We start from the raw sequence: 144179 nt of genomic DNA, 5'->3' as shown, positions 1-144179 counted from the left end.
CAGGTCATTACCAGAATATTACCATAGAACTACCACATAAGTTCACTTTCTCATTAAATTTGTTACCTACCTATTGCTGTAGGTTACAGGCAAGTTATTACCCTTTAAATTCAGTTTTATTGTTGTTCCCAGTGTTACTACTAGAATACTACCTGGTTATTTCTACTGGGAATTAAAGAGTATTACCAGGATATTTCATATATTACCATGAAATTACCACACTATTACCATACTATTACCATATAATTACTGAGCTGTAATGTAAAGTGTGACTAAAAAGTCATTAAGCTGGTGAAATACAGCTTTCTCGATAATCTTGGAAATAAAAGAGAGGTTAGAGACAGGTCTATATATATCTATATAAAATTCCTTTTCTTTAGGATTGGCTTAATAGCAGCTATCTTTAGTGACTTGAGAAACATGCCTGATTGAGCTGTTAACTTTAGGTAGGAGATCACTTTCTACTGAGGTAAAAACTGTTCTGTAAAAGTCAGATGGTAGAATATTCACAGTGCATGTTGTTGATCGTAAATGCCCAACTATTTCTTGTAGGATTTTTAAATCGACCATTTTAAAATGTGACATAACATCAGAATTATTTCCAGGTTTTAGACACAGAGTAGTTTTCTTGTTTGACTGTGTGGAATTAATATTTTGCCTAATTGTTTTAATTTTTTGGCTAAAAAAGTTGGCAAATTGGTTGCATTTCTCTGTGGAAAGGAGCTCTGGGCTGAACTGCCTCGGAGGATTAGTAAGTTTTTCAATCATAGCAAACAGAGTGGGAGAATGATTGGCATTCTTGTTAATCATTTCAGATAAATGCAGCTCTCTGGCCTTGCACAGCTCATTGTTAGAGTTACGCAGGCTTTGTTTGTACAGCTCAGAGTGAATTTGAAGTTTATTTTTCTGCCACTTCCGCTCAGTTTTCCTGCATTCTCTTTGTAGGCGGTGACCGCAGTGGTGTTTCTCCTTGTTTGCTCAAGGTGGTCTTGATTCTTATCGGTGCAATAGCATCCATTACATTCAAGATTTTCAGATTGAAATTATCCAGGAGTCCATCAACTGACTCTGGACATAGCTATGGCCTCCACAAACTTAGCACTTGTTCTTTCATTAATGTACCTCTTCCTAACCGAGGAGCAGGTTGTTTGGACATTTTGAGTGATCAGTAAATCAAACAAAACACAAAAATGGTCAGACGAGGCCACGTCAGTGACCACAACAGAAGAAATATCAGCACCTTTTGAAACAACCAGGTCCAGAATGTGACCTCGAATGTGGGTCGGTTCTTTTAAATGTTGCCACAAACCAAACATGTCCAATATGGAAGAAAATTCCTTGACATTACCAATGTTAAAATTCCCAGTTAAGATGAAATGGTTAAAATCAACCGACAGTAATTCAGAAAATTCTTCAGTACAATTTGCACAGTGTCCTGCACGTCTGTAGATAATTAGAAATAGGATTTTAGAAATGCCCCTTAAAATAAAACTAAGATATTCAAAAGAAGGAAAATCACCAAATGAAATATCTTTACACTGGAATGAATAGGCAGCTTCTCCTCCCCCTTTCCTCCCGTCTCGACATTTACTCATAAAACTAAAAAGAAAATCTAAACTGTGAGAAATGATGAAGTCATTAACTAACAGTGACTTGTTGGACAGAGATCCAACATTAAGTACAGCGAGCTTTATGAAGTTTACACTGGTCTCTGTTGTATTCTGAGTTATACAAGGTACAGTTAACAGATTAGATCAATTCACCCCACAAGCTAACCGTGTTTGATTCCTTAGTTTACTAACACAGGAATCCTATTGGGTCAAGGCTTGATCTTAGAACAGCTGTCAGTAGTAGCAAAACTACAGCAAGGACCCTGAACACATCATGGCATGTTATCTTTGTTGTGAACTCTGCTGTTGCTCCGTGAACCTCCTGCACATCCTCCTGTGCCCTACTCTGCCAGGACAGATGATCAAGGAGGGGGAGGAGGGGGAAGAGGGGGAGCCCTGTATTTCTTGGTAGATAGTGGTCACTGGGATCCAGACCGAGATAGAGATATCCTTTGAAGACCTTGGGTGATGTGGAGTATTATATAAGAAATGAACTTTAAAAAGGAGCTAATGGGTATTACTAACACAAAAAGACCGTTATCTTGCAGAGAAAAGAAACATTTTAAACATTACTCAAATTCCAGAGTAAACAAAGATCACCCAATCAATACAAAGGCAGCTGGTCCAGCTGCTGATCTACTGTCTGAAGTGTGGATCTGGTTTTAAGGATAACTGAAAACTACCAACCAAACCCTCAAACACCACCTCTAGCATAGCACAAAAGTTGTGGATGGATTTTAATTCAATTTTCAGAAAATGTCAGAAATGGAATAAGGACCAAGTGATCAGATTTTGGTGGTGATACAGAGCACTGTCTGGATCCAGGAATTTTAAAGGATTCCTTAATGTTGGGAGATAGGGATCATTTTGCCATTACAGCATCTCAACAGATAATTCCCAGAATCATTGGCAAAAAAAACGAAACAACAACAAAAAAAAAAAAAACAAGGTGACATCAATACACAAACACTAACAGAGACTGCAGCTAACTCAGGTTGCCGTCATTAGAGAAAATACGAATTTCTTTAATAACTTCAAGACTGTTATAGCCTGTTACATCAGCTGATTATTGCCCTCCACCTGACTCCAATCCTTGGTGCAACCCTCCACTCTTGGTGCCTGCATCAGATTGGTTGGGATGGACACACCGCTGCCTTCTCCCTTCCCATTTGATCCTGTTGGACCAACCACAGCTCCTTAAGGCGCCCTCCAGGAAATAAAGCCTGAAGTCCCAGTTCATTCAGGGAGCAACTGTTGACACAGGCAGTCTGCTCCTGGCCTTTGGAATTGAGGTGTCGGTGTCTTAGTGAATCTGTGTCTTTGAATTGGTGAACCATGGTGGCTAGTGTTTTGGATTATTTGATTTGGATTATAGACTAAGTGTTCTGATTGTTTTGATACCCTTGGATATATATATATAAACTTCAAGCCCTTTTTGGCTTCGCTTTCTGTTGTCGTTGTACCTCGTTTTGATTAAGGAAAGAGTTTAGTTTAGTTAGTGTTAAAACTAGTGTATGCTGGGCTAGATACTTCCGTTTTTTTTTTAGTTTATTGGAGCTGCTTCCTCACTGTTATTAGCTTAGTAAGCCAGTTTGTTTTCACATATAATAACTTTGATTTTGTTTTCAACTGGCTGGTTTTGATTTAAGAGTGGTTTTGTTTTGTTCATTTGTTTGAGCAGCTTCGCTAACCCCAGCATTCGTTTATTGCCACCAGCTGATTTTGTTCTTCCTGTTCCGGTTTCAACAATAAATGTACCTGCTTTCCTTTTAGAACCTGGCCAATACTTCTTTTGTTACGTCCTTCATCATACCCCTAAAGTTGGGTCGTAACATAGCCATTTACTTCGTTTAGGTGTCCAAAGGTGTGTTTCCAGAATAAAGGATTCTAAATAAGATATCTATCCTAATGATGGAAATAAATTGTCATATTAGCTTGAATTATTCATAGGAGTATTAGCATGGGGTTGGTAACTGGGTGGGCTGTTGGGTCTTTCTGGGTTTTTCTCAGGTGAATGACCCTATGCCTTGACGAAGGTTTGCGCTCTCTGAGTGCTTCTAGTTTCAACATGAGAAATCTGATTTATTTCACTGTGCAATCCTCATTAACCATGCTAGATTCTGAGATGGTCTCTGGAGACCAAATGGCTGCAATTAGTAAAGACCTGCTCTGCAGCATAAGTATCATGGCACACATGACACTCAGATACTCCTCCACACACATACACTCATGCACATGCATACATTGTGTTGCTGCAAACCTGTCACAGGGAATTGTAGCCCTGGTGTGTTAAATGAAAGAAAGCAAGATAGGGGAGAGACAGACCCAGCAGGCAAAGACAGTTTCTTGAGCATTTGTTAATAATGTAAGGCTGAGGGTGCCAGGCTTGATTTCATTGGCTGTCAGGGTGGGGACCACTGGGCCTGGATTAGCACTGGGGCTAGAGGGTAGGGGGGAAAAAACCCAGTGAATTAAAGGCTGTTTTAATAAGGGCTTTTTAAAATATCACTAAACATGGCTCAATTAGCTCAGTTTAAACCGCTTTATCCGTTTAAATGTAATCTTACCCCAAGTGGATAAACAATTGACTTTGTGATGGCTGCTAGCACAGATTTGACATAACTTTGGTTTTATGAGTTAATTCCCATTTCCAACTGACAATAAACTTAATTAATAGGGCTTGGTAAATCATGTAAATATTTTTATTGAATCCATGGCTGGTGCTTTTTAGAGAGCAGCACTCTTTATTCCAATGTTAATAAGGGATTGGTTGATCAGTGACTAAGTTTTAATATACAGAGTTGATGTGTACATTAGTTCATCAATAAATAGACAGGCAATCAATTTGCATAGGCTAATTCATTTAGAGCTAATATAAAGAAAAATAAATTAATTAAAAAAAATAAAAAATAAATCAAGTCATGTCCTGCATTTGTTTTGAATTTAATCCAAACCAAACTTGTACTATCTGTTTAACAGTTAAGTCAAAAGTCAAATCTTTAATTTCTGCATGAATATCAAACGTTTAGAAATGTTCTCCTTTGTACTGGTTTCACAAACATTCCAGTACATTCCAGCAGTCTTCCAAAGAGCTTCTTTTGACCTCAGATATGTATGACCCTCCTCCTTCATAGATGTTCAAGGGGTTGGGGTCATAAAAATGTGGTCCCTTACAGTCAGCATTCATTGACATTCTTTGCTCTTCTGGTAGTTCTTAACTAATTTAAAGGTGTGCTTGGACTCATTAATGTGCTGCAGTTTGAATCCATCTCCATAGAGATGTCCACCAACAATGCAGCATATTTCTGCAGAGAATGGGGAAAGCGGTTACTGGGCTGGGTCGATGTGGTGCAGGGGTCCAACCAAGACCAACAAAACATCAGCGTTTTGTTGGCTGTGGTGAAACCCAATATCAGTGACTGTACAATAATTACACTGTTGATGCAGCCCTTAAGAAACTGGTTCCTTCCAGGTAGCATGTATGGAAATTCCCTTCCAAGCTGGCAGCAGATAATTCTTTTGACAAGTGTTCACAGATTATTTTTGCCATGTTGTCTAACTGTCGTTATAAAGTCATGAATTTACCATCATGGACTTTTTAGAGCTGTGGAGAGTGTACAAAAGGATGATATTTTGCACAATTACACATATGTTTCAGACCCAATATTAATTTGATAATTATTTATAAATATAGCTAGGCTTAGATAAACATTTCACAGAATTTCAATATGGTCACAGGCCATTGACACCAATCTCTATGTCTGTTACAAATCATCCTATAATCTCTGTATTTTCCAATCTTTTGTAAACAGAATTCACATCATGATGAAACAAGGCCCTGTTCACACCACAATGTTGAGACAGTTCAGTATTCAGTGTTTAGTGTTGGGTTCAATATTTTGTCTGATGCACAAAAGAAATTAAGCAATTGAATTGGCAAGCTTTCAGTTAAAGGATGATCAATCTACCTTTTGAGCTGTAACCATCTTCATAATATTCAGCTAGTTGTTAATGGTCTGTAGGATGCATTATGGGATAGTAAATAAGCAGTAAGGAGCAGGGATGACAGACTGCAAAGCATACTGCCCAGCTTTGACAAGACCTCAGCATTAGTAGCACCTACGCAACACCTGTTATTTTCAAAAGAAATCAGTATTTGCAAACAGGAGATAGACAAATGAGTCATAATTCTTATAAATCTTTCACATGCAATTCCTCATGAAATGTATTTTCAATAATGATTGATTATTAGCCTAACTTGTCTTTGCTGTTGTTTGTTTCCACAGCAGCAGAGTGATCAGGTCTCCTACACAGTAAATCTGTAAGTGGACAGAATCTGTGTCTCAGTCTGAGGTGCAGGTCTCTTTATGACAACAATCAGCTTGGTCTTCGAAAAAGGACACAGTAGTAGGAAAAAATATAAGGAAGGAAGTGTGTAAAAAACATAGGACTAGCTCCATAAAACTATTGCCATCCTCTGTTAGCACCTGCAAATTTATCGTTAGAGTTGGGGAAAACCGAGTGTTAAACAGGATGAGTGAGAATAAAGAAGGTTACAGGGGTTGTGATGGGGACAGGCTTTAATTACTCTGACAACATTACCAATTGGGTTTAGGAGCTGGTGGCAATGGAACAAGCGCCAGCAATTTTCCAGAGGAGCTCCAATTATCTGCAATGCTGTTCTGGGGCCAGAAGCCCAATCCCAATATTTCAGCCTGCATTTCCCTTCAGATGCACAGGTAAACCCCAAAAGCCTCACCAGATGAGAACCACTAGTAGACAGGCAGATTATTTTGCAGAGAAACACAAACAGCCACACAGTCACCTGTTCAGAGAGGCAGGTAGGCGGTCAGTTAGAGGCAGGCAGAGAGACAGGCAGGAGGGCAAGCTGGCTAAGCTCAGGCTCCCAATGTCCCCAAGCAGTGAGAGATATTGCTGCTCCACTGAACAGCATAATGACAGTCTCTTCTACTTCACATGGGCCGGCCGATGTGAAAATCTACTCATAGTCGTTCTTTGCTTCAATTCCATCAAGAGAATACACTGTGGCAGGGGACTAAAAGGAGCGAGTGCAGCAGTAAGTGACTGCATGGCATACAGAGGGATGTATTTCTGGCAGGTTAGTTTGGATGGTATCTACATTTGAGTAAATGAGCAGGAGGTTTCAGTCCTGCTAAGTACATTAGTATATGAAGCAGAGCAGATATAGCTTCAGACACCACGCTTCACAGGGAGCTTAGAAAGAAGAAAAGTGACTTCTAGTGACGTCCCAAAGTGCACAAACTCAAAGGAAAATACAACTTTTCTTCAGTTATGATGGATGAACACTTCTTGCTTGCTGTTGCTATGGAAACTTCAAACCAGCATGGAGGTTTGAATTATAGCCGGAGATTCTTGCAGCATTCCAATACACAATCACACACACTCGCATTAATGTCAGTCATCCTCCTCCGTTTCGTTATCCAGATGATTCACAGGGAAATTATATCATCTAATGCAATGATGCAGACTCCAAAGTGCGATAGCGCGTTTTATTTGGTCTGATAGGATGGTAATTAGCCACATAATTGATGGGCAGCCTATCATACAAGGATAATTAAACAAGCATTCACACTACAGTAATTGGATTTTTAGTTCATAGAGCCACCCAATCAGTTTCTATCAATAATAAAAGGTACAAATATGTACAATTTCCCCTTTTTATTTTCTTACTTGAATGCAAACTAGTTGCTGCCGCTCTCTTTGATTTAATTCATTAGTTCAAGCCTCTGTTCAGTCATGGCAAACTTCTGTTTACCTGGCTGTATGTTGACTTATGTTTCTCAAAAGAAATGAGTGACGTTGACGAATAACGGAAGAACTGTGAAATTAATAAATTAGGCAGCTTCTACAGATTTTTTTTTCCTTTTTTTGCATCAAATAAAAAGAAATTATGTGCACTCTGTGACTCAAGGCCTCCATTTTTCATTTTCAAGACTGGATAGTGGCTATTATGGGTTTGTAATAACAGTAGTTTCAGGGAGGTGAGTATTTTGGTGTGCAGAACAGACTCAAACTTTTAATGCACTATTCATTATTGTGCTTCTTCAGCAGATAGCAGAGGGAAGATAACCTCAGTCACTCACAGCTATGCCTCCTGCATTTGGGAAGGAGTCGAAAAAGACAAGAAAGCAATTATATCTCTACCGCCATACTCATTTTCAGGTACTCTCTCTCTCTCCCTCTCTCTTTTTTCCCAGGCTGATGACAAATGGAGGTAGAGAAGCAGAGCTGCAGGTGCTGATGGCGTGTGTGTGTGTGTGTGTGTGTGTGTGTGTGTGTGTGTGTGTGTGTGTGTGTGTGTGTGTGTGTGTGTGTGTGTGTGTGTGTGTGTGTGTGTGTGTGTGTCGGTGATGGTGGGTGGCATAGATCATGCTTCATTTCAGCTCATGTTATGGTAGAGGTTCAGCACTGACCACAGGCACTGTCAGGTTTTAGGGCTTTTAGCTGCTTCTCTTCAGTCCTAAAATCAGTCTTTATGGCTACATTTTAAAGTGATGTGTCAGTCGGGCACTCACTTCCTTCTGAGTGTGGTCCTTTTCTGGTTGAGCTGTGAACCTTTTGTACTCTGCAACTGACCTTGTGACTGAGTGTCTGTGCAGTTTCTGGTAATACATGCGTGTGATTTAAACATATTAGGCATTAACAGAGAAGGAGTGGCATGTGTATCACTGCAAGTTCATAGCAGTATTTTGCTCTTTTTTGTTTGACTTGTGGGCTTTCTGCAGGTGTAAATATATGCGGCACTGTACCTGTAAAGCAAGACTTGCCACATTCTTTCTCAGAAAGAACAGAGTGACACTTGGTGAACCCTGAACTGATTATATTTTGTTTCCTTGTACATGCAAGTTTTCTCAATCAGAACTACCAAGACACATTTTTCAGTGAGGTAGAGAAATAGATACAGTTTCTCACATGTGAGGAGCAGTGTTGAGATGGTACGGTACAAAGTTTCACATCACAAAGAAAGTCTCATGATGTGTAAACTGTAAATCACTCCAGGACAAATGTGTGATTTCCAAAGCTTCAGTAAAATCTTCTCTTAACATATCCAAAAAGGCTTTTAAAATGATTTTTAAAAAAAGTTTTAAAAAATAATAATAATAATGATATTTTAAAATAAACTGCAGAAATGCTAATGTGAACAAACAGTTTTTTTTTTATCTAATAAAAGTAATATGCTGTAGCTAAGGTAACTTTTTTTTAAGGTTTTTAAAAATAAAAAAGATCGGCAAAGATAAAGAAGGTGAAATGTGTGTTTATCTGGTCTAAGACACACTGCAAACAGTAGCATCTTTGCTAACTAGCATAAAGCCTCAGAGTAGCAACAAAGCATTACTGTCAAAAGTTCTGGCAATGTCATTAATTAACTAAAATTATTTCAAATTATAAATTACAGATGTAGAACCATAAGTTAATGTGGTACACTGTTAATAATTACAATGTCTACACCAAGAACTGTTTGTGTTTCATTTACATGGCTCATCAGCTCATAAAGATGTTGTCTTTTCTAAAAGGAGGGCATACTTGAAGCCTCTTGAGCTCAGTTTTATGTTAAGATAAGATCCTTTATTGATCCCATGGTGGGGAAATTTCACTGTTACAGCAGCTCAGATAAAGTAAAAGAGACATTAAACAATAGACAAAATAAAGAAATAAAGACACAAAAAACAGTATGTACAATAAATAGTATCTCTTGTTGCAATAACAGAATTATAGTGCAGCATTAAACAGCCTGGTGGTGTTTGGTATGAAGAACCTGTGAAAATGCATTGTCCTACACCTTGGGTGTGAGAGTCTGTTACTGAAGGAGCTGCTTAAGGCCCCCACAGTCCAATGCAGAATGTGTTATCCATGATGGTGGATAGTTTGGCCAGATCCCTCCTCTCCCCCATCACCTCAATGGGGTCTTGATTTCTCAGAGTCTCATAAAAAGTCCTCAGCAGTGACCTGCACATACCAAAAGATCCCAGTCTCTCCAACGTGTAAAGACGACTCTGACCCTTCTTGTAGAGCGAGTCAGTGTTGTCAGTCCAGTCTAGTTGTTATTTAAGTGGACACCCAGGTACTTGTACATCCTTAGTCTCTCAGTGTCAAGTCCCTGGATGTTCACCGGTGAAATGTTTTGATGAGGGTTTCACCATCTCCTTTGTCTTGCTGGCATTGACTTGAAGGTGATTCAGCTCACACCAGTCAACAAAGTCCATGATGACCTTCATTTACTCACAGGTGTTCCCCTCTGACACACATCCCACAATGGCAGTATCGGTGGAGAACTTCTGGAGGTGGCAACTGTCTGTGGAATATGTGAAGTCCGATGTGTACAGGGTGAAGAGGAAAGGCGAGAGGACTGTTCCATGGGGGGCCTCAGCGCTGCAGACCACCACATTGGACACGCAGTTCTGCAGCCTCACAAACTGGGGCCTGTCAGTGAGGTAGTCGGTGACCCATGCAGCCAGCTGGTCACTGACCCCTGCTCTCTCCATCTTCACCCTAAGCAGTGAGGGGTGAATAGTACTGAAAGTGCTGAAGAAGTCAAAAAAGGTAATCCTTACAGTATTTCCAGCATCTTCCAGGTGAGACAGGGATCTCTGCAGCAAGTAGATGATGGTATCCTCCACCCCAATGCCGGGTTGGTATGCAAACTACAGGGGATCCATGTTTGGGCTCACCAGGTGCCTGAGGAAGATCCTCTGCAGTGCCTTCATCAGGTGAGATGTTAAGGCCACGGCTCTGAAGTGGTTGGGCTCCTTGGGGTACAAAGAAAATGTGTTACACACATTTTAGACAGTCTTTATATTGGAAAGATTCATCAACTAGACTATAGAAAGTTATCTTGAACAATGCACAACAGATATGTGAATTTTAATGTTAGCTTACACTTGTTAGTTCCTCTTAGTATGTTGTGTTGCTTTGTGGCCATCTTGAAAAATCCTACAAGCATAAGCTACTTGAATAATAATAATAATATTAATAATAATAATCCTTTATTAGACTCACAGTGGGGAAATTCTTTCACTGCATTTAACCCATACTGGTTGCTGGGAGCAGTGGGCTGCCAGATTCTGGTGCCTGGGGTGCAGTCGGGGGTTGAGGGCCTGGCTCAGGGACCCACAGTGGTTTTTACCTTAGTTGCCAGCCTGGGGACTTGAACTCACATTCTCCAGACCCAAGCCCACCTCTGTAACTATACTGGCTACCACTCCCCTATGAATACTGTCAATGAATAGGGAAAGAACCATGGCTTTAACTGTACTGATCACCAGGACACAAAAATACAATGTAAAATCTTACAAATAACTTAAAAAAAACTTAATAAAAATGTTCAAGTAGGAAGCAGTCACCAAGTGGTTACAGAGATGGGCTTGAGTCTATGGGGCCTGGCTTCGAGTCCCTGGTGTGCCAACAGAGATAAACCAAACATGGCAGCCCATTGCTCTGGAGTACATCTAGAGATGTGTAAAATGTAGAGCTGAATTTCCCAATCCAAATTAATAAAGTAAAATATTATTATAAAAAGCTTCTTCCTCACTGTTATATTTCTGGTATGCCAGGTTTAATGGTGCAAGCTGCATTTGGTGCTATGGTGTGACCAAAATAAACTATTTTCATGAGCTGTCAATTGTGTAGTGTCCTGATGCTGACTAAAAGACTAACCAGGTCTATGAAATCTGCCTGTACACTCGCTGTAACTACACAATTGAAACCACAATGAACCTCAACTGTGAGCTTGTTTCAGCCTCAGAACATGATGGACTGATGCTTTTCAGACAGTTGGTTTCTTGAATAGAGGAAGAGGACATGTCATTTTTTTTTTTAATTTTACAATAGATTTCTACGAAGGATTTTCTGAGTGTTATGACTCTTCTCTGTATTTTGCAGTTTGCTGCCTACCGAAGGCAATTCCTGACTATTCTAATTGTTCTTTGACAAGAGAAGGGACGTTTATCATTTTTTCATTTATATATACAAATTTGAAATAAATGAGATATTATAATATGACTGTAAAGAAATTGTAGTTGCGGCAAGACATCGTAGTAGAGGCACATAAGTCACACATGACTAGAACTTCATGCGCCTCAGTTCAGAAGCTGTAAAAATCTGTAATTAGCTCATGAATAAATCTTGTCTTGTAGCTTTGAAAAGGTAAATGTTGCTTGCTATGCCGTTTTTGTTAAAGACTAAATCTGATGCACAGTGACAGTAGAAAAGAATCTTCCTGTTTATCTGTATTCATGGACATGCTGTATGCCAATAATGCAAAACATTTATCTGACAGCAGCAGTGCATTATTAAAAAAATAAAGAGGATACAAGATATTATACACTTGTAAATGTAAGGAAAACAGATTACCTTCCAGGGGCTTCTCTGTACTCACAGAGAGATGCTGAAAGACTACTTTTCATTTTGTTTTAAGGGAACACAGACAATGACTAAATTAAAGCAATATTGTCTTTTTCTCACTCTGGCTCTTCCACTCACTCCTTCTGCCTCACTCCTCTTTATTATCTTTCAATCTATGTCTCTGTTTTTTCTGATTGATACACCCATTTCACAAAGATTTCACGCTTGAGGAATCTCAAATGGGTCTGCTTTCATGACAAACAGATCAATTTTTATAGACTTGAAAGTTGCTGGTCTTGAAAATTGTTTGACCATCCTCAAGACACTGCTGAATTCTATGGCAGCAATCTCGCTATTTCTCTCTCTCCAGGCTCCCTCTGAGCCCTGGTCGTCATGCACAATTGTTGAGTTGCTGTCATAAACCATTTATGAGCTTGCTAACAAGCTTCAACACCCAGATACATTTTCCACAACCTTACATGCCTGCAAAGGCAGGGCACAGATTGTGTTGGGGGGGGGGGGCACAATACTATATTTTGAAGAATTGAAAATATAGTTAGAAATACTGATCTAAAGACCAATGATACGCTTGATAATGTGACGCCTTGTAATGTAAACAACAGGTGGCTGAGCGTCTAAGCTTTCATGATTTGAAGGGATCCACCTGCCCCCTCTGAGAAACCATCGCCAGCCTGGAGTCACACTTTAGCCTGTCATCACACACCCACACAGATGCAAAGCCACTAGAGTGCAAAGCCATGAAATATGAATACTTGCATGGACAAAAAGCTCTATTCATAAGCATGCATGTATCTGAGAGTACACACAAAGGCATCATTTAAATGCCTCTGTCTCCACCTGCAGAGGTATTCTTCTAAGCAGATTTTCACAGCAAGCGGAGCAGTCATGTCTCTAAAAGGGCTTTGATCACAGCGGGATCTTGTGGTGGAAAGGTGAGGAGCACATTTACATCTCATTCACAGAGTACACGGCAAGGTGAGCCTGCCTACTTCACCGCTCCGCTCTGTGTGTCTGTGCATGCCCGCTTGCTTTTCATTCTCTTCATCATCTTTCCTCTCTTGTTCAGTTTGTATGTGTTTGAACGTCAGCAGCATGAGTCAAAACCAACAGGTTGTTAAAAGGCATTTTTCACAGATATCATAGTCAAAGAAAAGTATAAGCTCCCTCTGCCTACAGTGCTACAATGCTGATCTGCATTATTAATACACATGACTTTTAAGTACAGAACTCTGAATGACATCAGACACAAATGCAAATAAGCCATTTCTGTAAAGTCTGAATATTTAGATCACCCATTCATGTACTTTCAGTATTAGCTTTATCCTATTCAGGGTCTTTTCTTATGTTGTTCATGCAACATAAAAATATGTTCCACATAAAATGGACAACCTTCACGAATATTTGGTTGCTGGTAACAGTGTCAGACATGTTTTTAATTCTCATTTGAGGCTAGAATCTACCATACTGTCATTGCTGGCTGTTTGTTAGATTCATTTTTACAATGACAGATTTAAGCTCAGGGATTTTTGTGTGAATCATTGCTGGTTAAGTTTAAAAGTCAGCCTTGTTTTTCTTCAATAACACCCCTTTAATTAATTGTGTGCCTCCAGTTTAGAGGCAGCAAGCCAACACCACATCATGACAGAACCTCTACTGTGTTTTACAGTAGGAAGGGTGTTGATTGCCTTCTGGGTACCTGTCAGCTTAAAAAAATATTTTTATAATACATAGACCTGTGTTTCAATCTGTTCATTGAATGTTATTCCAGAAAGTGCGTGTGCTATTATGAAAGTTTTTTTTTTCTTTAATATTAATTCTGCCTTTTGAAACACTCTTTTTAATAGCTGTGTCCTCTTCGTCTTTCACCCATGGAGACTTAGCCTACTTGGCCAGCATGAGGTATATCGTGTTCCAGGTCAGCCTGTTAAAAGTCTGGTCTATGGTGCTTTTTCCAAAGTGACTTCTTTCACTTCTCTCACTCATGTTCCTTTTTTGTGCACAGTTGTTAGATAATCCCTTAAAATGAGCAGACTTGTCCCTCATCTTAGGCATTTTTTTAAAAACAAAACAAAAAACATGTTTATTGCAGGAAAAACTAACCAAGGTATGATGGCTGCTGAAAGTGACACACAGGCCTTCTTATATGTTTACCAAAATAAGCTAGCCTTAGTGTGACATGTATTAAAGAAAAAATTTTTACTGATACTAATAATTTTTTCTTTCTTTTTTTTTTATTTTTTGGTACTACTTCAGCCCAGGTTCCACGTGCGGTACGCCAATTCAATATGCTGTGGACGTACACGCCAACACTTCTCCAGCAGCACAGACATGATAAACTCTTATATATGAAGTTATATGAACTTAAATGAAGTTGTTTGAATGTCTGGCACAAAACTTTGCCATGATTTTCACAATGTGTGCATAATCAAATTTGGTGCTTCAATTCAGGGATAGCACTAATTCTGATCATTACTGTAAAGGAGGAAAAGTAGGATGCTATTGTTTTAAAATATTTATCTCCCACTATATTAGTTAGTTTTATTCCTTAGCTCATAGAGTTGTTTCTACAAAGTTTGCACTTTCTTCCACTGCAAAAATGCCAACATTTTCCACAACTTAAAACTGCATACTCAGTTGTTTTCAGACCAATAAAGTAGAGAGACTCTCTGGATTATATAGGCTCAAATACATCACTGACAGATCAATGCATATAGGGGCTGAGTTATGACGAGGGCAAAACTGCTGCGCTATTTAACATTTGCTGCGCAGTTTTGCTCTGGTTATGTTTCTACGATTAGCGCCTGATCTATTAAGACTGCTCCTGTTATCATTTGCGGAGCAAACAGCAGTATTTAAATGAGGATTTAGCGGCGCTGTTTGCTCTGTCATGTAAGGTTCTGGAGAGCAAGGAAACCGCAAACGCAAAATTAACTTTTATCCGATAGAAGTTGAGACAAATAAAGGAGACAAATAAAAATATTGCGGAAGTCGAGGAAAAAAATCTAAATGTCACCAGAAATGCTGCAATATAGTTTCATATTCAAGTTCAATTTATTTATAAGGCACACTAACAACAACCTTTAAGAACCAAGGTATTGTACATATAAAAACATGCAAGGAACAAATAAGAAATAATAAAGGTTTAAAAGCTATAAAGAAATAATAATAATAATAATAATAATAATAATAATAATAATAATAATAATAATAAAAGACAGGCATGATAAAGTCTTTAAACTTATCCAGCAATTCTAATATTGCAACGCTGGATCGTCTCCACAATCCTCTTCTCTGGCATTCTAAATATATTAATATAATAGAAAAAAATGCATTATCTTAGTCGCCTTTCATGGTGTCTGTGCCTCCTCCTTAAAATTATTACTGCAGCCATTGCGCGTATACTGTTGTGCCAATTAGCACCTGCTTTTCAGAAACGCTATTTTTAGAGCAAACATAAACACCGCAAACTATTTGCGGGCTACATGAATCCCACTGCTGCGCAAACCAGATTTATTTGCATAGTCTCCTCCCACTAATGTGCACTTTCTGGCCGGAACGCCCATAATGCATATGCAGTAGCTTCAGAAACGCAAAGTGGAGAGCGGCGCAGTTTTGCCAGGATAACTGACGCAGTTCCATGTTTGCGGCTTTGATAGATAAGCTTGGGCCGATTTTAGCGGAGCAAAGCCGTCTGCACCTGTTTTAGTACACGCAAAGCGTTAATAGATCAGGGCCATAGTGTATAAATTTTAAAGAGTACAAATATCATATATTTATTTTATTATTTTGTCCAGTTCAGGTGTACTTCACCAAGAACATCACCCCCCCACACACACCTTTTGAAGGTGTGTGAAAGTGATTTTGTGTGTTTGCAGGAAGAGAGCAAACCCCCATTTTCAGGGCTGTAATTCTCCATCAGTCTGACTAACAAGACTTTTTGACGCGACAAACAACAGAGGCCTTGAGTGTGTTTGTGTGTGTACCACAGACGACAACATTTACCGGTCTAGTAAATTCTGAGCAGGCAGCCACATAAGCAGCCACAATGGTGGATTGCGCACCAGAAAGCAATGACTCGTAACACTGATGGGAGGACAGTAGGTGGAAGGACAAGCTGTGCTTGATTTACTTCTCAGTGGAGCTGCTCTGCCTGCTGAGATGTTAACATCCATCCTCACTTTATGCTTTGGTCTTGGTTGCATTCAAGTGCTGGTAATTTTGCAGTCATGTGGAGTACAGTTTTAGAGATGAAACGGTGATGAAATGATTTAAAGCCGTAGATGTATGAAGAGAAGGGAAGACAGTCAAAGCCAAAGATGAATCGGTTAACAACTGACAGTAAATAAAGCAGGAAGCTATGACACAGTTTCAGTGAGTAGAAGAAGCAGGTGCAGAGCAGAGTGGTGGCATCCAGGTCTAATCAGACCAGGAAATGATGCGCTGCATAGTTTGTCCAGTCCCAGACGGGACCCAAAAACAGGTGAGCTTGATTAATGAGGAAGCAGCTACACATCTCTGGTAAACAGCAAGCAGACACAATTCATGTATCAGTACATGATTGTTCTCAGCTGGACAGAAAGGAGCTCATTCACATTTAATCATTTACAAAATATGTCTCTGCAAGCATGCAAAGACTGGGCCAAAAAGTCTTGCAAAAATTCTGTGGGTGTGTAAAGAAATTTCTCTTAAAGCACAATTAAGAAAAAATTTATTATTCTGTGTGTTGTTTCTGAAAAAACTTCCTCAACTGCTTTAGAAAGTCACAATTCACATGTTTTCAGGACATTTCCTCTATCAATAAATAGCAGTGAGGCATATACAGTATTACTGATCTCTCCAAACTAAAACTTCTCAGATGGTCAGCCCTATGCAGTTTAAAAAATTTGACTAGAGCTGAGGTAATGTGCAGGGTAAGGGCTACATTAAAATGTTCAGCAGACATGTTTTATGATTCATTTTCAGCTGTTTTGGAGGAGTGTGCTCACACGCACACAAGGCTATAGTCACGCATCTGGCAGACTCTATCAGTCTGATGGGAAAGGTGGGAAAACAGTGAACAGTTGGAAAATAACTGGAGTTCTTACTGTGACTTTTTCCTTCTTACTTTTTTAACAGCACACAGATGACAGATAAGAACAGATCAGCATCACGAATTCAATAATTTAAAAACAACTTAAATCTCCTATTTATGTGCTGTGTGTGTCAAATACATAACGTTCTTTTCTAGTAGAGAACTGATGCAACATCCCAGTAATAAAACACTTAAGTAAATTATTGTAAGAGTTGCATTGCTTTCTATAAATTACCTCCCTACCCATTGATAAATATCCTTCTGGGCACATATGGTTTCCCTCACAAATCCCATTTGGCACAAAAGCTGCAGTTTAATTTTTCATTGTGGGGATCTTGACCTTTTCTGGTGCTATTGATTAATGTCTTGACACGTTGGTTGCTGTTATGATTGAATTAAATGAGTTTGCAGGGATACACGTGCATGACACACACGTTCCTGCTGCTGTTTTTACACTACGCTGCTGATCAGCAGCTGCTGCTGTTAAAGAAGCTTAACAATGGGAGAGCAGTCAGGAAGTAGGCTGCAATGAACTTTATGGATCAAAAAGCTTCAGACAGAGACATTCTCGAATGTATTTATTTATTTTATCATTCCCCTTGTGGTGACCTACCTGTTGCCACGTATACCTCAGATTTGTGCACGATGAAATATGAAGGGAAACAGAGTGTCTTTGTAGCTGAAACCACTCCTTCAAGAAGATTGATAACGTCAATCAAGTAATGTGCTTCTAAGCAGGCCTTTGGAGAGGGAAAGGGCAGAAAAACTGGCAGTGAGCCAAGAAGAGGACAGTTTTAAATTTTCCATAAAATATCTAGAACAATTTACTGTGTTTAAAAGCATAGCTGCATCGCTTTATATTAATGTAATCTGTAAGAATATAGATGATTAATTAAGACAAAAGATAAAACATAACAGTCATTATTTGTTTGGTATAGATTAAATTATCAACAGACAAAATCATAAGATCTGCTATAAAAAATGGCTTTTTGCTGATATTCAATCAGAAAATAATTGCATTTAGTACTGAACAACACTTATTTGGTACTAAGGATTCAAAAGTGCATTTTGATAAAAAATGTTGAATACAAACACCTTTTGTTTATCAGATGAAAAAATACCATCCATATTCATGCAGACCCACATGAACAAAGTCAAACAGAGGCACTGAATAAGATGGAGAACTCATAATTAAATGCTGTTGAAAGCAGTAAATCTGTATGGATTCCATTGTTTATCATAAATATACATCTCTTTGTACCTTTATTTATGTGTTATCGCTGTTCTGTGATGGCTGGAGGTTGACTCGGTCAAACACTGACAGGAGGTAAAGAAAGAAACAGCCTGGTGGGAGAAAAAAACAGATCCTTAAATGCATTAAATCTGCATGGATGAAGGATATTTCTCTGGAATATGAGTACATGCAGAAATCTTTAAATGAAAGAAAACTTGACCCTACATCATAGACAAGACAGTAACACTATTACTGTTTTTTCCCCCTTCAAATTGATGTTTTCTTTTAAAAGAAAAAATATAACAATTAAAAAATTATAAATTGTTGCATTGCCTCTGATAGTTTGTCTTCAGCATGTAGTGTTTCATAAAGACAAATTAGGCCAATCGTTTCTCAAAACTGTATAAAAATAGACCACCTTCAGCAACTTGTTTGAATAGATGGTAAGCCTAGCCCTGAAATGTAGACAAAAAACAATCAACAGCATGTTAGCAAGAAGTTTCATACTAACAGAACTGTAAACATTGGTGCAGATTGTGGAGGAAAGGAGTGTGACTTTATCTCAAACCAAACACTGTACGACACCAAGTAGGTCACAGGGGAAGAGGAGGCCAAGGAGGACGGCACTATTAAAAGAAAGTACAAAAAGGCAGAAAAAGACTGTTTGAAAAGGAAAAGATAAACTGTTTTACACTGTCTAGGAATTAGTCCTGAAATGAATCACAAGAGCTGGCATCTGCTACTGAAAAATGAAGGACCACTGCAAACTTAAAGGCCCAAATTACAGCTCTAAGGTGTCATTGGTGCAGCATTACTCTCGTCAAAATAAAGAGCAGAAAAATGAAAGTAAAACTTGACCTAACTTCCTTGAGCAGTTCATTTATATGCAATAATTAAAGTACAAAACATTTAAACATTTTTATCTTTTCATTAGGTCACTTTTCAATTTTTTTGTGAATGTATTTTTTTCTGACTTGTTTGTCGAAAAAAAAGTTGTAGAACTTGGGTCATAAAAGTGCAATATTCAGCCCAAATGAATAATTAATAAACAAAACAACAAAAGACATGCAAGACTATGTCTTGCATTTGTCATGTTTATGAAAGCTGAGGGTTCCTCTTTTCTCAAAGGCTGCAGGTCTCCGACAACATACTGCAGAAGGTTTTCCAGCTGCGGCTGGAGATAAAGGCAACAAAGCTGCTGCTACTGTACACTGTTTTTTAGTTCTGGCTGGTAGAGAATCTGCTTTAGAACGCTGTTGCCAAGTCTTTAGTTGGTTTTTAGGGACATTTAGTTCACATACCTTAGAAGGCATGTTTTATTTCAATATGCTGTTTCAGATTTGCTGTTGGATGTTGATGTTAATGTTGATGTCTGGAATTGCTTCTTGACATGAATCATCACTGACCTTTAAAAAAATATTTTAAGTGATCATACGAAGATGCTGTAGTGATCATTGAGGCAGAGGTGCTGCTGCCTTTATTGGATTTTGCCGACAATTTAATGATGCATGCGCGGTGCGGCTCTGTGGTGGCTGGTGTTGCCAGATTTGGTGTTTTTCACATATATATTAAAGCCTGTTTACGATGTATTTTAGCAGGGATTTTGCCCGGAAGGCTCCATGGAAATCTGACACTCTCTTGAACAAAGTGTGAGAGAAAGCTGTTCACAAATGCCAGAATGAGTGCGGTCATTCTCATAGCGCTCATAACGTTTATCAGGCAGAAATACAGTACGTTCAGTTCACATTCACCCAAGAAATGAACAAGTTCATGAGCGATTGTTCACAGAACTCCTTCAGGCACAACACTGCATATATGTCAGAGAAATGTGGACGACCATCCCTCTCTTAGGGTGCATTTATACTGGCACTGTTTGGTCTGCTTTGAACAAACCTGGTCTGCTTTCATGCATAACTCCGTTATTTTGAAACAGTATAAATGTGCACTCGAACTCTGGTCGAGATCAAAGATGTGAACTTTGGTCTTCTTGAAAATCTGGGATGTCATTTCACTTACAAATGAACCCTGGTGTGGTTCACTTGTGGTATGAATGCAACAGACCATCCAGTGAACCAAATAGAAGAAGTGACGTAGTATAGGTTGTAGAGTCACATCTTGAATAAGGCACTGCCTCTCCTGCCGCTCATACTGGACAGATTCTGCAGTGAAAACTGTGTTAGGTTTGAACACCAATGCCAATTAATGAGTCGGAGTTTCTTCTTCTTTCTTGTTAGTCATTGGCTGTTTTGGGGAATATTGCCCCCTAGCGAGCAGTTGTTATAACTGCATAACATTGTCCAGGCAGTTCAGTCAACTTGACTGAAGTACAGTGTGAAAGCAAACCAAACCAAACAAAAAAAAACTTTTCTGGAATTCCCTGCCCAACTGAACTAAGTCATCAAATCAGAAGAAGTTCCATAGTGCTTCTTTGACTGAAACTTTAAACATGCTTAAATACAGCTGTCTGGTCACACATCTGGTTCAGCTCACATTTTGAGTGTATTTTTCTGCTACGTTGAAAATTTACTGTTTTATACATTGAAGGCCTATTTATGTTTTTGTTCGTCTTCTGCATCGGTTATGCACGTAATTTGGTCCGTTTTCAAAGGAGCTAAGCTATTTGTGGCTTGACACAGAAGACAGAGCAATACTACCGGAAATCGTGGGGGCAGTGCTGAGCAGAATGGCTGATATGCAACCAGTAAAGGACAGAAACCAGAGAAGAAGAAGAGGATCAGGAAGGGAACAAAAAAGCAGAAGAAAAATGAAGAGGAGCTGAACAACTGTGGAAATTGCGCAAGGTTTTGAATAAAGATTGTATGCGAATGTTTAGGTTGTGTTGGGCAGTTGGAAATAACTTTATAGCAGTGCATTACTGCTGCCAAATGGTGGCTGAAACTGACGTCGGCTCGTGGGACTGAACTCTGAACTTAGTACTGCCCACTAGTGGAAGAATTGACTCAGCAGCCATGGTGATGCAAAAGATGTATGAGGACAGCACTGTATGACGTCCCTATTTGCGCACATAAGGGAGCATAAATGGGCCTTAAGCATTAAAAAAAAAAAAATCTCAAAATATTTTGAAAAATTTCACTTACATGAACTTTAAATATGCACATACAGAACAGAAAAATCTGAATCTTCCTAACATTGTTAATACAAGAATATTATCATCATACAACTATGACTGCTCCCTTTTTTCTAATGATTTTCTGTCAAGGCTGGTGGATAACACAACTCCCATTATCTCCTGAAACTCAAGAGCTCCACCATAAACGACAATTTCTCCAATCAATACGGTAATTTCATACAGGAATATATGAGGAGCTACAAATGGGGCTACACAGGCGAGTGTGCAGGGAGCAGTGTCACTTTTTATTCCCAAGTCACACTGGATAAAAGCAGACATCAGTGGATCCGTCTGGCGGCAGCAAATATCAGTACAAAAATGGACTATTGGACACTTTTATCTGCTGGCTTTGATGTTGATGAGGAGGTAGATGGTGGTTCAAGGACAACTGCAACGCCATGAGACAAGCGGAGTAGCTGAGGAAGATGCAAGGGGAAGGGAAAAAAAGGGAGTGTATGAAAATCTAAATGTGAGAGAAAAGGGCAGGGAGTGGACAAGATAAAAGGGAAAGAGATCGAGAAAGGAAGAGACAGCTTCCTCAACACACACCTCTATTTAAACATTTACCTGTGCCTGGCTATGCTGAGGGGAGAAATGGCTGTTTGATTCCATTACACTTCTATTACACCTGTAGTTAATGGCTGTGTCACAGTCTATTAACTGCATTCATCTCTGCCTCTGATATATAACAGGACATCATTGTTGAACAAAGACAGATGGCTGTGGCTCCCGACTATGCTGCTGCAACTCGCACCTTATATACATGCAAAAGATGTAGTACATGACATACAAACACACACACACACACACACACACACAGATACACAAACAACAGCATGCATAGAACTTACACTGTTATAGTGAACACAGTCATAAACTCAAGAATGCAGACATTAATCTTTGCCTTCCACACTTGTGCATCAGTGACAACCATGCCGTTTATTGTGATAACAGGAAGAGAAGAGTAGTTTTAATCTAAGGAACTGACGCAGATCTGTCTTTGTAGAACCAGAGGAATTCATGTGCGAGCTTGTATTCAGTTTGACAGATATTACATATACATGAGAAAAAATATCCAGCAGTACACATGATTTAATGTGTAGGCAGTGGCAGAACCTGCAATGGACTGGCTACCTGTCCAAATTGTACCCTGCCTCACACCTAGTAGCTGCTGGGATAGGCTCCCTGATGTTCTAACTTGCTTTTAAGTGCAGGCAGAGCATAAAAGATAGCTTATAAACCCTTTAAAGCCCATTTATGCTCCCTTACATAAGTAAATTGTTACGTCCGTTTCAAATGTTCTCATATGTCACCGCCCTCATACTTCCCAGTGTCTTTTACATTGCCATGGCTGTTAAGTTAATTCATCCACTAGTGGGCAGTGCTAAGTTCAGAGTTCACCTCAGGGTTCTCACGCCTTTTTTAGACACTGATTGGTGACAGTAATACACCACTATAAAGTTGTTTTCAACCACCCAACACGCCTGATACACTTACACAGCCTTTCTTGAAAATTCTCACACCATCTCTACAGTTGTTGCCTTCATCTTCTCTGTGTCTGCTTCTGCTTCTTCCTCTTCCTCTTCTACCACCTTTTCATTTCAACTGCTCAACACTGCCCCCACAGTTTTGCTACATCAGCGACGCATCTGTGAAAACGTACCAAATCACATGTGTAAATGACGCAGGAGACAGACAGAAGTGTCCGTCTGTTTGTGTAAACCTGTAATGAATCAACAAATCTGTTGCTGGGAAGTGATACCCTTGAAGGCAGCAGGCAGTGTGAACTGGGTCATTTGGGGCTGTTGGCAGAGGGTCTTGCCCTTTCCTAATTGCTTTTTTTGATTGTTGAGGACTTGCAGATATCCTCTGAAACTGGACATATGCTTCAACTCTTTGTGTCACTTCAAATTAGAATTCGATGAAGCTGATGTTCTAACCTGCTTTTTAAGTGCAGGTTGACAAACATAATTTGAATAGAAATGTTAGATTTTGACCGTCGGACTGTCTTGTGTAGACATTACATTATATTCCTGTTAGTAATCATAAGCACACAAAGCATGTGATGTGCAGACCCCTGCCTTTCACCTCCATTTGCCATTTCAGAGCAGAGATTGCAGAGGAGCGTTGCCTGTTTGTTGCGCTAGAGTGCACAATGCATGGTGGGTAACGTAGTGTGAAGTAGGCAAAGCACCAGAAGATGTCGGTAGTAACTGTTACAGCTTTTGTTATAAACACATTACGTTCAGTTTAGAGTTCACAGAAAAATGAACGTGTTCAACACCGATTGGGTAATTTTAATACTACTACTACTACTACTAATAATAATAATAATAATAATAATAATAATAATAATAATAATAATAACATACTGCCTGGTCAAAAGGAAAGTTGCCACCTGGATTTAACAAAGCAAATAGGTACGAGCTTCCTATTGGAAAATTACTGCACAGGCGATTATCTTTTAGCTGCAACAAGCTGTTTAACCCCAACTAATACAATATGTAGCTTCTCATTTCTTAAACAACTATGTGGAAAGACACATACCTTGGTCAGGGAAAGGAAGTTTGTTAAGAAGGGTCAAATCATCGGTATGCATCAAGCAGAGAAAACATCTAAGAGGATTGCAGAAACTACTAAAATTAAGTTAAAGTTAATAACTGTCCCATGCATCATTAAACCAGAGTCCACTACAGTCTGATCATGACCAAGCAATATGCAAAGACCTAATCTAGCAATGTTCAGCATTTTGTGTGCTGACCCATGCAACTATGCAGCTACATTTACAATAAAAGGCTCAAAAGTGAGTGAGTGCATGCTAAGGCCAATAGCATCTACATTGTCAGTTCTAGGGTTAAGGTCCCTTGGGGATGTGGTCCAGGGCTTTTGGCTTGACATCTACACCTAAGACAAGGTTACTTCTGATAAGTTCTGATGTCAAAGACGGAGTTTATCTGTGGATTGAGACTAGGACACAAGGTGTTAAAAAAGCAAGGTTTAACAGATAACCAATTAATCCCAGCACAGCACAATTGTGTTGGATTGAGAATCAGTTACTGAGCTATCCTTATTACTAATATTACATTGTGCTAGTTAAACAGTAATTATTAACTGAAAGTGTGTCTGAAGATCAAACTCTAAGCTGCAGTTAGGCTGTGTTCACACAGCTGCTTCAGGTATCAATGATCTCTCTTCTCATTCACTTTGAATGTAGGGACGTTTTGAGCTATTGAATTGAATTTTGGATCTATTACTAGCATAACTTGCAAAGCTGAACCATGGGTCCAGTAATGAGACTGGTCATTGCTACTATTTCAAGTATCAGGCTTATCCATCATCAATAGCTAAAGCTTTGCATCCATGTGAATTCTACCTTCGTGGTATAACTTTGTACATTAACTGCATGACTTTGTGTGCAGCTATTCTTTATTTCATAAAATCATACCATTTTTAGTCATCTCATGTCTTTTATAACACACATTCTATTTTAGTAAACAGTGCATATTCTTTCTAAACAATAAAACAAGACTGATTTCATCATTACTGGTTTTCTTAGCAAAACTTGAATTTTTTGTTTTCTGTAAAGAGCAACTACATGTACATGAGTTTCTGTTTCTGCACTGACTGGCACCATATGTGCACATCTTTTGCAATCATGCAGTTGTGCTAATTTGCACACTTTGGGACTATTTTAGCAAAATACTTCACAGCATGACATCTTAAATGCACAAAGGTTTTGGGCTCAGAGTGGCAAGCTCCAGGCTCCAGGCACGTTTTAGTTCAAAGACAGCCCTAGCTCACTGCGACCTGATAGTGTCACATTAAGCATATGAGCTATAGTGGCTTGTGTCAGACCGCTATATAATATAAACTCCAGTGTTTATCATATAGATTAAGTGATTTAAGTAATAGCATTCCATACATGTTGGAGATTCCAGTGTTTCAATTCTAATTAAAAAACTTAAAAACCTAACTTTTTTTTTTAAATTTTGCACCAATGACCTCCCAGAAAAGTCCAGTCTCTGCAGAAGTCTGAAGGTACAATTCCTCATAGACTTTCAGCAGCAGAGTAGCGTCTATATTGCTATGAGACAAAAAGAGAGACGTGGATGAAGAGCCTCTTGCACATTTAGTTAATTTCATAAAAGGATTATACATGGTCTCAGCAGCTCCTTTAACTGAGCCTCTCTGAGATGAGTCTCACTGCTTCTCTCCTCCCCTGCTGCCTCTTGATCCCCAGCATTAACCTATTTAGGACAGCTTTTAGACCTCTCCATCTCCCCTATACACTTTCACAATTCATGAGAAATAATCAATACAGAGTAGAGCATCTACATGAAAAATGGTTTGGAGGAAGAGAGCCCCCACCCTCCAAATTCATATAACCTAATATGAAATACAAAGAGCCTGAACTCTACAATAAGAGGACAGCAGGGCCCAGAGGCTAAAGCAGTTTTATTTTACCTTTCCTCTTTTCTGCCCTCCTTCACAGTCCCTCATAAAGCTTCATCAAAAACTAATTATGCTCAAAAACAATGAAATAACTCACAGGATGGCAGCCAGTACAAAGCTTACTGCACAAGCCTCCTGGCAAAAGTACCCCACAAAAGTTATATTGTCACTTCTCTATTAATGAAGACAAGTTTGCTTGCACTTTTTGGCCCAGTTTGATTGAGATTAATTTTCTGACAACCCTCATTAAAAGAATTATTAAGCTGCACCCGGAAGCACAACAGGACTTTTGACCTGAGCAGCAGTTGAAATAAATCTCTCTCTATCAGTTAGCAGCTGTGAGCAGGCAAAATACCATAACAAACAACTGGGAAGAGGAGAACAATGTAGAGGACCTCTAAAGGTCCACGTGGATACATGCGAATAATGTACACTACTCTTCAGTTTTTTGCTTTTATTTATCAGGACATAATGAAAGATCTTAACTTTTGGTAAATCCATTTTCAGAGGTAAAAACAAAGACATATAATGCTGTGGCATTATTTTACAAAAACTAAGCCAAAATGAAGCAACTAAAACTCTAACCTTTCTGCTTTTTTAGGAATTATAAAGGAAAGTAGCAGTTGTTTGCTGCTCATTTAATACAACTGATTAACTGATCATCAACAAGTGTGAGTCCCTCTGTTAAGGCAGAAGTGACAGTTTGATGGTCTGCAGCATTCAGGTGTGTATCAACGTAATACCAAGATCTAACAACATCTTAGAGAAATAATTGTTGCTTCCCATCAATCTAAGAAGGGCTGTAAAGCCATTTTTCCCCAAAAAATGGAGACCATCATTCTACAGTGAGAAAGATTATTCACAAGTCACAGATGGCTGCCAGTCTTCCCAGGAGTGACCCAGCAAGTTAAACCCAAAGGTCAGGCTGTGCAGTGCTCAGAAAAACTACAAAAGCCTTAAAGCCACAGGTTACTCTAAAGACTTCAGTTTGCATGTTAGATGTTAAAGCTCAGGACACGTATGGTTTGTCTGGAAGGGTTGCCATGTGAAGGTTTCTTCTGTCTCAAGTCTTTAATTCTCAACTCAACTCAACTCAACTCAACTTTATTTATATAGCCCTTTAAAACAACCACAGCTGAAACAAAGTGCTGTTCTCAAGTCAAAATGACGATGCTTGGTCATAACGAGCAGCACCATATAAACTGAAAACTAAATGGTACATACCAGTATCTTGTGAAAATTGTCCTGCATGATGGTGGAGGGATAATGAGTTTGGGCTTGTTTTGCAGCCACAGGACTCAACCATGATGACTGGATTATCATAACAACATACATGACAACAGATAATTGGGGTTTTGACATAGTGGCAAAGCCTTCAGTAACACCTGCATTTATCACATAATGTACACTAGCTAATATGTTATTTTTCCTTTGACCAAAACTGCAACAGGATAGACATTAACAGACAGTAAAACTGTTAATTTGTTTTAAACTTGATGAATTACTCTTTCAACTTACAGAGAAAACTCTCAGAAGTCCAATTAAGCATGATTAGAGCAAGATTATTATTTGAATTCATGCATATGTCCTAGAGCCAGCAGGAATTAAGCAGAATCTTGATTGCACATGTTCTTTTCTGCATGGGTCCAACTGACAAGTAAACTATAAAAGATGCACTGTAGGACCAAAATTGCAGAATATTTAAGAACTAGGCCTTTCACTGAAGAAGCTTGGAATATTATTACATTTTGCCTGTTTGCCTCCACAGCTTTCTACACTGACTGCCCAACTGTTAAACTGATTACTTGTCTCAACACTTTGACTGCATAAATGCAGAATTTCATCAACATCTGCCTTGTGTCTAAATTATGTGATGATTATGTGAATTTTAACAGAACCATGTGACTCCTGCACCAGACAACATGACACCCGCATGAAGATGATTATAGCTCATTTATTCCCACTTGAAACAGATCCTGTCAGAGATCAGAGGTGTCACATATAACACAACACCGGCAGCTTCTTGCATTACATATAACATATATAACATGCATGATGGAAATATGAGTATATGAGTTTGTTTCTCTGCTGCAACACACCAGATTCAAATTACATAAATGGATCTTTGACAAGCTCTGCACAAGCCTGCTATTGACCATTAATTTGAGTCAGGTGTGTTAAGGCAGGGAAAATTTGAAAGTCTGCAGGACAGTCGGCCTTGAGGACTGGAGTTGGGAATCCCTGCAGCTTGTAAGGATTGTGCTTCTATGAAATGAGCAACACAGTTAAATGTGTGGATAGCGCTTCAAAATCCCCTGCAAGACTTTCCTGCTGGTATTCATTCTTGTTTTGAGTGCTGCCCTGTGTGTTCCAGCATGATTGGCACCTAATTAATAAACAGACATCTTTGAATGAGCTGATGGAGCTAGTGGTGATCCCATACCTCCAGAATCTGGGACTTAATTTTATCCTCCAGGAGGACAACACTCTCTTCCACAGAGCCAGGATCATCACAGAGCACCTCAAGAATTCGAAAGTGGAAAGGATGTAATGACCAGCTGTGAGTTCTGACCTCAACCCAACTAAACACACATGGGATCAGCTTGGGTGTGTTGAATGTGCTATATTGATCAGCACAACTGCCCCAGGTTGAGGAATGGGATGCCATCCCACAGCAAAATGTGACCAGGCTGGTGACCAGCAGGAGGAGGAGGTGCATGTTGTAGACGTGTGGAGCTTCCACACAAAACTGAGGTCTATGAAAGTGTTAAATGACTAAAGTGTAAAAATTACCAATTTATGTTGTTTTACTTTGTTATTGTGGGGAAGGCAATTATATGATCCACCAAGCAACTCAGAACTCCACAGCTGCATTCCACAGAAGCGTGACCTTCCACGTTATGCCTTATTGTAAAATTGACTAATAAGGCTTTCTAGCATTGTGCAATACAACACCAATTGATAATATTAAAGGGGAGAAATAATTGGCCTTATTTTCTTTATTAGCATCTTAATCCTATCTCTTAATCCTCCTTTTTGAATCTGAGGCAAGAGAGAAGTAAGAGAAAATATGAGCCAAAACAAAGAATAAGAGTTTTAAAATCTAACTTCACTATGCTTTTTTTGGGATTTTACAAGTTGTAATTCACATGACTTTTTACATGTTTTCAGTAGCTACTTTTTAACATGAATAAATGTGCCAAAATCCCCTGCGATGTACTCCTGTGTGGAAGCAAATCTCTGCAGCAGTACCTCCCACTGCATGTTGTGGTGGTACATTTATACAGAATGCTAATGTGAAATGTGCACAGCTGTCTCTCCACCTGCTTCAACACCTGTACTTCTGTCTGAACCAGGAAGAAAGTCACACAGATTCATATAAGAGAGAACTTACAATAACAGAATGCATATTATTATTGGCTTTAATTTTGCCATTCATGTCAAAAACAATACAAAGGCATAAGAATTAGTTTTTACAGAGACACAACACGTGCAGTGTGCTTCACTTCCATACTTTTTGTCCTCATTTAAAAGTCCTCAGACACATCAGGTTTGCTGTGGAGCTGACTGGACATTCAAGGATAAAAGCTCAGTGCCACTGTGATAATCAGAGCAAGAGGAGCTGGTCACAGCTAGAGCTGAAATGGATCTCTTGCTGAGTAAAAAAAAATGCATATGGCTCTTTATTATTTTCTTTTATCGGCTCACAAATGCTTTGTGAAGCAGTTGCAGTAAGAAGGAATAGCAAAATGAACTTCTCACTGGGATAACGTGCAGCAGAGCTTCTTTCTCTGCATGTCACCTCTAAATATTCAGACCCACAGTCCAGGGATCGTGCTGGGCAGAAGAGGAAAGCGATGGTTATTCGAACAGAGTTTTGCTGGAAAAGTCTGATAGAAGTAATGTTGACGCAACAAGCCTATGGTCTGTCTCATTTCCTCTGCAATCAATATGTAAACGTATCTGCTGTTTTACCAGCTCCCTTTTCCCTCCCCTTTAACTCGTCCATCCTACTGTCCTCATCTTTTTGATTACATCTCTCAAGACCTCTTCTTTCTTCTTATTGTTCCTTTTTATTCTACATTCTTCATCTGGTATCCACTTAATAATTTATATACCTTTCTGTCTTCTCTTGAGGGAGTTTGTGGTCTTGACAGGTTGTCATGGATTAATCTTAAATGAAAAGCTTTATTTCAGCTACAGATCATTCTATTGTATTTTTTAATATCTGCTGCTGACCTTCCAGTGAAAATCTACACTCTTTACTCCTCTATTCCTCTTTCACTCCTGCCTCTGTCTATTCTTTGGCCTGCCATCTCTCACCTTTATTTCTCTCCTCTATCTCCTTTCTGAAAGCCACGGTTCATTCAATTAGCCATCTGCTAGCCTGGCCGACAGCAGAAGTGTGCCCAGCCGGTTTGATGGTGCTCACCTCTGGGATCAGGACAGCCAAGTGGTCCGCAATCAGTTGCTTTGATTACTCCCTTAACCACTGCAGAGCAACAATTTTCCGCAGGGCTATCACTGAATGTATTAACCTGTTAACCTGCAGTGCTACAGCAAGAAAATTCAATGGTGAAAAAAAGGATATAAAGTGATGTTTTCTTATCAAAACTGTGTAATCTTCAGATTCAGTTAAATAAACACAATGTGATATGTGGAAATACTTTAAATAAAAGCGGTGTCATGTGTCATAATGAGGTTTACATGCAGGTGGTTTCACGTTTTTTTTTTTTGTTTTTTTTTTGTTTTTTTTTTTTGTACATGCTGAGGATTATATGAGTGTTTAAGCAAAAAAAAGATTTAGTTTATGCTGTTACAAGGTGGATATTTTACACCAACTGTTGTTTAATTACTGTACAATCTTAAAAAGAGCTTGCATCAGTAGTAGGAATTAACCACAGTTCTGAAATTAAGATAAGAAAATGCTTTTCTATTTCTTTTTCCTGCTGTAATACTGGAGTTTTTAGTTCCTGTGAAATATTTCAACTACTCAAAGTTTAAAAAAATTCTGCTTATGGTGAACATAAGCAGGAAAGTGACAAATAGATTTTGCTTGAAGCAACATGAGAATAACAATTAACTGGAGACAGTATTTTTACAGCAGTGAAAAATTATGGATAGTATAAAAAACTAAGGTATGAAAAGGCAAACCTGAATAAAAAATGTATTGATTAATCGTACGGACAGGGTTGCTTGTCATGGGGAGGACCATTCCTTTTCTAAGTAAGCAATTCTAGAGACTTTTTAGGGATTCTTTCTTTCTTTCTTTCTTTCTTTCTTTCTTTCTTTCTTTCTTTCTTTCTTTCTTTGGAAAAATTACACATTGTAAAACTACTTAAGTACTTAAAAAGCATGGACTGCCGCCAGAGAATGCGACGTTTTTGTACTCATGAGGTTAAAATTAGCTGGAGTTGAACCTTTCCAGTTCAAGTTAACCTTCAGCAAATCAGCATTTAATCAACATGTAGCATCAGCTCCACTAGCGTCATATATATATAGAAATGATTTTTTTTCTTTTCAGTTCCACAACAGCTTCTATAACTCTAGGTGGATCCTTTTCCCCTTGTACAGAGCCAGCCTCGCTGTTCTTTAATCTCTATAACGTTATTTTGCATTCACGTGAATGAATTGTCTCAGCCCAGCCTCCAACAATTCCTTTTTGAAATCTCTATAACAAGAGCAAAGTAACTTGAGGTTTTAAGCCCTTAATTAGGTGAACTTCAAAACTTCTTGAACACAATTAAGCCTTGTTATTCTCACCGTGCATCTGCAACCTCTGACCTTGCGCATGCAGTGAAGAAGTAGATCATTCTACTTATTTACCATACTCCCATACATACGCCATCTTCTCAAGTCTCACTTATTAACTCTGAGCATTCTGGGGTTTTTTTTTTTATTTAATTTTTACATCGGCATATAATTCAGAGTGACTTTATCTGCTCTATGCATGTCATGAATCTATAAGTGTCTCTAATTTGAGATGGAGAAAGGAGAGCTGCAGCAAGGTGACCCCAGCTGTGTTCTTAATCATCAGCTGGTCTGGATGAGGTTAAGAATGGAAATTGGTTTGGCTCTGTTGTGAATCTATTATCATATCTCCTCACCCCAATCCACCCTTCGTCTTTGTTTCTCATGTCTGTTAGATAGTATTTTACATCTGACTCCGTCTCTGTGCCCGTCTGTCTCCTCTTTGTCATTCACTCTTTTTTTCTCTCTCTCTCTCTCTGATGTTAAAAACTGCCTCAGCATATTGATAATGGGATTTATTTAAAAAGTCCTTCTTAAAGTAAAGGACATTCTGCATGAAATGTGCAGTTATGATATTAAATCGTGCATTCTCACAGAGTTTCTATACACCTTTAGACATTTGCTGACCAAGAATCATAAAGTATTATAATTATTTATTTTTCATCATTCTTGTTTTGTTGCTTTGATATCTGAGGCAACGAGCTTTTCCTTCCACTCATCACCAATGGTTCAAACACAGTATGAGAACCTTCTCAACTAGAAACACTTTTTTGGCTCATTAGAGGCTCATCAAACTGATTGAATGACTGACTGTGTCCATATTTGGCTGATTAAACCATCACATCTGATTAGGAAACGTATTATGACACCGTCCAAACCAGGTATAGCCTCAGCATGATAGAGGAACCCGGAAACTGTCTCCACCTGAGAACATAGCCTGGAAGTCGCCATTACAAGGAAACAACAAGTAGAAACAGAGCAACACTCAGTTCCTGAGAAACACTCATAATTGCTCAGGTTACAAACTGATAAAAGAGTAGTTTTTAACTTATTCCTGGAACTTTTTGAACACAATTTAAGTCTTATAATTTGCAGAGTGCATCTGTGACCTCTGTAACCCTGATAGCTTCTTCCACTTTCAGATGCTAACTGAAAAAGAAATAAGCCTTTGAAATAATGTAAACACAACTCATTAAGGCTCATTAGAAAAATAGTTGCCTTTCTACAGGAGCCTAAGATAATTTTCTAAAAATTTTTTCCCACAAAGTGAATAAATTAAGAGTAAAAGGGACCACCCCCAACCTGTTTTAGATCAAGCAAACTCGTATTAACTCACATTCTCTGCTCTAGCAAAAGCTCTCCCACTCCCGGGTATCATGTCCGGAGTTTGATATCTCTAAATGAACCCATACTTTGACAGGAAATAAGAGATTATATTATATTCTTTCTCAAAGTTTTTATGGTCAGTCAATCAAGCAACATAAACAAAGGTATACACCTGAGGCGCCAGGTGGCTCAACTGGTTGTGCAGGCACCCCACGTACAGAGACCAGAGCTCCTTTATGCAGCTGGCCTGGAACATTTTGCCATATGTCATCCCCTCCTCATTTTTTGATCCCTTTCCTGTCAAACAGCTTTTAAATTTCTTCAATCTTTTGAGCCCTGTGCCTATTTTATTGGGCTTTTTAGGGTGCTGTAGCCACAAGAGCTATCTGAATACCTTTAGAGTCATGTGTAAATATCTGTAGCTATGTGTTACTGGTAAAGAATAAATGAAGATGTTGGCACATTTTTTCAATGTCCCTCAACTGTGGGATTCCAGCTTGTTTAACATTAATTTGCTACGAGAATGTGGTTCACGTCCACTTTTTAATGCTTGAACAATTCATAAGTCCATGACAAGCAACTTTTAAAAACAAAATTGAACCACACAAAGAACAAAATACGGTCTGGAGTGAAAACTTGTGTTTAAAAAACAGGAAATATCTAAATAAAAATTTTAAAAGACCTTCAGAAAAACTAAAGAAGTGTATGACTTTAAAAGATTACAAAAAAGTCTGGCTGCTTGGAAGTTAGATATAAAAATGAAAGGTGACTCAAGACTTTGCACAGTGCTGTTGGTCTAAAAATGATAGAAAAACCAAGAATAACTTTAAATAAATGTGAATGAAAATCTTCTAATGATTGAGTCTTCAGGAGACAAAGCAGACAATCCAACCTCAGCACATCGTGTACCATAGCAAATAAAAGTTTGAAGGTCTGTGATAAATTTCAGCTCTCCGTGCAGACTGTAATGAATGTCAACACTGCAAAGATGCACACATGTGAAATGAAGCTGGGACTGTTGGATGTTGTGGTAATAAATCATCAGGAATTTGAGGTGCAAATACAGAGCCAAGTAATAACAGATGGACAGAGGATAAAGAGTCTGGGTGTTTGTTTGGCTAACATTGTAGAAGATGAAGAATTAAAAAAACGTAGGTTTCATCACATTCGAACAGCATTAAAAATGTTTGCTCAGAGCTAGTTCCATCTGTGGGAGGACTGAACAGCTCCATCCAAACTTGTGTCATCACATTAAAATGCATTCTTTCTTTGTTCTCACTTTCTTGAGAAGTTTGTTTTCCCCAGGACCCTTCTCAAGAAGTTATTTCCTCACTTGGGGATCTCGGATGTGAGAGGATATTTTGAAAGGTCAGACAGAGTCCACCCCTATGGGGTGCACAAGCAGCGGCGCTTTGCAAGGGGTTTTGGAGGTGTAGCAGCAAGTAGGAAGAGGATGTAACACAGCGAAATGTTCATAGTGTCAAGTGGAGGGCAGATACTATATTAACCTTTTACTGCCTCAGGAAAAAGCTCTTTGAGGTGGAAAGGTTGCAAACTCTCAACTAAATTAGCACACAGTAAAAAAAAAAAAAACAAAAACAAAAAAATACAAGAAGGTTTGCTGAAATAAAACATAGTATTTTGCATTATTTCTGTTTAATATAAGGTCCAGTGGCCTTGAACTCATCTTAACCCCTTCAAGAAACCCAAAAATGGCCTTAAATGTTCACTGCTGCAGTGCAATAGCCAGCTAATCAATACATGACCTGATGTTAACCGTCTAATTAGAAGCATTGATTTAAAGGAGAGTTACTCAACCTCACCCGGTGTCTGGTACAAGCAAAGAATTGATTGAAAAGTAACAGAAACACTGTTTGCATACAGCCAGAACAATTCTCCTGCAGAATGAGATAAAACTGGTTCTTTCTATTAACAGCTATAAAATGTCAATCTGATCAACATCATTCAGAAATCTGTGTAACTGCACAACAAGATGCCCTTTGTGAATCAGATTATGTTAATGTGACGTTTCACGTTTTGTTTTATGTTTTTTTTTTCTTTCTTTTTTTACCGTGTTACCATATGTCCCTGCTGTGAACAACAGGAACAAGAAGTCACGCAAAGTCCATTCATTTCCTGGAGCGCACACTGAAGCCAGAAACTCAGCCAACATGATCTCAGACAACAGACTTGTCAGCCAAAAATAACCCGTCTCAAAGAAGCTGAGGACTGGAGCAGTAAATACTAATGATGATAAACTGGCAAATTTGCTTTTCAAACTGAAACTGTTTTGATAAAGGAGTGAATTTTTTTATGAAAAGACAGGAAGATACAGAGCTTTCAGGAGTATTCATTTAGAAAATATGTCAACATAATATCATTATAATACTTTAACATGTCTTTTCTGGTGTGACTAATTGACCTTTTTTTCCATTACTTGCTAATATGAATCAAGACACACTGGTCAGTGCATGTAGAGACAAAAGGGTGTTAATATTAGGCGAATAGTGACATTAACGTGTATATGGTATACTAATTAATATTTTGTAATTTCTCTCAGCTGTTTTTTTTACATCTTTGAACTCAGTGTTTTTGTTTGGTGGCATCTCTTTTACATTCTGTTTTGATTCTGTCTCACCAGCTCATCAGTGTTGCTTCCTTTCGCAGCATGGCAGCTGTCTCTGTGAGCAAAGCTCTGACGACAGACAGTCAGCAAGCAGATGGTGAAAAAAAGCAGCGCATTAATGAGCAAAATGAACTACAAGGGGTGTGTGTGTCAGTGCAAACACAGTGATAGCTGCAGTAACATGTATGTTGTATAAATATGCTTTGCTTTATCAGTTTCACTGGGAGGCAACTCATTAATGATGTGATAACAACTTGTAAAGTGTTGCATGGTGTAAGTGTTTCTGTCCCTTCACTAAGGGCACTGCTTCTAAAAGGCTATGATTGTACTCGTGGGAGTTTTTCTTTGCTTTCGAGGTGTTTTATAGATTTATGTGCCATGAGTTACAAACCCAAAAGTCCATTAAATGGGAGTTATTTTAAGATCTAATATGGAATCATTTATATGCTGATTTCACAGACACCCTCTCTAACTGTAAGACAAGGCCGAAACTGTCCATTTTTAAAAAGCTTAAAGTTCGGGGTGGCTTTGTGACCCTTAGCCATGCCTTTAGTTAAGCTACCATAGGCTTAGGCGGCTGGGTGATGTCCCATGATGCTCTTACACCTCCTTACAACTTTCTCTCTTTGCTCTTTATTTCCCAGGTATGAATATATGGCATTTTTATTATTAATCTCATTTTCTTTCTCAGCAGGTGTCCATGGCTTGGTTATGATGCTTTTAACTCCTCTGTCCTGTCCTCGCCTCTCCCTACCACCCGAGGCAGATGGTCGCCTTCCTAAGTCTGGTTCTGCTGGAGGTTTTTCATCCTGGTTCCAGAAACTTCTCTTTCTCTGTTTGGATGCAACTCGTGGCAAGAAGTTGCATTGTCCAAACTTTAGGCTTTCTTTAGTTGATGTTTCTGTTTATTAGAAAAATCAAAGTTCACAAAAGCTGGGTTCTACTGATTAAAGTGATTAAAGTAATTAAAATCTGTAGATAAACATAAACCCATGTGACACACCCTGCTCAGTACTCTCCCAATTTAATACTCCTCCAACTGGCCTGATACATAAACCAAAAAGATTAAAATAAATAGCTCCTACACTGTTAAAAGGGGGTTTTTCCTCTACTGTGCCGTCTAGCCTGTGCATCCTCAGGAAGGATTGAACCAAAGAGGAGATTTGTTGGAATCCACTGCTGTCCTTAGGCAGACTACAATGAATTGCACTGAACGGTATCTGTAAAAAAAAAGTGCCATGACAAGACTTTATTGTGATTTGTTAAAGTACAAATACAGCTAAACTGAATTGAACTAAATGAATGATTATCATACCTATTTATTCATTTTACATTTTCACGTGTAAGACACACAGAAATAGAATTTCCCAGCTTTCTTTTCTCTTACACCATATTGTTGGATACTTTATTCCCATCTTATTTATTAACAGTATATTTTTCAGTATTTTTTTCTTTACTTCTAGAAGAATACAGGATATTATGTTCTACCACCAAAATAAATAGATAAATAAATTATTTTAAAAATAAAAGAAATCCAAAATTTTCTTTCTCTCTAAAATAAACTTTCTGTCCAGAAAATGGATGAGAAGGCATTTACATCCAGTTCACGTCCTACCACTTCACTTCAGTCCAAGTTAACAGATCACACTGTATGCTGGGAATACAGCATCAAGGAAGGATGTCAACACAAGAGATAAAGTTATGAAAGAAAAAAAAAAAAAAAAAGAAGTAATATTAAAAAAAAAAAAAGAAAGATGTTCAGTTATAGAAGCAGTCAACATTCCCATGCCTCCCATAATTATACGGCATGGCTCAATGGGTAGAGTGGTCGTCCTGTAGCCCAAGGGTTGCCGGTTCAATCCTGGCCCGGAGAACTTATGTCAAGCAAGACACCGAACCCCTAATTGCTCCTGATGGGTGACGTCCATGTAAAGCGCTTTGGATAAAAGAGCTATATAAGTACAGACCATTTATACCATGCAAAACAGGAACACATCAGAGAGAAAGTGTGAACGCAATGTCAGCAGTCTTCTCAGTTAACCCCATTTATGTTTCAGCTACATAGAATCTGCCTCATTAAAGTGTCGTTTCTAGTATTTATAAGGATTATTTTCCATTAAACGTCTTGATAGCAATGTCAGCTAAAACACTCAAAATAGCCATGTTGAAATAAATCAAATAAAATAAAGAACATGTATACTAATAATAAAAGCAGATGCTGCAAGAAAAGCTTCATTTCCCAAACATCAGTTGATTTCCTGCAAGTAAAAGACTCTGCCAATGCGTCAGGGAGAAGATATCAATGGGAGGAAATAACATGATTCACTGCTCCGTAATTAGAGATTCAGTGAGATGAAAAGAAGATGTTTGCTCTTTGGCACAGGTCACCCACAGAGAAGCACAAATACTATCTAAATGTCATCAGGCACACTGAAGCTACGGAGCTTCAAGTGAAAACGTGCACAGCGAATTTATTCTTTACAGCTATTTCCATCTGCTTGGCATTATATCTTTGTTAAAGGAATGTGACGCAGAGAAGAGGAGAAACTTGGAGTTAAAAGTCACAGCCAAAAAAAAAAAAAAGGAGTTCAGAAATGCTCCCCGGAACAAACAGACTCCATCATTAATTTGTTTGAGCTCATTTCTTTGTTGATCCAATGGGATGATCTCTTTGTTATATGATGAACTGGTAGATTGTAAACTCCTGTCTTATCTCCCCTTCTCGGTCTTGGTGGCTGAAGCTATCAGAGCACAGATCAGTAATTACTGCAGGTTGTCAACGATTTATCACAGAGGTCCCATGGGCAGATGTGACCTCACACAAACATGACCACGCTTACTCAGATGCACACATGTAATAAGCTGGTACACACAAGCACGAAAGCTCAAAGACACACTAGTTGCCAGCGTGACAGTACATTACCCCGCTGCCCTTCGTGATAACGCAGAGTGCCTTGAGGAAGGTTTTCTGTGGCTCTTTCAGACGCACGAACACAGACAGACGCAGCAGCAGTCATTCATTTACACAACTGTTTACAGGCTGGGCAGCAAATTGCTTTCTATAAATATCTTGTTTTTTTCATCATTCAATTTGTTTTCATTTTGCAGATATTTGAAAAAACTTCTCAGCGCTATGCAACATTAGCATAAAGACCAACAGAACAATTCATGTTTTGTCCACTGATTCGTTTTACTGAAGGGGTGCACCATGAGGGAACCCAGGCATGATTTTTTTTTACTTCTTTCACAGCCCTACCATCAATTAATAAATGGTCTTAAAATTTTCTGTAAAGGATGTTGAACAGGTCAAACAGCTAAGGTCACGCTGCACAGTTTACTCCTCTCAACACAAACACACACATGCATAAAAATGAATGCTGCACACAACCCCTCCATCACCGTACCGTTAAATTTGATTTATGAAAAGTGACAACAGCATCAGTTTTTTTAATTATTAATAGGGAAGAGTACAAAGGAGCCATCTCTCATTTCCCCAACAAAAGTAGCAGAGTTACTCGTTGCAGTGGAGCTCCTTATAGTTTGATTCATTTGACAAACGTCCCCTGTGTCAAGTAGGACAGCACGTAGATAAGAAGACTATTCTCAGTGATCTGGTGACATTGACCTGCCTTGCAGGAAGGTGCTCACACACATGCACTAGCACATGCTCAGCTACACTGATTTCATCTTGCAGCAAGTGTTGCACGTTTTCTTTTTGGGACCTTCTTTAAATTGCACCTTCAGTCGACTGAATAGAAAAACATGTTAAGAGGTAAAATGTAAAACTTCTGTAAAGCTAAATACCAAAGGAAATTCATTATTCTTGTTTACTCCAATCTCAAAACTGTACATGTAAGTTTGCATGGTTGCACTGTGTGTTTATCATTTAGAGTAAAGCACAGTCTCAATATGTGCTAACTGCAAGCCTCCTGTGTAGGAATACATTACAGTGAAACCTTCTCACGGCTTCGCTTGCTGGACTGCAGGAGCCCAGAACAAATTAGTCTAATAGCTGGAAGGTGCCTTCTAAGCAGCGGCAGAGGTCAACTAGCTGGAAACAAGCTCAGCTGTGCTGGACAAGGACAAAGCAGAATTTGGCTCATGTTACTGCCTTTGAAACTGTCCATGTGTTTTTGTGAACGGTGAACAAATGCAAATTAGAGGCTGATCAGCATAACAGCGAAAGTGACACCAATGATTTGAGGTTAATATAAGAATGAAACTGGGTATCACTGAGTACTGTGTTTATTTAGCCTTGGTTAACTCTACTACACCTTTCATTTGATGCATTAGCAGTTTTAATATGATATTGTTGCAGATTTATATTCATAATGCTTGGTCATAATTGGAACAAGGGGTTTTTAGCTATACATACAAACAGATGGGGCAGAGAGGATGCTGATGGATGCTGAGGATGAGCAGGGCAGCTGAGCTGAACCACAACACAGATGAGGCAAAAGCTGAAGCATAAATTAAATGAACGTTAACATTAAAATTAAAAACTTGTTTTAAAAATATTTTTCTTTTCTTTTTTCCTGTCTTAAATCTAACCCTGACCATTGATAGAATAAGTAGTCAGTATATGAGGAGTCATTAAAGAAATCCCGAACATGTCGTGACTGTTTCTCTGTTCACACTTACTGTTCATACTTGCAGACGTCTTACTGCATTCGAAGTAAAACTCTTTTCATCTTGTGTTAAAATGTAATAAACAGAGCTGCAGTAACTGCAACAAAGTTAATTAATATTTTCCTGACACTAACTTTCCCCACACATCTAAATATTTACAGCAACATGTTTGGATATATTTTCGCTTTAAAAATCTCATTAAGAATGTGTGACTACATGTTGCACAAACAAAGTAAGGCATGAAAAAGTAATCAGTAAACCCATCTCTGCCTGTCTAAGTTCATGTTGCTATCTATTTACTTATTCCTCAAAATGCATCAGCAGGGCAAATTAAAGCTCATATCTGTGTCCTCCAGGCTTCCCAATATTATTTCCAATCAGGGAGTGAATTACCTAGTAATGTGTTAGTAGTGATTTGTAATGTCTGTGATTGGGGAGACTGCATTAGCAGCACGGGAGGGTACACCGAAGACAAGATTAACTTTTAGTTGAGAAGTTACTGCATATTATTATTATTCATCTCATCTGCTAAAATGTGTGCAGTCTGTGCAAGATGCACTCAGTCCTTTGGAATAACTATGAAGCTCAAAATAAATAAATATCTATCATCACTAAGAATATGTTGCAGTCAGCTCAGAAGAAAAAGGTTTTGTAGAGTTTTACAATCATCTCATGGATTAGCATTAAAGCGAGCTAAAATGTGGGATTTGCTGCTGCTACTGGGGTTGTCACTAAGGAAGGATTTAGATGCTTCTTTAGCCCCTTAAAATCCTTCAATTTACACCTAAAACTAGACTTGTTGTGGACCAGCTATTTTACTGGACTGGTTTTACTGGACCTTCACTGATGTAACAGGTGTAGCAGCAGTATTATCTGCTACTAGCATACAGTACAACTTTAAAGATAAATTCTATTTATGACTGATCACAAATAAGTGTTTACCAAATCTACAATTAAGACTGTAGCCTGATTCAGATCATTTAAATATCAAAAATCTTAGCTTTCCAATGGTGTTTAACGTGTAGGTACTCGGAAGCTAGTCTGAGTAAAACTGATATTCATTTGTCATGTCATGTTAAATCTAATTTGACTTGTTTGAACATTTAGACACAAACACAAAGAAAAGCATTTCTAGTGCATTCAATGACCAGCATTTCTACATACAAAATACAAATGAAAATTGAGTTTAATCCTATCATGTAGCGACATTAATCCTCCTTTTCATTATACTTTTTAATCATTTGGGAACTAAAAAAAAACACAAATTATTGGAATTTTGCAAGAGGAATCTGTTTCCATTACTGAATACATTTCAGCTGATCTACAGTCGGTGGTCATTGCTGTCCTATTTACATGATGTTCCATAAATTCCAACATCAGACTGATCTGAACCCAGTCAACCACACACTATAGTGTAAGCTGAGCAAAATGAAGTCTGACACGGTCGGGTTGAAGTAACATTTTTTTTAATGAGGCTAAAAGAGAAACCTAAGAAAACCTAAACCTAGAAACAGTTACTTCACCATGAGTGTCAGGGGATCTTTCAAAGACAAACAAATTATATATTTCCTCCTTCAAATTAATTCTGGGACTTTTCTGTTCTGCTCATCTTGTTCATCTGCAAATGCCAACCAGAAGAATATTGTCACCAGGTGTTCTTTTCCACTGTGCCTTTCCTCCTAAATATAAGAAACCATTTATCCTATTTATCCAGATGAATCTTCTGTTCTCCTCCTTTCCTAACCCTCTCACATGTTCAGATTGTTCTCTCAATTTTCAGAGAAATTCATGGCTGAGGAAACACTAGACTTTCAATGCTACAGGATGTTTGTGTATCAACGGTGGGCATCCAGAGGAGTCAGCTGACCCAGCAGGACTTGTGGCTCTTTTGTTCCTTCTTTCATCTGTATTACTGGGCTATTAAATCTTCTTAGCTACAAAAAGACTAAGACACTTTGAATAAATAGTATCCAGAGAAAACTGTAGTTAATGTAAAGCTATTTAGCCGTTTCTCCCTCACTTTGTAAAAATCTACCTTTTTGTATCAACTGAAGCACTTAATTACTTTTTACCAGTAATTTTGTGGACATCATTGATGTTCAGTTAATAAATATGTGCTGTGATTGGCCTAAATATGGAAATCTTGTAAAATGTTTTCTAACTGGGGACAGAGAAATGGTTTTTGGGCTAAATGTGAACATTGGTTCTAGCGGTTATAAGGTAATGGACGATAAATCCTTCCGTATCTTGAGGCAGACAGAGGGATTTGCTTTCACTGAAAATCTTTCCAACCTTGTTCCAAACCCATTTGGAGGTGTAAATTCACCACACTGCACTCTCAGAAGTCAAATTTACCCTTACTCCCTCGATAATTTCTTCCGATCCATTACCCAGCATGCTGATGTTTGGGGCTACTGCGCATCTGTGCCTGCTGCAAAACATACAATCAACCGGAGGCAGACCTAACAGACACAGAAGAATTTATTTGGTAAAGAGGTTTTTATTTGATTTCCTGTTGTGTTGTAGCATACAGTGGTGGGAAAAAATATTGTGTTCATTAGTTTATGTGCATTAGCAGAGCAATCTAATGGTTTATGCATACCAGGCCAACAGCGAAGGCCTCAGATGATTTAGGATGATGCTCATTTTATGGAAATTAAAGCAAAAAATAAGAATAGTTCTTGAAATGCACAGATGCCTCCCCTGCTGCAAATCCCTCAGCCGTTTCTGTCATGACAACTCTGTACTTTCCTTACCCTCTTTCTCCATATCTATCCTCCTTCACCTTCTCTCCATCCCCCTGTCTTGTTGCTGTCAGAATGCATTAGGATGCTGCTAACGAGTGACTTAAATTAGGATCCCCCACAGTCCTATCCAGGTGTGGGTAATGAGGTGGGAAGACAAGAGACCGGGGCCCCTCCTCCACTTGTTCGCTCACCGAACAAGAGAAAAATCCAATGCTGTTTTGCAACAAAACAAAAAAAATCTCAAATGTTCCTAAAGATAGATTAGAAAAATGAGCTTTCGATGTGATGATGGATAAAATGAGCTTAAGTGAGTCGAAAATATGCAAGTTTTGACATGAATAGATAAAAAACTCGAGTCCTGCCAGTGCTGAGTTTTTGACGGTCATTTGTTATGCAACGATGTGGATTTATGAGAGGAAACCAGTAAAATGTTTGAGCACAGACATGCTTAATAATATGGAAATTGAAGTCTCAGCTTTGTGAAATGCAGTCATGAGTTTTCTTCTGAAGGCCATCAGTTGGATCTGAGCTCCGATGGATTATGGTGGGCTGTGATCTGTTATCATCCGAGTGGCCTGGCCTCTTGCAGACAGGCTAAATAGGTGGTCTCCCTCCACTGGAGGTGGAAATGAATCTGGCCTCAGCTCCCCATTTTTTTCTGCTTCCTCTAACTCCCTGCTTGTCTCCCTGTCTTCTTATCTAGGCCATCTCACTTTGTTTGACATGACCAGTGCAAACACCGAATGTGTGTGCTTACATGTGAGGCAAAGCCTCAAACTTTCCTAAAGTTCACAATGATCAACTGCAGCATGATTTTGCCAAACCCTATTAAATTCAAGTCTTTTTCAGACGGATCTGGTGTGCTGAAGCAGCAGAGTCAGCTAAACATTCAGGGACTCACATTTTTCATGTTGTTCATCACTGTCCATCAAGCTGTCTTTATGTCTCAGGATCAACAAAAGCCTTGACAGAGTGACATAGTCACAAATGGTGGCCATGATCTGCCTTGCATGAAAGTTTGGTGAAAACTAATCCTATTACCATCTTTTCTCGCTGCCTCAGCATTTTTCTGGTCCAGGAGCTTTTACTATTTGAGTTAAGAGTCAGAGATGCAGACATGGATGTGGACTTTCTATACAGCCTTTACATGTAATAAGGTTCAGTAGTTGTCCTGTCTGTCTACTGTTTAGCGACCACTGTTGACACACCTCTGCACCCTGCTGTCTGCATTTCGTTTATAAAACAATTTGCAGGAAGACTTTTTTGTGAGGATGATTATGTTTAGTCACCTGGGTGGAAATGGTTCACATTCATGCAGATGTCAAAGTAAAGAACAATCTGCATTTCAAAGAACTGCCTAAATTAGAACTACCCAAAGAATAGACACAAACTTAATTCCAGCCAAATGTGTGTTCACATAAAACTGTTTTTCTTGCCTTTGGGGAGTTTCCATGTATAACTAGAACTAAACCTGCCAGCTTCTGTAGCTACAGCTTGTAGATGTTAAGTGTAGCAGAAAAGATCAAAAGCAGCTAATCTGACTTTCTCCAAAATACTTTTAATCTTTTCCCAGTTTAAAGATGTCATGACTTGTTTGTTTAATCTGAATGTTATAGGACATTTTGCAGGATATGACTCCACTATGATTCATGAATACAATAGTTAGGAGTTAGCTCCACACCTTCCTCTTTTGAATGCTAAGTGCTGCTAACAGCTTCATGGTGTAATTTTGCCAGTATTGCTGTGCAAGTTATGTGGAGCTTGTGCCAACCTCAGCAGGTACAGATTAAAATGAACTAATTCATGCTTATTCCCAGCATAGATACATGAACAGTTGATTAAAGTTAAGTTCATAGCTCGAGCTGGCCATTTAATTGGGCCACGGTCCTTGTCCCAGTACACATGCACAGGAAGAGAGTCAAGCTGTTCACAGAAGTTTGTCAAACACTGCGCTAGTCTAAATGCAGCATTTTGATTCTCAACTGCATTATCTGGGTGTGTTTATCCAACTCTGAGAGCCTTCAGATTACTTCGGTCAGACTGACATGTTTACATGTATTTCAAAAGCCTGGTTTTGGTGAGACTGCAAGAACCCTACACAATTACCTCCAGCAGGCCACTAAAGTGCATGTTTCTGCTCAAACTGTCAGAAACAGACTTCATGAGGGTGGGATGAGGGTATCCACAAGAGGATTGCACAGAGTGCACAGTGCTCAAAGCCCAACACTGTGCAGTCTGATTGGCATTTGCCAGAGAACACCAGGACTGGCAGATTCACCACTGACGCCCTGTGTTCTTCATGGATGCGAACAGGTTCACATTGAGCACATGTGAAAAACGTGAGAGACTGGGGACGGTGGATCAGTGATGGTCTGGGGAGGTATATCCTTAAAGGGCCACACAAACCTCCATGTGCTAGCCAGAGGTACCCTGGCTGCCATTAGGTATCAGGATGAGATCCTCAGACCCATTGTCAGACCATATGCTGCTGCAGTGGGTCCTGGTTCCTTCTGATGTAGGACAATGCTCAGCCTCATGTGGCTAGAGTCTGTCAGCAGCTCCTGCATGATGAAGGTATTGATGCTATGGACTGGTCTGCCTGTTCACCAGACCTAAATCCAATCCAGCACCTCTGGGACATCATGTCTCGTTCCATCCATCACCCCACAAACTGTCCAGAGGTTGACTGATGCCCTGACCCAGGTCTGGGTGGAGATCCCTCAGGAGAACATCAGTCATCTTATCAAGAGCCCAGACGTTGTAAGGAATGCATACAAGAGCATGGAGGCCACACACACTACTGAATCTTCTTTTAAAATGTCTTAAGGAAATTACACAGAAGCTGGGTCAGTCTGTGATCAGATCTTTTATTTTGAGTATGATTCTGAATCCAGACCTCCATGGGGTAATGATTTTGCCTAAGTGTTCGCTTTATTTTTTTGAGTAGCATAATTATTAGAAGCATTTTAACATTTGAAAAGGCGACTTGTCAGCTGAAATTATAACAAAGTGTGTACCATATCCAGCAAAGGCAGGATACTTCGGAAACTAAACAAGAAAATTGAACAGCTGACTGACACAACAGCACTGACAACAGCTACAGTATAACAAACTAGGAAAAGAATCAGACAAAAAGACGCGAAGAGATGAAAGTGTATTTCTACAGCAGGAGCTAATGAGTAAATTAGGAGCAGGTGTGGTAATAAGTGACAGTGTACCAGGTGTGAAGATAGAAACAGGAATTTAACATCCCAGAATACTCAGTCTGAATTTAAAATCAAACAAACTGAAGAAATAACACCAGGAAATTAAATTTAACATGAACTAATCCAAAAGCAGAACAAAACCCCACAGATCATAGCAATTAGGTTACTGTACAATCCACTGAAAATGGTTTAGTCATGACAGGTTTAGCACCACTCCCTTTTTTTATAATAAATGCTGCTCACTGGTTCCACTTCCTGAATCTTTTGTTTTTGATTATTATTTTTATCATTTTGTTGCCTCCAGGTAAACACTGGCATTATGCAGTTTAGGTAAACTGAGCAAAGTTTCGACTGGGTGCTAAATCCAGGCAGCATGTTTCCCACTGCTTCCACTTGACCAGGCTTATTGCCTCCTGGATTTAACTTCATTCTTAGTTTACAGACACAGGAGTAGTATGCATTTTCACAGCTATCCTTTTATTTATAGATGTTTTGATCCATTTCAGCTTTTGAAATAGTTTGGCCTATCCTAAGCTGCAGAAGTAAAAAAAAAACTCTTCTTTAGAGGTCCACTAAAAACAATGTGGAGATCAGATTTTGCCAGTAAATGGTACAGAGAATTTTAGTGGAATTAGAAGAACTCAGATCTAATAAAGGTAATCTATACTGTTAAATACAGACTTTGAAAATTTGGCTTGAGCCATCACATGTAACAAAAGCTGTCTTGCCAGAATGTCTTCAGAAGCTGATTGCACTGATTGGATGAGCTCCAGCACATTGTTGTGGAGCAGATCGTCGCCAGTAGCACCTGGTGCTTTGTCTCCTTTTTAAGTAGCTTCCACCTTCATAGCTGGCTCACTTCCTGACACAGAACTCCCCTGTAGAAAAGAGTGAAGTGAATTGGTGTCTTTCTTGTTCTCAGGTACATCCTTCATCCCCCCATCACCCCAGCTTCTCCTCCCTCCTCCCACACTCTCCTGCAATCCGCTGCCCACTCAAGCAGCTGTCAAGGTGAGGCAGTTTTACATGGTGAGGCTCCAATGCCCTTGTCCAATTTCACTTTAGAGTGAAGCTGTGCTGAACATGCCAATCCTGATATTACCTAACAAATTAAATCACGCAGTTGGGTGCAGAGGAGAGGGAGAGGGCTGAGGATGCAAGGATGAATGAGTGGAGGGCAGGGAGGGAAGTAGGGGGGGGGCCTTGTCAACCAAGCAAAGCAGCTTTCTGCTTGGTCTGATCGGGGCATCTGAGGAGTGGAATCATTAATTGGCTGGGGATGGAGGACAGGACCGGGGAGAGACAGTTTGGCTGCTACTGGATGTGCCCATGACAAAACCATGTGGGCCGACAATTAAAGGACTGATCAGAGCTGAAGCAGCTGCGGGAAGTGCATGTGAACTAAGAAGCCTTCCAGTCACACTCAGAGAAAAAAATCAATCTAAACTGGTGATAAATCTTTCATTTGAAGGAATGATTTTGTGTTTGACTAATCTTTTTAGCTTCTTTTCATGATTAAATCATCATAAAACTATTTTAAAAAATATTCCTTGTACTGAATAGCAATGCTCTGACAGAGTGTTGGGACATAACTCATCCTTGCTTGGAAAGAGTAAAAATCTGAAAATGCCAAATCCATTTAGGGGTTGTTGAGATTATTCTGTCTGAAGCAATGTGTGGCCAACCAGTGTTACCAGTCAGAATTGCAAGCATGGCTTAATCTGAGCACGTACAGTACATTCCATTTAGGAGTATTTCAAAGCAACTTTTTGCATTATAATCACATCAATCCAAAAATCTATTCAGAAACAGAGCCATGAATTTCCCCAGCCAGCGTCTCAGCTGATTGGAGCAGAGCTTTCTGATTCCAGTCCTTTTGACATGTCGAATAAGGAATTAATTCGATCAGAAACACCGGGTAAATGCACTTGATAAAGGGCTGAAGTTGGAAAACAGTACTATGAAGTCCTGGCTAAAACAGCAAATTACTGCTTTTAGCTGAGAAATATGCACTTTTTTCTTAATTCTAACAATTGATAAGGATTTCTTCATGAATGATAAAGCTGTCCATCCAAGAAGAGCTCATATCCAGATGCAAGCAGCGATCAATGTTGAATTAACTGTGGAGGAGTGTGGAAGAAAACAAGTATCACATATCCAGACACATTTACGGGGTCAAAAGCCTTCCTTTCTGGTGTAAAGAACATCATATCTGTATAAAGACTGTAAGTGAGTGCATGAATCAGCCTAAAGTCCTTGTAAAGGAATGACAGCTGTTTCTACTGAATGGATAAAGACAACAGGGAACATGTTGTTTTGCATTTCTCCTCAGATCTAAGAGTTTTACGTAATCAAGAGTATTTCTTATCCATCTCTCACTTGACATCTCAAATGGTTACTGGATGACTGGCACCATGAATATTTCCACAGGACCTTACTTTCATGTGACGTAGAAAACACAGCTTAAAGGAACAACTTTTGCTTTGTTGTTAAAACCATTGAGGAAAACTGATAGATCCTAACTAACATGGAAAAGCCAATCATAACAGCGTGAATCAGGAAGTGGAAAGGGTCTCAAAATCTTTCTTGGCATATATTATATACAAGTATTATGTGTTACTTTTGCATTTATACATGCAAGCTATAACATTTATCTGTGACCTAAGTTAAAGCTGGTGTTGAAATATCTGTGATGACTGACTGAATAATATCTAAAATTTATTAGAACACTGCTCACTGACAAAAGATAATGGTAAGCTGTCTTTTTTGTCTATTTTTATAAATTTATACTTGGAATAATCATGTAGTAAAACCAGATGAGTATGGAGTAGTCTTAAAATGAATGGCGTTCATTCAAATGCAAAACCAATCACTGGGAACTTATCGTGGTGGTTCAAGAGCTGTCTTGTACCCTTCATATAGTACTGGCAACAGCCAGCACATTCCCAGCTTTATAGCAAAGCACTGAGCCCTATAGCACACAAATTGATTTTCGAGCCTTTGTGATGGGCTAAACAGAGTTCAGCATCAGGAAACGGGTGAACACCACTCAGCCAGCCACTCATGATTAGAGCAACGTTTGATTGAAGCAAGAAAAGGGCTTTCTAATCATGAAAATTAAAGGGACGCTACTAAAAGGTGGAGAGCCCATTCTAACCCAGTTCCCTCTCCATCAGATTCAGCTAATATAACCTCACAATATACAAGGAGTCAGTTTTGTGAAAGATCCGGTGGAAAAACTTTAAGGTAGGTTCATGTTCCAGTAGTTCCCAATAAAGAGGACTGCAGTCAGCAAAGCAGAATCCCACAGGTTGAAGGGAACTGTGAAATGTTTCAGGGAAGAACTGAGCAATGGTTGCAAAGAGCAGTGGTTTCCAACCTGGGGTCCCAGACCACGTGACAGTACAGAGCCTGAGTGATTGTTAAAATTAAGGCCTTGTCCACACACAGACAACTTCAGGTTTGTTCGCTTTAATCCTTTGGATGTTTTGTTCACATAGAACCAGCATTTTGTGGGTCTGAAAACTTTTGAAAACAGTATCCAAAGTGAATAAATGGGATTCATCAAATCAAAATTAAAAAGCTACTTAGGTCACAACGTGTGCACCCAATCAGTTTTCATCCATGTACTGTGTGGTTTAGTGAGGTGAGGGAGCTGGTGGAACTACAGTAGTGGAGTAATTCATGTTTATGTTGGTAACCTTGGTTTTTGTTTGTTTGTTTATTTGTTTTTACTGCAGCCAGTATGCATCATCTGGGGCGAGAAGCTAGCCAATGAAAGCATGAAAGCAAGCCTGGTTTCACTACAGGGCGGACAGGGGCGTCCATGGCTTTTTGGTTGTTGCATAAAGGGGATCTTTAAGGAAAATACGTGGGGAAACACTGGCATAGAAGTTGCGAGGGAGAAATCATACATTGTTTTGTTTATTACCATATTGTATTCTCACTTGAAGTTTTTTTTTTTTATGTTAGTCCTATACCTTACTGCCCCAGTAAGCAACTAACTGTGGAACTAAAAACTGTTAACTTTGGTGCTATAATTCTAAAAGCTGCAGTAAGACATATCTAAGCCAACAAAGAGACAAATGGAATAAACAGAGAAAGTTATGTCCTCTAACTGAAACAGTCAAATCAGTCATTTCCTTATTTGTTCAAACACAATTATTACATCCTGTAAAGTGCTGCCCATACAAGCAGCATGAGGAACCTTACGTCTGTAAAATTAGACAACAATCATGATTTGAGCTAAAAATATTTTTTTTAGAACTTTTTAATGATTACACATAAATACAACATGTTACAACACAAAACCTTGTCATTTTTGGATGGATTTACATCTACATATATCTACATTAGCATCTCCAAAGCTCTAAAACCCAAATACTGGTTGTGTACTGGTATTAAGTTCAGTAACTCTGCATTTTTTTTCCTCATTTCCATCGCAAAATATAACCTTAATTTAAGATTAAAATGAAAGATTTGTGACCCTGTTCTAGTGATAAGTAAGCTTATCAGCGAGCTTTTTATCTTGAGGTGTTCAGATGAAGTGACTGAGTTGCCCTCTCTTCACCAAAGTTTAATTATCAAACAGCCAAGCAATACAGCATTTTCTGTATTTAGAAGAGCTAATTAAGTCTCAAAGATGAAACAAGTGGTGTTATTGGCGCTGAACCCTCACAAAGCTTTGGCTACTTAGGAGGAATTAGCAATCCGCATGGCATTCAATTTCACGAGTAACAATCAAAATGTCTAATCAACACCCAACAAACATCTGGATTTTCTGCCTGTACAGAGTAAAGAACAGGGTGAGGGTTACTGCCGAGTTTTACTTTGTCCCAGTAAATCTTGACAATGGAGCAGTGTACAGAGCAGTTAAACCTCCACACGTATCAGTCAGATGGAGTATTTCCTGCTTTGATGTGTCAAAATACCTACTGTAAAAATATATTTTAAAAAGAGAAAAAAATTGCATATGTGTCCAGTTCTTGAGACTTCTTAAGACCTGAAGCATTAGTGTAACCTGAGCTTCAGACGGCACTTCAGGTCTTTGAGCATGAGTGATTGAACAAGACACGACATCATCGGAGAGCCAAATAAATTTGCCTTTTGAGTTTAATTTGAGTTTATTATTATTTATAATCGCTGGCTGCCCCCTACCCTCACTGGAAGACCTGGACAAGGTTCGATACCTAAAAAAGGCACAGAACATCCTCGGGGACCCATCTCAACCCGGCCATGAGCTGTTTGAACTACTGCCCTCTGGCATGCGTTTCAGGCAGATAAAATCTATGGCAAACAGACAAAATAACAGTTTCTATGTAAAAGCAGTAACAGCACTCAGCGCAATTTAAAAACAATCGCTTAAAGGATACATGTGGGTGTGTATACATGTGTGAATGTGTGGAATGTATGAGTAATTTAATTTATTACAGTCTTTTCTAATTATCTGTTATGCTTCTTTTTTCTTAATCAAGCCCCTTAAAGAATTGCCTCCTTCAATTTCATTGTACTTGTGCAATGAAATAGAGTGATTCTGATAATGTAATTGAGTGTAAAGTGTTTGGAAAACTTTTTAGACTTAGATAATGCATGGTTTCGAAATCATACAGACGTGCATAAATATTATGTGTCTGAAAAATGTGTTTAAAATACCCTTAACCAAGCTTTAATGCTCTCTTACACTAACACCACTTCAGCATGGCATTCAGTTCCAAGGGTACTTCATAATTAATCATGCTCTGCTGCTCAACACTTCACTACAGGTGATGTTGCCAACTGGCAACAGCAATGAAGAGGAATGAAGCTGTTCTTTCATTTGTAGTCCAGTTTGAGTGTGTCATAACATAATCAGCACAGTGTGTTCTGGCCCAGTCTGTGAGATAATTTTTGTTCTTTCCTTTTTTATTTTTTCTTCCAACAATATTTGGAGAGTAACTCAATATAGAAAGACTTACGTCTCTTGGTATTGATTAACAGTCTTATGGGTTTATATTAGGGTCACCAGTGTGAGGCATAGTGAAATCAAAGCAGTACTACAGTTACAAAAAAAATGCAGACAACATGATGATTAATTCCAGTTCACTGCTTCAAATCAAACTAATAAGTTCAGCATATATTTTTTTCTCAGCACCAATGTTTAAATTTTACCTCATTAGTGTTAAGGTTGCATGAATTGTAACACATATTCAAGAAAATGCATAATCAATAAATGTACTTATTCAAGTTTTAGCAAAGGGTTTAATGATGAGGTTGAAACTCTTGTCTGTATGTCAGTGGAAGATGTCCTCCCTGAAACATGCACATGCAAGCAAATCAGATGTATTATAATATAATGCAACCTCTAGCAGTTTGAAGAGCAACTGCAGACAAATAGTGCAACTTATTTGACCTCTAAAGCAATATTTTCTATGTGGAAGACCCTGTGTTTGTGTTTTTTTTTTTTTACAGAATCATGCAAAACCACATTACAAAGGTGTGGCTTTTGTAGGATACAGTACAGGTACTGAACTGGCCTGTCTGCAATCGTAATAAAATCCTTAACAGGAAATGTGTGGATATATTTTAAATGAAAATGACTTCTTGTCACTTGTTGCAAACAAGAAGTGACTGCAAAAAAAATCTAAGAGAATAGTAGATGTGACAGCACTGCATGGCCTACTCAGTCCTAGGGCATCTTTTAAGTCTTGTGAGAAAGAAACGTAATTTTACAAAGTGAAAAAAATGGAATGTGTTGCAGGCCTAAAATGCAAAAATGGACGCCTATAAATGGAGCTGATAAACAAAATATGAAATATCTTGGGTTCACACATGTTGGTAGATCTCTTGTAAAATGAATCCTGTTATATTGTCTAGTTTTTATGTTTGCTGTGTCACCAGGTTTTGTGGGACTAAATGTATGTTTACAGGCTGCTGTGTTCTCCAGTTTTTCTTTTTTTTTCTTTTTTTTTGTAAGCACACATACACCCTTCTGCTGTGTGTTAAAGTCAGTCCTAAGTGGGTCTGGAATAGCTGCTGTTGGTGTCAATGTATGTCAGCACATTGCCTTTGGCCGCACAGTTCAACTACCAAGGTATCAGATAAAACAAAATGAGTACTTGAGATCGCTTTGACTACCTTACCTTTAACCCTGAGCCATGTCATACTAAGTGAATATGGAGCTGGGGGAAATGTTTTCAACTTCCCATTATGTGTTACAGAGCTGGAATCCCGGACCCCTGGGAACACATGGGTGATTCTTCTGCAGGCTGTAGCTTCGCAGTGTTTTTTCTTTTTTTATAGATTTCTGCCAGAAAGCCGAATTACATTTATATTTTGTGTAGCAAAAATGACCCTGTCAATTAAGTCCTATCGCTTTAAACCTCTTTGCTGTCTCTCTATAAAAAGTAAATGAGAATAAGTTTAATTCAGCAAATGAGGTGTTGATGTCCTCCTGCATCACTGTCACCAAGGCAGAAAAAGTGACTTTGATTGCAAACAACGCTGCTGTGTGTACAGCTTGGGCAATTAAAATCATAATGGCAGATTTTAGACACACGACTAATGAGCTCAACTCCTCTGAGTGGAAATGCCATTAAGAAGTCCTAATGGGACTCATTCTCTGAGCAACAAAACAAATCCTCAGCTGCTAGATATGACTGTGCTGCTTCCCTAGCTCCAGATCACCACACAATTGTTTTTTGATTAATATGAAGATACATGACGATACAAAGAGTCCTCTCCCCGTTCAGGGCTACAAAGTGCAATACAATGTGATATATAATTAGATGGTGGCTGTGGAAACAAAAGAGTTGGTGCCCCACTCATTTTGAATGATGAATGATGAAAAGAGGAGAGAGGTGGATTAAAGTGTCAGTAAAATATTTATCACCGCCATTCTTTTAACACTGAAGAACAGCTTCACCCTCAAACAGATTCAACCCTGACTGTAGTTTTTTATTACAGCACAGAGTCTCTTTGGTGGTGTTATGACAGCGTCATTGCTGAAGAAAAAGCTGCCTCTTCTACTCCTCTGTGGGGATGGGAATCACTGGAGGGGGAAGATTTCATCAGCTGGTCCTTCCAGGAACTATTCCTGCTTTGGTGTGTCCTCTGAGAGATCTGTTCTGTGCCAGCCGATGATCCAGGCTCTACACCTGCTCTCCCACAGGAGCACTTCAGTCAGCTCTCACACAGGGGAGAGATGTTGGGTAGGGGTGGGTGAGGTCTGTATCCACTTGACTGGTTTCAGGGAGTAGAAAAGAGAAAAGGAGGAGGACGTGGAGATGTGGTTGCTGGAGCTGTCACCTCTGTTCATGTGATTTTTGCTTGATATCACAGGATGCTAAGAGAACCCAAAAGGCATGTAGACCACATCTGTAGGTAGACATGTGTGCATATCTAGCTATTTTCCTCCTTTGTAATAAAGCTTCAGGTTAGCTGAGAAACTAAATCCCTTCATCATGTTTTAGACTAAGGAATTAATGGAGATATAGTGTGCAGATGAAGATAAGTTGTTAAATGTACATCTTAGACCTAATTTACTCCCCTTGGCCTGACTCTTTCGAACAGGTAGGGTTCCCCTTTCCTTTTAGGGATCAAGAGCAGAGACCATCAAGCACTTCAACTGCGGTGGTGGAGGACACTTGGAAAGATAGATGAGCAATATTCCTCCCTCTACAAAGTACAATGGACAAGTTATCGCTGCAAAACAGAGGTAGGAATATGCCATGTGGACAAGGGGAAGATTGGAATAGGGTCTAAGTCAGCTTCAAAGACTCTGATTCATGGTTCTTGGAGGATTAATCTTAGACTTTGACCATTTTGAGGCACTAACAGCAAAGGCTTTGTTGAAGTGAACTTTGAAGGGAAAGACACCAAACTTTTTCATTTCCGTGGTTCCCATACGATAAATCCTGAACTGTCGGATGAATTTCATTCTTCAAGATTTTTGTGGGAAAGAACCATCCAGGTTTATTAAAGTGGGATAAAGACTTCAGTTTAGCTTGAAAAAAGTGAGATCAAAATAAATTAGACATATTTAAACTGCAAATTAAGGTTTTTATTTGTTTAATTTTGTAAATTTGAACGTCACAAACAGAATAGAAATAGTAACATGTCAGTTCCTTTACAGAAGATGGCTAATGATCTTATATTTGTAAGTGATATTGTGCATCTCTAATGTGTTAATGCTGGTAATTAACAGGGGGTGTACCTGCTTTTGTTTAACCAGTAAACACTGAGGCCTTTCTATTTGTCATTTGTAACTAAACAAACGGCTTGAAAATCTATAAAAGAGTGATAATCATTTTAATTGTGGATAGACCATAAGGAAATGAGTCTTCCTTCCACCAGCAATGAGGAAAAAAAGTCATTTGGTTCCTTGTTTTGTTTTTTTTCTCTCTTTTGGTTGGTGGAAGAAAGGAAAAATGCCTGATACAGTCTTCGTTTTAAGCTGACCTTTACAAAGATGAAACTCATCGGGCCTCAACCACATTTCACAAACCTCCTGCCAAGAGCTGCGTGTGATGAGACCAAAGCGTTGTGACGCACAGGAAAGAAAAACAGAGTCAAATAATTCTGCTTTGGATCTATAATTGGCAAGTTTCAGTACATTTACTATTAGTAAGTCATACATTTGCACTGTTAGCAGAACATTAAGAACTTTTTGACCAGATGGTGCTTTGTCTTATTGGTGAATGGTCTGATTGGCACCCACTGGGACAAACAGGGCCTTCTTGTTTTTTAACTAAAAAAATAACAAACTGAATTAAAGAAAGACAATTTATTATACTCTAAAAGGAAAAAATAAATATGTCCTATTTAACTTTAAAATGTTTTATATATTTGAAAAATATTAAATGCCATTACTTTTATAGTTAATATTTAATAATATTTAATATAAAATATGTTACATTTAATTCAATATTATTTGACACTGAATATATTTTGTCACTTTATAATTATTTATATGAACATAGAAATATTTTTAACATTTTTACTTTCAAGCTAAAAAAAAATAAATAAATTCAGTGGAATTTTTTCCTTACCAAAATATTAAACAAAGATATCCAAACATGAAAGACGGAGGGGGTCAAACTGTAAATGATGTGACTCACCTCACAGGAAACCAGGGTAGACTCAGTGAAACAAACCCTGCAAAACCATATTTCCATTAGCATTTTGATGTTTGGAGAAGCACGGGATGGAAAAATACAAACTGTCAAGCATTTACACAAACCATCACAAGCACACAGCGTATGAAAACAAGATGATGATGATGAATGAAATGGCAAATACAGAGAATATTCATAACTCCTGAGACTTAAAAACTGTTTTCTCTTGTGTGAATCAGAGGGGAAGAGAAATGTTAACAGCACGTGTGCCAACATGTTGAGAGGCAGAGACTGCGTGGATTGTAAAGACACAAACAGAGATATAACCTTTGTTTATGGGTGCAGGCAGACGGCTTGACAGTGTGTATAAGTCAAGAGAGGCCAGCCCTCTCGCAGATCTGCTGGTACTCATTAATCAGACGCTGCCAGGTTCGCACATGGACACCTTTCTAAGACTTTCCAACCAAAGAGAGGAAATGAACACAAGGTTATTGAATCCGACAAAAACATGCTAAAATTCAAGAGCGTTTCACTGAAATTCCTCTTCATAAACGCCATCTAACTGCAAACCACGAAGATCGACAGCAATAGACTTTTCACCATCAGAAACCAGTTCATCTGGAGTCATTTCACATCATGAGTTATAACCGCAATAATCTCCCAGAGTGCGTCCTTCAGGGTGATTATGGCAGTGACAGTGATGCAGTAGATGCGAGCTGCAGATGGGAATTACTGTCTATTACTGCTGTTTTACAACTGCTGAAAAATAACTCAGGAGTAAAACTAATTGTGAGTTTAGCTTGATGGTAATTGAAAGCACAGATGAAGCTCATTTTTTAACACCTCTGTTTAGAGAAAGCCCAAAAAACAGTTTATGTATAGTAAAAGAGCATTTTATTACAACAAAACGCTTATTTACAAGGCAAGAGACAATACTTCTGTTTGAAAAGGTTAAAATACCTTTACAAAATAGGGAGGAATATGCAAACACAGTGAGCTTGAGATTGACATGTTTGCATTGCAACTATGAACTTATTACAGGGTCAACCGGCATGACTGATAGTAAAATGGCTTTGTAACAGAATCATTCACACACTTTAAAAAAAATCTAAATCATTTGTAATTCTCAACATTCCTAATTTTGCAGGAACAAAATAAACTAGTTGCATAAAAATACTCATTTTAGAAGAATATTTCAGCAGGAAAAAAACAAAGTGGAATAAGCTCTTGATGCTTGTAAAAGATAAGACAGAAGTAACTAGAAAAACAACAGATTTCCCATTTCTTAAATAAAGAACCATAAGACTGGCTCAAATCTATGTTCTGTCTCTCTGTCATACTGAAGACAGCACAACTAGCATCACAAACAGGTTCTGTCTTTACATTATAAAAATAAATATGAATTCAAGAAAAAACATGTATTTTCATAAAACAACACAAAAATCAGTCCAGCAGTGTAGCGCATAATAGCTCAGTACACAACATCAGGGGCTTTTTTTCTGCTTAATTCCACGATCTTAATAAATTCAGAGAATTTCAGCAAACAGAAGTCCATCAGGCTTCAGTAACAGTGAGACACGTCACAGCCCTTATCTGTGTTAGTCAGATATGCAAAAACAGGTTCGTCTTGCATCTCATTAAGTCAACTGTGTCATCGCTGCTCTCAGAGCCAGGGGTGCCAGGCAGGATCCATGCGGCACAGATTGTCCAGGCTGTTTGCTGCAGCCACCAGGGTGTTGACCTTACTCTCTCCTCCCTCGAACTGAGCCAGATTGTGGAGGCGGGTCATGATGGCTGTGACAGCCTTCTGGACCAGCGAGACCAACTGCTGGGAGTCCATGTTCTCAGGCTGGCCAGCTGGGGACAGAGGAATGGACGTGTCCTCTTGGGTCTTCTTGTGCCATGCTATGATCTCATCACGAAGAACTGCCTTTAAGATGCCATCCACCTATGAGAGAATTAAAGGTGTGAAAACTTGCAGAATGAAGACTGACAGATGATTAGAGACGTTTCTCGGATAAACACACGGTCATCGGACTTCTCTGTGTTATTAACAACTCATTATGTGGGCACAGAATTCAGATAGAGAACCATCCAGGCCACAACTATGGCAATCATCACCAGACTAGATACACTGTACTCTACTCTTACCTACAGTGTTTATACGGCTTTAAAGAAACTCCAGATTGTTTATACGGTTTACGGCTTTGCTATATTTGAGTGGTCAATTGTTACATGTTTGTTGTTTTATAGTGTTGCCTAGTAACATTCTTTTTCTTTGACCACGAGAAGCACAGGCCTCTGGCTTTCACCCATTACTAGTGCGCATCATTGCATTTTTGTTTATTTGCATCTCAAGCACTGGTGCGTCCTCCACATCAGTCAAACCGAGTATGGGCTAGACCTATACATAGACAGTACACGCCTGTTATTACTGTGCCACACATATTATACAGCTGTCTGACTGCTCCTTTTTTCACTGCATTGTTTTTAGTAGTGCCTCAGAGCACTTCCTCTGGGTTATTCTAAGTTTAAGTGCCAAGCAAGATCTGGTGAGCGCCACGGGAGCTTAAAGTTGGTGACAAGCTGTGGTGTTCTCATGACTGAATGTGTCCTCGTGGACACCGCTGCTTGGCTGAAACTCTCATCTCATATTTAGTTCCACAAACCATTTCCTAAGGGTTTGGATGAGAGAGTAAATAGTACATTTACAGGCTCAAAAAATATATTTTTTCATAATCCTCAATTATTTTACTAATTTGTAAAGTATATTTTTTCTCTAAAACTCTGGTACAACAAAAAGGAAAAAAAAAGAAAAGAAAATTGATAAAACAGCAGAGAAGCTCTCACAGACGAGCTACCTTAAAGTTTGGCTGAGCGAAGCATCGTGCCACTGCAATCATAGAGGCGGTGAGCGGGCCAGAGACGCCGATGGTGGTCAGGAACTCAGAGATGTTTGGCGTCAGGCGGAATGGAACAGGACGATTGGCATCCAGGTCGCCTGTGGCGTCATTGATATCAAAGCGGAAGTAAGACACATTCAGCTTGCCTGTGTCCTAAAAAAAGACAAAGTAAAGTTTAAGGTAAATATTAGAAGCCTTAAAAAGTAGTGAGGTAGATTTTACATGTAAAAAAAATCAAGGATATATATATATATATATATATATATATATATATATATATGTAGATATCTAAATATATATATAGATAGATATATAGGCCGTTTAAGAAAACATCTCTTTTCAGTGAGCTTCCGAAAACAAGATGGCGACCATTATTGATCTCTGTGACCCAGACACAGTAACATGTCAAAGTATCTGCAGCAGAACATCAATAATCCTCAATTCACTCCCACTCTCCTGTCCCTGCTTCTCCCTACTGACTTAAATATACACAGCTAGGTTTTCATCTTTAAGCCTGCATTTATGTGTGTGAGGAGCGCTACACAAGCAGCCATTCCAGGAAAGATAAGCTCCCCTTATATGAAAAAGTGAGTAGCTGTGACAGCTTTATAGCAGAGCATTTCATTCCAGCTCGCGCTTGCACTCCTCCAGCTCTACCTCCTCCTTCCCTCCCTTCTTCTCCTCAACTCTCTTTCCCCTCTCTCTTTCTCTCACCTACTGTCATTTGCTGCTCTGGGTCCCTGCAGAGGGCCTTGAAGCAGTGGGCTGAGACACCAGCAGCCCCCAGGAGGCTAAGATAAGCCTGCAGAGAGTGGGGGTTGTGGAAGCAGCACTCAGAATGCTAAATCACCACTCTAGAGGCTAGCGATAGCTTTATTCGTTACCTAGTATGAATGAGTAATGCTACACGTGGTGATTTGAGGTTGTGAACTGGTACTGATAATTTTTACAGTAAGTTTTAAAGATAGGAGGGGACAAAGACATAAAGGAAAATCAAAGGTCTTATGAAGACAATCAAATAATAGATGAGAGACCACTTCCTTAAAGGTGCAATCATAAGCACAAACATATCTCTTGACAATTTAATCACTTTTGGACTAAGATTTTCAAAGATCATCCTGTGCCATAATGTTTCCATGCACAGGATTAGTTCCTGAAGCAAAAGTATTGCCAAGCTTAAACAACTGTGATCCACAATTCTTTTATGGTGTTTAAAACAGAGTGTGGAAGAAAAACAACTGTAGAACAAAGAACAAAAGGAAGATATTTGGACTCCCTTTAGAATCTATAAGTCATTTTAGTCACTTTCCTCCAAAAGGCTTTTTCAGCACTGACTGGTAGGAAGCTGCGGGCATTTAACCTCTTGTGGGATCATTAGCACTAAGATTCAATAAAATCACGTGGATTGGTGACCCACCCAGTCATCATTTGAGTTGTTAGGCTAACAAAACGATTCCATAAAGGCCAGGTGGGCCAGACCTGCTTGTGACCTTATCGATTTTACAACTTGCTATCCTGCTGTGTATGTGGGAAGTGCTGGATAAAAAGCTCTTCCAGAACATTTATTTATATTATGGCTAAAATTCAATAAAACCTCACACAACCTGCCTCCGGCTGCATATTTTAAATGCTGTTTGTTCATGTTGTGCCACTCTGCACCATGCAGACAATAACAATTTACTAGAGAGGCCCATTTTCATTTACAGGGCTGGTGATGTGTCACTGTTACAGGCAGCGCTGCTTGGAGGAAATGAGGAAATGTATGAAACACAAAACCCTCCAGTCTGTATTAAGTGTCAGTGGAAATACCCTGAGAGTCAATGCCCCAAAGACCTTTTGCTTTGCACTTCTTGTCGTGCTGTTAAATTGGGCTTTTTAACTGAATTAAAACCAGATGAACACAGCAGCTCTTTTTGGAGGATATCTCACATCATCACTGATGAGGGTCAACCTGAATGTACGTGAGGCCTCGGTGGGGCAGGGTCAGACACGCTGTTTTGGGTGTGATGTCTCGTCCTTGCACTCTCTCTTTTTGTGTGTGTGTATGTTTGTATGTGCGTACACTCTCCACACCATAATCCTCCTGTGTCTAATGGGATCTGTGGAGTGGAACAGGCAGAGAGGGGGCTTAATACAAGCGCTTAGCTGCCCAGAGGAACGCCTGTCAGCAAAGGCCGATTAGGATCAGAGGGGAGTGGTGGCCAACTGACACAATCATCTTTAATAATGACTTTAAAAAAATAATAAATAAAAAAGCTGTCTGCGGACTCTAAGCAGCAGACAGATGTGTGTTGATTGAGTGGGAGAAGTACATACACAGAAACGTAGGCTCTTCAAATTGAAACGTCTCTGATAACTGAGCGGAGGGACTAAATGTAACGCTCTGTCAAAACAGCCTTTGCATTGACAGTGTCTGACTGACTGATAGGCCTGGCGTGAAAGTCATGGGGGAGAATTGTAATTCATACAGCCTGATATGGAGAGGGTAATGGTGATCTCTTAATGCATCTTTGAGTGTGTATATCTATTAAATTAGCCCCTGTCAAATGGATCCTTCTTGCCCTTGACAGGAAGTCCAACACACAAAATATTATTTGTGTGTGTGTTTGTGTGTGTTTGTGTCTCTTACTTGTGCTATCTGCAGCATCTCGGGGTTGAGCCTGTTGAGGTGAAGCATGAACTCAGCCAGACCAATGAGGGCCAGCTGGATGGTGAACATCTTCCGGAAGGTCCAGTAATCTGTAGCATTGGGGAATGTATGGAGGGCCCACTCCTTCAGCATGCTGCGAGGAACCATGTTGCCCTGGACCTCTTTAAGGATGTCCCTCAGGACCTGGCAATAGACCAGAAGCAGAGCAGAGGTCAAATGGAGGTACAAAATATGACTATCACCAAACATGTAGATATTTCTTTCAGTGTTCATATAAAACAGAACATTTTAAATGTATTGTTTTATGTGAACAGTGTTTCAAATTTTAAAAATGAAGACAAAAACAAAAGAAATATGAATTTAAAAATTCAAAATAAGAAAGAATAAGAAACCTGGCTTGGTAAAATAAATCAAATCATAAGGCAAGGATGGACGTCTGTAAAAAAATTTGCCTATAAAGGGGGTTTTTAAAAGCTGCTTAAACAGTCCAAAAATTCAGCAAATTTGAAGCTGTTCCCATACACAAAAACTGCCTCCACCCACCAATTCCAGCAGGGTGGAGGTAAAAGTGGTGGTTTGCCGAGAGAGTCTGCAGCACCTGCTCTTAGATTGGATAGTTTAATTTGCCATCATCCAATCAGATAAAAGTGTAAAGATGTGGCCAAAAATCGGCATCTGCAACCTCAGTCTTGCACACAGTTTTCTGCTTTGCATCGGTGAAAAGATGTTCGCAAAAGCACTTCTATTTTTCTCTTTTCAAATACAAATCTTTTTAACACCATGAAAATAATTCTCTGCATATTAAACTTGAATTTTATAGGCAGATTTTTTCTGCAGGATGACAAAACTTGATTTACAAATACAAACAAATACAAAAATTATTTGCAAACATCCATTTACAGCCACAAATTTTTTATGACTTTAAACTGAGCGCATACACAGTCCACCACTTCACAGCTTCTCTAGAAAACTTGAGGACTCCAGCACATGTGTGGAAGCAGCTTGAGATTGCAGGAAATTATTTGGGAAGACTGTGGCTAAAAATGCAGTTGTGGAATGAACAACGGGAAAAGATTTGACATTCAGTGTGGTCAAGCAATAAAAAAGGAGGATTAAGATTAAAAATGTAACTAGGAGCGAGGTCAGGCAGTGCCTTAAACACAATCACCAGGATCTAGTAGTTATTGAAAAGATTTACAGGAAGCCAGTAGTTAGCATTGCAGATGCATTTTAAATCAATGCTAATGAGAGCTTTAATTATGCATGGATTGTAAGATCTGTTTCCATACCTGATGGCTGGCTTGTGTTCCTCGAGCCTGCACGGTAGCTAAGCGGTCATAATATCGCGAGATGGGGTTGTCATGCTCGATGCCTTTCTTGGCACATCGCTGTTTGTAGATTTCCACGAGTGACAGAGATGAGGGATTGTCTTCTACTAGTCGCATCTGAGGCGATACTGCCACCACTCGAGGAACTGCAGACATGGAGGGAAAATGCGAAAACGGTTGGGAAGAGATGATGGTGGAAAGAAAATCAAGAGGAGCCCAAGAGAAAAGCAAGAGGGGGAGAGTTAGAGAAGTGAGAACAACCACATCAGTCACAAACAAACTGTAAACATTTGGCTGTACTTGCTTGCAAATAAATTCTGTGTGACCACAAAGTAAAAACTAAAATACTCTGGCACTGGGAAAGAGACGCAGCAAATGTGTGCACCAAGCAGGGCCAAAGAAGGTAAAAGCTTGTAGTCTAAACATTTATATGTGCTGGCACGCCATTTTAAATCAATAATGGTGTAAAAATGTATCTACTTTCCTTTATTTTTTCTGTCTCCCTACATTATGCTGGTAGAATCTCATCTTTACATTTTTTTAAGCAGATCAGGACAGACCTCAGCCTGCACATACCAGTGAAGAAGAGGTGCCTCTTAGTGGTCTCCTTCCTCTTTTCCAGACAGGGGTTGAGGAGGCGGAGAAGCTGCAGGACTCTCTCCTCTCGCCGCGACTCTGTCAGGCAGGCGTCGTTCATCACCAGGTATGGGTAAATCTTGCCATTGTGTCCGCGGATATACAGACGACGTGCTGCAGTGTTGTGTTTCTGAACAATTTCCACTCTAGGCATGAACCTGGAGAGGGGTTGGAAACAATCAACAATAAATTAATGCTCTTTAGCCAAAGAAAAACATGAACAGATTAAAGCTTAGGGGGTGGGGAGTTTCTATTTTAACAGCACAAGATTATAACTACTTGAGCCATATGCCTTATATGCAAACAATTCTATAACATCTATTAGCCTTTTACAACCCTTTACCTGGCAATCTGGATGTAGTAATGCGTAGGTTTGGGCATCAGAAATTCACCAGGGATCTCCACCTCAGCAGTTTGGGCAGAGAAATTGCTGAGGAAGCGGCACTTCTCCTCAATTAGGAAGAACTTGGGCAGCTGTTTGGTCTTTGCCTCTAAGATCTTGATCCACTTCTTGAGCTTGGAGATCAGATTGTGGAGCTTCATGGAGCCTGGCACACTGAAGTCAAAGTCTGTGGAAGGAGGAGAGAAGTCAGAAGATGTCATTGTGACAGTTGTTTACTTATTTTTCCACATTTTTAGTTATTTCTGTCTTTCTAGTCTTTATTCTCTGAGGTGATAAAAGAAAAAAAGATGACTTGTGCTTGAAACAGCTTTTTAATAATTAGGATCTAGGGCATTTAACAAGTTGGTATAAACTGCAATGATTGAGATCAATTGTGTGACATTTGGAAATAGACAAAAAAAAAAAAAAGAAAAAAAGACGACCAGATGTAAGCTTCAAAAGTAATCAAATAAAGTGCTTAGGCAGAATGAGACATCTAAATTGGAGAGTCCATATGTTAGGCTTTTCCCTCCCTAATTAACTATCTGTAGAGTGACTTCAGTCCAGCCACAATTACCCAGCTGTTCCAGTGTACCTGCATTCAGATGTCACCACACTGAAACACTAAAGCAGGCAGATCCAAGCTGGATTTATAAGATCTATAACCTTATACATGCAAATTTGCTTAAAAGAAAATTTAAAATACCATACACCTAGATCAGGCATGTCAAACTGGTCCAGCAAAGGGCCGTGTGGCTGCAGGTTTTTGTTCCAGCCAGCCAAGAGCACACAGTTTGACCAATCAGCTGTCTGAAGACTGAGATCAGTTGATTGAATCAGTCAAATCTGGTGTGCTGCTGCTTGGTTGGAACAAAAACCTGCAGCCACACGGCCCTTTGCTGGACCAGTTTGACATATGTGACCTAGATGATGAAAGCAGTGTCACAGATGTACAAATTAAAAAAATATCAAATTTAAAAATCATGTTGCATTGTTGGCCGCTCCCCTCCAGCAGTGAGACGTAGTGGTTTGCTTAAAGGATCCTGAAAGATAAGTCAGCCATTGCAGGCTGGCAGCAAACGCACAATTCGTGCCATCGACTTAAACTCTGGCAGAGGCCAGAGCTGATTAAATTAAGAGCTATAAAAATAAGAGTCTTAGAGTATTAAATTCCTGTTTCAAGTCACAACTCAAATTGCACATAACATATTGTGATGAGCTGTAGCAATAACAATGGAAGGAACATGTTTTCCATTTTAGAGCAAAGCCCCCTGGACATTTCTGTAAAATGAACAGGCACGAAAACACGCACGCACAACTGCATCTCCTATTTCAGTACACCCTGCTGTGCAGCCTGATATAATGAATCCATGGAAACTGCAAGGTCTTGCCATTTCAAACCTCTGCAATCTCTACCAGAGTGAGACCTCCTAATACTTTAAATAAGTCCTTTAAAACAGCCAATGTTCTTTTCGGAGTGGCCCTATTTCGCTATCCGTCCCACTGCAATTCACCTGCCTCGATAGCAGGAGGTAAAATTGAAACAGTCCGGTGAAATTGCAGCTGGACAGCCATAAAAGTGCATAATGCTCGCAAATAGAAAATGGTCCACGCTTTTGACGTCACAATGCAGTATAATAATATCATTTCATCATATTGTCAAATAAAACATAAACCTGTTTAAATGTAGAAACATAATAGAAAGTGTTGCTGAAAATAAAGAAATTACAAAAATAAGCTTTTCACTGATGACAATAAGAACAACAACAACAATAATAATAATAATAAAATAATAATAATAAAATAATAATAAGAAGAATAATAATAAGAAGAATAATAATAAGAATAAGAAGAAGAATAAGAAGAAGAATAAGAAGAAGAATAAGAAGAAGAATAAGAAGAATAAGAAGAAGAATAAGAAGAAGAATAAGAAGAAGAATAAGAAGAAGAATAAGAATAAGAAGAAGAAGAAGAAGAAGAAGAAGAAGAAGAAGAAGAAGAATAAGAATAAGAATAAGAAGAATAAGAATAAGAAGAAGAAGAAGAAGAAGAAGAAGAAGAATAAGAATAAGAATAAGAATAAGAAGAAGAAGAAGAAGAAGAAGAAGAAGAATAAGAATAAGAATAAGAAGAAGAAGAAGAAGAAGAAGAAGAAGAAGAAGAAGAAGAAGAAGAAGAAGAAGAAGAAGAAGAAGAAGAAGAAGAAGAAGAAGAAGAAGAAGAAAAATAATAATAATAATAATAATATGCAATTAAAAATTGTATAAAAAATATAATACAAAAAATTTACAAACCAACCAATAAATTCAACTTAAAAAGAAGATGCAAATCAGTACGGTACAGATGATTATTATTCCTAAGAAACACTAAATCATAAATAAGTTTTTTTCATTACATTTGTTTTAAATCTCGTTCTCTACCTATACAAAAAGCTTTTTCTTGTTGGCCTCTCAATAAAAATAAACACAACACATGCACTATTCACAAACAATCCTTTTCTCAGCTCCTTTAAATAATACTGTTCTCAATCTGTAATTTTACATTTTACCCGGCTCCCACATGTTTTAAATTCAAAACACCTAAAGATAGTGATGAAGCATTTAAGGTGCCTTGAAAACGTGGATGCAGAAGAGATAAACTATGTAATAATTGACCATGAGTTTTACTAATAGATCAGCTGTATCAGATGCACACTAAAGCTTCCGATTCGGTTGCATCACAAAAGTCTGTCTCTGACAACTGATTCAAATCAGTAAATCTCTCCATTCCTAATGTACAGCCTGTGCCCTGCACTGGGCATGCGTCGGAGTAGGGGCACTACTTGACAAATTTCAATCAGGCTCCCCACCTCATCACAGCACTCTGGTCAAAGTGTTAAATGACATTAGGTTTAATAATGATCATGTATCGGTCCTTGTTCTGCTAGATCTCAGTGCTGCAACTCATGCTTTAGATGCTTTAGTTTCACAAAATGGAAAATTGGGTTGGACTTTATGGTCCTTAAATTGTTCAGGTCCTATTTAGAAACCTTAGGTTACTTTGTTAGACAGCTATGAATTTGAGTGAATGGCCCTGACTGGTGGAGTCCCCCAGGGGTCAGTTCTTGTACCCTCTTCTGTTCAACTTGCTCCCTTTGGGTAAAATATTATCAAACTTCAGCATTAATTATCACAGTTATGCAGACGATACAGAACTTAACAGGACTTCTTAAAACGAGCATTAGACATCTGCAGCTCACCCAGAACACTGCTGCTTGAGTTTTAACCAGGACTAAGATCTGAACACATCCTGCCACTTTTAACGTCTTTACACTGGCTTCCATTCAGCCACAGAATAGACTTTACAACGCTGATGAACAGGCCCAGAATGCATCTGTGATATGTTCAGATAATATAAACCTAGCAAAGCTCTTAAATCCAAAGACTCTGGTCAACTAGTCTAGACTGCAATAAAAGTGGAACAAGCTGCCAGTGGAAATTAAACTTTCACCAAATGTTGATACTTTTAAATCCAGGTTAAAAACATTTTTCTTATGCACTTATACAAGAAATCTGCACCGTTTCTTTTTCGCTTCTCTAGTCTGTTGCTTGATTTTAAACTTTATGATTTTTAGTTATTTTACATGATTTTAAAATGATATTTTTATGATTTTCGCACACCCTTGTCATTATAGCCACAGCTACACCAGGACACGCGTGCGTGGGTAGCACATTCTGTTATTTGAACTTTGGTGTTAATGAGTGCCAGTGATGATAGAAACTACAGGTTTGCACTACAAGCCAGTAAAAGTGGAGGAGAGTTATTTTCAGTCTCCCCGAACTCATCTTTGACCCCAGCTCAGCAGGACCTGGATGCTCAGAGAAAGAGTGCAGTGTGGAAAGTAGTCAGACTGCTCTTTGACCTTAGTGTTGAAACCAGAGCTGGTATTCTGCCAACCTGGCCTGCGTGACTGATAGCAGAGAATCTGTACTGCTGTACCAAATTATGGGTCTAGTCCCAGGAGGTGGGCCACCTCTTTATAGAACCATGATTCCCTTATGTCCTGCCCTGGACTTGACTCAGTGTGGGATTCTAAGTAATATTTCTGGTGTGGTAGTTGATTCAACTTTATTATGGTTATAGCTGAGTAAGTATGGGAGCTTGAGAGGTCACCACGGCAGCATGGATGGGGATAGTTGAGTTTTTGACTCCACTTTTGAATGGGATTAGCTGACTGATCACAAACCCAAGATGCAGAGGTTAAAATTATGTGAAATGCAATATTAGCATGTCAAATGATTTAATGGTGATTTAACTGGCACAGAATTAAAAAGGCAGGAAATTTCTCAGTTTTTTTTTTTTATTTAAAAACTCTTCTGACAAAAGTCTCTGGAACAGATCTACAGCTAAAACAGTAACTCATGCAAATAGCATTCTTCATAATTGGATTTGAATGCCTCCCTGCTGCCAAATGTTATATGTGCACACATAAACCCATATTTTCCAGCCCACAAACCCTGTGAAAGCAAGTGAGCCACTAACGCGGTACGGGGAATGGGAGCTTGGCTGCTCTGCAGCTCTGTAAACCCTGTTTGTTCCGCTTGGGAAGGCTTGTGTGGTTTTGGTCTCTGTCGGCCCTGCTCCTGCGCCGCCGTGGGGACAGCTGTGCAGTGATGGTCGGCAGGCACCCTACGAGGCAGAAGCCCTGTTGACGCCCGGCTGCACAAGCACAGCTGGCATTGCAACATCTGGTAAGATTCATCAGCAAATTGCTCACTCTAAATCTCACTCACTTTTGTTTGTGTTCAGTCAGTCAGTTTATGTACAGTCCCAAGCTTTTGCATGCTAATTCCATCACACCTGTCTTCACTCCCAGACTCTTGTTTTTGTTTTCCTTTTGTTTGTTTTCTACTTTAGTGTTTTTCTATGCTAGCCCTTACTAATGTCCTTTTCTTGTTCAAGTTAAAGTTTTTTTGTTTTATTTTATTTTACTACATTGCTTTTATATCTTATGCTTAAGGCCAACAGCTTTAGCCCTATGGGACACTAAGGTCTTGTGAAAGGACAAAAACACAAGAAGGAAAAAAAGAAATTTGGGAATTGTGAGATGCAGTTAAAAAAATATGGCAGGAAAACACTGTTAAAGTTATTGTTTTCAAAGTAAGCGTTAGCACCAACATATATTTCAACACTGTAAGCTGGAGGGAGGTGCAGACAGTTCTTGTTCTAACTGGGTCCAATGAACTGTGGTTCAACTCCCTTATGCAATGTAAAAAAACACACGGCCTCCAAAAACAGGGGGATTATTGTTTTGAGAAAAATGCCTCAGAGGAGGCCGTGGCTGGACTAAAACTGCACCTGCCCTGCTAGATTCCACAGCTAACACGTGAAACTTAACATACAGGCCAAAATGACTGGAGGTCTCATTACTACTCCCAGATAAACATCTCAGAAATCTGAAATGTGTTAAAACTCAGGACCCACAGCAGAACTTCTTTTCACTTTGAATTTGACCCCAGCATAAAAATTCCAGAATAACAACTTAAAGAAACAATACATACCGTTTTAAGTTATCATGCTCTGTACCAGATTATAGCGTATGTTCTCCCACAACCGTTGTGAATGTTGTCAAGGAGAGAAACTAGGAGGTAATACTGGTGCTGTTACCTGGGCAATTGTCACACCTTGTCCTAAACCTATGTGTGCTGAGAACATGTGTTTCACAGTTTTCGTCACTTCAAATTACCAAGTGTAAGTTGCAATGTTGTAAACTTGTGATCATGGAACTAAAGTGAACAATCCAAGTTTTAGAAAAGTAGACGAGACAGAAGAGTAGATTCCCTGCCCTGTTTTATTAGTGTCTACACAGATTAGAGTATCTCTAAAAAGCCAACCAACCTGTGGTGAACTGTCCCTTCATCTTCTGGAAAACAGGGTCCTGGGCTGTGGCCTGTGCTCGACGGGCTAGCGACTCAGACGCAGCACTTGAGAACATGGTGGAAACGTTGGAGACATTCTCCAAGCCAACACCAAAGGTGCTTACTAGCTTCTTGACAAAGTTGAGTGTGTGTGGTGTGATCTTGGCATCAGACACTGCTCCACTCTTCTCAAAGGCCACAGAGTAGCATTTAGCCAAGCCTTGCTGGAGCTGCCTTAAGACCTGCAGGGAAAGGTTTAACGAGGAAATAAAGAAATACTGATGTTTAAAAAAATATATATATATATTTCAAGAGGCCCTTATTGTTATGATAAATCTGGATCAATACACTGTTAAGGATCATTTTAGTCTTATTTTTCTCAAATACACATATTCTTCATAAACACATAAACCTAGAGAAACAGAAATATATTTGTTCAGGAAGAGAGATTCAACAATGTGATGCCATCCAGACCAAAGGAGGAGAGAGCAGGAAGGTGGTGACAATATAGCATGCTTTTACCCTGCACACCCAGTGGAATGAGGCATGGAGGCTGCATCTGCTGTGAAGAGTCCCCAAATCATCACAGGTAACCACGCATATACACACACCAACAAACTTCCGGCCCTAGATCCCCTGTTACATCCTACACGCTCATTCGCACCCATCAATCACTTGTCTCAGTTCTCTCCCGCTCCCAGACTTTTTCCAAACTACATTAGCTCCTGTGTGCGTGGATGCTGCCTACTCCAGTTAGAGGAATTTGCTCATTTTAGTTTGGACAATTGTTCAGGCACAAATCCTGGACACATTGAGCTTAGATGCTGCAGGGTAACTGATGAAAAAAACATCTCAATAAATAGCCAACATTTGGGGAATTTGAGGCATTTTGGTAATTTGGTTTAGAATATAATCTTCTATGACTATTGTAGGTCTGACAACTGTTCAGACTCATTTAAATGCTACGTTAAAAACGAACCCCCCTCCCAAAAACCTACAACCTGTCACAATCTCTTTAACACAATCACACAGCACACATTTACACAAGCTGTTCACTCCAAAAAAAAAAAAAAAAACCATCTTAACACCATCTGTATCATTTTCACACCATCTGATCCACAATCCACTACAAACACACACAAAGCGACAAATTCAACATTCACAAAACCAACACCTCTGTTCTTCTCACCTCCTCATGCCAGTTCTCTCTGAACCACACCATCTGGTCCACAATGCCCTCCAGGGAGGAGAGCAGAGTGGGATGCAGCTCTCGCTGCATGTGCATGATCCGGCTGCAGCGCCACATTGGGGCAGTGGCCCGGATAGGTCCCGGATCAGAGGCCCCAGAGTGAGGCTGGGCCCCTACTGAAGTGGGTTGCTGCTGGCCAGATGCATCTGAGGGGTACAATGTAAAAAGGAGGAAAGAATGAGAGGGGAAAATAGAGAAGTGGCGAAATGGGGGGAAAAAAAAAAAAAGCAATAGGGAGAAGAAACAATGACAATGTGATCACGCAAAAAAAAAAAAAATTGGAAGAACATATAAGCAGAGATAGGGGAAAAAGAAGAAGCCTGTCTTATACTTCAATAATCACGGGCTTATTAAAACATTGTTTTATCTTTTGTTTTTCATTTCGAAAACTCTTTTAAAAAGTGAAATGGCAACAGGATACAGTCCGTAATCAGGCCATGTTTACTTACCACTTTTGTAGCGTTCCCTCTGCTCAATCTTGAGAGTCAGGTAAAGGGTGCGGATTGGGAAGTAGACAGCCTGGGGGTACACTCGTCCCACCTAGAGATAAAAGAGGGTCACAGATTATATTTCAAAGCCTCTCCCTCTGTACTCCAAAGGAATGAGAGGGAAAGAGATGAGGAAGACAGAGGTGAAGAGGGAAGTGATGTAGATAGAATGAGGCACGAGGAGGTACTGTACGCATATCTGTGAGAAAGATCATACTGATACAGCCAAAGACCTCTGCGAACAGCAAAAGCGTTTGAAGCCTTGAGTCAGGGGAGTTGGGGGAGAGTTAAAAACATGTCATGGATGAATTAAAAAAAAAGTGAATGTGACTGATGATGAAACTGCTTTCAAGACTTCAAGAAGCCACTGTCAACATGGGAATGTTTAATGGATAAGGCAGTTTCAAACAGCCTGTTTTTAGGGTTAGGAACCTACATTCTGCTCATTTACAGGTTTATAATCATATTTTGTGGGCCTGATGGGAAAAGAAAATAACTACAATAGTGAGGTATAATGCAAACATGTTTTATGGTGATGTAGTAGTCTCTTGACTTAAAGAAAAAAATCTCTGGAGAGGACTTTTGAATTCTGCAGATCGTCATCATGCACAAAAGGTAAATAAACACATTGAAGGTGATCTCCAAGTCATGGATGTACAGCAGAAGTTCTCGATAAATATAACTACATGCTATCTCTCAACAACCCAAATTCCACACGTGTGACTAAATTATACTGGAAAACATGAGTGGTTGACCACTGCAATAAATCACTAAAAGCTTTGCATGTAAAAAATAAAAATAAATAAATTCCTCATACTGAAGAGACTAAAAACAATTTGAGGGCTTTAGCATTTAATTGTAAACTACTGGCTTTTCAGTAGTTTACAATTAATTTTATTTATTGTAATATTTGTTTTTTAAGGTCATTGCTCCTTTGTCTTTATGTCTGATGCTCATTTTGTATCAGGTTAATAACATGCATTCCTTACATCAGGTCTAAATGGGTAAAATATGGCCAACTTAGCACTTCAAAGCACTCATACTCCTCCTTGCCATTGTATATAAAATTGATATATAATGTTAAGTAGAAAGACAGTAAATAAGTAAGTAAATAAATAAATAAAAATTAAATTAAATTAAATATTTTTTAAATAACCCAGCTTTTGATAGTAGACCAAATAACAAGGTCCTCTCAGGTCTCAGAGCACAATTTTATAAGCTGCAATTACATGGCTACTTGATCCTTACTATACCCTTTATATGCCTGAAGGGCAGGAAGGGATACCTTCACAGCTGTACAACAAAACTGAGCTAAATATGATAAAAGATAGGTTAGGGATGGGTGGTGTCAGAGGGGCTACCTGAGAAGGGAAAAAAAGATCCTTTTTTTGAAAGTATAGCCAAAGACTAAATGGATTTTGGAACCTCCAAGCTTTCCCTGGCTGTATCCACATTCCATTACATCTTCTCAAATTACACAAATTAAGATGACACAAATCTTGGCTTGAGCCATGGTTAAACAGAACATAATGTAATTCTTAGTCTGCATGGACAATGAAAAGAACAATTTGGGATTTTGGCAGATCCTCTTTCAGCTTCTATTTTCTAGTAAACACATATATAAAAACTGTTAATTGCACATAGAAAGTATTTAAACATTAAGAAACATACTTCCCCATTTCTAATATTTGTCATTTTTCTACATTTTAAGTACAGTGAATGTGTAGTGCATACAATGCTACTTTCAGCGTTGAAAGGAGAAAGATGAGTGGAAAACCAGAAGTAAGGAGAGAGTGGCAGCTAACAGCTGCATTAATGATGACAAAGAAAGGCAGGACAAGGGGAAGAGGAGGAATCAAAGATCCTCACATTAACAGGCCGATAGAAAATGTCTTATTTTAGTGAAGTTTAGGTGAGCTGAGTAGAAGAGAGCAGATAGTAGACAAGGTGAAGGAAATGAGGGAGGGTGGAAGTGCTTGTAGGAAGAGATGGCACGATTCTCAACTAACTTCTGATTCATCTTCCCGCCTGCCCCCAGGCGCTCCTCTCCTCACCTTCATCAATATTTCAGCATAAGTTTTTTTTAAACATCCCGCCACTGCAGAGAAACTCTAAATAATTCAGACGAGCAGGTGAGATAAAGAATGTCATGCATTAGAATGTGTTTTATTCTTTACATAAAAAAGGGAGAGAAGAATATGGTGTCAACCTTTCAGTTGATGCAGGATGACAAGGCCAACCAAATTTCCATAAAAGGAAAATCTGTCATACAGTGGCATCTATTGAGATCAGCAATAAACTGGTAAATCAAGCTGCTAAAATAACATTTTTAAGATAATCTGCATCAGCCTATTACTTACAGATATTCCCTTTACATTTTTATAATTTTTCTTTATTCGTTATATTTGTCTCTATTACAAAATATTGTTTAATAAATGTTTATTGAAATTTAGCTATTTTATCCTTCATTTGTTATTGTTGATAAACTAGTATTTTATCGAACGCAAAAGGAAAAAAAAAAAAAAAAACACATCAAAAAGCAAACACAGCATAACATTCAGCCACTGAAAAACAGATGTTTGTCACCTACTAAATGTTTGCTTGTGCAGAAAAAGGAACACATGGCTCAGCTGTAAAATAGTGATGGGATGTTTGGCTCTTTTCAGAGAGCCGAGTCTTTTGCCTCAGCTCCCAAAGAAGAGCCGACTCTTTTGACTCCCGAACAGCTCTTCATTTAGCATCTTTTGTAGCCCCATAATTTACCTTAACTTCTCAAAAATGAATGGTTTGTGTTTTGAAAACCCTTTTTGTGTTCAGCATTTTTACGAGAAGCCTTATAATTGCTTCCTTTTGTGCATTTTTCTGATATAAAACCACTTTTAATATTTCAACGAAACTCCTTGATTGCACAAATGAACAAAAAACAGCAAACAAATCCACAAAAGTGAACGCGAACCAAACCCAGTAGTTGTTGCAGTAGTTGTTGTTTTGGGCTGAGATACACCAAGGTCAGTAGATGGTGAGCTGCCCTCTCCCCTCTAACTGAACTGTGGATGGACAGTTCCCATATGTCTATGCAGGCCTGTGGTAGAACCGGCTCTCATGGTTATTTAAATTTTGCGGTGAAGGCATTCTCCTTGATAGTTTCCAATAACTTTAAACTGCAGCCAGATGCTACTTCGCTTTCGGGTGTCACTCATAATTATGTTTGATGACACGACACACTCACTCACATACTCTCCTCACGGCTGTCTGCTGTCTCACTTGCAGTGTGATGCCATCTAACCCCCCTCGGTTTTCACACAAAGGTATGAACGTATATCCTCACATGTGATTGGCCGCCTGTCCATGCAGGCCAATCCAAACAAAGCAGTGCTGTGGGCAGAGCTGGGGCTGAGCACTGAGAGCTAAGCACGCGGCTAAAGGAAAAAAAACTGGGAGCCGGCTCTTCCTCGATGCAAGCCGGCTCTTCTGATTCACTACAAAGCATCGGCTCTTTTGCACTTGACACGTCACTAATGTAGAGTTCTACTGTCCCTTAGATAAGATACATAAACGCGTCATAGAAAAATCCAAAATACCAACATAAATGCAGTATATACACCATGTTTCTACAGCTCTTCTTAACTTTGATGGCCAACTTGAAAAAAAAAAAAGGGGGGGGGGGGGCACAATCACCAAAGGAGTAACTACATCTATCCTACACACTTTCTCCCTACTTGCCTTTTCACTCTTTTCCATTGATCCTCCTTCACACTTTCTCTAATATCCTTTATGAATATTCCTGCTCTGCTGAGAGGTTTTCCGTTTGTTATAGCGCACTACTCTTTGAAGATCACCCTCTTTAAATTGTGCGGAAATAATACTCCATTAGGCAAAGCAAATTAGTCTTCGGTTTAATTACTAGCTCTGTTCCCGCAGTGCGGATGCATACAATATTAACTTTATAATCATTTCTTGAACAAATAATTTAAAAGCCAATTCACCAGGGACTGGTGAAAGCCAATAAATTGCTGTAAAAAGGGACAGTGAACAAATCTGAATGCTTAATTTGGTAAATAGGAAGCAGGAGAGAGACCACTTTGCCATGAATGCAGTTAATTTATCTTGATTAGAAAGACGTGTATGAGGACTAATGCTAACACACCAACCAGATGTGCTGCTCCAAATGGATGAAAGAAGCCAAGGAGTGATTAATGGGTTCGACAGACATCCAGACACAAAACTGAAGATGTACTATTTGACATGCTTTTTGACAAGTGTTTCTAGTGATATCATGTTTAAGAACTTAACTACAAAGAGGAATTAGGATCTGGCAACAGGAGTTTTGCAAATGACCTCACCTGGCTGATAAGGTTAAGAAGGGGTTTCCCCTCTGACCCAACCAAGCAAGTTAGAAGCTGAGGTATCCATGCCAACCACTGGATGGGTGGTACTCCAATACAGTATTTGTCTACAGCATCTGCCAGTGTGTTCTTGTCATCAAAACTGAGCAGCCACAGCACCTACAAATGCAAAAGAAGAATTAGAAAATGTGAGAGGAGAGCCAGGTGGGAAGAAAAATAACAGCTTTAAAAAGGATTTTTTTTGTCTCTGTCACATTGAAATACTGAACATATCTTAAAATAAGTAAACTGCTGTGAGAAATCGAGTAAAGAGGGGCAAAGTCTCAACCATTACTCAGACTGCTGCTGTTTTTTTTGGCTGTGTTCACAGTAGGAGGGCAGCTGCAGAGCGTCACTATGAGTGTATCTTGGCAATCCTTATAATGATCAAACTAGAGCCAATGCATTGGTGATCTTTAGTTCTCGGATGTGCTTTTGTGTGCATCTATATTATGATAAAGACATTAACCCCATTTAACTCCCAAGGTACACTTTAGAAAGCCAACCTGAGTACACAGATTGAGTATAATTACAGATAATGACTGGTCATCTCACTTCATCCATCAGGGCTAAGCACTGCCAACCCAGTCAGGCAGCACAATGGTTGGGTGTGGGATCACCAAAAAGGAAATGTAAATGTAAATCTAGTGAACAGAAGCATGAAGCTAAAATTAGAGTTGGCAAGGACAAACTTGATTTTTAAGCCCGACCCCAGAGGTTTCTGGTTTTGTGTCTTCATTTAAGAATACTGGATGCTTGTTAGTGAAAGGTTCATCTCTTTAACTGGCACACAAAGCTTACCAAACTGCTACAATTACTAAACTGGTGGAGAAAGGAAGAATCGTGTTAAAGGTCACGAGTTTGTGGTGTCGGGGGATGCCATTAGTTTGTTAACCCCTGGTGCCAGTGGATGGTCTTAACATCAGTATTGATCCATTATGGGAACCCATCCACTCAGTCTATCGCTAGACTGTAATCGATCCAATTACTGGTCTCTGCTTGTAACTGTGGCAGAATCTTATCAGCATCAATAATGTATGGACGATATGAGGTCAAGAAAAGAGGGATTAAAAGTGACCCTCTTGACAATAAGGTCTGATTGAGGCTCCTGTGTGGGGAGCAGAAAGGCTGCTCGTTTCAGAGCAAGGGAGAAAAAAAATTCCTTCAATTGTGTACAAGAAATATCAAGGCACCAGTGATTAAGTTTCCATTATCAGCAATCCATAATGAGTCTACTTTTTGCAGACCACACAAAAAAAACTGCTTCCTTCCCAGTTCTCTCCTCACCTTTGCAAGGTACTTGCGGGACTTGCTCTCATTTTGGTGGCGACACGCATGGAGGTAACAGGTAATGGCAGAGACTCCCAAGTGGAGCTGACGATCTTTGACAAAGATGTTTTCCAGGTAGTCTCCCCACATGGCCCAGGCCTTCACCAGGACGTCATGCATTTGTACCGCTGCTGAAAAGGCCTTGTTGGCCTCCTCTGATCTAAACAAAAATAAAGATGGATTTGATGAGTGTTGGACGGGAAAAGACAGCTTACAGGTAACGCATGTCAAGGGAAAGGGAAATGGGAGGTAGCTAGGCAGAGAGAGGACAGAAGTTTGAGTAAAAGGGAAAAAATAAAAAGGAAGCGAGAATATAACAAGGAAGTCTAAAAAATGAAAGTTGCTGATGAAACACCTGCAAGAACTTTGGGTTTTTGCATAACCCTGGTTCTCTAACTAGTATGAGCAAGATGTCTTACTATGGGATGTACGTATCTCTGCAGCCCTGGGGAAGCATTAATCCATTACGCCAAGCCCACCTGGCTGGTGAACATGTCCATCTGCATCAGTTAGTGCTACCTACTTTAAATAGCATATGCGGACAGCACCACCTTATTCAAGATAAGCCCCTCTACTTACTTGACCAAATCAAAAAGGGCTGTCTGGTAAGACATCAGTCTCATATTACTCAGAGAACTGGGGTTAAGCAAATAACTCAAAGTTCTCTTTCATAATATTCCGCTTGATGTCTCACTAAGAATGTGGTGGCTCCCGAATTGATGGACAAGCTTACTCCAGCGTCCACCAACCTACAGGGAAAAGAACTCTGTTTCAATCAGGATAGCAAAACCCCCTGAGTTGAATGTGCACACAAGCCCTCAGGAGGCTGCAAACCCTGACTCTATAGGTCCAAGAAATCGACTCCATCACCCAGTGTGATAGGCGCTGCTTCATGACAGGTTTTCCCTTGTTAGGATTATTCCAGGAGACGAACAACTGATCGCTCCACCTGAGACCCTTAAGGCGGATTTATGGTTGCGCCGCATTTACGTAATCACCGTAGGCTCGGCGTAGCTACGCAGAGGCTCAACGCGCACCTCTCCCAGACCTGACGTGCACCCCTGCTTCACAGACTGTTATGCAGAGGTACTCCCATGTGATTGGTCAGTTTGGAATCACGTGTTGCCGGATATCTGGATCTTCTCGCTGAATTTGTGTGGTAACCACAGTTTTTTTAAAAACATTAACCAGTGGATCAAGTTGATGAGAAGCTGATCGAATTATTTCTTCATTATCTTCCACAAACTAATAAAGACACCTAACCATACTGGATGCCATTGTTGTTTTAAAACAGAAAATATGTACCAGAACTGACGTGAACCATCAAAAGAACTCTGACCTGGTGAGTTTACCAGCCAATACCACTCATCCTGCCACCTTCAGATGAGGAGGACAAACTGCAACACAACACCAAAACGACGCACACCCCCTACGCTCGAGTGCGAAAGCAAACTCACCAGCGTCAGCTACGCCGTAAATGACCGCACACAGACGTCATGCGAGCACAAATCTGGCTTTAGTCCTATTCATGTAAGTGCACACTGCATGGACTGGACATATGTACATGACCGTGGTTTCCCTGGTGAGGCAGCAAAAGTCACAAGGTCAACAGGAGAACATGAGCCCACCACCTTAGGCACAAAGGCGGGGTTAGGCCCCAAAATCATCCTTACATCACCCGGGAAAAGCTGAGCACATGACGGATGCCCCAAAAGCACATGAAATGTCACTAGCATCCACTAACCTACCTACAGGGAAAAGAATTCCGTTTACCAATCAGGACAGCAAAATCTCACATGCCACGCACGGAGTGGAGACATCCAGCATGTAGAAACAGACAAAAGAGGCTTTGGCTAACCCGTTTAGCCGAAGCCAGAGCCATAACAACACTGTCTTGAGAGAAAAGTGTTTCAAATCTGCCCCCTCTGGTGGCTCAAAGGGAGGGCCCTTAAGCCATTCCAGAACCACAGCTAAATACCATGGTTGTACCAGCGGTCTGGCCACAGGGAGAAGCCTGCGCGCTCCCTTCATAAAAAGGCAGATTGGCAGGTGCTGGCTCACTGTTCGGTTCCCAAACTCCACGTGACAGAGGCAGCAATAGCCAGCAAGTACACTTTAACCGTGGAGAAGGCTTTTCTTTGTCAACCAGATCCTGCAAGAATGACAAAATCACCCCTTCTGGGCACTGAAAAGGAATGTGGCCGTATCTGACATCCCTCATGAACACACCCGACCTACAATCATACAGCGACCTGGTGGAGGGGGCTCAAGCACTTTGTATAGTGGAAATCATCTGCTGTGAGAGTCCCACAGCTGGAACAGGAGCCAAGCCCACAATGCCACATGTTCTGGGTGTGGTTGGAAGACCATCCCTCTCCCCTACAGTCGCAGGTCCCTGTGCAGCAGGAGCTGCCAGGGCTGAGCATGCACCAGCCGATATGTCACCGCCAAACAATGCACGGCATGCCAAGGCGGAGCTATTAATATCAGTGCATGGCCGTGTTCCCTGACTCTGGTTAGAATGGGGGGTATCACAGCCAGGGGAGAGAACGCATAAAGAAGCCCAGTTGGCCAGGCGTGCAATAGTGCGTCTAAGCCCAGGGCAGCATCCATGTTGTGCAGAGAACAAAACAAAGCGCACTGCAAGTGTTCCTTGACCGCTCAACAGATCCACTGTGGCCCGACCTCAATGGGCCCAAATCTGTTCCATTCTCTGTATACTGGCGTGCCCCTGAACAACAAGTCTGCGCCCATATTTAAGGCTCCCACGACATGCGTCGCTCTCAAGCAGAGGAGATGACAGTTGCTCCAGAGGACCAATTTGCATGCTAACATGTGTAACTGATGGGAGCACACCCCTTGACAGTTGATGTACGTCATCTTCATCATACTGTCAGTTCTCACCAGGACATTATGGCCCACGAGGGACGGGAGGAAATGTTTCAGGGAGAGGAACACCGCCGAAAGCTCCAGAAAATTTATAAGACCGCTAGGGAGCAACACTCCACCAACCCCTCACAGATCGACCCTCGTGGATCCCACCATAGCCCGTAAGGCTTGAGCCCGTCATGACCACCTTCCTGGACAAGACGTGACCCATAGGGACCCCCTGTGTCAAAAAAGAAAAGGGCCTGCCAACAACGCAGCGTCCTGGCAAACACCAAAGTGACCAGCACTCTCCATGCGCCATGATGCACGGGGTCTAGCCCACATGAGTCAACCAAAAGCTGAAAATCCCTCATTTGGAAGTGACCGAGACGGACTACAAGAATAGCGGACGCCATCAGTCCGAGAAACTAAAGACACAATCTGAACTAGATTTTCCAGGACAAAAGAGCGTGAGGGAAGCTTTGAAAGTTTTCACATGTTCCACTATGAGGTGCGCTGTGAAAGTTACCAAACCCAGGGACAATTCCAGAAAGATTATGCCCTGCACTGGGAACAGAATGTTTTTTTCCGTATTCATTACAAAACCCAGATTGGACAGGTGCTGCACAAAAATATGCGTGTGTGGCCTGGCCTCCTCCTCTAACTGTGCCAGCAGCAGCCAATTGCCCAGGTAAGGTATGTGGCCAAGCTATTGCCGCTCCTGTGCACCACACGAACACCCGCAGGCTCAAAGACAGACCAAAAGGGAGCACTTGGTATTCGTAGCAGATTCCTTGAAAAGCGAATCTCAGGAACTTTCTGTGGGGAGGATAAATATGGATGTGGATATACGCGTTCTTCAGGTTGACAGAAGTGAACCAATCATTCTGTTGCAGAAGGCGCTTCAGAGATGCATGTGTGACAATCCTGAATTTGTATTTCACAAGGTATCTGTTCAGAGTACGAGCCTTAGCCTGGGAGTGCAACATGCCAGCAAAACATGGGGGAAAAGTGATGAACTGCAACCTGTATCCCCTCAAAATCATCATTAACACCCAGGATGAAGTTAAATGTGCGGCCCATAATTCTCTTATATAATTTATTCCCCCTAAATGATCTCCAACATCTGCACAGCCGATTTAGAGAACACGTCCCCTTGCTTCCTTTCATTTTGCTTTCCCTCCTACTAGATATCTGAACCGGATCTTTCTTCTTAGATGTATGCATGGCTGTAGATTTTACAGCTGTGTCACTAGCAAATCTCATTAATACTGAAACGTTATATGAAATAAAGGCAAACAATATCAGCTGAAGGATAAACAAACGCAACAAGAGAGAAAAGCTGATTACCCGACCATGGCCGTTATGATTCACAACAACAGAAGAGGGCGGGAAAAAGGAGGAGTCTGACAGACCATTGGAAGAGTGACATTTTTGCTGAACTCTGTGAAGTTTTTTTCTTTTTTTTAATGTGGGAAAAGTGCAGGTGTTGAATCCTCTCACCAGTAAAGTGTGGGTATTAAAGGATCTTCATCCCTCACGAGTGTGAAGACCTCAAATCCATACATAGAGCCAGCCGGTCTTCCCTTAGACACCTCCATGTATCGCCGTCATAAATGACAGATGCTGCTCATGCATTAAAAATTTTAACGCAATTGCATAAATTAGTTACTGCCGTTAACGAGTTATTTTTGACAGCCTTAACAGAGAACATGTTGCAATGTTTTGGTTTTGTAAGTATTTTCTGATTAAATCAAACCTCTTTACATTTTTTTCCTACTAAATACAGAGTTGCAGCAAAAACTTTACATATAGAGTGCATTTATCTGAATTCAAAACAATGACCATGAGGAATATTGCTACAGCTCAGAGAAATATGTGGAATGATCAGCTTTAAAGTTTTTATTTGAGACTGCTACCCAGTAGTCACACAAACAAACACACACCAACATTAATAAAACTTAGCAGGTAAAGGTATAGACAGCTGACAGACAAGTAAGTTCCAAATTATCGGCTATTTTCACAACACCAAGCAACTTCTTACTTCTGGCTGCCATGAATATATATATATATATATATATATATATATATATATATATATATATATATATATATATATATATATTACACACCTCTCAATCGCTGATTAATAAAGAAAAGTGCAAGAAGCACCCAAAAACGTACTACCTCCAGTCAAAATAAGACGACAGGCCTGTCAGAGAAAAGTCTGACTGAGCTGCAGATCGTAAATGGTCCTCCATTTTAGGAGTGCTTCCACACTACTTTCCTTCTTACTAATGGTAAAATGTCTCCTATACCAATCAATTAAAATGTGTTATTATGGAAGGCATTTTGGCATGTGATTAAAAAATTGGAGCTTGATTGCTATGGGAGTCAGAGCCAAAGACCCTCCAGTAATACTTAATGGGGTTTCCTCAGTCATTTTGCGAGTGTTCAAGTACATTAACAGTTTCTACTACCCAGCTCAACAGGAGCACAAGCACCCAGCAGACTGTCAAATCTCTGACACCCGTTTAATTGAATGATCCCAAAATCCTAAACACATGTGGTTGCACGCACACACAAATGCACACAAACCTCCAAACCCCTAACCTCCACTCTGCTGTTAATTCTCCCTCGGTGCAGGGGGAAACTTAATGATTGCAATAAACCCTGCTGAGGTGGAGGCAAGTTCTGCTGATCCCAGAGATTCCTGCAAATTGCCTTGAGTTAATTATTGAGCTGCATATACATTTAATAAGCCGTCCTCAATTTGTCTTTCACCCCTCAGGACACCATGTCATGTCAAAGATGATGGGCGAAAAGGTGGTGGTGAGGAGTAAGGGGTGTTACAAAATTTTGAGTGCGCACAGCCCAGCAGAGCGTGAAGACTGCAGCTGTGTGCTCCAAAGGCAAACCCCCTGCAGCCAAAAACTAACTATTGACACTGTAACAACCTGATGTCAGAGACGACATCCAAGCCATGTCACATTATGATATCAAGTAACATTACTTTAAAGGGGTGTCACTTTGTGGTAGGAAGTGACACATAAATATATGTGATTGTCAGGTAGTGGCAGGTTAAAACACCCACACAGACTTAAGGGGCCCCGAACAGTTTTAGGACATTACAAAAAAAAAAAAAAGATTGTGACAGACAGATTTAGATGCTAAAAACAAAAGGGTAAAAACAGATTTCAGTGAAATTGACAGTTCTTATGCAAAGCTGGAAGGGTTGTCAAAGACAGAACAGCTGGAGGACATACTTGTTGATTTGTGCTAAGAACATGCCCTTAAGAGCGTAGAACTCAGCTGTCATCTCTTTGGTGAAGTACTTCAGGTTGGTTGACTCGATCACCTCTAAACCCTAAAAAAAAACAAAAAACAACTTAGGATAAAGAAAAAACTTCAGGAGGGAAACTTTCATCTATGCAATAGAAGGACATCACAAAGAAGATTCAACAGTATTTTGTTTTAGACAGTGGCAAACACACTGCTCACTGTTCATTAAGAAGTATGAAGAAAGGTGTTAAGGGAACTAAACTTCCATTGCGGTGAGCCTCTGATTAGGTGTCTCCTATGTACTGCTGTGACAAACGATGTGCAGCAGGAGAAAGAGACTGAGAACCAGAGATGAGAAGGAAAAAAACGGGAGAGACAGAAGAGTGTCTACTGGCACTTTTAATGACTTGTGGTGAGCTGAACAGCTTCTATTAATCAGAGCACTCAATGGGCTAAAGAGCAAGTTCCTGAGTTACAGTCTGTTCTAAGTCTCACTGCTATAACTTGTCACCTACCATCAGCCCAAACACTGCATTCTACTTTTCACACAAAGTAACTATAACCAGTTTCTGCTAAAAGAAACAAAGTACGCATCAAATGTGTTCATGTACTAGGGTTAGATAGTGCCCAAGTGTACATATGGAACCATATTTAAAGAGAAAAGTATCTTTAGTCTTACCTGCATGCATTCATTCTTGCCCATGACACCAGCCAGCTGCAAATAACACTTGACCTGCTGTCTAATCTTTTGAAAGCAGTCAACGATGGGAACTGTAGGGATGGTATGGATGCGACTCAGAATGTCAAGAGCCACATTCACCAAGCCCTGGAGAAAGTATGACATGCTTTAACAAAGACCACTTAAAAGGAGAGTAAAAGAAACTTAATAACAGATGCCATTTCCTAATTAACACATATTGATTTTTTTTTAAAAATTGAAACAGACTTCTGAGCCTGAAACATTACCTGCTTACGAGCTATCTTGCCATATTGAATGATAGCAGAAGCTGAGGCATGAACTCCCAACATGGCATTATTGTTGTTTGGATCATGTTGTGTGTTTGTCTCATATGCTGTCACTATGGCTGCAGACAGAAAAAAAACAGGAATGAAAATGGCGTTTTTCTTTATACAGGTGATAAAGTGAGGAAAGAGGGGAATGAAGAGTGGGGGATGTTCCAATGCCCTGAAAAGCTCTGCTGTCTTAACAGAGAAGAGGGCACTGGGGACATCAAACATATTGAGCATTAAATGAGCCATGGCGATGAATTTCATCAAGAAAATTCCATTTCACTTTAGGTTTGAAGGCTGTCGCGTATAGATGAAGGAGATTTTACTGGCATGGTGCTGCCAAACCATGTTTTCATTATTTCAGCTCTCAGTGCAAGTTGGAGCTCAAGTTGCTTGAGACATCACATTTTGCAGTGGCTGCCTCTGAATGGTTTCAAAGTGACCGCTGGAGAGAGCTAAGCAGCAAACAAGGTAAACGTGTCTGTGTGTTAATTCTATACTGTAGAGAGAGAATGTACTTTAGTGGGATGACATTTGGATATGCACAGACACCCTGAGGGTTTTTGGCAGAAGTGGTCTTTTAGGGTACATTCACACCAGGTTAGTCCGCGAGACACACAAAGAAAACTCATATGTTGGGTAATGCTGAACGGCTTTGGTTTCTAGTACATAAAAGCTACATATGGAGCTGCATCAGATCCTTGCGGTTTTGGATTGATCAGATTTATGTCAGGACTTTGACCAGATTCTTCCCCAGCTGACTGCGAGGCATTTCTCCAGTCCAGAACTGCCTATCGTCTCACACACACACGTATGTCATGTGCTGAAGCCACAATGCACTTTGTTTTATAGTCCACTTCCTGTATTTGGTCCGCTTGACCAAATCCATTTGTTGTCAGACCGAGTCTGCTTTAGTGATTCGATTCAGAATTTATTTGCGCATTCACGATACCCCAAGCGAAGCAGACTTTCGGAGGAAATGGACTAGGATTTGAATCAAAAATGCTGGTGTGAATGGGCCCTTAAAGAAGATGTGTTCCTATAACCATAGAGCCACAGTCATTTCACACAAACATTTACGCATAAGTGTGACATCCGACAACACTTGCACAATGCCTAAAAAACACATGTTCCTTTATTTACTGGCAGGGGAGTATGCCATACCTTGGTAGTGGTGTTGGCGCCACATAAATATGCTGCTCCAGTGGGACAGGTCATCAGAAACAATAGGCAGCCGATTTCTCCAGGTTTTCACCACAGTCTTCATGTCATGGAGGCTGGTGTTGCGACCCAGGTTTGCAGGCTGAAGCCCTGTGTTTATCTGGGCGGCTTCTTGCAGCTCAATGATCTGCTGTGCAGCCTGGGGAAAAAATGGTCATTAAAAATATGTTCTTAGCTTTTTTTTGTTTTTTTTCTCCTTCATCTTTCAGATTTTTAAACATTTCAAGTCGAAACTTTGTTGTGTCAAGACTGTTCAAAATTGAACAGCTAAATTTAACACTTAATATTTTTGTCTTTATATTCTTTGTACTGAATTACTTAAATCACCTCTTTCTGCTCCCTATCACTGTCTCGCCACCAAAGTTTTACAAAATATCAAGAATCTTATGACTTTCTGTGTTGGTTTCATGCCTTTTTGGGAGGATTTTTTGATGTCTAATCTAAAGCGCTGAGTGCCCCAAAACCATTAAAAATGTATTATGCACTTTGGCTTCAGCTCTCTTTTCTTCTATCTGATCTACAGAACAATGAAGAGCATATCTGAAAGCTTAAATAAATGTAATGAAAAGAAAGGTAAGGAGGAAACTGAGAAAAGAGTACGAAGTATAGGTCATAACATGGTTATAAGGCAGATACGGAGGGTTTAATTAAGAGGTACAAAGATAACAGGGGAGATGGAAATCAGGAAATCGATGGAACTAGCAAAAAGAAGTGAGATGACAAGAACAGAAGGACAGACACTGCTCTGTTAATGGGGGATAGACTGCAAGAGTATATGAAAACAATGTTGTAAAACACACAAACTACATTAGTCCTTCTTCATAATTAAGAATCATAATCAACCATCAAAAGGGCTGAAAGTCACCAAAAATACAGATCAGATATAAAGTAGTTATAAATTTACCACACAGGAAAAGTTACACATGAGGATATATTTCACAGCTCTGAAAGAACACCCCCTTTAAAAGTATCCTATACTATCATGTCCCATGTTATCATTATACTAAACTTATAGAAAATTCTGGGTTGTTTTTTCACTTTTCAAGCCAATTTTACAGACTAATTAGAAGAACAAAAATGTTTCTAAATGTATAAGAAATTCACAAAAAACAGCAACACATTATATTTGTGTTGGAAAGTGAGTATACCTTAAACATTTTTAATAGCTAAAATTCTTGCAGGGCTAATCATACCTTCATATATTACTTCAAAAGCTAATAGGCTTCCATTTGCACATAAAAAAAGAAAAGAATAAAGAAAAAAAATTGGGGAGATGAAAAAATGTGAAAATGATAAGCAAGGGTTTCTATCTCATCCCCTGAAAAGAAGCTTCATTGATTGGCCCAGAGCAGCTTTGTGAACATAATCAATCATTCCATTATAACTACTCATCAATCAATATTAATGCCAAGCCTCGTAATCGATAGTGAGGGTGATAATCCATTGATCGTCAGTTACTGCTGAGAGCCAGGATTTGATGATAACTTGATTCAAATGGTATTTGAAGCCAGAAGTATTTGCAGAGTCTGGGATTCTCGGTTTCTATGGCTCATGGAGCTCTGAAGCTGAGATGCAGAGTTTGGAATGGAGATTTACAGCAGGTCACTTGGCTGGGTAGAGGAAGAAATGGCTTGTTTTTGCTTGCCTGGGGTAAATAATTAGACTGCACGTTTGGGAGTGTGTACACACACGGGCACACAATACCAAAGATTATAGTCACACCATTTAAATACCCATTTTGATCAGATAAATGCAGTGAATCAGAGCTGTACTAAAAACTCAACTCCCTAACATTGAAATGAAATCTCCCTAAACAAAATAAATTAGGAAGTACAATATTTTTCAGAATTATCGGTTCATATCAGCTGATGGGCCATTTCTAACCTTCACTAAGACCATCCCATTCATCATGTAAATGTAATTGTGCTGCAGGTATTTAATCAAACACTATCTGATGGCTGGAAAGTAATTACAGAAATTCCAAACTACCTCTCTTTCTTCTTCTTCTCCTTACATCCACCCTGCCTCCACCAAGATTCTTTTCACTCTTCACTTTTTCAATTATCTGCACCTAAGTCTGAATTCTTTTTCCATTCGCCTTTTTTCATCTTTGCTTTATCTATTGTAATCTCTTAGTGTGGAATCAAAGAGGCTTAAAGTTTTTTTTCTTTTTTCAATCATCTATCTCAATTTTACAAAATGGAGTGTGAGAAGGAGATATAAACTGTTATCAGTGATGCTCAACAGCACAGTGTGTCAGAGCTACAGATGATCTCTTGACATGCATCTCCTCGAGGACTTATCATAATAAACCAACTTCCCTTCACTAATCCTTCTGGATATCACAATAAATCCAAAGTCAGCCTTTCAACAGTGAAACTGGTGTGTTTTGTGTACTGACCTGCAGCAGTGGCGTGTGCACATGGGAGACAATGTGAGGCAACCTCCTCCACTCACGAATTGCCTGGCTAGAGGCCATTTCCACCTGCCGCTCTATGAAGTTGAGCTGCTGGTCCTCTGGGTTGCAGATAGCCAAATAGCCACGGTGCATGTGTACCTTCCAAGCCATCTCCTTGGGACAGCTCATGTCCACCTGGAAATTTACACACCAAGTCACTTTCCATATTCAAATAGTATTCAAATTGTTTTTCAAAGATAATAATTAGGCAAACATGACCATTTCTTGAGAAAATTTCACTCGTTACAGGCGTGTGAGGCAGATAACTGTTCCCAGGCTCATTTGTGCACCAGCAGTGGAGTTTAAACATTTATTACTATCACACATGATCATTCCCAATGTTGATGAGATAAACATGTTTATATTAGTGTATTTTATCAGTCTTCTTTTTTGTTGTTTCGCCATAAAATTTTCTGTCTTAATCAAAAGGTTTTCTTCTATACACGCACTGGAAACCAGTTTGATCTTGCCTTTTCCGAAAGACTAAAAGGAAGCCAAGTCAATGTTAGATCAATCGCTAATTTTCCAATAGAAAGTAAATTTTTATCTAGAACCTATTATTTATCTGTAACACTTGTGCTATTACAGGTAGCTAACCTGGTAGATGCAGTGATCCAACAATTATCTTTATAAAACCTTGTAGCTGTGTTGTTAAATAGCACAACAGTGGTCAACTGAAAAGCCATGATTCATAGACAAGTTGCCTGTGAGAAGTAGGTGTTAAGTGCAGTGAAATACTTGGATTAAATTTAGAATTAGTGGCACTTCGTCCAGAAATTGACATGTTTGGTGTTCATGGTGAGCTGTTTTTCTGTGCATCTTTGTTCCCATAATGTCAAGGTAAATTGCACACACTTTTCACACTGTTGTGATGTGGCAGCTTGATTAAAAGAAAACATCAGAGGGGAAGGGGCAAGTGTCATTTTCTTTGCATAATTTACTTCTCAGACAAATACCCAACAATACTGTTTGAGGTTTATTTTCTAAACGATTTCAGCTTGACTTTCCGCGAATGACTAATACACCTGACAAGTCTGGCACAGAGGCAGGGGGGTGGAAAAGGTCCTGCTATTGATTAAAACACTGAGTGCATAAACATTAAACAAATAATAGCCATGGGGAGTCTCCTACATCACACCTGTGCTTTGCTGTTTGTGAGTGTGGCGCAGAGTGAGAGAAGGCCAAAAAGAAAAGAAAAAAGGGCAAAAGAGTGAGAGACAAAGCACAGGTGTGTATTTGCATTAGCTCTTCTGTGTCAGGAGAAAATTACAGTGATCGGTCAAAGCCCACTTATCAGAGGTGATGCTTGATGAATATCCCGAAGACAGGGCCGCTCTTATCAAGAACCAGCTTTAATTGAAAGGAGGGACATGTGGACTTCGTCTCTGAGCTGGCGAATGGCGAGCAGGCAGGCAATGCGAAGCCTTGCTCTTATTCTCCACCATAAAACAAATCACCCTGCAGCAGATGCTGAGGTAATTATTCACACGCACAGCTGTCATAAATATTAGCTCTTACAGCCTGAGCTGAGGAGCTAGGGATGAAAAGATGGAGGGCAAAGTGAAAGTATAGAAGGTGGTAATATCAGAAAAAAGACCAAATGAAGAGAAGTTGAGGAGATACAAAACAAAAGAGGAATGAACAAAGCAGAAAGGTAAGACCAAAACAAGGAAGAAGTGATGTAGTGGACTTGGTGTTGCCATCCAGACAATTTAATTAGATGTCACCTTAGGACAGAGTGACTCAATGGATTGGTTCCAAGTCTCCTTGAAAGAGCAAAGCAGGAGTATTTGTTATATGTCAGGTACTATCACACGCTCAGCACCCATCCACAATCTGTTTCAGGAAACATGAGGCTAGTAAATTTACAGACAAAACAGCTGAAGTGCATTTCCACAGATTTACAGCCTCCTCACTCATCCTCCCAGGAGGTGTCAGGTTATGGAGGGGCTAGACAGCACCAATATCAAGTTACTATACGTCACACTAACACTGGGGCCTGTGCTTAATATACAGTAGTATACCAGAAGCAGGGGCTTTAAAGAAAAGTTAGTTGAATCGCTTTGGTTCTCTAGGTTTTAGCCTACAGACTCCATTGCCTCTATGATGTTCCCTAGAGGCTATAATCATGTTATCACTATCAGTCGGTCATATTGTTGAGGTTACTACAACTACAACCTACACCCAACTGAATGTGTGTAGAAAAATATACATACATGCATCTTTGCATAAAGGTTGTACTTTTCTTACCTGTACCAGAGCATCCTTCATGGCAGGCCAATTTGAAACCCTCCAAGCACACTCGAGGACTAGATAAGGGTTTGAGTGGCCTTTTGACTGGCCATATTCAGTCAACGGTTCCCACTGGTTCAGCTCTTTGGAACAGCTTAAACAACGACAAAAGAGAGCAGAGGTTTGAGGAACCTTGAATAGTTTAGGCTTTTGCATGTGGTTTAGCTTTTCTTAGCAATTGTAACGATATAACATTTTTTTATTGTGCAAAACTACAGTCAATTTTTGTTTATTTTTGATAAGGACCAATATTAGCTGTCTTGACAAGAAAAAAAAGGTCTGACTTATAGACCTGAAAAGAACTGTACAATTGATGTGATGAATAGAATTAAAAGCTATCCACAAAAAAAACATATCTATACATATATTTAAAGATACAAATGTATTTTTGCTCCAGAAATTATACCGTATCCAGTGGTCTTCCCACAGCTGGTACTCAGGAAAAATGGCTGGGGAGATGTTGCTCCTCTCATGTTCTTTTCTTGCCTTCTCCATGGCTTTCTCATAGCTTTCCTGGGCCTGAACAAACATGATATGGGATTTGTAGAACACACTCTTAGAAGTAACAAAACCTGCTATTAAATACAATATACTGTACATTCTTAGCACTGCAAACCTTTTCCTCCACAATATCAATACAGTAGAACAGAAAAGTTTCTTTAAGTGGGTTTATTTGCAGGACAACTGCATTAGACAACATTAACTTTAGTATGTAATTTGTATACTCTGGAAGCTTCCTCTAACCTGTTCGAAGAAGCCATGCTGCTCGTAGGCGATCGCTGTTGCAGTCTCAGGAAACTTGCACCTCTTCTGCCATAAGCCTGCCCACATATCCTCCTCTTGGAGCAGAGAATAGAGCTCTGCTAAGGAATCCAAAATCTCCTACACAGATTAAGGACAAATAAGAATGGTAACAGAACAAACTGGAAAATATATCAGCTGTAAATCTAATGAGATGAAGAGCTCAAACAAAGCAAGAGGCAAAATGTCTAACTTAAAGTACATGACTCCAGCATATGACAAATCTATTATGAAAGAAAGTGATAATTAAGCTCTGCTTCTTGAGCAAGCTTAAAAGAATAAAAAATGCATTACCTGCTGAGGTGGTGTGATGCTCTCCTGTTCGTAAAACTCAGTGCTCTGCTTGGGTTTACTGTGCAGGCTCAAACCCTTTTCAAAGGCCTGCTGTTCCAGCATGAGAGTGGAACGCAGCCAGAGGTTGTGCGTCTTGCCCAAGTACTTGAGAACACATGGGCGGATGGGAATAGGAGGCACACACTGGGACATGGCTTCCACAAAGCAGTTCAGGGCACTGGGCTGGCAGTCCCTTTGGGCCTGGTGACTACCGCTGCACAGGAAAGGACTCATTTCACCAGACAAGGCCTGAAGAGGAAAGAGAGGGAGCATCAACCACCTAATTTTACTTTAGCAGCAGTACAGTGATATGGCATATTGATAAAGGCATTTTGTTGCATGTACGGGATGCAATGTGATGCCATTTTCCAGTAAGAGAGCTGTGAAACTGGAAAAGAGAGTAAGATGACCAAGAAGGCTGGATGGGGACAGATGACAAATTGGGTGCCAAGTTCCTACAACTTTTTGCACTTGTAGTCACTAAAAGCAAAGCAAAATCTGTGGAAAAACTCATTATATGACAGCTGAAACTTGAAATGGATACTCAATCAGATCCTCTTAGAACAGCTGTGTGTGAACAGATCAGATTTTGAGCACGATCAAGCAGTTAGCACTCTGAAAATCATGATTGACACCCATTGATGTATTGTAATGAATATGATTTACACTGCTCGCTGATAGCTATGAGTAATTTATGCTATGATGGTAACTTTAATTAGACTGGCAGTGGATAACGCCAATGTCATCACATTCCTTCCTTAGGAGAATATGAGTTTCTATAATTCCCTTGTAAAGATTGACCCGAGGATATGAAGCCTGAGTTGCAATAATTTTATTTTCACCATAAATTGAAGTAAGGGGGTAAGACAGGCATCAGAATATAAAACATGCAACTTATTAGTGACCTCAGGCTTGTCATAGAAAGACATTATTTTGAATCTCACTGGTGGCTGCACTGGTGACTCAGCTTTCTAATTTTTGTTGTGTTTAGCAGAAATAAAGGTCTCATTAAGCAGAATTGCTGAAATGAGATGGCCTGATATACAACCTGCTTAATAAAGGTGCTAATATCCATAAAGGATAGCAGGTGAGTTGGTGTGTACTGGTGACAAAAATTGCAAAAGCAAGACAAATATGGGGAGTGGAAAAAAAAGTGTCATTTTTAATTAGGAAATGAGGGTTACAACTTTGGCTTTAACAAAAAACAAAAATGTCATGCAAAGGTAAAATAGAACGCAACAAACATACTAAATAACATTTCTATACAAAGTGGCACAAACATACTGATAAGCATGAAATTTTGAGGCTGCAGGCAAACTACAAAGCAACATAATTTACTTGGATCTTGAAGTCTAAATCTAACCTTAACTATCTGCCGTGAGTACTTCTCTGTTCTCTAAAGACACATGCCACTGAATTATACTCACATGCTGCTGCCTGTCAGAAAGAATCTTCCAGAGACGAGGGAAAAGCTGGACCCAGCTCTTTTCAGCCAGAGGTGTAGAGATGTGACAAAGCTGGACCAGGGCATTCAGAAGAGCCCCCGTCTAACACAAAGTAGAGAACAATTCAAATTTACTACTTAACGGTGCAGTGTGTAACAAAATTATAGGTCAATAACAGACAAATGTAATATATCATTAAAAACATTCACAAGTTTCTATTGGTATCTAATAACTTTACTAAAATAACTATAATGTTTTTATCCTCTAAGAATGAGCCATTTATTTCTACTTGACGTGGGTCCAAAAACAAATAGTGGGCCAAACATGACGCCGGCCATGTTTGGACCAACTTTGCTTGGGGCACCTTTGGGGTAATTAAGACTTAAAAATGCACCAAAAGTACTTACCAGTAATGCTGCACCTGAGGCCACGAGATCCACTCACAGATATGGACATGTGTCCATTCACAACTGTGCTTGACCCTTGAAATTATTTCTATACCCATCTTTACCTCTACATGTCAGTAATTCTTACACACCGTACCTTTAAAGTAGTTGCCCAAAAAAATAAGAAAAATAAAGAAGTCCCAAACACCTTTCCTTTTGAACGAAAGAGTAGTACTGATTAAAAAGCACTACTGTGTGGTTTACCTGTATAAATCTCTAAACTGAGTCCTGATTTTGTAGGTAGTATGGTGGTAAAACATTCTGGGTTATGATTTTTTTAAAAAGTATTTCTAGATTTTGTACAATGAGTAGTAGCTTCAAAGTAATCAAGGTAATTTCTTTCAAGTTTTATCAAAACCTAGTCTATTTCACTAATGTCTAGATTAAAGAACATTGTACAAACTGGTTGCAGAATCATACCTTGACTTCCCGTAATGAATCTAGAAACTTGTCATGGCGGTTGGTAAGCATGTGCAGCTGGTTGCCCGTGTCTCTCTCAGCCTGTTCCTTAGTCTTGGGAATGGCTGTCTGGTCACCTGGTGCCAATTCTATGTCAATTTCCACATCCTACCAGGGAATGAATGGGTAAAAAAGAAAGATTACTTAATGTTAAAGCTTTGACATTAGGTTTTCTTTTTGGACAAAAGACTGCCTTGAAAGGGCATTTTATGACATCAATAACAGGCGACTTCTTGAACAAAAAAAAAAAAGATCAGTCAAAAGAAAAAGCTGTAATCATCCCTGAGATTCACAGTATGAAACATATTTTCAGTGGGATGATGGAAGAGAAACACAATATGAAAATTGTGGGCATTTATCCACATGTCCCACCTCTTCCTTGGTCTCACTGTTTTCCCTTTCGCGCGGCTCCTGCTTGACATGTGTTGCCATGGCAAAGGCGGCCCGGTCATGGCTGTCAGCCAGGTTGATGACGTTGGTGATAGAAGGCAACATGGATCCCTGGCAGCTGGTGCCGATGATGGTGTTTCGTTCGCACACTGCCAGCAACAACTATCAAACATGCAAACAGGTGCAACAAAAAACACGCATAAGTGACAAGTGAAATAAAAACTACAAAAGGAAAAAGACATAACTTTCTCTGCATCAACAGCATATTCTATTTACTGCCAGATAAAAGTATAATAAAACAACAATCAGAAATAGCACTGTTTACCTCAATGCACTGTTTAATCCAAAAGTGGCTACCCATCGCCTCCCAGTTCTGGGAACAGCAGATGTAGAGTAGCCTCTCGTAGACACGCCGTTTCATGGAGGCATCAAACACTTCAAAAAACTTGGCCCTGATTAATGGCTGAGTGCAACGAAGCCCTGATAGGAAGGCTGGCTCCAGCTTGGATGTGATGTCACTTCCTGAAAGACTCTCATCCCTGAAATGTGTGATGGACAACACAATTGTTAGATTCTAACCGTTGCCTAAAGTCAATTAACAGGATAACAAAAGCCACCCTGACTGAACATTTTACCATTAAGCCATTACACAGACAGTAACAGACCTGAGAGACATTTAATCACTACTAGGCGCCACTGAGACACACTTCAGTAATTTAACAAGGCCAAGGATATGTTTTGCTTTCTTTAATAAATTCTCCTATCTATGGTCTAAAATCAACTATTTAGTTTATTTTCCCTTTAAAATGTATACTTAAGAATTCTTAAAAAAAAAACTAAACAAGTATAATATTTTACTGGCAAATTTAGAATAATAACAAAGAGTTCATTCTATATATACATTATTTCACTTCAGCTTTTCTTTGTTTTTCTCCTGTTTTTGATTTTTTTTCTTCCGATTCTTAAAACATCAATAAAAATGAGCTAATAAAAAAATAAGCCCCCCATCCCCGTTATTTGCCTCATACTTTACCAGCCAGACTACCATCGACTAATTTGTTTCCACCAAAACGCCCAATTTTGTCTTCATGTGGAAGAATTTATTACAAATATAAAGCAAATTTCTGCATCTTTGACAGACTTCTTTAATTGTAATACAACCAAACAGGAAGTCTTTGCATCCTCCTGTTGCAAATAAAGTGTTTTTACTGAAACAATTCACAAAACAGGAAGGGACAATAAAGATGGAATAACAGGAATAAAGCCAAGGCTACTGCAGCTGCATGCTGTCTGTGTTTGGACCATTTTTCTGATGCCACTTTGTTTTGGCAAAGCTGTTTCATCTGCCATTATTATCACTTGCTGTCCATCATGGCTTTACAGTGTGAATCTTGTGACATGACTAGCAGATGGGGCGGGGGTACAGGGTACATTGGGCTGATTAAAAGGGTATGACTGTGAGATGAAAAGACAATGAGAGTCATGTTTGATGGATAGTAGGCAAAGAGACAGTCTCTCCCCTCTGACCCTCGCCCACAGGATATTCTGTCATGAGTTGGCTGAGCCCTGATTCTTCTGAAACCCTGAACAAGACCCAGGCACATCCATCTCTAACAGCACCTGCACTGTCAGAGCCATCCTTTGTATTTCTGCCTATTTCCATCTACTGGAACTATCAACTTCTTGTATCATCAACTAATTGTAAGGTTTTCTGTTTTTACTGATATAACTTCTCAATTCTTCACTAAAAATCTGAAAATGATGAAAGGGTACACCAATTCAAACATTCTCTTCATCTCAAGTTTCCATTGCTACCTGGTCCAACATCCCACGTTTTTCCCTGCCTCAACCTTCCGACCTTCATCACTCATGTTAAAATGGATGCAAGGGCAGCCTGCCATCAGTGCCGTGGCCATTTGGCCATGTGATGAATGGTGGTAATTACCTGTAGACATAATTAACGAGGTCCAAGAACTGGGCATTTAACTCAAGTTCATCAGGAAAACGTTTCTCTATGTAGTTCATCATCTTCACCAGCAAGATGGACTTCTCACGTAGGTTTGGCATCTGAGAGGAAACGATGTTGATAAGAGTAGAAACATGCAAAGCAAAGTGTTATGATGATTAACACAACATTTTGGTCAGAATTTTCTTGTAGCTGTACCAGTTTGTTCTATACTGATTGCTCTTCTACAAAAATTATCTTACTGAATTTGCAACTGCAATAATCTGATATGCAACTTCGGGAGATTTTTTTCTACTATATGAAGCAGCAACTCAAGAGTTGAGTCCAATGAATCATTTCAATGAAAAAAACTTTTCTGCTCACCTGGTTGGCTGCCATTGGAGAGTTATTCTTCACCCACTCTTCCACAATCTTGACAATGGCACGGAGGATTTTGGGGTCAGGGGACTTCTCAATTAGAGATGCAAGAATGACCTGGATAAAGGTCTTCCTCATCTCTGAGCTCATAACAGACAATCGAGTCTTCACCAAGTCAAGACTCAGCATTAACAGCTCACTGGTCACTGAGGACAGAGAGGACAACAGTAGCTGAGACAAAGTACACAACACTGACTGAACAGTTCCCATTTGAATATTCAAGCTGGTGTCTGAGGATAAATTGTTTGCTTTTCTTTTTTATAGATAGACTGCCATCTAAGTTATGGTATAGAACAATATATACTAAGTTTTTTTTGTTTTTGTTTTTTTTTCCCTCCATTTCACATCAGTACAGTTTCATCCCATTTACTTTCTATAAATAGTCACTTTGTCTTAGCACATTATATACTGATATCAACATTAACAATGCGTGTTGTGGTTAATATGTTAAATAGAAGCATAAGCAGCCAATAAGTAGCTAAACAGCGCCAGTACAACCAGAGTAGATCTACTTGAGTTTAAGCTTATTGATTACTGAAACCTGAGGAATCTTTAGAGGCAAAGGCCTTCCTGGTCTGATAGCCTTTGGTCTTAGTGACAGTAAATGCTCATGGTGGAGGGTTAAAGTCTGTGTTTCCTGATACGGTCATTAGGGAGTCATTTAAACCACGGATAGTATCTTATTGCTATTACCTCCCCTTCAAGTAACAGCAAGAATTATGTATGTAATTCTGGACTTCTATAAACCTGATGTCAAGCTTAGGGAGGAAACTGAAAAAAAAAATCATGATACATTTTATTTTATTTATAGCATAATCTCAGCTGTCTTAATATATTTTGCTTTGCTCTCACTGCAAAACATACAAAGTTCTATGTCAAACCACTACTGCCTTTTCAAACCCATTGATAAAAAGAATAAGGAGCTACTTTCAAGAGAGAAAATGGGACAACACAGACTAGAAACCAAAGATGAGGAACATTCCCTGTGAAACCAAATTATCTGTAGAACAGATCACCTCTCACAAACACAGCTATTGACAACACACCTGGGCTCACTGATATGGAACTTTTGATACAGTCTCTGTATAGAGCCAGGTACTAGTGGGATACACTGGATATCTGAGCTCTGAGTGAGGTCACCAAAGTGAGAGTTGTTTGTTGTGTTTGACCGTGAACACAGGCAGCCCTTTGTTGGATAAGGGGTGAGTACAGACATTAATCTTACCGATAATGTGAGCTGGCCGTAACCGAAACCCAGCAGAACAAGTTCAGCTGAAATGGAAGGTGATGTTTTGCATACAGTCTTGTGATTTTCTAAGATTAAATTGTGAATTTGAGATCTAATTAATAACTTCTAACAACATGGGGTGTAATACCACAAAAAAGAAGGTATGTGATCTACATTGCACCTAATATTTAGTCTTGGTACATCTATAATTAAGCACTGTAAACAAACTACTATTTACCTAATTGTCCACCACAATGTTTATGTTTATAAGAAACCTGAAGTGAGAATTGTTCTGCTCTCTGAATTAATTTTATGTTTATTTAAAGTCACTAACAAAATAATTTTCTAGGTATTGGGGAAAAAAAATCTTAAGGCTATGGGTAATTTCCTCACATGTATACACTTAATTCATGTTTTAGTCATACCAGTGCTGGTTTCAGTGACCCCTGGATTAGCTTGCTGGGGGCCCAGATGCTCCCGCATCATCTTTTGTAGTGAACGCATGAACACAGAGATGAGGCGGTCAATGTAGCTGGCATTATAGCTGCAGGCTGACTTGAGGATCATCAATGTACCTGGAAGACAAATGAATACAGTAAGCTTTAAAAAAAAAAAAAAAAAAGAAAAAAAAGAAAAAACACCACAAGTTCCTCTCCTGTAGATTTTGATACCTTATCAACTTGTCTGTTTTCCTGAAAATTATCTCTTGAAAATTGTAAGACGCAGGAACCAGTTGTATTTAGGCATGCTTTGTAAATTATGTAAATGATTCTAGCCATCAGTGAATGGGAGGTATCATTATTTAATCGTTTGGTTGTTACATTATGAAAGCGGAATTCAGTTTTGGTGAATACGCTTGGTAATACGCTGCAAAATTCTTTACAGATTATTGCAATCCACGCTGGTGAATTAAAAACATCTGAATTTGACATCTGGGCGAGAGAAGCTGTTTTTGGACGGAGGCAACACAAGAAACCTGTTGTGTGTATATGTGCCAAGATCTCGCCAAGAGTCGGCAGGTCAAGCAAGAGTAGGGTCACATTACTGGAAATGAGGATATATTAAAAAAAATAGATCTCCAAGTTTTATGAATCGATATTTGATTTATTTAATTTGAATCGATTCAAACAGATTTTTTTAAACCCAGCTTCAATACATGCCTGGTTTTACTCAGTGTATCTTAAATAAATGGTTCGAAGAATCACTTATATTCAGTTTAGTGGCAAAAACCAACTGATTATGGGCTGTTTTGCATTTTACACGGGACACTGCATGTCTCCAAGTAAACTGAATCTACTTGTGTCATTTACACTTAGAAAGACAACACGTCCCATCTTGTGCTTCAGCGACAAGAAAAAAAAACTACTAATTCCTCCAAACTTGTACTAAGTTTTTTCTATGACCAGCAAATACAGTCCCACTCAGCAAATAGGATGGGTTGGTGCCGGTTCCTACCAAGTATATATGTAAAAGATAGACTGGTTGCCTCTCTGAGGCTAGAGGTGTCACTCTGCAGATTCAAAACAGAAATCCTCAGCCATAGTATTGAAAGCTGATGTTGCTTGTTACATGTTTTGCGCCACATGGAATTAAATGACAAAACAATAATAAAAGACCTTATATATGCGTCAACGTCACAACAGCTTTAACCCTTTTGTGGTAAGTTAACAGACATTCAGTAATGTAACATGGCAAAAGGTTTCTTGTGATTTCTTTTGAGAGCAGAGGCAGACAGAAGAATGAGTAATATCCTACTCAGCTCCTGCTTTCTGGAGGGGAAATAAACGTTGAAATGTCAACCCCCCCTCCCAGCCAGACAGATGTATCATATCAGGACTACCTCATTGCAAAAGAAAGATAATGTTGAAAGAAATATATTGAAAACACTACTGTATATCTCCATAGGAACCTAAAAAAAAAACAACAAAAAAAACAAAAAACAAAATAGCCATTGCCTTGATACAAACTTTAGTGAAAGCTTTTTCTATAAATACTTAGTGACATCTGGATGAATAACGGTAATGTTTCTGAAGAGAGGGTTGCCAAAAGCAGTAATTCTTCCCAAGACAATCTTTCCCAAACCTCTGGCCTGTAGCCTCAGTTTGAACAGAGCAGATGTTAGCCTCAGCGGCAGGGCCTGTCGGCTTGCATTTTAACGACCCACTCTCTGGCTTAATTGCTGAAAGTGGCTGAGAGGCCGCTTGGTTTTGTAGGGAGAAGAGTGAGAGTGCAGCTTTTCATGGTTTTTTTGTTTTGTTTTGTTTTTTAAATAATTTTTCCTCTAATCACAGGGTTTATAAGAAGCAATTGGGAGAAACAGAAAACAAGCAGGTTGAAAAAGATAAATAGTAAGAAAATAGTTACAAGCTGTAGGGCTGGTCTTACCGAAAAGTTGTGTGGGGTTAGTGTTGCTTGTGGCTTTTTCATAGTTGGTAAGTCCCTCATAGATAACTTTGCCCACTGCAGCATACAAACATTCCAGTTCTTCATATTTGGATGCAACGTTTGATGTGCCTGAAAAAACATTTCATTATTTACTTCAGACGAAGAAAAGCCTAATTCCAAACCAACAGCTTACATTTAAATAATAGCAACAACAAAGTAAACATAACGTAATAATCAACATAGCAATAGTCTAATTGTCTTGGCAAAGCCTTAACACGGCAGAAAGCAGACTTTAAAGTACAATGCTTTCCTGCATATTTCAGTGTTTCTTTTCTATGCACTATTTGTAGCTTACTTGGCTCAGTAGGGAAGATGCTCATGAGGCGAGAGAGGAGGGAATGGACAGCCCGCAGAACTTTTGTATTGCCACAGGTCATGCATGCAGCGATGCCCCGCTGAAGGGGCTTGAAGTGGGCCAGGATGGCTGGGGACTGCAGTACTGTCAACAGGAAGCAGAGAATCTCCAGTCCCGTGCAGATGTTGGAGATGTTGGCTTGAGCTGGCTGTTCCTGCAAATTCAAAAGAGAGTGGTGAAACCAGAAAGTGAGTCGGGTAAAGAAATCTTGTTAAAATACAGGCCTGTTTTGCTTTTTTTTAAGTTAGTTGTTTTTTTTTTGTTTTGTTTTTTTTTAAGCAGGTTAGTTTGGTTTTGTTCTCTTTTTTTTTGGTCAATACTATCAATTTAAGACAGTTTTATTCCAGATAACTTGGAAATAACATTCCCCATACAGTGGTATTTCTAACACAAAAACAAGGTATTGTGATGGCTACAGAATCAAAGATCGATGGTCTAATTTTGTCTAAATTGCAATCAAGGTTTACAATGGCAGGGCCGAGAGGATCATCTTGGACAGGTCCATAGTACTAATCTCATCTATGGAGCAAACTGAATCTTCTAATAAGGCTGCTAGTAGATATTAGGGTCATACTGATTTAGCACTGAATTTTAGAATAGGAACTGGTCTCTGGAGTCAGATAGAGTATATACATGCATGTGAATGAGTGGGTCGTTGTATGCATGTTTTGTATTTTTCCTCCCTTACATTCCTCATCTGCTCTCTTATGCCACTCACCCCGACTCTTAATCACTGCCATGCCAGTACAATGAGATGATAAAAGGTAATCCGATTTAGCGCATTGTTCATTAGTCTGAGTAAGAAGGCTGAGCAGGTAGAGCATGCTCCCAAGGGAGAAGGGCTTGTGTGAATCTACATAAAACCCACAGAAAGGCTTGTTTGTCAGACCATCCCCAAAGGGATCTGAAGGGGCTGATTGGATGTGTCTCTGTGTGTGTAAGAGAAGAGAAAAAGGCGTGGCTGATGAAGTGATCCCCATAGGAGAACAAGGGAAGAGCGTGACAATGGCTAGCATGGTGATAACCTTGTTTGAATAGTGAAGCCAAATCAGGCCAAAGAGATGAGCAAAAAAGAAGAGGAGAACTGGATATAAAGAGAGGGAAAGAAAACGGCTGCGATAAGAGCTTGGACAGAAAAGAGAAGATGAGAGGAGGAAGTGGTTTGAGACCGAGGGGAAAGGCGCAGAGATATGCAGAGAGGCACCGTGGGGCGATACAGAAAGCAAGGATGAGGAAGTTAGGCTCAGAGAGGGTTTGGGGGATTGAATGAGAAGGCACAGGCCAACCCGGATAGGCTCCCGTTATCTCACCACTGTCATTATTTTGTCATTATTGCTGTTGGTGCCTTACTTCGTGTATTACTGATAACAGACAAAAGAGTCTGAGGTGTTAGAGCAAACACTAAGACAGAGCTTAAGCGGTAACTTCTCTGGCAAGGCATAAGTTGTCCTTTTACTGCTGATTATTGCTTGGTGCTGTAACAACAACAGTAAACATGAATATTTTGGATTTTATTCTAATTTGTTTCCCTAAAACATTGTTGTTGACTTCTACAAGCAATTATAAATCATTTGACACATAAAGATATACCTTTGTTGTATTTTATATTTTTTTTTATTTTATTTTACTATCGACAACATAAACCAGTACTTATCTATGGGAAAAGCAGTGCAGAGAGAGGAGTAATGCCAATCTGTGACCAGCCCTTCCATGAATGTGGCTATAAGACACTTAAAGACAGTCTGATAAAATGTATAATAGCAATCATTCTAAAGGCACATGCCATCTTACCACTGTCATTAGCAGCTTGTCAAACCACTGTAGCTTGAGCTCAGCGCGAGGCCACATGTCAGGCCTGAGGGCAGTCTTCATCAGGCTAACGCAGCGCCGGGACAGCAACTCGCCCGGAGACCCTGGCACACTGGTGATGTCATTCACCTAGAGAGGAGACCAGGAAGAAGACTGGTATTACTATCATTATCAATGGTTTTTCACCTTAAATAACACAATAGCATCCTGAAAAAAGTAAAAGATGAGACAAGGCAAGAAGAGGCATTGACTGTTTTCATATATGGTAATATCATTAATGGAGCTAGACTTGAAAAGCGACACAGCCTGGAAGCAAAGCCATTATTCAATAAAAAGCCTCTGTACAATCTCTCAGTGACAATCATTCACGCTGTAGGCACATCCTTGACCAAGACACCCAATCATCTCTAGGTGTAGTGTCCTTTGGCTGATGTTAATCCCTTGGGCCACTGAAACCATTATTTTTTTTTTACAGGGATTAATTTAGTATCACAATACACCGTTATCAAGAAAAATACAAAGAGAAGATAATGTTTCTATAGACTGCACTGTGAGCAGTGAGTGATCCCCAGCGGTAATACAGAAAGTTATATTCAGAGATGGTTGGGTGAACAGTAAGAATGAAGCCAGGCCCCAAAAAGAAAGTAGGAAATTTCAAGGTGAGTGAAATCTTAGCAGTCTATTTCAGGCTTGTAACGAAGGTCATGGCTGCCACTAGAGCAAGGGACAGCTGTGTAAAGAGACACAAAGGACTCTGTGTGTGTGTGTGTGTGTACTTATCCATCTATCTTAAGCCATTTTCATTTATGAACAAAAAAAAATGTTCTGGTGAGTGCAAGGACAATTAGGTTCATGTACTTTCTGCTGCTCATACAAGCACTTATTTTCTGCTGGAGATGCATTCTACCAGTTGGAAATACGGGGAAGGGGGTGAAGGACAACACCAGTCTCGAGCACACAAAAAGCAGGACATCGTGCAGTGCTGTGGAAATTGTTGTGGTATGGTTAAAAGCACAACTAAAATACTGGTTGATGTACCTGAATGACATTTTTGTGTTGATAGCAATACCACATGTATTTACACTCATCCCCAATGGTGAGATATGAGTGAAAAGAGCAATGCAATATTCCACAAGAAGTCTGCAACAAACTTTCCAGACATTTATGTTTTCATATGCCACTCCTCCAGAGGGCCTAGAACACTTCAGGACTACAGCACATGTGTGGAAAAAGGTTCTAACAAAGACCAGTTTAAGTTGTAGACCAACGTGAGGTGAAGACATTTGAAAAATGAGGACCACTTGGCTGATTCTGACTTTTTCCCACCTTTTGTAAAAGACTGTTTGATTTTTAAGACTTGGTTTTAGGGGGGAAATAAAAGAAAAAAAGAAAGATTTGTATTCAAACTTGAGTAACCACTTGAATGCATGATGTTAATATATGTCCTTACAAAATATTGATGCAAACAAAGATATGTGCATATGAGTGTTTGGCAGCTGTGGTGTAGATGTTACCTGGCAAGCAATCCTAATGAGGAAGTTGACGACCGTATCAGTATGTTGTTTCTCAACAGGCTTGGTGAGCATAGTCTCTGTTCCAGGCATGGACTGGCTGCGTCCAAACACCTAAAAACATAAACATAATTAAAGATAATTACTGGAAGCTGCCACACAACAAATATATTCCATGACAAAAAGCAAACGCTGCACAGACGAACATTTTTAGGAAATATCAAATACCATAAAGAAAGTCGGGTCTGTTGTTTACACTGCTTAAAGAAATAAGCAGGCTGGAAATATGATTTTCTGACAAGTGTCCAGGCAGCCTTTTATTAAATTGACCTTTTTAATTAACTTAAACAAAAACATGTTCTGCTCTTGTACTTTTCTTCTGACATTAGCAAAAAGAAGCTCGAAACAACGTCATAAATAAATAAGAAAGTCATTTTTCACATGAAATTATGAATACAATTCAACTAAAAAGTGCACAATATGTAACACATGAAAGTAACACAGGGACACCCAGCAAGAAGTTTAAGGGTAAGAAGATGCAATTGTCTGGGCAAAAGAGCCCATCAGTCGCAGTTATATTCACTTGGCATTTGTTTAATTGCTGATTGAGCTCACCGCAGAACCAGTGGTTGCTGCGGTACGGAATCTCTTGACATCTTGTCCAGCACCGGCAGCCTCAAGAGACAATCCTCTTTTCACAGCGCCCCCACTAGTTCCTTCACCAGTCACAACTTCTGCCTCTGACTCGGGCTGTTACAGAAAAAAAAGGATGCAAGGTCAGGAAGAGGAAACATGCCTGAGAAAAATTATTACAGTTCAAAGAGTGAAGCATGTTATACACATCTGAAGCAGTGCATATCTGAAGTGTGTCCAAACTAGTATACATATCAGAATAAATTTATAAAATTATGATTGTGAAAATGTTTGTCACAAAAAAACTTTACTCTGTGAAATATGAATCTTAAGTCTGCAGTGAAACAAAACAATTTAAGTAGTGAACAAAGCTAATTTGGTGAAAAGGATTTTGCAAATCAACAGAGAACCTGAGCACACATGCAGGTTTGGGTCATCACATATTTGAATTGCTGACATTAGTGTAAGCCAATAAAAACTAAACATTCACCTGCTGGTCTTTAATCCTCTGTAACTCCCATTTAATGACCACCTCAGCCAGGTCCACAGCCAGCTTCCTTTGTTCAATGGTTACACTGGGGGTGAAGCCCAGACGCTGCATTGCACTTATCATGTGCTGCACCAGGTGGTGGCGAACAGGGTAGTACACCTAAGGAGAAAAATATGTACAAAGGAGATTGTGTATTTGGTATTCTGAGGACAAACTGTAAGATAGGACTTAAATGTGTTTTCTTTTCCTGAAGCACCAATAACAAATGGTTATTGGTGCCTATAGCAGAGTTTAAATTAAGGAAAAAATGTACCAGTGAGAGTGGATAGCCATTAAGGACAGAGAGATAAGAGTAGCAAGTTACATTTTAATTGAAAAAGTCACTGTGGCCCTTAATTTTTTTTATTATTATTTTTTTTTCCCCCATGATGTCTCAGGATTTGATTTTACACTGATGTGCTTAAGTCGAATACAAGATGTACAAATGAAAGAGTAACACAGACAGCTTTAATAAGCTGATCTTGTATTTGATAGAAACTATCTATTTGTGGGGGAAACCAAAGGACAAAACAAAAAACCTTATCAAGAGATGCAGAGTACAGACTGGGGATGTTGCCAGCCCATCACAGGGTCAATGCAGAATCAAACAAGACAAAATACAAAGAGGTGTGACAAAGGTACCAGCATCACGATGCATTTTACATTTGGACATCACCTTGGGTTTGAAATTTATATTAAATACTCATGTATTGAAGTTGTTAAAACAGAATCTGTCTTAGATGATGGTCAAAAGTTTTCATAAAAGGACTGACCACGCAGTCTATATGGCTTCTGCAAATATCTGATCATGATAGGTGCTGCTCCTAATGTGTGCATCTCCTATACTGTAACTACTACTGAGAAACAACTAAAACTCTAACAATTCAAATTGGCTTCATAATGCTGAGATCTGATTAACAGCATCATCATGGTAACTGTTAAATATAAAAGTTTAATGTCAATGTTAATTTATTCACAGCAAGGGGCACTTTTTCCCCTCACATTGCAGATCTCTGCTCAAGATGAGACATCAAATGGGTTGCTCAATCATGCTTAGACTTTGAGAAAGAGGAGGCAAACTAATATATCATATTCTCACTAGGTCTCAAGGACATGATGGCGCACACTTGGCCCAGAGCATTCACATATTCAAGTGTCACACTCAAGAGTCACTTAGCTTCTGAAAACTGAACTGAGACTCACACACACAGAAAAAGGAGCCAGAGATGAGTTGTCTATCTGAGGGGTTTTGTCAGTGTCAAAGAATATTAAAGCTACTCACTCTGAGGGTAATTATAGTCGATAGAGCAGGACTTTGCAGCCCCTTAATGACAGCGTGGCTAAGCCCTGTCCATCACGTGTGCACACAGACAAACATGCACACACACACAATCTCTCTATTACTTTATCAAAGACACACACACAGAGTCTCATCTGTCTGTCATTATCTCCTCCCCAGTGTAATTATGCTGATGTGATTACATTAGATTAGTCATCTGGCCCAGTGAGAGCAGCCTGTCAGAGAGATAGAGTGTAACTGAGGGAAATGTCAGTCTTCTGCTAAGACTGCCGTTCTTCAATTGGAAGACAGTGAACATCAATTGAAAAAGTAAAAGGCTGAAAATGTCTTTCAAGTTTAAAAAGGAGGGTGAACATGAAGGCCAATGATCATTTCCTGCTGACTTGTCCACAGATGAGATGCTCTTTGACTCTGCTGATGACAAATTTGAAGGATGTGTCTCTGAGAGTACATCTGCATCAACATAAATACAGGCAGCAGGTAGCAATGGTTGGCTTCAAAAACCAAAAATACTCCAGCTTTTGAATGGGGGCTGCAGCCAGCTTTTCCCACTGAGACTTGTAAAGTGGTTTCGTGTCATTAAAAGCACTCAAATATCAGTAAAATTGGCTCCTCAATCTTTCTCCTCCATGTTGCTCTACAGTGAGCTCCTACCAGCAACAAATAACTGTATGTACACACTACTGTGACAATTGCCCTCAATTTTTGGTTAGATACGAGATGCAAGTCAGAAACACATTACTCAGATATGTTTAACTGCTCTGTCTGGCCCTCCCAGCCCAGACAGATATGCTGGGATTAAAAACAATTAGCAGAAATGCCTTGACAGGGGGGTGCATACTGCTGACAAGAGTTTGATGTCTGTGTGTTTTTCTACATCTGCTTACCCTGAAATGCTGCACAATAAGATGCAGTATGTGAACCAGCTGCGGTACAGTGTGTCCTTCCTCCACAATGATTTTACGAGTCCAGTGGGTCAACATCTGGTGGCCATCCTCCATACGGGCAGGCACAGCTGGGGTCAGGATGGCCATGGCCTGCCGAACAATGGCCCTAGCCTCCATTGTGTGGGCCTTCAACAAGCTGTGGAAGACCTGAAAAAGGAGACAGACCAAATCATATTCAGTAACATTCCTACTTTTTCTTCTTTCTATTTTATGATTTCTTAATGCCGTTTCCCCTCCCAACTAATCAGCCATTTATTTAAAGTGGAAAATCAAAGAGCATAGAAAAGCATACACTTCCTTAAAACCACTAAGTACTACCACCCTACATTCTCAATTCCCTTATAGAGTATTGAACCAGGTGTGACTGCGGGTTCTGGCAACTGTTTCTGTATTTCCAGTTCTTTTTTATCTTTAAACAAAACAGCTAATTTTACCAAAGTCCAAATTACAAGTCTCCTGAGTTCATTTAACAGATTTATGCTGTAGCTACCAGCCTATTTATTTAATTTGGTTTCTAAATGCCTTTGCTCTGGGAAAACTTGTGACAACCATCACTCAAAAGCAGGGAGTTTGTGCTGCGATAACTTTTCAATTACATTAAACAGAGAACAAACTTTAAAATAAACTGACTTAAGCAGTGACATCATTTAAAGCCCCCTCTCTCCTGCTGATAGAGGCCTCTGGGACAGGATTTGTTGCTTAGTTACAAAATGTTTGATCCAAAAATGCTCATTGTTCTTATCGGCTTCTCCATCAAAAATTTCACACACACACAATCTTGTACCTTTTGACTCTGTCAAAGAAACACACTGTGGCAGCATTAATCCATAATCATTTGGAACTATGATTTCACAGTGATTTAACCTGTAATTATATTTATACAAAGTGCTGCAACATACCCAAAATTATCTCTGGGAAAAGGGAATTTTATTTTCAGAATCAATGGTGCACAAAATAGCTTTCTTCATTTCACCAACCAATGTTTGTGTCTTATTTTCTATTGTCAATTCAACTGGTGTCATTTAATTTCCATTACACTCTGAATTTGCGTTCTTCTGTTTTACTTGTTTAGTCTGTTTTGGCATGTAGTCATTCCAAACCTAATTTTACATAAAACCCATGCGCCACTGAGTTTCTTTCCTCCCTTTCCCGAGCTCCTCACCTGCAGAACGATCTTCTTGTGAATGGCAAACTTTGCAATGATGTGGGCCAGAAGTAAGTGGCCACTGTATTTACAGGCAGGGTCTACGCAGGCTTTAGGTAAAAGGCATGGCCACGCGAAGGTCATGAGGCGACGCAGTTTGCTGTTGCGTGACTTATTGTTGTCATGAATATGGTGTGGTGCATGCTCCACCAAAAGGGTGGAGAACTGTAGAAGGCAGATCCGCAGCGAGTCCAGCAGGTCAGCCTGCTTCTCTGGGTCCAGAACCTTAGAGAGGGGTAGAAAAAGAAAAGCATTAAAAACTGGTAGGTTACACACAAACATACAGATATTAGTCTACGTTGCAAAGAGTGAGCAAAGCAAATCTGTTCATCGTCATCATCAAAAACAAATCAACAGCTTTTAGATGGTAGTGAAATATTAACAGATATGTTCTTTTGTAGAAGAAAAATACTCGAAACGTATCTGAATGGCCAAAGTTCCCAACAGATTTGTTTTTTTGTTACATCTGATAAAAACCTGTTACATCAACCCAGCAAAATCCAATCAGCATCTGAATTCTCTGGAGAGTAGGTACAGAAGAGGGGACAGAATACAGAGAGAGGAAGGGATGGAGGTAAGGGAGGAAATGAGTTTTAACCAGACCATAGAGGAGCCATTAGCAGCCATTAGGACTGGTGTTAGTCAGTGATGAGACCCGCCACAGCACAAACAAACATGCTGACCTTTAGCACAGTCACACAGTGACATTTACACCAGAAATTATTGTCTGGCCTGATGGATGAACTGTGATGGAAAGAAGGACCAATGGGATGTGGTGTGCGAATGAAAGACAAACAAAGACAGATTAAGGAGACTGAAAAGAAGGAGGAATAGATAAAAAGGCAACAGCTATATGATTGCATATTGTGTGCAGGTCATGAGAGAAGAAGGACCTGTCTAAGTGGGATGTAGTTGATGATGACTGAGTGTAGAATAAGATCGACTAATAGGATATTATGAAAAGAAATGCAGTAGGTATTAAAATCACAGAAATGGATAAACACAAAGTTATCATGTAATTAAAAAGGGAGGGAGAATCAGCTCACTGAGGGTAAAAGAAAAGATGCTCAGAAAACAAAACAAAAAGAATGACTGAAAATGTGTGTACGTGTGTGTGTGTGTGTGTGTGTACCTTGGTGATGAAGACACTGGTAATGCTCTCAGGATTGTCTCCTTCAGGGTTGGGTGGTCCAAGCAGCTGCTCACCTTCTCCTTTCTCAAAGCTGTACAAGAAGGCAGGGTTCAAGATGTGCTGCAGTACCTATGAGAGAAGAAAAACACTTGTTAAAAGGGTTTTACTAAGAAACCAACAAAGGTTTTGCTATTTTCGTTTGTTCTAAAAGGAATTTACAATCCTCACACTTCTTTGCTAATATTATAATAGATGATTTCCCTGATACCAAACCATCCAGAAAGAAGAAACTAATTAGTGAAATGAATGGTTGTGGTTTTGCAAAATTCACTAAAAGAAAAACCTGCACATTCTCAGCTCTGCATGGCACATAAGAGAGAGTACTGTAAAATCTTTTCTAAGGGTACTTTAAAAATAAAAAATCAGCATATAAGAACAAACTTGAACATATTTGTAGTTTGTGTCCTGAAATAAGTCAAGAACGATAATAAATAATCTTCGTCTATAAGCATTTCATGCAAAAATCCACACTATCATAGAGGATAAATAGAAGAGAAATTCAAATATGTTCAAACCTGCAAGGATTGCGAATAAAGACCTGATTAGCTTGTAGGATGGAGAATAACCCTACCACAATACAGCTAATGACTGCATTTATTAAAGAAGCTGCTATCTATTAATGAACACCCATATTCAATCCATCAACAGGAGGGGGAATATTGCTCAGTAGAAAATGAGCTCTTGTTGCATGTTTCAGGTTCTCTATTAGCACATCATTCAGACACACTATGCAAGAACATGCATGGATGATGGACTCAGATACACTTCCAAAATGAAGACAGAAATAAAAGCAATAAGCGCTACTCTGTTTTGGTCTCATCTGTTCCTATAAATTCTCTGACATCAATCACTAAGACAATTATTTATTTTTGTAATGCCATGAATGATGCACTCTAACAGCATATTGTCTGTGAGTTATTTCATGTGTGCTGGTGAGATCTGCTTCTGCTGGTCTCCATTCATAAATTTAAACAAGATTTAAATTTGAGAAAATGTATCTTGTCTCCAAAAATACACTCAGAAAAAAATATATACGTATATAATTGTGTAGAAGACACAACATAAGGTTAGAATGGCGATGACTATCAGCAGGAAAACTTTAAAAGCTAAAAGATAAAAAAGTTGCTATTATAATATCAGTTTTGTTAACTGTAGTAGGATTTTATATATTCACCTCCAGCTATCAGGTTTTCTTTAAATGTCTCTGCTTATAATTTGTACTTACCTCCATTTTCCTTGTACAATCTCATTTTTTGCAAATACACATAAAGCAAACAAAAACATGCATTTATTGTTTTAACTTTAAAATGCAGGTTGTTTTTCATATCTACTGAGAACAGAGCCGTCATATTGTTTTGTCATAATGGAACTATGTTCAGTATTTGTCATAAAATTGTGTTTGCCTACTTAAAAACTACTCCATAAATAGACAATTTTTCTTTTTTTTAAACAAGAGTGGCAATTTTATTTTTTTGTAAGAACTGTTTGCAAAAAAGAAAAACAAAACAAACAAGACAGGAGCAGCATGAAGTCAGTCTGTGCTAACATAGATGATTCATGGCTGCCGTTTCCCTTCTTATCCTTCTTACATGTACTTCTCTGTGCTCATCAAAGTGAAATATCTCCCCAGACCTTTGTGATGTTGAATAAGAAGCTGCTTTTTTACCCATCTTCCCAGCAAACTGACAATACACACACACACACGAACAAGCCTTCCTGTGATATTATGCTTTTGGGAAAATGATACAGACAATTATTTAAATGTCAATGGAGGAAACACCCACACTCATTCTCATGTGTATGACTCATACACCAATCAACACAAACATAATCTCACAGAAACACATATTCTGTCCATCGGTCTGTGTCACAGCTAACATCTGCTGCACACCAGCAGAGGATAACTAAGAGGAAAGAAAAATAATAGGGACAAAGTACCGAATATATATATATATATATATATATATATATATATATATATATATATATATATATATATATATATATATATATATATATATATATATATATATATATATATTTCTGCCATGAAATATACTCATAAATGAATTGGCTGAACTCTCATCTGTCTTTATTGCTGCAGTCCATATGCTACTGAAAGCAAGACAAACTGACACAAGCAAAAAGGGTTTGTGGAAAGAGGAGAGTGAAAAACACAGCTGTATGTCCTTGGATTTTGGGAGGTCTAAGTGCATGTGTCAGCTTCTTGTGTGTGTAGTCATGTGTTCTTGCCACACTGCCATTTGGCAGTGCGCTATTGTGTGCCAGCACAGGCTTTCCCCACTGACCCGTTTTTGTACTTAATAGCACTGCTGTTGCTCTTCTGAGCCAGGTTATGCGCCTGTTACAGCTGGGAAAATACGTGTGCGAGTACCCCTCTGTCAGTGTTTGCCTGAGTGCCTTCGTGTGGGAGACTGAGCTTAATTAAAAAGCAACCCCAATGACTGCAATTCTTGCAGCAGCAGGTCAGCTAGAGAGGACGGAGGCATTCATCTGTGAGCCTCTGAGGGTCAGAACAGACAAAACGACCTTCCTGACTCCATCATAGTGGTTCTGGTGCAAAACACACCAACCATAAATGTCACACAGATCAGGTCCCTAAATGCAGCATTCCCACAACTGGGAACTGGGAAGCAAAGTAAGTAAGATGAGGAAAGGCTAAAAATAATAATCCATCATTCAGTGCGGGTTGGACAAGCTTATGGACAATCTATTTTTCTAACAGGGCAACAACTGCAGAAAATAAATCCAAAATAGTATTGTCAATTTGTTTTTGTTTTTTGTTTGTTTTTAGATGAAAATATTCAGCTAAATATGGTGTTATTTTAGGGGGCTTTACAGCTTATTTTGGCAAGATATTTTTTATAGCTTGACACATGCTTTCACAATTACTAAATAAAACTATTCCTTTTCAAGAAACTTTTCTTGTCCTACTGTTTAATTAATATATATATATATATATACACACACACAAAATAAACAGATATTTCACAAAGCCAGTGTATTTCAGAAAACAAAGTTTTTGCCTTTTGATTTGATAAAACCAAAGAGCCCCTTCAGGGTTTAAAATAAAAACAGACCAAGCTTGCCTGTGAAACTACTGTAGAGTAGAACAATCATGTTGGAGATAACTTTCATTAAGCTTGTGTGTCTATGTGTGGTAATTTTCTTGTCATTCGTGGCTTTCTACCTAATCTACTTGCAGTTGATGCAGTAACTGATAATCATTTGTGCAGCACTCAAGCAATTTCCTCTGATACAAGGACCCGTCTCACTTCCAGCTTTTATCTGCCCATTCCGTCTGAATTGTTATATTTTCTGTTCTGTTCATGATACATGCAACATACACACAGCATGCCAAGCCATCCCATCTGTGATAAAAGCTACTATTCATTACTTATGCTTGTAACAGTAACATTATGAGCCTACTTCATAATATGAGCATTCTTAATAAATAAATATATTTTGAACAAAGACTCTACACACCGTCTAATTTACATGCAAACAATCAGTATGTATCATGCAGTCTTGTTGCATTACACTCATATGCATTTTTTCCCCTCATTATAATTTTAGGTTTATTTGATCTTTTTTACTCCAACTTTTTATTTAAACCCCAGTTTTTTCCTCATTGGGATCCTCCATGCCAGGGCTATGCCTGCTCAGTCTGCAAGGTTGCCGCTGCAGTGATCACCCTTTTCTGGGTGGTTGGTTTGTTCCTGCACTGTAGCCTAAATGGTTGCAATGTAGGATCGGGTCGGCCATGATTGGGGTGGTTCTTGTGGTGGCGCCCTCTGTACTCATGAATGGGGTGGCTCTTGTGGTGGCGCCCTTAGTACTCATGAATGGGGTGGCTCTTGGTGTGAATGGATCCCCAAGATTTCACTTACTCACAGCAGCATCAAGCCTGATACTAGGGATTGGTGTTTATATAAAATGGGATTGGTGGGTGGGTAGGGCCCTTTTTGTGTGCATTATCTGTATAAGTGTGTGAAAGATAATAAATGATTTGGTGTGTGTTTTTAACATGGTTAGTTTATATGCTTGGGTATATGAATGCTTAATTTTTTTTATTAGATGTTGAAGTTATTTTTAATTTAATATTTAATCATTGATATAATGTAACACACTTTGTGTTGCTCTTCAGTATGAAAAGTGCAACATAAATAAAATTTTATTTGACTTATAATTTTCATCCATTACTTTATGTATTTTTTAAATTATTTTCAGTTTTTCTTTTTTACATTAAATAGGACTTTTTCCCTGCTACTGACCACTTTGATACAAACTGAGTTTAGTTATAAAAAATAAAAAATCTTTAGGCAGTTATGCTTACTATAAACATATAAATCTGGCACATGGCTGCAAAATGTCAGGAAGGTAAGGTAAATATTGATTATACAGTAAGAGGTGTTGACCTGAATGCATATTTAAGTGCCTTATCATCACTCTAATGTCACATGCTTGAACATCTGCATTACAGCATACCAACATCGCACTGAGCAACAAGAGTTGTTGCACAGCAACTGAAATGAACCAAAATCAGAAGATTGTTCTGGCTTACAGCCTTATCAGCATATAACTGGCAAAACTTTTTATCTTTGTCAATATCATATAAAATATAAAGTTTATACAAGATTACAGAACATATTGGGAAATTTAAAAGTTCCTTTAGCATTTGTAATAAACTTTCCTGTTCAGATTGACTGTGTGCACAACATACCTTTGCTTTCAGCTCATCATTAAAGTGGGGGTCATTGAACTCAACAAAGCGGAAGAACAGGGCACGCTTTTGGGGAATGGAGTAATTCCTTGGAATATCTTCTTCCATATACTCCTTCAAAAAGGTCATGTTGCAAAGGAAGCGACCCGTAAAAGCACGTAGAAGCTGGAACAACAGCTCGATCTCAGAGTAGTTACGCCTGTTAAGAAGACAAGGTGTCTCACAAAGTGTTCATAGCACATTAAAAGAGTAAAAGAGAGGTTAATATTAATCTTTGATACCCACAAAAGTAACTCTGGTAAGCTAGTTATATACTTGTTAATCAACAGGAAAGGTTGACTTAACACATGCACACAAATTACTGGCTGGAGTTGTTCCAGGGTTAATTGTGAGATCTGCAGTTAACATCTGCTAAGTGGTGTAACAAGTGTGTTCTCAGTGCTCAGAGAAGTTGACTGTAAAGGTTATTTATAACACAAACTTAAATAAAATTAAATAAAATAACCAATTTAGACCAAGGGCAGAGTTTCTTATTAGTGTCTGAACCCCATTTTCATTTCTAATGTCAGTTTTCAGGCTTTATAAGAACTATTTTAATTCCCAAAATAAGTTCAACAGATCAACATACTTGCAGTAACTCAGCAAGCAATAGGCCAGCAGTTTGGGCTCCTTCCAGTTGGTGGCAGCCATGTTGTCTTTGCGATGTCTTTCCTGGAACGCCTCACTGACCCAAACTCGTCTAAGCTGGCTGACTAGGGAGTGCTGCCCTGCTAGCCAACCCTCATCGTTCTTCACTATGATGCTAATAATCTAAACAGATGAGAAAAGATAAAAAAAAAAAAAGTTTATCTATGGAGAGTTAAGTAATCAAATTACAGATAATAGAGTGTTAAAGGTTTACCTTTATCTAAAACATTTTGGATGAAGGTAAACCTACATGTTTTTGTCATATATCCAACTCAAAGACTTTCCTATGCATAATTATAATGGGTCACTGTTCAATAATTGGAATGCAATTTTGAATACTTTGATGGCTTGAAACTGCAGGTCCAGTCTGGCTGTGGTGGTGGAAGGAGATCCAGGTCGAACAGTTGCTGCAGTGCCAGCAGGAACAAGCAGGGGAACAAAGCGATTGGGATTTGAGGCCAATACGTCTCGGAGTGGCTTGGCATCTTTGTGCTTTAGAAAACTCTGCGTGAAAAACATACAGAAACTGTAACTATTACAGAAAATACTTCTTTCATTGTATTTAACTCTGCACAGCACAATTAAATGAGTAATTCAGGAATTAATAGGTGTGATCCATCTCAGTTTAGTTTAAATAGGATAACTGAGCATCAGAACACCAAATATATCCATGATTATAGGCTATTACAGTGGCAAACAGAAAACAAAATGCTTTTTTAAAGGCAAATTCATCAAGGAAAAGACTAAAGGGACTACTATTTAGAATTGTTATTGCCCAACCATGAACATTCGACTCCATTGGGGGTCGTTCAGTGTAGCCTCCATCATGAACAGCTCCACTGTCTGAGATGGGTGACGTGTCAGGAACTTGATCAAAGGCTCCCTGAATGGACTGCCAGCCTAGTCCACGACAAATTGAGTGAGGGGGGAGAAGGAAAGTTGCGAGAAACAACCAGAAAAAAAACAGATGAGTCTATTTTTTATTATTAAGCCATTGGCTTATCTCTTCAAACATTCAAGTTAATTAATGCAAACTTCTTTATTTATGACTCATTCACCAAAACAGACACTTAAAATTGCTAAACTGACACAAACACAGATTCACCAGAACAACTTATTCCTGATACTCCTTAAGCGTGACATTAATAGAGAAAATTCTTTCCCTTTCTTTCATTGTTGCTTGGTCAGTTCTCTTCTGTGTAATTTCTAATCCTAAAGGAGACTGCCTTTTTAGATGTTAAACTACCACTGCAAATTCATCTTAAAAGTTGATGCCCTACCTCAATGAGCATTGCTCTTTCCGTCTTCATGACCACCTCCAGAAGAGGTTTGACAAGAGTTTGAGGTGCAGCCGGGATTAGGTGGAAAAGGTTAATGATGGCAGAACATATCTTCATCTCCTGTGGAAAGAGTCAGAGGAAAAACAACAGAGGGAACAAAGGAATGGGTGAAACTCTTGGTCAGATGTGTCAAAAACCTAAAATCAGTCTTGATGGGAAAGCCACTGTGGAAACACAGGGGTGTAAACTGTAACTTACACATATCAACTCAAGCAACCCCACGTTCCTAGCGTGCCAGATGTACGATAGGAACGTGTGGCAGCCATGATACGTCCATGGATGCGTTGCTAACAGAAAAAGTATTTCCCAGCCCTTAGGTAGTTTATGTCCCATGACCACAGTGCAGAGCACCATGCTCATATTAGCTATAGACTTGAATTCAAACATGGTGCAAACAAATATAGGACAATGCATATGGTCATTTTAACAGAACATTGTGTTATCAATATCTTGGATGTGCAGAAGTCAAGAGAAAAACTGGAGAATTATACAATACTAAACAGTCAAAATGTTAGAAGAGAGGTAACTTAAAATTACATTAAACATTCTGAAACAAGACCACAGACACATGGACACAGAAATACATGGCAAGTCCACCAAAACCACAACATTTGTTTATTTCACCAGAACAAAATTGGTTCAAAGTTAAAATCACTGACAGAAAGTCACTAACAGAGGGCGCAACACCAGGTCACATCTCACCTCGACACCCTCCAACGCAGGCTGTACCAGAACGGGAGACAATGATCAGAGTCAGCAGCACAGTATGTGTGTGTTTTTGTGTGTGTATGGAAGGTGAGCAGATAAGACAGGGTGACTAAAGACAAACAGACAGAAGCAACCTACAAGTGACCGCAGAGACAACTTTTCCAAGCACTGTGGTAATAAAAAGGCAGAATTCATATTGAAATGTTAGCAGAGTCCTTTGGAGGAAAACCACTTGTCTGACTGATACCAAGACTACAAAAAGTGGCATTGTTGTGGTTAAACCTTTTCACTCAACTTAAAATAACTTCCTTTTTTCCATCCAAACTACATTTTCTTCCTGCTGATATCACTGCTACGCATTCCTCTCATTATTGTAAAAAACCTCTGATGTCAACGTACACAATCCTCACCTCAACCCTGCTTCATCCCTTCGTCTCTAGTTTTTGTCTTCATCAGGATAAGCTAATTGACTCCCTGACCCTGCCTCTACTGTTACTGCCAGCCTTCCTGTCAACAGGCACAAAGACCACAAATCGAAGGGCAGGAAAGACAAAAGGCCAATTTGCATCTAATTAAACACACAATTTTGAGATGAGTCAGGATGAACTCTCATAAAGAGACAGGAGCAAAGAAATTGCCGATGAGGGAGAGGCAGCTGTATTTTCCTCTCTCTGTCACCTTTTCTTTGCCATTACAAGGTTATCTGTCGGGGAGATAATGAGGAGGCGCAGCGCTGGGCCCACCACTGCCTGTCTGGCGCCTAATTAATCATTGATTGAAATATAGGCACTCACAACTCATGTGGGAGGAGGCCACACAAAGAAGGTGTATATCCAACTATCCAGCTTTCTAAGTATAAGGAGCAGTTTCTCTCCTTTTTCATTAAGAGTTATTTGGTTTGGGTATGGCTGATCAGCTGAACAAAAATGGCACCAGCAAACTGGCTGGTGCCTGTTAGCCATGAATGTCTGTATCGCATTAATGAAATAAGACTGAATAAAAACATAACAGAAGACATACTACACGTTATGTAGATGTGAGTGATAAAAGATTCACATTTGCATTAATTGTGCCAGCATTGTGACCAAATGAACAAATGCGTTTACTTACGCTGCCATCGCTCCGCTGGCCTCCTTTGTGTGTTATTACGACAACTTCCATCCATTTTCGCAGATGTTGCTGAGGAAGGCAGACATAGAAAAGTAACACTGACTGAGTGTATGTGTTCTGCATGTCCATTTAGTTCACCGGGCAGAACACTGCAGTGATTGGAAATAATATTTTTCCCAAGAAATTCAAGTAATAAGCTAAAAACAATTTCACCTGATGATCCAAATCCTAGCGACAAAACTTTGCTCAATTATCAATCATTATAAGTGATGACAGCTTTATTTCCTGTTTTATCTAGAGTTTAAAAAGCAAAATGATTGAATATTTAAAAAAATGAGCAAATGAAATGTTACATGCAAGGCCCTACCACTAAACAGCTAGTTAAATGGCAAGTCTGCCATGCTGGTGCTGCGATAAATGGTGTTAAATGAAAAAAGTCATTAGTGCCCAACAGTGGATGTCCAAGCTTCTCACCATCATCTGATCGCAGAATTTGTCGTTGAAGGAGTTGGGGAAAAGACGAGTGACGGAGGTCAAGCGGTTCACAACGTTAAGTGTCAGGCTGCGGTAGTCGCCTAGCATCATCAACAACGGCCGCATATGAGTGTGAATCTGGTCCACCTCAATAGTGGCACCCTCTAGGAACTGCAAGAAAACACATTTACATTACAACTGAGAAATGCTTATGTCAACTTAAAATAGTTCCCAAAATAAATAATGTGGTAACAAAATGTATAGTTGATCAAATTAAACTTTATTTACCAAGTTTAAGTGTCTTGGAGAAATCTGAGATGTAGTTATATGCTTTGATGTAATCAAATCTGACATTTCAATATGTGTTTAACTTGCAAATATCAGATCTTTTTTTTTTTTTTTTTTTTATGTGTAGAGTAAAATTACTTTAATTTCTTTAACTTTTTTTTAACATGCTATCCACTCAGTGAGCTGCTTATTGCCCCTTGTGTCTTTATTCTATAACTATAGCCATTCAAATCAGGACATGGTGAGTGGTGAAACAAACACACAGGCCAACCAAACAGTGATGACGCACACCCTCACACAGACAGGGGGGAATGATGCATGGCAGCCACATTCATTTTCCTCTCAGCGCTGAGAACAAACACTCCATCCTGTATCGATCTAACCATGGCAACGCTCATTAGTGCTAGCAGGGCAGAGATGAAAGAATAGAGAGAACAGAAAATGGAAAGAAAGATAGAGGAAAGAAATATTACAGGATAGTGAAGAGGAGTGACAGTGATTGGGGGAAAAAAGAAAAAAAAATAAGGACCAAGCTTGGAGCAGATGGATAGGATCTAAGATTATATGGATACTTTGATGAATAGAAAGAGAGTTCATTCAGGGAGAGTGAGATAAAGCTGAGAAAGGTTCATATGAAGATAAGTGGGAGGGAAAATGGTAAGAGGGGAGGACTAACACAGATGATTGAAAATGGCAAATAACAAAGAACTGAAAACAAGATAATGAAAAACTGTACTTGTGCCTAGAAAAATTAAAAAGCTGCACGCTTAAGGGTGAAGAAGCAGGAGGCCAATTCACAGAGGAAAGAAAAAGTCATTCTGGAAAGATTTAAAAGGTGCAACCAAATATCTAGTGTACATCATTTCACACCTTAAGGCTACAGACCAATTCATATTTACAACAGTCTGTAGATCTATGGCTGTATATTGGCTCAAAAGTTACAGTTAGATGAAGTGATCTAACATAGGAATGAGCTTTCTAAGTGACTGAAGTCAAACTGGAATCAATTTAAGAACAAGAATGTCAAAAGAGCAACAACAAAAATGTTTTCTCAAAGTAACAAACATAAATTTGGTAAAGATTATATTTGCATTATATACAGTTACATTTAAAAATACAGCCCTTCTCAAGACAAACCTACAGCACTGGGATATCAAAATTTAATAAAAATCTCTAATTGTAAGATGAGTTTTTCCAAAGGGGATTAATCAAATTTTAGAAATATCTACTCTTTACTGAACAGAAAAAATCTCATATTTCCTAAAGCTGACTATTTTACGAGACTAAAACAATTCCAAGTGTAACATGAATGAATTACTGCCATGATAAAATGTCTTATTAAAAAGCAAGAACAAAAGGATGCACTGACCTTTCTCATGCATGCCTCGCCTGCTTCTTGCAATTCATTGTTGGTGGAGTTGAGTGCTTTGAACAAAGCAGCAATGATCTTCTCCCTGGACTGTGGAAGGTAGTTACAGGCTGCCAAAGCATCTAGTCAGAAAGGAATATTGAAATTCAACACTTTCACTCTGTTCATGCAAAAATAAAATAAAGCTCACAGACTGAAGTAATAATCCACATAACTTCTACTAACACATTAGTTTTAGTATTAATATGTCTAGTGATTGAGTAAGCGTCTCTTGCATGTTTTAACTTTGCAAAAAAAACTCATCACAGCTACGCCTACTTACTGAGGGCAGCAATCCGCAGAGGGACCAGAGAAGGAAGGCTCTTGTAACAAGGGAGCTTCTTTAGAGCAGCATCTTCTGCCTCACATAGGTTTAACAGCTTGACAGAGAGAAAGACAAATGAGCAAAAGTGAATTAAAATAACACAAAAGTCAAATGTGAATGACTCATTAAGGAAGATTCTAAGCTTATGCACCATGAAAACTGTTCATGGTGAAAATGAAAATGATTTACTGTGCCATTACAAAAGAGCACACTAATCTATTTAAAGATTATCATTTTAAAACATGTCCTGCATTGCATACCTCTGTGTAGAAGACCTTATGCTCCATGACATTGAGGTCCATTGTGAAGAGACGGGGCTGCAGGGTGGTGCAGAAGGTGTTCCCCTCCATTAGGCCAATTTGCGCATTGGCAGGCTGATGGCGCAGCAGGTGTTTCTTGGGAGGAACCATATCTTGCAAAACCTTAATAATAAAAAAGCATCAACAGAGGGCTTCAGGAACTCTTATTACATTAAAACATTGTGTTTGGCAGTGCACTGGTAAAGAGTTCATGCTAACTAGAGCAAATATATTATAATGACAAAAACATAAATGTTATAATGAAATATTATTGATCAATGTCTGGACCAATATATTACTTTCTGCTTAAAATAGATATGACAGAATTGTATACAAAATTGTGAAAATCTTAGACGTCTTTGGTTTCACCTCTTTGTGTGGCTCCATTATGACCGTAACACTCTTGCCGGTGACTTGGGCAAGCACCTGCAGGGAGTGCATAGCCTGCTTTCTGACGGTGGAGTTAGGGGAGGTGACTTCTCGGACTAAGTCATGGGTAACCATGTGAAAAGATTTGTCCTGAGCAGCCAGCAGCTCTTCAGTCTTTTCTTCATCTTTCAGTGGGGTGGCACAGCGCACCAGCAACTGCTCTAAGGTAGTCTTTGCCATGGCCACTGCCCCATTTGACACCTGTGTGAAAAAAATTCAATAAGCTCATACATGCGGTGCCCTTACAGTAGACAAACACTGATCTGAGAACCTGAGAACACAAGAAAATTCTAAGTTGTTCCACTACATTTGCTTAGAGGATTGACAAAAACAGGTAATAACTAGAAGTGAAGGTAATAACTAAATAAAATGTATGGCAATATTACTTATTTTTAAAAGATTCATGTGTCAGTTTGTGCACTCTCACCTCTCCTGTGAGGTCCATCATGACAAAAAGCAAAGCTTTAAGAAAAGTAAGCTGATTCTGTAGCACCCAGATCAGGGGCAGTCTCTCCATCAGAAATTTAATGGACACCACACCACCAAGCTTGGCGTACCACGCCTGCTCGTAGCAGCACGCACACAGACGCTCAACTATGTAGGAGAACAGGGGCAGCTGGCAAGCCTGGGGATGCATAAGCACAGATGACTGAGTGTGTTTCCCATGAATATACTGGACAAATAAAAGCACAGATGCAATAAGATCAATTTAAAATGAGAAGATAATGAATAATTGAATTTGATCAAGCTGTGTTGATGTTCAGGTTTAAGGTAAATGTAAATAATACTTTTTGCCCTCCTCCCTGTGAGTTACCCTCTCTTTGGAGCCAAGGATGATGCTGGCCACGTCAAAAATGACAGCCAAAGCCACTTCTCCAATCTTACAAAGCTCCTTCTCCTCGTAGGCCATGCAGATAGCTATGGCATCAATGAGGACCAGTGGATCCATGCCCTTTGATCCGTTCTCTTCACTGTGGAACATGGCTGTGCTTGGTTGACTACCAAGCTGATAGGATGGCAGCAGGAAAGGGCCTTAAATGACATAGGAGGACAAAAAGAATCATGTTATATATATCAAACAGATTCATTTCAATTTCAGTGTTTCAGAGAGGCGCTCACAAATGTACATAAAGGTTCTGCTCGTCATATGAAAATTGTTTATAAACTCCTTATGTGTAAAAGCGCTCACATCACTCTCCCACCACTCCTGGCTGTGACTGCGTACCCACACGTTTCTCTGTATAGACGTTGCTGCCACTGCTCCACAAAATGCCATGGCCACAAATCTGGCTCTCCTCTTTTGTAATCAACTCCTTAAAACAATGCCATTGAAAATGTGCTGGCTTTGGTTGGACAATAACTTTAAAACTGCAACAACTTCCGCAAACAGACGTCACACGCCCGCTCACTGTCACGTCATCGTGTCTTCTACGCATGCGGAACACTTTTGGTGCGCATAAGGTTCATACAAGAGATCACATACAAGTCGCATTTAATTGGAAATGTGAACGGACTCTCAAAAAACATTGGATTTCACAAAAATATCAGAGTTAAGCATTATGTCCAGCAGCCTGAATGTAGCCTAACGGTAAGACAGTTGGCGGCGCCATGTTCAACAAAAAAATAAATGTTTTAAAAATAACAGGAAGTGATGTCATCACGTACATAAGTCGGCCGAAATAAATCTGATAATAGACTGGTAAATGCACTGCACGTAAACACATATTTTAGAATATCCTAGATCTAAACTGCACGTAAACACATCAGATTACAATTATCTGATTACTCCCAGATATCTAATTTTGATGATCATGTAAACTAGCTCATTAAAAATTAAATGAGTCTAATACAAAATGAAAGTCTACCTTGGAACATGAGGAAAAAAAGAACTATAAAGAGGACATTAATTTCTCACCACACTGCTGAGCCACAGCGACCATTGTATAGTGGCGAATCAGACTGGCTACAAAGGGCAGCGCGCTGGGCCTCAGGTCCTTTATGACAGCAGACATGAACGCCCCAGTTAGGGCCTGTTCAAAGGTTCTGCGGGCCGGTGTGTCTTGTGCCTTGTAGCGATGTGAGATGATGACATTGGGAATCCACTTTTCAGTAAAGCTAAAGAAACCACAATGAACAAGGTGATCACATATCAATAAGAACATGCAGCTTTAGTATTCACATTTTCTAGAAGCCAAAAAAGAACTTGTTGTGCACTTATAGAATACTTTATTTTCTCATAAACCACATGTACATTGCTTTAGTTTTTGTTTTTACATCTTTTGTTTCTGTCAAGTTTCATCTGCATTTTCATTTCTCTGCATTCTTTTTTCCTCTCATCAGTATTTTTTTTATTATTTACAGCAGCTGAAGGCAAGTGGGCCACGGTGTGATTGAGCAGCTGTTTTCTCCATGCTTGAGCTTGTGTTTTATAATGCCACACAGCAGGGGCAGACCTGATGGATCGCGTCATTTTATTAGTGCCATTTAAAAAACTGCTCTTTGGAGAAAAAGAGAAGAAATGGTGGCGAAGAGGTTGCTAAGAGGGGGTGTGCTGGGTTGAGAATGTGGTAGGTTGCATAGTCGGCAAACCATCATATCAATTGCCAACCTCCTCATTCAGGGGCACGCTATTCCAACATGACTCTACCATTTAATAAACACCTCTTTGCATTCATTTCTTTTTATATGTTTTGTGTTTTTTATAAGTTTCATATGTGACAAAATTTTGAGGTCAAAGATGCTTAAAGATGATGAACAGAGGCCGAAGGAGAAAAGAAGAAAAAATATCTTTCATTGGAGAAAGAATACTGTAAATGAAGACGTCTGAGAATGTGGCAGCTACACAGCCCCCAAGATCTTAACTGACACACCTCATTATTCCTATGTGCCCAGAAATGTATTTGTGTGCATGTGTGATGGTGCATAATAACAGGAGAGTGTAAGGGCACAGTGTAGCATAAACAGACAGAGGAAAGTCAATTAGCCCCTGTCTGGAGATCAATGATGGTAATGTGACAAACCCACTCAATGAAAAAAATATATATATATATTCCTGTTTGTCTGTTTGTGCCTTGCAGTGAAGCCTGATGGGGGTTGGGTGGCCTGCGAATGCATAATTAGCAACCCCCGCTCTTGAGAGGTAGTTAATATCACAATGTGTGGTAAAGACATGGCATAAAATGAAGAAAGTAGAGCGTGTCTGCAGGTAGCGAGACAGCTGGGGGTAATGGGGATGTATACAGGCTTGGTGTGATTGGAAGGGGAAGATGGAAAAGGTTGAGTAATTAGTGGACACGGACAAATGCTACTGTGAAAAAAAATTAGTTAGAAAGGAAATGCTTTGCTAAGGTGTGCCTTACTTTTGGAAAATGTAGAGCATATGGATCACCTTTTTCAATCAATAATGCAATAATTATTGTTGTACTTTTGTGCCTTTTTTTAAATATACCATAAACCAGGTATGTACCACTTTCGTTTTTTTTTTTTTTATTGTTATTATTATTATTATTTCACATTGTAGGTAGTGCCACATAACTATTACTTGCACTTATTACTGGTAGTACTTCAGTCATTACTCCAAGCAAACTGAATCAATGTTAAATGTGATGGAAAAACACTGCATATAACTGACTGGATAAGAAATTGTCACAATGACATATCTAAAATAACATGCACAGCATATTATCCAGTATGTGACAATGTCCTCTAAACCTCTAAAATACAATAATATGCCTTTTAATGTTCAGTAAGTAGAGCAGTCACCTGAAATTCAGGGTTAGCAAACTCCCAGCACACCATTTAATGCATTGTCTCTGAGAAAAGTGATCTTATTAGCTGTGGAATATAGAGCTCCAAAAACGCTTCAGTATTTTGTCCATGTTTCTGACCTCCTGCTGAGAATCTAACTGTGAAAGAAATTCAGCTGCATATGGTAATCACTCATATATACTCATATAATAATCACATGTGTATTCAGTTTTCTTTATTAATTTATTATTGTTAATCCATTCACTTTTACATTTTTATATTGTGTGTTCTCGTTCTACAGAATACTGAAGTTACAGTTTTCATTGTGTATGCGTGTGTGAGGTCAGACTGACCACTTTCTTCCCAGAACTCTGATATGGCAGAGTTGAGACTGGCTACCTGCTAGATAGCAATAGTTGTTTGGGATATCAGCTTGTTGTTTTATGTGGGCTTTGTCTGAAAACTGGAAGAAAGAGGCGCCACTAAGTCTTCTATTCCTCATTTATTATTTTGCTGTTTGACCTTCAGCTGGGGACCAGCTGAATAAAACAGTTTCTCTCTGATGAATCCTCAGAGTCTCTCCTGACTCCATGCGAGTCGGGACGACCACTCTCATTACTTGCAAGTAATTCTTTATTCTATACATCTCCTGTAAATAAACCTTATATACTTTTACTCATTCCAGACTCTTGGTAATTTTTTTCTACAACACTAACATATAGCTTTTTTCCACAGCCTTCAATGCTCTTATTTATGCATCAAGACAACATTTCAGAAGTTGCTGTGGCGGTCAGTAAAATAAACTACCCATATCAAAGCTACATTGGCAGCACTGGAAAACATAATACCCATTATAATAACACCAAGCCATAGCATACCAAGTGCTAAAATTAAATAATAATTAGGTGCCAATAATAACCACAATTTGGAACCATACACTAATAAATCAAAATCAGGATGCACTCACTTGGGATGAGACAGAAGCTGGTACAGAGCATGTTTATTGTCATCCAAACTTGTCATGGCAACCAGGAAACATTTAATGACCTCCCAGGCCTGGCGTCTGTAGTACGGTTCTGTGTTGGCACTCTTCAGGCAGTCAAGAGCGGTTTCTATTGCCTTAGGAGAAACAGAGCATGCAAAATTTACTACATCTTTACTATTTCAGTCTAAAATATCAAGCGTCTGAGGCAACATGCCAACATCGCTTAATTATTAATCTGAGCAATAAACTGTATATTCTCTATATGTGATTCACTGCAAGAAGGAACAGAGCACCATCTGGCAGTGCAAAGGTCATTATCATTTCTACATTATGGGCTGTCAAGCCACAGCAGCCAGGCACTTAAAAGGGAGAAAATGAACTAATTAATGCCACTCAGAACAGAGAGGAAGGATGAAGAAAAATCCCTGAATTAAGGAAGGATGATAGAAGATGAGGACATGGCATAATTGAATTCTAGACCTTTCAGTTTACCAGGATATTTCTGTCAGGGCTGGACACCGACAAACACCATAACACTAATATTTAAACTTTGTGTAACATAAAAATATTTTGAAAGCAGACTCCATTTAAAATATAGCTTGATCCTTGAGTTTTTATCCTTTTAAGAGTAAGAAGTTATGACAGAAAAATACAATATGGGGTTATACAGGTGAGAAAATAAAAACTTGAAAGGCAAAAGAAATGTATGAAATTCAAAGGAGTGCAATTAAAACAAATGTTTTTCCACTCTTAAGGTACATGCCTCCTTAAGACTCATTCCTTTAGCAACATGTGAGGCTTTGGATGTGTGTTGCTTACGCCCACAATGACGGCAAACACACAGACTGATAGCCAAGAAGAGGCAGCAGCCATTAGTGAGAGTAAATAATGCCGTCATGGTGGCCCACACTAGATTGATGATTACTGAGTGGGGATGAAGAGGAGAAACAAGAGATGAATTTAATTACCTGGAGGACACACACATCTCTTCACTCACTTTGTCTCATACACACACAAACCTGTGACAAAGATATATTGCTCTCTGTAGAGAACAATAATGAGGAATATCAAGCCCTTTTAGGTTTAATTCTTTCTTTCTATAGTCAAAATACAACAGCAAAGCAGGAAAAAGGGCCTTCTAACTAGTTTCAGACAGCATTTGAGAAATCACTCCAAAACTTTCCTTTAAACCAACTGGACAAAGTACAGGGCGTCATATCTCTCAATTATCTTACCTTCTCCATGGGTAGCTGTATGGATGCTTTGCAGTCAGTGAATTCAACTTTGATGCTAGGCCCCTGGACCTCAGTCACCACATAATGTAGTCTTTGAGACTCTTTCAACATCTTTCTGTTGCTGCCTCCAAACTTTCCCAGCACCCGGTAGGCTACATGAGAGATGCTTTCAGCTGGGTTACGGAGCGTGCGCCATAAGGCCTGGAACACAGCGTGCAAAGAAGAAAAGAGTTAGAGTTATAATGTCAGAATAAATAAGAGTGTAAAAGAAAAACAGCACCAACAACTTGCTACTGTCAAGCTGAGATTATTAAAGGCCGGATTTCAATTAAAAAAAAAAAACTGTGTGGCCTGGCTGGTCAATCGTAATATATTGACTGAGCTGCAATTATACAACAATGTTATAGATTTGTTTGTGTGAGAAAATAGCCCTATGCAGTCCAGCAGTGTTGTGATATGGGGGCTGGCCAGTTAGCCTAGTTTGGTGACTCACGAAGTACCCCGTGTTTACTATTTGAGGGCAGATATACTAACCGATACTGACTGCATGTGTCCATCTTCGGTCCACGAAGGCCACAATCCTGCAGATTTCTGATGTGTCCCTGCTCGGATACACCTGACTCAACTTAATGAGTCATTGTACAGAACTTCATATGCTGTTGACTGTTTTGAGTCAGGTGCATTGGAGCAGGGAAACATTGAAAAGTTGCAGGACAGCAGCCCTCAAGGACCGACTTTGAACAACCCTGTATTACCTGAATCTGAAGAGGCTTTTTTTTTTCTTAAGCAAAGAGGAAACTGCAGTAATCGTTTTATTAAATGATCATTATGTTTCAAGAAATCCCCCACCTGCATGAGCTCAGCCCTAACAGGCTGGATATGGTCATAGAGGAAGTCAGGTTGTAGGTTGTCCACACACAGCTCCAGAGTTCGAAGGCCCTGGCTGACTAGAGTCTGAGAACCATTGAGCGCAGACACCAGTGGATCCATTAGCATGGGTAAGTAAGGCAGCAAGGAGCTCAGACGCACTGGCACTGTCAGACACAATTCCACAAATAGGTCCTTCATGTGCTGCTTGTGAAGACCACTCTGCAACATGTTCAGACCTAATGGAATAACAAAAGGGAGATTGGAAATTTAAAGAACAGAAAAATGTTGACATTTACTTTTTCCACACTTGTCAAATATGAGTAATATTCAACTCAAACGTTATGGTATGTGAGGTTTTACCTTGCAGCAGGTTGGGTAGGAGGGGTAGGAACTCCTGGTAAAGGAGATCATGGCTTCCTCCTCCAATTGAGCGGAAGAGAGCACGGAGAAGCAGGAAATAGTTGTAGGGTTCCTTAGCAGATTGGGCCAGCTCCATAGAGCTGTTCACTATTTTGTGGAGATGCGGCTGAGGAAAGGGGGACAAACTTGGCATCAAAATTATAAAAATAAATAAATAAATTAATTAAAACATTTTTAAATATGATTTTTTTAAAGAGACTCATTTTCTGTGCCACTGATACACAATGAACACTGCATTACCTTGAGCATCTGCTCATTCTCAGCAGCGAATAATGATACTGAGCCAAAGACTAGCTTAAAAAGCTTGAGGTAGAGGTTTGAGAGCTCAACATTGGAGCCCATCTCTGGCAGCCGTTCAAGAAGATATTCGACTAGGATGGTTGCAAATAGAGCAGATGTTGAGAGGTTGGCCAGGAAGGAATTTGCCACAATCTACAAAACAAAGAAGAAATGGAATAAGTGAATAAGCACTGAAAGCCTATATGAACTATTATTTACAAAAAAAAAAAAAAGCAATATAATCTTATATGCAAAACTGACACATTTCTTCTTCATGTGCGAGACATCACATACCTGCAATGCATAGTTCTTGGAAATCCTTTCCACCATGTATGGCACAGTGGTCTGAAAAATCTCTTTGAATGTGAGGGGGTTCATCATGGTAAAGACTCCAGCAAAGTGCTCCAGAACCTCTTTTTCCTCCTTCATGCGAACAGTCTGGCAGTTGGCCACTCTGATGTACGTTTGCTGATTATTGGCAACCTGCACCTGTTCAGTTGAGACAACAGAAATAATATCCTGGACTTCTTATTCATATTTGCTCATTTAACCAATCTTATGCAAACTATGTTTTATTTTTATCTTTAACAAGGTAGTTCCTTAATTCTGCATGAAAGATGACATGAGTTAAAAAAAAAAAGCACAATTTAAAAGCAAAGCTATGTTCAAAGATCCCAAATGTTAAATTCTGTTTGTTGTCAGGTTGTACCTGGTAGATGTCCAAGGCCTGCATGGCATACTTGACAAGTTTAATGTAGATTTGAGTCTCCTTTGGCTGGAGCTGCTTGTTAGGAATAAATTGGGCCTCTGCAAAACAAACCAAAAAGACAGAAAATTAAGCAGTGCAATTTGAAAAATAATCAACAATGTAATAGGATTTTCACAATTTGCCTCTTCAAAATCACTGGTAGATACAAATTTATACACTGTTAATATTCTATTATTTTTTCATTTAATTGCCTAATAATCTAAAAATGTTTTGCATGATTTCAATAATCAAGAACTTTCCCTTATGCACCACACAAGGAACACAAATTTCAGGTGTTTAGCTTACCTCCAGGAGCCTTGCAAGAGGTAATGCCCCAAGTAATCGTCTTCACTCCACATACCAACGTCTTGACTAAACTGCGACAGTCTGACACTTGAAATGTCTGTTTGTCTTCTTTCTCTCCAGGTCTGTCAAAAGGTGTTGCTGGTGGAGGAGGTGCAGCAGCAACAGGTGTCGGAGGAGCTGGTAGTGGAATGGCAGGAGTGGTTGAAGGTGTGGGTGTAGCTGGTACCCCAGGTAACGCCGTTGAATCAACCACACCCAACTCAGACTGAGGTTTGCATTTCTTGAAAATGGATACAAGTTGGTAGCGGGCAATGGTGTGAAACTTCAACACAAACACCTGTTTTAAATTAAAAAAATTAAAGAAAAAAGAAATCAAAGGGGGAAAAAACTCAACATTTATTCATCCATATCTGTGTAAAAATGTTTTTGATCTCAGAAGGTGTTAATTACCTCCAGCATCCTCATCAATATGTCTCGTCCATTGCCGTTTTCCTGCTCTGATTTTGAGCGGATACAGTCCACCAGGTTGAGAAGCAGCTTGCAGGACATGGTCTGGATGTTGCTGGGAAGTGACTCATCATCAATGTTCTTTGCAAAGAGCTGCACGGCTAGAGATAAATCAGTCAGAGGCAAGTTCTGACGAACATGGTGCACCAGGTCTGCTAGTGTGCTGTAAGCCAAGGGTCTGGAGAGAAAAGCAGACATGTAAGTGGAAAATTTGGAGCAGAATTATAATTATATATTATTACTAAATAATAATGGGAAATGAAAAGCTGAGCTCTGGGGAAGCGACAATTTTTAAAGACAGAGAAAGTTGCAATCAAGGAAGCTGAAGTTTTAAATTTGTGGGATGAGGGAAAAAGGGAGAAAGAAGGTGTGCTAATGAGTGATTCTGATAGTCCTGCCAGATCTCTTCAAAACACATTGTTGCCTATGAATTACTAATGTGAAATGACAGCTATTTTGTTGATGAGGTGAGCTACTTTGGCATCTGGGAGGGGGTCAAATAGGTTTTGAAAATGAACATGTAGGGAGGACGTGTAGGCAGTCTGCCCTCTGGAGATGCAAGTGTACATGACAACTTGAATGTGTGATCTGCGCTGCAGTGCTGCAGTCATCTTCCCTGAGAATTTCTACAATAGTGAGATGCTCCTAATTAATATGACAGGACACTTAACACATTATGCACCTGGTTGAGAAATCACCCATGAGAGTGAGCCCTGTGCTGACACCACAGATTTACAATGATTGTGCAAACAAATATAGAGAACTTACCTAAGAGTCTCTCGAGCAGTGTAACCAGAGCCAATCAAGATGGATTCATCAAAAAGTTTGTCCATACAAGGGATAAACTCTGAAACACAGACAAGAACATGGTGTGACTCCAATATGTTTGGTGTGGAAAGAAAATGGAGGTTGTTGGATGTTAGGAAAAATGTAGGGAAGTTGGTGGAAAAAGTCTGAATTCAATATTTGTGAGAATATCAAAGTACCTAAAACTGATTACAATTCAGAGGACTGCAATTACATTGTAAAATGATAATCAGTACATCCTAATGATTTATATGTGTGTGTGTGTATAGGACTCTTTTTTTTCTCACCATGTCACTTTCACTCGTAAAGGATGATTAATATATTTGTTTAAAAATCGGGTAAATTAACTAGAACTTTACATTTGTCAACATATTTCACTCTTTTCAAGCTGGGAAGCAGCTTTGACGTCATTCACTTGATGGTCCTCTTATAGAAGGTATTTTTCATCCTTCCTAACCCACTTTATCGTTTCGCCATGTTTGTTAATATTTCTTCAACTTGACAGAAGCCAAATCACTTTCGATGTGAGGTTTTAATGCAGTTTGTTAGTTAGATTTTGTTTAATCAGCCAACTCACTGAGCCACCTTGTGCATGCTATAGACGGTCCAGATGCTTCTTTTGTATTTCATCAACTTCACATGTGTACTTTTTTTTGTGTTTTTAAGAGAGCTTATAACAATATCAGAATAACCACAGCTTCTTGTTTGACAAGCACTAGAGAGAGCCAATCACCCAGCTGCGGAGAGTATCATCAGCTTCCTGCAACTACAAAGTCAAATCCTTTATAAAAGAAAAATAATAATAATAAAGTAAGCAGAATCCCTGAGAAGGGTTTGAGTCACATAAGCTGAAATAACTTAATCCATTTCCTTTAACCCCACCTTTCAAGTCACAAAATGACAGTAAATTTCCACAGCCACAGTTTGACAGCTAATAAAATAGTTATTTCACAAGTGTAAAATGTGAAATGTCTAGCATGACTCGGCAAGAACCCAGCCTGATATTATGGCCTATAATAGTAAATTAAACAAGTTTCTTCAGAATTCAATTATATGAAACAAACATTACAGTTTTTGTGAAAAATATAAAGCAGTGTACAAGAAAACTTAACCAGCTTTCTAATTATCCTGTGTCACATTAACTTACATGCACATATGTTTGAGCGTATACATACGGCTGCGTAGGTCAGTTGTGAGAATGTGCTTTGCTGCAATGAGCAGCTCCTTGCGGAGGTGAGCAGTCTCAGGTGGGCAGTTGGACAGCAGCTGCAGCATGCCCTTCACCATCTGCTGAGAGTACTTCCCTACTAGGTCCTGACAAGGTGGAGAAATACACAAAAAATTATGATCAAGAAATATTTTTTTTTTAATTACTCTTAAGTAAATGTGAAAATGATTGGCTATTACACCGCTTCATCCCTATTGCCACACGATAAAAAATTATCGAATGAAAATCTAAAATATGTGTGTTCAGTTTACTACAGCACACAATAATGTACATGAAATTGTTATCAATGGCAGCCATTTCTCTGCAAGACAAAATGACTCAAACATATGCGCTGACAGCATCAAACAGATGTACCTGGTAGATTCGGATGATGTAAGCCAGAAATGATAGTGTCTTGATTTGGGCAGCAATGAAGTCTGCATAAAGCTCCTTGTTATAAAGTTTGTGTTGCCTGTAAAGGACACAATTTACACACAAAACAAACATAAGTCCCCAGAAAGACGATCAGTGTTTTTTATTATTATTATTATTATTATTAACTGTACAATTGAATTTCCCTTTGGGATTAATAAAGTATTTTTCATTTCATTTCATTTCATTCACCTGCAATGCTGGCAATTAGAGCGGTCCCAATCAAGGGTCAATTTTACATGGGTGACCAGTCAATTTATGACACAGCTATTACTGGATATAAAAGTATAGCTCTTTATACCTGCTCAGCCCCCCAAATTAACTCCATCTCATTCATTTCATTTGTTTGACACAACCTCTTCTGACCCTGAGAGATTTCACCACCTGCTAAGTCAATGTTTTATCATTTTTATTCATGGAACTTAATTTTCACTTTGGTTTTAGACAAAAAGGTACTGTGCAACACCAACAAACTAAGTTAAAAAGGATGACGATGAGGAGAAAGAAAGTCTTTTTTTTTTTTAAACAAACTCAGACTCATTTAATGGGTTTGAAATCAAAAAGATTTTTTAAAGCCATAGTCAAACTTCTCTCTGAGACAGTCACACAACTCCTGACCATGAACAGAGATTTTTACCTGGCCTGTGGAGACACCTGGAGCATGATGGTGTTCATGATGAGGGGTACAAACTCTGACACCACATTGTGAATATTCAGTTTGTACAGCTGAGAAGAGAGCAAACAAACAATATCAATTAATAAGAATTAAAAATCTAATTTTGTATTTATCGAAAGCCAAGTATATTCTTTGTCAACTAATGTAAGTGATTATTTTTAAATGTCATTCCTTTGCATTTACTGTGTAGTTTTAGATTTTTTTAAAAGCAAAAAGCATAAATCCCATTTTGTAAAGATTGTAAATTCATTCCTCATACCCTCAATCTGAACTATATTTTTATGTAGAAAAGAGAAGTATATTTAGAGAAGTACAAAAGCATTTCACTCACTTGATACATGAGTACCACTATAATGGGCAGCTCTGCCAGCACCTTGAGAGACAAGGACCCCCGAGGGATGATGGTGTGCTTTACGGCAGAAATAAAAAGGAGAAACTTAATGAGAAGTGACATGACTAGTGAACTTAAAAACTAATCACAGTAAATAAGAAGTACTATGTAAAGACTGTCCCAAGGTTAAAAAGTGTCAGTTTCACTGTAAGCCCTTCAACAAATTCAAAGCATCTTTTTTCAAACAGGCTTCAAATGAAAAGCTGTTTATCAAATGTTTAGTTTCTCTTAAACAGATTGTTATTTATTAGAAAATTGCATTTACATATCTTCCACTACTTTGTGGTTAATGTGACAAAGGTATGGCATGTTTCCAAGTATTTTTCTATTTGAACACATGCAGATTCATCACCTGTCCTGTTATTCAACCAGAACAGAGCACTACTACCATCCAGTGGTAACATGCAGTACTGTAAGAAGAACTCAATATAAACAAGACGACGCAGAAGTGACAAATACCACAAACGGATCATTAGCTTACTGTTCGTGTTTCACTGTCTTCCCTCTCTGGTGCAGTTTTAACCAACACAGAAGTGATCATCCCCACCATGTCTGGGGAGGGAACAGTGTTTTCTGCTATCACTTGTGGATTCTCAAAGTACCTGGCCTAGAGGGAGAGAACATACATGACACTTTCACTTTCATTTCAGACATGTAAGAAAGAAGACAGGTAAAAAGGTAGAATGGGCTGTGAGGAGAGGACGATGGCAAGTTAAACTTTAAGTATTTTAACAACTATTTTTTACTGTGTGAAAAGCCACCTGCTCTGGGGTACTCACAACAACTTTTGGAAGATCTTTGTAGATCTGCTTCACAAAATCCAGAAAGTGATGAATCTGTGGACAAGATGATGAAAAACAGTGTTATGAACTTGGTCATTAAATGATTCACCCACATTCATCAACACAGGGACAAAGTCAGCCAAAAAGTGAGGTTGAAGACACCAATGTCATTACTTTTTAAACTTTGTCAACTCATCTGGACAAAGTAGATGCTCACCTCTTGAGAGATTGGAGGGCGGAACTGCTTGTGCAGTTCAATTATGATGCGTAGGCAAATCAACACATTTTCTTCACTTTCGATCTAATAAAATGATGGGAAAACATGAACATAACATTTTATAGCTGATGTGGGTAAGAGATCACAGATGGAGAAAAGATGGAGTTGTAAATATCAAATGCTGACATTCAATGCATATTTGCATCACATCAATGATGCCTACTTTTTCTTTTTCATAATTATGTTCTGAGAACAAATCCAATATATGTAAAATGTTGTATAAATAAAAAAACAAAAAAAGAACAACCAAAAAAAATAAAAAATAAAAAAATAACCCATACCTCTAGGAAGCGAAACATCACAGACAAGATGTTCTTAGTGTGAGGACGAAGGTGCTCATTTGCTGGGATGCGGTGAATGATTTCCAGCACTAACTTTCTCAATTGCTGAAAAAAACAAGTTATAATTTTAAAGTATTCCAGGCTTTCATACACTTCTATCATCTGACATAATTTAACCAAGTTTGCTCAATCCTGGGTATCTGAATTTACAATTTTCAGTGACAGTAGTAACACATCCTTTAGTTACTCAAGTGTTATGGCTGCACTGTTGTTGTGGTCAACGGAGACTGCCACTGACATGAAGGTTAGTAACACTTAAGAACATGAAACTGTTGTCATACACTAATTAATAAAATAAATCTTAGCCAGGGCAAAAAGAAGTCCTTGTACTTTTATTTAACCACATACCTGTGTAGGTTTTTCTTGAAGAAACTGCACTTCCCCATCCTGAAGAAACGTAAGGAAGCGAGGAATGATGTGTTCCAAAAACGTAGAGTACTGAGGTGAAGATGTTACATTCTGAAATACACAAGTCCCGTGTAAGTTATGCTATAAGGGAACTCAGCACATTCAACAGAAATGTTTTAGTCAAGTGCAACTATTTATCAGCATTTTACTTGGCTTCTGCATGAACACGGGAAAAAATATGCTGTTAAAATAAAATTTTACAGTGTAAAAACCATAAAATCGCTTAGAAAACATAATTCACACAGTGAGAAGAAAAATTAAACTACTCCATCATCCAAAGAAAATATTCATCAAACTCACCTCAAAGTTCTCGCTGACCTCCTGCATCATCTTCAGCTTAGTTTCATCAGCTGGAATTTGAAGGACATAGTGCAACCATTATCAAATTGTTTAAAGGTTTAACGTTTCATGACCAAAGCCATGTGCTTAGCAGGGGCTCTCAGATCTTATCAGTTTTACTTTCAGCGTCCAGGTTAATCAAAAGGTACTGTACATGAACAAACGCACACAAACACACTAACATAAACAAGCACTCTCTCAGACACTCGTACCTTTGACTGGACTAAAGCATATCGCCCTCATCACACAACCCATGCTAAGCACAAGTGTCTCATTTATTTTGCCACCAATTTGTTTAAATTTTGCACCGCAATGAAATTGAGTGTCTAAAAATTAACAAGACTGAAAATTGGATCCTTTAATTTTTTAAGTTGAAATTTTACAACTCAGCTACCATTACAGTCCATTCTAATGATACTTGTGGAAAAACTTAATTTAATTTTCTATTAACTTCTATCAATACTCTAGCTCCATAAAACTTCTGATAACTTTTCAAATCTGATTTTTGCATCTGATCTGTGTAAGTTTAATTTACATTATAATACTGGGACCAGAGGTAACCTTGAAACATGGAAAGAGACATGTTTATATGTTGTATCAAGTATTAACCTGTTAATAAAGATTGCTTCTAATTTCTCTTCCAATAGTTCAAAGAAAATTTTTACATAAAACAAATAAAGTGTACATAACTTGATGGAAATGGAAAAGAAAACTCTTGGCTCCACATAACTGTAATTGGGCTGCTTCATTTATCGATCGTGCTTCCATGAAATAAGAAAAATCTTTTTTCTGCCTATCTACCAGACTTTTAAAAAAAAAGTTTAGCTGTAATTCAGACTTAAATTGTATAGGGTAAGACTAACACAATCAAATAATGTGAAAGGAAGTATAATTACTCCTGCATGTCTGTATTTAATGGGGCTCCAAATGGCCTTAGCAGGTGCAGTAACGCAAACTCATCAGCTCCTACCCCAGAAGTAATAGAGGATGATGGACATGACAGAGAATAAAACGAGAGCTAGTGTGTATCTCATTTCTAAAATAACAATAAAAAAATTTAAAAAGGTACAGAATGTATGAACTTAATCCATGTACCACTTCCAGACATATGACACCACAACATAAATTTAATTCTATTAACTTACGTGTGTTGGTATCTGTGAGTGCTGCCACAAACTGCAGGTACTTTTTCATGAGCGTGGTCTGGTCGACCACAGTAGGGCTGGGCGCGGGTACAAACGCCATGGTGACAGCAAGGGCAGACTGGGCACCAGTCTGTAGATCTGTGGATCACTCTAATTTCATGTGCTGCAGAAAGAAATGAGATCAGACATTTAGGACACTGGAAATTGAAACAATGCGTGGACTTTAATATTAAATAAAGACATTTATATATACTATACATAAAGGGAACATCAGAGTTGTGGAAAAACAAACAAATCAGGATTGAATTCACAAACATGTCGATAATAGTCGCACAGTGATGACATCATTGAAAGCGTAAGCTAACTCAAATTCTGTAGTCTGCGACAGTATTTGAGAATTCAAAACATTTTCAGGATAGAAAATAAAAATAGTTTAATGGTTGAAAGGTCTTATGTGTACATTTATCCGCACAACAGAGCAGCACGAGTTAAACATAATAATTTTGCAGAATACACTTGCAAGGGCTAGAAAATAAGCTAGCTTCCCTGAAGAAAGAAAGCGCTCGTGCACCCCTCAACGTATAACTATATTTAAGATGGAAATAGTATTTGGAAATTTCATTGTTTCTGATAACAATGTTGTTTAAAAAAAGTCACAAATAACAAACTACAGCAAACGCCACATAAATAACCAAAGTTAAAAAAGATTAAATGAACCCTGTGTACTCACTTACCGTACGCTGCCGACTCGTAACAGTCAGTCCTCGACCACCGCGCTCGCGCTGTTGCTTGCGCCCAAGCCAGGATGTGCGATATACCTCCGCGTATTCCTGATCATATATGAGCTATAAAGTACAAATAAATGATAATGTCTTTCTGGCACTGTTAGAATGATGCTGGTAAAACAAGTGATGTTCGGTGGCATTAGAAATGTTTTATTTGGGAAAAAGGTTTTTAACCTAGTACCAGCGGAAGCACACTTAGTGAAATCAGTGGTTGTAAGACCATCGTTTTTGATGGTGTTGTTTCTCTCTGGGTTGTATTCTCAAAAAGGGAGGGAAGTGGGTCTCGTGGGCCACTGTTGTGAGTAGTCTGACACAAGTTGGGAGATACATTTATAAATAAAACACTAGATAATGTTTTAGTGCTGTGACAAGCAAAGTGTTTATATAGGAAATGGATATATCTCATCCCAATTTTTTTCACAACATCGAGCAACTTAAGCAATTTGAGGTAGTTTATAATTTTAATGCAATGCATTTTAAGGCATCCTTTATAAATAGTTTACAGGTTAAAGATCTAGCTAGTAATTTCCCTATTTTGTTTAAACAGTTTATTTTCACAAAAAATCCAATATGTATAAAATAGACCCATGTGTGTCTTTAATAAAGGGAACTAACTAACCAACCAACTGACTAAAATATGCATTGTAGCAGATTTCCTTTAACAAATTTTTTCATCTGCAGCCTAGAGCAGAGACACTTCTGGAAAAGGGATATATATTTCCATATTACTAAATACTATTTCTTATTTTTATTTTTTAACTAATTTATTTATTTATTTATTTATAATGAGATGGTATGATATTTGTTATGACTTCTTCGTGCTGTTGCATGTGGGTTGTTTAACCACTAGATGGCAGAGTTTTATGCAATCCAAACAAACTGCCTGTTCTCACTTGCATTTGGTTATTTGCTGTGCAATGTATGTGTAGAACACAATATGTTTTACAATTTGCTTAATGTGCTTAAAATTTGTTGTGTATTTCAGTGTGGGGTGGCTTGATATGTATGGTTGTATTGCTGAATCTAATTATACTTTTTCACATGTCTTTTTAAAACCCAGATTCCAAAAAAGTGAGGACATTTCATGGAAATTATTGTCTCACTTTGAATGTGATGGGAGCATTCAAAGTGAGTAGAACAACAATGGCGTCCAATGTGGTGCAGTGTTTTCATGAGCTTGTGGACGGAAATGATCAAATAATTCAATCAGCCTCTCATCAACTTGGTCCATTGGGTATTGTTTTTAAAAATGGTGGTTACCACACAAATTCAGCATGAACATCCAGAAATCCGAAAACACGTAATCCCAAACTGACCAATCACAAGGGAGCACTCCCGTGTAACATTCTGTGTAGCAGGGGTGCGCGTCATGTCTGGAAGAGGAGCGCATCGAGCCTTCGCGGACCTACGTGGTGCCTACGGCGGTGATGGCATAACCGACCTTACACAGATGCCCTGCGAGTATAAATCCAACTTCAGTGTTTGTGCAGCAGTGATAAAAGTCCTACAACAGCATCACCCAAAGTAAACAACCGTTGATAAAATAGATCATTGGCTGTTCACTGTAGTTGTAATAATCAGTTCAATTTTTTATAAAATCTAAATCTCATTTGTGCCCTCCTTTTCCTGGTCAGTGCCGCTGCCGCCCCCAATCAGAACTTTTCTAGGCCTGCCTAAACCCTGGCTATCACCAGCCAACTTTCTGTTTTCGAGAAGGTCCTACCAAAAACAACACTTGTGGGTAAATGTGTGCTGGTGTGAACCATAAGCCGCCAGTTTCCTCCTTATCAGCTGAACGATAAACAAATGCAACAAGAGAGAAAAGCCAATCGGCTGATCACCAACAGCCATCATGATTCACGGAGAGAAGAAGCAGCTGTGCAACACAAGACGACCAGTGCCACTAGAGCACACACACTGGTGCAAATGTTGGTGCAGGATAAGTTTAAAAAAGAATGCGGGAAAAGTGCAGGTGGGGCTCGTCTTTTCCATTTTGCCTCGCCAAATGACAGATGTTTTATGGTGCATCCAAAAATGTGTTAGATGATCAAGCCATGAGCTCTAAGGAAAACTCATAACATCAGGATTATGAACTGTCTCCTCGCAATAAGCTAGCTAGTCCCTTATCTCTTTAGTCTGCAGGATATCCAAAAATAATTTCAAATTTTGAATTATCTCTTTCCCAGTTATAACCCCTCCTAGCTATACAAGCAGTTGGGGTTAATGGCTTTTGTCAGAGGACTATAGTGGTTCACCTGTGTTGCCAGTCTGGGGACTTGAACCTGCGTCCTCCAGCCTCAAGTCCACCTCTCTTACCCTGGAGTCTTCAACCTTTTTGGGGCCAAAGACCCCCAAGCAGATGCAGAGATGGAGCAGGGACCATCAGACAGCTGAATGTCATGTGTATTGCAAGCTTGCATGTAACTTCAGTTTGCTTAGCTCAGATAATATATCAGTAAGACACAGTAAATACAAACTCCAAATAATTATCAGTATATGTTCAGGTCTTCTCTCATTTGTGGTTACTCTTATCGTTTATCAGGTATTTGCAGTTTCACCTGCGGTTTCTTAGGTGGCTCTTCTGCTCATGGAGCTTTTTTAGTTGAGTTACAAAATAGTACATTTTTGCTCATAACGATATCCAGGACTGTCTGTGTGTCATTCTGCACACAGAGATTCCTTCTGTTTCTCTGAATTAGATGATATTATCAACTGCAGATTGTGGGATCTTCAAAGTATCTCCAATTTTACAATTGCAATTTTTTAAAATAAAATTTTCCCCAAATTTTTAGATGCAGTTTGTAGCAGATTAATGAACCTTTTCTCATCTTTACATCTGAGAGACTGCCTCTTTTAAATGGTCTCTTTATACCCAGTCACGTTACTGTTGTTAAAAAACTTAACTAGAAGCACTTAGAGAGCGCAGACCTCCACCAAGCCAATGTAAAAAATGTTTGCCAATGTTGTGGGCCTAAATTTTTAGCTAGAAACTCTAATGGCAAAATTTTCCCTATCTCCCCATAATAAAGAATCATTTAAAAAATTTCTAGATCCAGACAGTGAGCCAGATCATTCCCAAAATCTGATCACTTGTTTTATTTCTGAGATTTCCTGAAAATGTCATCAAAATCCATCCATAGTTTTTTGAGCTATGTTACTAACAGACAAGCCAACACTGCCGATTACATGACCGCTGCTTTGGCAGAGTTTTGCAATAATATATTTATTAAGTTTTAAATGTAAACCAACATACAATATATACAAAACAAATGTATGCATTTTACAGAAATGCAAGATAAAATTTGACAATTAAAATAAGAATGCACAAATAAATTAAATTAAGTGTAAAATAAATTAAATTAAACACACAAAACAAAACACCACTCCAATTTACATCGTATTGTGAAAAATCATGTATCACCAGGGTCTCTACTTTCCTCCAACACTTGTGAGAGGTCCGTTCCCTCTATGTACAAAATAAAGGGTTTCCAAATGGCATCAAACGACTCAGTTTTTCCTTTTAAGATATAAGTGATTTTTTCCATCGCCAGACATGAAGACATTTCTCGTATCCAGTGTCCCAACTTTGGTCTGTCTGTTTTTTTCCAGAAAGTTGCAATCAAGCGTTTAGCGTGTAGTAGACACATGGTAATAAGTGTCTTAATTTTATTATGAATGGTCTGACCTGGTGGATAAAGTCCTAAGATAAACAATTTTGGATCTGGCCTTAATGAAATATTTAACATAGCATTAATTGTAACAACTATCTCTTTCCAGAACTTCTGTACCTCTTCACATTCCCATAGGCAATGGAAAAGAGTTCCTTTTACTTCAGAACATTTTATACATGTATCTGGGATGTTATTATCAAATGAATGTAATTTAACAGGGGTTATGTATGTGCGCATTAACCAGTTGACTTGTAATAGCTGCAATCTAGTATTTACAGTCTGGGTATGAGTTTTCAAACATACAGACTTCCACTCATCTGAAGATATATCCTCTCCAATATCATTTTTCCAGGCATTCAGGCGTCCAATAGAAGATTCATTTGAGTTTTTAATAAACATATTATACAGATATGAGATCTGCCTATTGGTGTAAGGGTAGTCAGAAACTGCTTTTTCTAACAATGATAGAGCCGGCAGAGTTAATTTACCATTTTGTGAAGCTGCGATAAAGCTCCTTATTTGTAAGTACTTAAAAAAATGTGTGGTAGGTATACCAAATTTAATTTTTAACTGGTCAAATGACATCATTACACCATCACAAAAAAGGTCTTCAATTTTCTTTAAACCATTCTTAGCCCAAATTCTAAATCCTGCATCAGACATGCCAGGTTTAAAATGGTCATTACCCCAAATAGGACTAAAACGGGATATGGAAGTTTCTTCTCTTAGTACATTATGTACTTTATGCCAAATATTAACCATGTTTAGGACAATAGGATTATTTATGCTTCTTCTAAGATTTTTGATAGGTGCTGAATACAAGTATGCACTTAAAGGTAGTTCTTTAAGTGAGAGCAGTTCTATTTGAACCCATGCTGGAGATGGGTCAGAGGAAAAGTAATACATCATCATGCGCAACTGTGCTGCCCAATAATACCACAGAAAATTAGGGGCCTTAAGCCCACCTCGGTCAAAGGGTAAGTACAGTAATGTTAAACGGAGCCTATGACGTCGATTGTGCCAAATAAAGTTTGTAATAGTTTTTTTCAGTTTTGGAAAAAGACCAGATGGTATTGGTAGAGGGATACTCTGAAATAAGTAGAGAAGTTTAGGGAGTATATTCATTTTCACGATGTTAATCCGCCCAATAGTAGATATAGGTAGGTTTGACCATCTCTCTATTGATTCTGTAATGGACTGAACAGTAGAGTCATAGTTAGTCACAGCAATCTTATTTATATCCGGTACAATATGAATTCCTAGGTAGGTTATACAGTCGGATGGTTTAAACGGCTGTGGTGTGCTGAGGGACCTAATTCGTTCTCTTTCATTGAGGAGCATTAGCGAGGATTTTGAATTATTCACTTTATAGCCAGAAAAGCACCCAAAATTTTCAATGATGTTCAATAAAGTTGGGATTGAATTATCTAATTGTTTTAAAAAGAGCAAAATATCATCTGCATAAAGTGCTATCCGGTTATCTTGGTCACCCAACTTAATACCTGTAATGTTTGCATGTTTTCTAACTGCCATAGCAAATGGTTCAACGGCCAGAGTGAAAAGAAGGGGTGATAAGGGGCACCCCTGACGTGTCCCGCGGGAGATCCTGAAGGCCACAGAGATATTTTTATTCGTGAGAATTTCAGCTGTGGGCTCAGTATAAAGAAGTCTCACCCAATTACAAAATGTTTCACCACATCCAAATCGAGCCAGTATATCGAATAAGTAGGGCCATTCGACTCTATCGAATGCCTTTTCAGCGTCTAGTGCCAAAATTGCAGTATCAAGAGCCTCATAATTTTCATAAAGAATGTTTACTAGTCGTCTCACATTGTGAAATCCTTGTCTTCCTTTCACAAATCCGTTCTGATCCATATTAATAACTACTGGGAGACATTTTTCCAATCGTAGAGCCAGGACCTTACAAAGAATTTTTATATCTG

General features: G+C 39.1%; 1 protein-coding gene across 2 annotated transcripts; it reads right to left on the bottom strand.

The window, feature by feature from the left end:
* Positions 1-57154: 57154 nt before the first annotated feature.
* On the bottom strand, positions 57155-138592 carry LOC121632216 (transformation/transcription domain-associated protein). 2 transcript variants are annotated; one of them, XM_041973469.1, is made up of 72 exons: positions 138515-138592; positions 137781-137943; positions 136597-136646; positions 136237-136347; positions 135829-135933; positions 135488-135571; positions 135268-135324; positions 134970-135095; positions 134429-134506; positions 134059-134147; positions 133365-133461; positions 132958-133096; positions 131744-131822; positions 130919-131153; positions 130469-130805; positions 130124-130221; positions 129709-129903; positions 129376-129567; positions 129076-129241; positions 128695-128951; positions 127846-128046; positions 126593-126744; positions 123794-123993; positions 122693-122910; positions 122306-122503; positions 121819-122079; positions 121411-121572; positions 121109-121205; positions 120787-120908; positions 119130-119300; positions 118656-118724; positions 116778-116897; positions 116278-116397; positions 115837-116001; positions 115439-115620; positions 114811-115009; positions 110007-110135; positions 108833-109099; positions 107611-107817; positions 105385-105543; positions 104877-105011; positions 104265-104375; positions 102733-102879; positions 100882-101095; positions 100527-100655; positions 98567-98716; positions 96860-97059; positions 96476-96597; positions 94856-95069; positions 94513-94692; positions 94102-94248; positions 93218-93337; positions 91752-92039; positions 91401-91538; positions 91063-91175; positions 90615-90750; positions 88308-88499; positions 85850-86045; positions 84641-84759; positions 84354-84500; positions 83659-83759; positions 77483-77684; positions 76154-76315; positions 71772-71862; positions 71263-71468; positions 70054-70315; positions 64138-64363; positions 63735-63952; positions 63120-63304; positions 61810-62013; positions 59139-59333; positions 57155-58225 (listed from the first exon to the last, which is right to left on the bottom strand). In XM_041973469.1, the coding sequence occupies exons 2-72, from the start codon at positions 137878-137880 to the stop codon at positions 57941-57943; spliced, it is 11529 nt and encodes a 3842-aa protein (XP_041829403.1). In that variant the 5' UTR covers positions 137881-137943; positions 138515-138592; the 3' UTR covers positions 57155-57940. The 2 variants fall into 2 exon arrangements, with proteins under 2 accessions (XP_041829403.1, XP_041829404.1); XM_041973470.1 differs by lacking the exons at positions 132958-133096; positions 133365-133461; positions 134059-134147; ... (7 more) ...; positions 137781-137943; positions 138515-138592 and adding an exon at positions 132360-132553.
* Positions 138593-144179: the final 5587 nt, after the last annotated feature.

Source organism: Melanotaenia boesemani, chromosome 21 (assembly GCF_017639745.1).
Source record: "Melanotaenia boesemani isolate fMelBoe1 chromosome 21, fMelBoe1.pri, whole genome shotgun sequence".
Lineage (NCBI taxonomy): Eukaryota > Metazoa > Chordata > Actinopteri > Atheriniformes > Melanotaeniidae > Melanotaenia > Melanotaenia boesemani.
Note: the sequence above shows the minus strand (reverse complement) of the source record. Positions and strands in the feature narration are given on the sequence as shown.

What these genes read in the sequence shown, in the direction of transcription:
- LOC121632216 (XM_041973469.1), bottom strand. Translation starts at nt 137,880, where the DNA reads ATGGCGTTTGTACCCGCGCCCAGCCCTACTGTGGTCGACCAGACCACG. An exon ending in AGAATGAGCAGATGCTCAAG is followed by an intron (nt 129,242 to 129,375) that starts GTAATGCAGTGT and finishes CCCTTTCCTCAG; the next exon opens with CCGCATCTCCACAAAATAGT. An exon ending in GAGGCACCTCTTCTTCACTG is followed by an intron (nt 63,305 to 63,734) that starts GTATGTGCAGGC and finishes CCATGTCTGCAG; the next exon opens with TTCCTCGAGTGGTGGCAGTA.